The sequence below is a fragment of the Pelmatolapia mariae genome, linkage group LG3_W (assembly GCF_036321145.2).
Source record: "Pelmatolapia mariae isolate MD_Pm_ZW linkage group LG3_W, Pm_UMD_F_2, whole genome shotgun sequence".
Lineage (NCBI taxonomy): Eukaryota > Metazoa > Chordata > Actinopteri > Cichliformes > Cichlidae > Pelmatolapia > Pelmatolapia mariae.
Window position 1 is genome coordinate 14,364,483 of NC_086229.1, and position 127,084 is coordinate 14,491,566.

The window sequence follows — 127,084 nt, forward strand, 5'->3', positions numbered from 1 at the left end:
ACTGTCGCCAAAGTGCTTGCTCATAGGGGCTCATATGATTGTTGGGTTTTTCTCTGTATCTACTGTACAATATAGAGCGCCTTGAGGCTACTTTTCTTGTGATTTGTCGCTATATAGATACAATTGAATTGAATTGAATTGAATTGGTTCTTTAGTATTTCTAAAGGGTTAAACTGCTTCCTCACATCTGCTTCATGAATATGAAGGGTTGTGTTGGGAGAAGGCGGTGTGAAATCCTCATAGGTGTGAAGTGAGGAGGTTGCTCCTGTGGGTGAAGTCTTTCATAGCATTAATTGCTTTGTTTTGGGGGGAGTGGGGAAGGTGGGGTAATGGGGTGGCTGTAGCTGGGGGTGGCTGTAGCTCAGGAGGTAGAGCAGGTCACCTACTGATCGCATGGTTGGAGGTTCGATCCCAGGCTCTTCCAGTCTGCATGCCAAGTATCCTTGGGCAAGATACTAACCCCAAGTTGCTCTCCGATGCATCCATCAGAGTATGAATGTGTGTGTGAGTGTAGTTAGAAAGCACTCAGTATAGAGGTATTGCTATAGAGGTATTGCTTGTGAGAGTGGGTGTGAGTGGGTGAATGTGGTGTGTTGTATACAAGTGCTTTGAGCACTCCGGGAGAGTAGAAAAGCGCTATATAAGAATCAGTCCATTTACCATTACTCTATTGTTGGAGAAGTCTCTATTGAGTTGTGAAAGCTGCTTGATGTCTCATCAAACCGTTGAGGGTGCTGGCCAACAGTGGAGTGGGGCTGTGTGCTTCCTGAAGTGAAAATCTGGCATTTAAAGATGAATGGGAAAGACTCGCTCACAGCTGACTAATGAACATTCGAATGTAATCTTATATTTAAAACACTGACAGGATGTTCAAGTCAGTGCAGTACTTCTTGTGTTTAATAACCACCAACCATCTACAACTACAGACATAAGTAATTAGACTTTAATTATCAAAAGACGAACAAATTAAATAAAAAAATTGAAGTTGGACCTGGGGCTTAGCTGCACTTCTATGTAATAGCAATTTCAGCCACAAGGTGGAGCAGTGAGTCAGAGTAACCTTTATCTAATCGAGGAAAGAGCGCATTCTTATTTAAAGTGGCAGAAAAACAAAAACACTATATAAATACACATTAGTTACTTACAGTGAGAAATTATTCACAAGAAATGACGGCTGCCACTTTCCCCAAATTCAGACCATGCAATCCTCAAAGAAGGTGCAACAAACCATAGAGCTGCATGTCAGACTTACCAGGCCTCGTTTAGCACATTAAATATAAAAGTTCTCTAGCATATCGACACTATCTCTACACAGCATAATGTAATCCATATGTACGGGGTACGACCCCCCTCTTGGTTGTGGCGTGTGGATATTTCTTTAAGACACTAGTAAGTATGTGTGATATCCTGACATTATGAATTGTAAATGTACAAACCGGATTCCTAAAAAGTTGGGACACTAAACAAATTGTGAATAAAAACTGAATAAAATGATGTGGAGATGGCAAATGTCAACATTTTATTCAGAATAGAACATAAATCACAAAACAAAAGTTGAAACTGAGAAAATATATCATCTGAAGGGAAAAATATGGTGATTCAAAATGTCATGGTGTCAACAAATCCCAAAAAAGTTGGGACAAGGCCATTTTCACCACTGTGTGGCATCTCCCCTTCTTCTTACAACACTCAACAGACATCTGGGGACCGAGGAGACCAGTTTCTCAAGTTTAGCAATAGGAATGCTCTCCCATTCGTGTCTAATACAGGCCTCTAACTGTTCAATCGTCTTGGGCCTTCTTTGTCGCACCTTCCTCTTCATGATGCGCCAAATGTTCTCTATAGGGGAAAGATCTGGACTGCAGACTGGCCATTTCAGTACCCGGATCCTTCTTCTACGCAGTCATGATGTTGTGATTGATGCAGAATGTGGTCTGGCATTATCTTGTTGAAAAATGCAGGGTCTTCCCTGGAAGAGATGACGTCTGGATGGGAGCGTATGTTGTTCTAGAACCTGAATATATTTTTCTGCATTGATGGTGCCTTTCCAGACATGCAAGCTGCCCATGCCACACGCACTCATGCAACCCCATACCATCAGAGACGCAGGCTTCTGAACTGAGCATTGATAACAACTTGTGTTGTCCTTTCCCTCTTTGGTCCGGATGACATGGCGTCCCACATTTCCAAAAAGAACTTTGAATCGTGACTCCTCTGACCACAGAACAGTCTTCCATTTTGCCACATTCCATTTGACATGATCCCTGGCCCAGTGAAAACACCTGAGCTTGTGGATCTTGCTTAGAAATGGCTTCTTCTTTGCACTGTAGAGTTTCAGCTGGCAACGGCGGATGGCACGGTGGATTGTGTTCACTGACAATGGTTTCTGGAAGTAGTCCTGAGCCCATTCTGTGATTTCCTTTACAGTAGCATTCCTGTTTGTGGTGCAGTGTCGTTTAAGGGCCCGGAGATCACGGGCGTCCAGTATGGGTTTACGCCCTTGACCCTTATGCACAGAGATTATTCCAGATTCTCTGAATTTTCGGATGATGTTATGCACAGTTGATGATGATAACTGCAAAGTCTTTGCAATTTTTCGCTGGGTAACACCTGTCTGATATTGCTCCACTATCTTTCTGTGCAACATTGTGGGAATTGGTGATCATCTACCCGTCTTGGCTTCTGAGAGACACTGCCACTCTGAGAAGCTCTTTTTATACCCAATCATGTTGCCAATTAACCTAATTAGTGTTAATTGGTCTTCCAGCTCTTCGTTATGCTCAAATTTACTTTTTCCAGCCTCTTATTGCTACTTGTCCCAACTTTTTTGGGATTTGTTGACACCGTGAAATTTTGAATCAACGTATTTTTCCTTTAAAATGATACATTTTCTCAGATTAAACTTTTGATCTGTCACCTACATTCTATTCTGAATGGAATATTGACATTTGCCATCTCCACATCATTGCATTCAGTTTTTATTCACAATTTGTTTAGTGTCCCAACTTTTTTGGAATCCGGTTTGTAGTTAATTTTGTAATATTTTTCAATTTTTCTTCCTTCATTTAATATTTCTGTCATGTTGTTTTTGTTGTTGTATTTAGTTTTTTATCTGTGTGTACTTTTTTAGTCTGGATGAAAAAGTTGGATGTAGCTAGCTGTGATGTGTGGTGCATTAAATAGTTGGTGTTTATTCTGCTTTTCACTTTTGGAACCTTTGGAAGTGACGTCACCTTTGGTTGCCATGGAAACAATCCGTGCATCAGAGCTCTGTGAACTTTATGATGATGACCATTAATCAAACTTCATTCACATATAGACTATAAGAAAAAATAAGCTTTCATCATCTGTTTCATTTGTAAGTGACGGTCAGTCGTAGTTCTAATGAATCAAAGGATGTTCACAGTGTTTTGTACTTATTTTAGTTTTATTTAACATTTAGTTCATGTTTCAGCTCCAGCTGTTTAAACACTGAACAACCTTAAGGTGAAAAATATGTAACTGGGTTTTCTTCCTATATTATCTATATGTTGAATTTCATTCATGTACCTGATTGATGAGCCCTTCATGTCAGTGTTGTTTTATGACAGTATTTGGATCATTTTCTCTAACCTGTGAAACTTTATGTGTGTGAGAGCTGATTCACTGATGGAGGAATTTGTGAAAGAAGAGCTGAAAGAAATGCTGACACAGGCAGAGTTGAGTCCCTTTAAACTGACACGTTAGATAATGAGGAGACATGGCATTCCAAGAAAGCTGAATATAAACCTGCAGGGGAATACTGTGTGTTGGTAGTCATGTTTCCTCATTATCACAATAAAATTTTAGATACATCCATAAGATTTAAGCTTTTTTTTGGTTTGTTTTTTTTAATCAGTTTTAAATATTGATTCAATAAAAACAGTTTTTATGTTGTTGTCACCACTGAACATTAATGTATGACTTTTCCCTCATTTATTTAAGAGAAAGCTTCCAAATGTTTTTTTTTTTCTCTTGGTGAAGGCAGTCACACTTTTCTCCTCCCCCTTCCCTTATCTTCCCTGCTTAGCGTCTTGTGTCCTTGTCTAGTCTCGTGTATCTTCTCACTTTTTCCCTGGAACACTCTCTCACAGTCTGTTCTCTAAAACCTAAAAGATGAATTATGGATTTGATCAACTGGCCCCTGAATGCAATTGACACCCTCTTCTCAATGAGAAGCCTGGGCTCGGGTGAGCCTGACTGTAAGACATTGAAGACACCTTTTCGGAACCATGATTACAGGGTTCTTGCTGATCGGCACTGGCTTAGCCCTGGCTTATCGAAGAATAATGAAAGCGGAAACGGCTGTTCAAATCCCCACAAGGCTGCCCACTATGTTGATTGGAACAATGGAGCGAGCTGTGGCTTCTCAGAATGGGTTCATTCTATGCAGCATGGATGACATCTTGGAGAAGCTTGTGGCTGCTGTGAGTACTGAGACCGACAACATCTGACAACATCTCAGAGAGGCTCACGGCTGTCGTGAACACTCATGCTCTATGAGCACAGTGGATAACATCTCGGTATGGATGGATGACATCGTGGAGAGGCTAACAGCTGTCCAACGGGAATGCTAGAACAGCTTTGAAAGTCACTTGAGTTGTTTGCACTAAAGTGAAAATCACCATCACTTCATTTAACACAAATTTAATCCCACATGTGTGAAAGAAAAACAAAACACTTTTTTGAAAAGTCTGTAACAAAACCATCAAATCTGATAAAGGTCATTTAAATGCTCCAAAAGAAGAATGGATTGGAATAAAAAAATACATATGCTAACCTTAATTACTGGGGGAGGATAATGAATGATGCTCATAGTGAGTAAGAAGTAAACTGAGTGCAATTTATGGACAGAGATTGACTTTTAATGTGAATGTATAATATAATACAGATACATAAAAAATGATCCCAAAACAGAATAAATATTACAAAATATGAATAAAAACTATAAAAATGGAGGCAACTTTGCTTGTGGTAGAATGTATACAATGTATGAAAAAATCTTTATTGCAGACACTAATTTTACTAATTCAATAAGACTAATTTTGTGTTGTCAGATTTATGAGTTTCATGCTTTCATCGTGGTACTTGAGAGCTTGACATTTTCTCACACTGTAAAAGGTTTGAGAAACACTGATAAGTGTGTGTGTGCTTTTAGAAAACATTTAAAGCTGCAGTACAGAATCTTTGAAACAAGCTTAAAACATTTTTAGAATATAAACAGAGCATCTGCTTCTCTTCACAGCTCCTCACTCCTGACTTCAATACTTGAAATGTGCAATTCACTTGTATTTTCACTTGTATTTTATTTTTATTTTTTGTTCCTATTTATTCTATTTATCCCCTTCGTATAATTTATTTATATATGTCTCTGTATTTTTATGTGTGTATATATAATATTCTGCTCACGCTCTGTAATTTCTGTCGGTGCTGTGCTTTTGGAAACCGAATTTCCCAGAGGAACCCACCCGAGGGATTAATAAAGTTTTATCTTATTTTATCTTATCGTATCACTCCACCAGGGCTCCGTTTGGCTCTTTCTGATAGTGAGCAAATGCGATGTAGGTACTGCGGCAGTCATACAGACAACTGGACGGTCCAAAAGTTGGCCTACCTATTACTGGCTGAGGTTTTAGTAGAGTTGTGGCTGAACCACATACATAAATATTATTAATTTTAATCTCCCCATTACCATTGATTGTTAATTGATCAATGATAATGTTGTATTGGAATGTTGAGCGTCAAAAATGTTTCAACCCAGTTTGTTTTGCAGATCCTGTAAAGCAGCTTTAACACAGGGAGAGAAAAACTTCCAGATTGTACGAGTAAAATAATTTTTTTTCTCTTTGTCAGTTTAACAGTTTCTGTTGCCTGTCACTATTCCCCTTCTGTTTTCTTACCTGGTTCTTCCTGACCTTTAACTTTCACCCACGTTCCCCTCTTTCCTCTCTCCCTCTTTGGACTGACAATCATACACAAATAAATTGTATTCAATTAGATAAAAAAAATGACATTAATATGAAAAAATATTATTAAGATCACTAACAAAGTCCTCTCTCAGTGTACTTTCAACCAAAAGGCAAATAACCAAACCACATGAACATCTAATAAAAGATATAAATATTGAAACACTGATCCAACATTATTCTTGATTTACGAATCATTTGATTTTACACTTTTACCTGAATGTGGCTCTTTTTTTAAAAAAAAAAAAATCAACTTCCTAACATCCATTATGAACCTGACTGTCTCTCTGTACACACACACAGCTGCACACACACACACACACACACACACACACACACACACACACACACACACACACACGGACACCAGGAGTTATAAGGTTAATGGGCATTCAGTCAGTTAGCTCGTTAGTATCCATTTCAAACAGGATAGTGGTAACAACAGTAGCTACGGACAATTATAAGTTTTAGATTTTAAATAGGCTGTATACATTTCAATGGGAGCAACAGGACGGTCAAATATCACTGATTTTACTACAGAGCAGGACGGATTGTAGGGTAGCAAACATCGTCAGAAAACAAGTTTTCCACACTGCAGGTTAGCTGGTGTGATGTTTTTCAGCTAAAAAGAAACATGGTCTGACTCCTACCAACTATATAAAGAGTAACTGAAGGTTAAATGTAGCTAACATGTCCTATTTTAATCCAGGCACTTACACCTCAGCTCCACTGTGTCTCAACCACCATCGCTCCAGCAGGGAGAGGCGAGCTGCAACAAACGATTTTGGGAGGGGGGGGGGGGGGGGGGGGGGGGGTTCTATACTTTTGTTGTTAAAATGTTACGTCTCAACCAAGTACTGTATGCTTTTTTTACTAGTGTGTCACACAAACAGCAAGTATTGTCAAAAAAGTAAGAAATCTTTGGGGGTGCTTTGATTCATTTTGGGGCTGAAGCACCCCCAAAATGGGCTAAAATCGCCCCCTAACTCATTTCCTGCATCTGTACTTGCATCCTGCCAACAAGTCCACTTTTTTCACCACACAACACTGACGTTCGATTTCTTGTAAGCCCAACAAGTTTGTCCCAGGGCAGTTTCATGGCGGTTACACTTTGACATAAGTTTCTCTTCAGGCTCACATTTGCCAAAATCTGCGTTTTGTCTGGACACAAGACGTCGCACACCTTCATCATGCAGCTTTTCAGAAACTCTCCCTCGGTAACCGATATATATTTTTAAATATATATCGTGATAAATATTTTGGGCCATATTGCCCTGCTCTACTAGATATGAGCATACTTTACATAACTGTGTATGAATGATGATCAAGAGACAAACTTTGAAGATGCAGAGCATGATGTCGCATCATCAGACTGTAAACAAACATCCACCAGGCTTCTTTGCTGGCAGAGGTGATGATTCTCCCATCAGGGATCAGTAGAGTGTATTAACCTGTGGTATAAGCAGCAGTCAGTGAAATATTACTGTTTCACATAAGAAATCTAGCACATGAAAGCCAGGGTGGGAGGGATCTCTGCAAACTGACTCACCTCTGCAAGTGTGAAGCTCAACAAAGATCTGACTCTGCAGTCACAGACAAACAAAAAACTCCAGCTGGGAGATAGAAAACGCTGTCTGGGTCTTGCTGGATGTTGCTGGTGAGAGTCCCAAACTATTTTTATCACTTTGGTGTATCTCAACATTCAGTTATACAGACATATGTGTTCTTAAAAGCAATTCTTTGTTTTGCGGGCGGAGTGGAAGCCGTTTTGCTTCACAGTGCACCTTAACAAAGAGGGGATGCTTTTTATTTACATCTAGTCAAAAGTGTTGGTAATAGTTTTTTAATCACACTAATTTTATAATTCTGACAATAGCTCAGCTTGCAGCGATGCATGCATTTTATTTTAAAAACGGCACAAGTGGGAATTTCTTCTGAATGGGTAATGTCAGCTTGTTCACAAGCGTTTCATTTAATCAAACCACTAGTTTTAATTTAACTAGTTTTTACGCATCTACTGGGGTTTCTTTCACGGGTTGATGAGATTATTTTATTCGGGATTTCGGAATGTTGAACTAAGAGTGAGACAGGGGCTACTACTATCTTGTTATTGTTCTCATTTTTCAGAGGGAGACATGCAAGCATGGGACCTCTCAGACTCGCCAGACTCCGATTTGCCCGAGTATCACTTTGACACCCACTGTGATGATGTGATGCTGAGGCTCAAGACATTCCGATTCATCCCCGCCACACGCCTGTTTGTACGCTCATACACAGTCGATGGGACTGGAACATAATCCAGCAGGATTGCAGAACACACCATGACTGAACTGAGATCCTCACAACATATAGTGTGATGGAAATTCAGTTTCCAGTAGCACAGCACCGACAGAAGTTGCATGTTACAGATACGCTAAGGGAAATGAGAGTAAGGATATAAGCACACAGCCCCACTCCACTGACGACCTGCTGTTGGCCAACACCCTCAACGACTCTTACTGCTGGTTTGAAGAGACATCAAGCAGCCTTGACACCTCCACCTTCCCCAACAATAGAGACACTTTGGTCCATCATCCCCCCACCTCCCCACTCCCACCAGCACAGAGCCATCACCACCATCAAAGACTTCACCCACAGGAGCCCCCTCCTCACTCCACAGCTATGAGGATTTCACACCACCTTCTCCCACTACAACCCTTCATATTCATGATGTGAGGACGCAGTTTGACCCTTTAGACCTACTAAAGAACCCAGTCCGCCTGAGCTTATCTTTATATTTTTACATGTTGTAGTGCCATTTCTGGGAGTATCTTAAGTTGCTATACATCAATACAACCATTATATCCCAAATTTTAATCATATGTATGCATTAAGTCATCAGTAACTACATAAATTGCAATAGTGGTATTTTTACACAAATGTCTAGTTAAAGTAATTTCAGAGGTTCATCCCTCAAAATTGTAAATGTAAAAAAGTTGCATGAAACAGTTTCCAAATTAATTTTGAGTGTCTTCATAGTTTTATTTTTGAGATACACCAATTTGTGTATACTGCAGCCACCAACTTTGAAATTCTCATTTACATGACTTATTTAAACATTCTCCTCTTGAATGCAAAATTCTTAAAAACATCTTTTATCCTTTAAGAGTAAATAAATCTGAAAGCTGTTCCATCCTAAAAGAGTACAACAATGTGTAGTTTATGATGTTCTAAAGGTTTCAGCATCTTTTTGAATTTGTCACATGTGTGGAAAGGTATGAGTGAGCCTTTGTATCATACTGTGAGTGATGCTCGTCAGCACACAAACCCAGAGTTTCTCTACAGGAACACAGAGAGAGTTATTCCCTGTACTGTAAGGACACATTCAGCATTGTGCAGTAAATCCAGATCATCCCAGTTAAATGATTACATGGATGTGAGTGTGGTCGTCAGAGCAGCACTGATCAGTGTCAGGTTATAATGACCAAGGTGTACACAAACACTAAGTTTGAGTGTGTGCAGTGAGACTTCAGTCAAAGCATTTAACTGAGGTGTGAAAAATAAGCTGAACTCTACAGCTTGTTGTGGTCCCCTGTGGCTTGACAGCCTTCCAGCTGTTCTCCAGCATTTTCATTTACAGTCATAAAATATCTCCACATGTTGCTCCTCTTTCTCTCTCTCTGCAGTCCAAATGCGTCTTCTGAGCGCATCTGAGTCACGTGACGGCACAGTAACAAATCCCAGCAGGGCAGGAAGAAGGGGGCGGAGCAAAGTGCGTCTGCCGCATAAGAAGAGGTGTTCACACAGACAGAGCTGCTTTTTCATCCACAGCGAGTAAATAGTGAACCTCCAGGAGAGAAACAAACTAAAGTATCGATCATATACCACTACCAACGTTTGGATCGATATCTGCATCGATCTGCACACCCTTGTCTCCTGGATCGTAGCTGAGATCAGCGTGAACCACGTGGGTCTCTGCTCCCTGACCTGTTTCCTATTTGGAAAGAGTTCCAGCTTCATCACGGAGTTTCTCTCGGTTTGTGGGCTCATCTAAAGGTAAGCACCGAGCTAACTTCAACACTAGATTTACTGACCCTGCGCACATTTGCAGAAATCCCTTGAACCCAACACCTACTAGTATTACTGACTTTTTTTATTTTCTGGTGCAAGTCCCGAGGTGTTAATCACCCCTGCTGAGATTTGTACAGGTCATATGCTCGATTCACATCCTGCTTTTGTTGTGCAAACCACCCATTGTCTTTGAGGCCTGGCACATTTGCTTTTGCACACACATACAAACGCTGCAAATCTGTGTTTGTTTGACAGTGTAAGACAAAAGCAGCAAAAATAAAAACTGTACCAAGAGTACAGTCTTAATGGCTCACTATACAAACAATCTGGAGACATAAATATTGACACGTGTAGGGCTGGGCTATATCATACCGTTCACGGTAATACCGGTGTAATTTTAGGCATATATACATATAGATAGATAGATGTATAGATACATATAGATATATGTGTGTGTGTGTGTGTATATATATATATATATATATATATATATATATATATATATATATATATATATCTGCGTCACTCACAGAGATCTCAACTTTTGTATATTAAAGTCCAGCCTCACAATACGTAAGCAGATATCATAATATGCGTCAGTTACTTGACTTCTATAACACTTAAAAACCGTCCTCACCGTCTCACACTCTGTGTTTCCTGCTGTTTTTTCTCCTCGTACACGTCTCTGAAACATCCAGAGTACATTCTGTGCTAATATCACTGAGCAGGCGTACAGGCACAGCCAAATATCTCTAATCTTTGCCCTAGAAACAAGTCTAATATTTATCTGTGTCTGTAAGCATGTTTGCATTGATCCTCAAAAGACTGAATGCCAACTCTCATGAGCACATTTGCAATGTGTGTATGAAAATAAGTATAAATACTTATTTAATAAAAGCTCACAAAATACCACTAATAAAAGGCCGGTTAGAATAATGTATTTCCCACAAATCACTGCCTCTGTTTGTATCTCTGTCACTGCAGGACCAACGTGGTTCGAGAAGTCAGCGCTCTCAGGAGGCCGCCAATTTTGTTGAAGAACGAAGTGGAAGAAAAAAATACGACCGTGACGAGTTTGGGAAAGATTTTACTGTGAAAGCTTCCCTAAAAATGCATCAGGTCATCCACACCGGAGAGAGACCGTTCAGCTGTGGAGACTGTGGAAAGTCTTTTACCAGGTCTGGAAGCTTAAAAAGACACCAACTAATCCACACTGGAGAGAGACCATTCAGCTGTGACGAGTGTGGAAACTCTTTTACCCACTCTGGAAGCTTAAAAACACACAAACTCATCCACAGTGGAGAAAGACCGTTCAGCTGTGACGAGTGTGGAAAGTCTTTTACCACGTCTGGACACTTAAAAACACACAAACTCATCCACAGTGGAGAGAGACCGTTCAGCTGTAGAGACTGTGGAAAGTCTTTTACCAGGTCTGGAAAGTTAAAAACACACAAACTCATCCACACCGGAGAGAGACCGTTCAGCTGTGACGAGTGTGGAAAGTCTTTTACCGAGTCTGGAAGCTTAAAAACACACCAACTCATCCACACTGGAGAAAGACTGTTCAGCTGTGGAGACTGTGGAAAGTCTTTTACCGAGTCTGGAAACTTAAAAAGACACCAACTCATCCACACTGGAGAGAGACCGTTGAGTTGTGGAGACTGTGGAAAGTCTTTTACCGAGTCTGGAAACTTAAAAAAACACCAACTAATCCACACTGGAGAGAGACCGTTCAGCTGTAGAGACTGTGGAAAGTCTTTTACCCACTCTGGAAGCTTAAAAACACACCAACTCATCCACACTGGAGAGAGACCGTTCAGCTGTGACGAGTGTGGGAAGTCTTTTACCACGTCTGGAAGCTTAAAAACACACCAACTCATCCACACTGGAGAGAGGCCGTTCAGCTGTGGAGACTGTGGAAAGTCTTTTACCGAGTCTGGAAGCTTAAAAAGACACCAACTAATCCACACTGGAGAGAGACCATTCAGCTGTGACGAGTGTGGAAAGTCTTTTACGCGCATTTCACACTTAAAATCACATCAACTCATCCACAGTGGAGTTAAAGCGTACACCTGTGATCAGTGTGGCAGAGCTTTTACTCACAGTAACAGCTTACAGAGTCATCTAGTTACCCACTCTGGAATTAAGGCGTACAGCTGTGACATTTGTGGAAAAACTTTCAGCCGGATAGACAGCCGTAACATTCACCTACGCATTCACACCGGACATGATGTGTACAGCTGTGATGAGTGTGGTAAACAGTTTACCACAAACATAGAGTTACGACGTCACATGTTTACCCACACTGAGGAACGACCTTATAAATGTGACCTGTGTGAGAAGACTTTTAAATCTCCACGTTACCTGAAAGCACACCAACAGATCCACACCAGAAAGACTCTACAAGTGCAGTTACTCTGAGGTATGTATTTATATTTTTATCTTGTCAGCCCGGCTGTTTGAAACAACTCTGCTCATCGAATTGTGTTAGCATGTTAGCAATTCTACTGCATGGAAAGGCAGCTCTGAATGATTATTCAGACTCTAATCACAGGTTTTTAGGGATAGTGTTTGAGAATTGTGTTATTGTTATTGTAGCATTAAACTAGTATTCCTTTAATGTTTTTACTCTTATCATTTTTATAGCACATTAAATTGAGCTGAGTGTGATAATGTAAACAGTAAAATGTAATTGGACTTTGGCAGAGATGCTCTTTATTTCAGGTGACGTTCAGGATAAAAATGTTAAAGGACTGACTTACACTGTCTTTGTGTTTTTGTTTAGAAGCAGAGCGACACAGATGGATCAAGTTCTCAACCCTGTCATCGCTGTGGGAAAGACTTTTGTTGTGACCTTTGTGGAAAAACTTTAAGTCATTGAAGGACTCTGAAAATACATCAACGTAGACACACTGGAGACAAAATGAACTACTGTAAAGAATGCGGGAGAGGCTGCACCACTTCAAAGGACTTCAAACTATATGAACTCCTTCACGGTGGCGTTAAAAAGCATGTCTGCGATCAGTGTGGGTCATCCTTCATCAGTGCACGTCAGCTTGAAAAGCATAAACGAGTCCACACATGAGAGAAACCATACAAGTGCAGACACTGTGACAAAACCTTTTCACAATCATGTGATCATACTAAGCATGAACGCAGACACATGAAAGAGAACTTCATCTGTGAAAGAGTTTGAGTAATCTCAGTTCATACTCCACTCAGAAACGATTCCATGTTACAAATAAACTGTTACGTCTTGATTCCTGCTTTTACGTTAATCTTGTAAACAGCACATTTGGATAACGACTGAAACCGGCCCAATGAATGAACAATGGGCTGTGAGGTCAATTTCTTCATCGTTAATATGCAAATTCTTTTGAGCATTAATCAACAACCACTGGTCAATGGCCATGAGTACCATTCACAGAGTAAAAATTTGCATAATGATTATGAAGTTTACTGTTACCAATGTTCAAAAACATTTACTAAATTATCTTCTCTGTGCAAACATCAGCGTAATGCAGGACTGAAATCATTGCCATCTCTGGATTACAGTGAATCTGCAGAGACAGAAAGATCCTCTTCTGGTTTCAGGGTCAGACTTAAACCCTTGAGATCAGGCTCCACAGAGTTCAGGTGGAGTCTTCTGTAAAGATCTGATGAGGCAGCTATGAATGAAAATGTGCCTCTTGTTACATTTTAAGCTTTCTAAACTGTTCTACTGTAGTGTTTGTGTTGAGTGGTTCGCTTTGTTCCAGCAGTTTGATTAAGAAATCTGTTTCCTGTTATATTTTTAAAGAATGCATTGATCCATGTGTTCTGTAGGTTTTTTTCAGCTCGTTTGTGTAATGAAATCCTGCAACAATTAAACCAAAATTTTATATGTTAAATAAAGAAATGGTTTACTGAGAAAGAGTTTGAGCCGTGATATCATTTCCTGTATATCAGAGCAACACCTGAAGTGACCAGTGTTTAAAGTCAGAGTCAAATTTTGTGTCAGCATGACCTTGTGAAATCTGCTTGGTGATGCTTCACTACGTTATCTGCTAACTGTTAGGGTGTAGAAGGACGAAACTCCAAGGGTGACCAGTGGCAGGAGCTTCCTGATGCAGAGAGTTGAGTGTGGGGGATATAAAAGAGAAGCTGAGGCATCCCAAGGTTAAAGCTGGCATAACTGAACTTTAATGTTTGATGTGTGTTTTGGCTCTCCTGCGCGCACTAATTCATAGCTTGAACACAGCAGAGCTTGATATAAAGACCTGGGTGACAACTAACTTTATGCTGCTGATTATACTTGGCCCTAAAATACCTAGAAATATGGTATCTAACCAGATACTTGCTCTGGATGGCATTACCTTGGCCTCCAGTAACACCTTGGAGTAATGTTTGACCAGGATATTAAACAAATATTTAGGGCTGTGTGATGAACCAAGTTGAAAAAGCAGGAGTCACAAGAATTATTAGAAAAACAAAGTTTTCATTCATTTAACCCAAATATTATATTTACAAAAGTAATTAATGTTAAGCTCATAAAAAATGTCAAAGAAACAAAACTGAACTCAGGCAAAGAACTGCAAACTTAACAAACCAAATGACTGCACAAAGAAATATAACTGACCTAAACAAACATAACTGACCTAAACATGAAATGGCACAGAAGGGTAAATATATTGTCTGATCAGACCACTATGACACACGAGGAGTTTTTCCTTTCCAGTCACCTTTCTCACTCACTATGTGTTTGAATCATATCTGTTATTAATCTCTGTCTCTCTTCCAAATCATGTCTTTATTCTGTTTTCCTTCTCTCACCCCAACTGGTCGGAGCAGATGGCCCCGCCCCTCCCTGAGCCTGGTTCTGCCGGAGGTTTCTTTTTTGTATTTTTTGTTTTTCCTCCAAACTGTTGGCAAAGTGCTTGCTCATAGGGGGTCATATGATTGTTGGGGTTTTCTCTGTAGCTACTGTACAAAATAAAGCGCCTTGAGGCGCCATATACATACAATTGAAGTGAATTGAATTGAATTGGTTCTTCAGTATTTCTAAAGGGTTAAACTGCTTCCTCACATCTGCTTCATGAATATTAAAGGTTGTAGTGTGAGAAGGTTTTGTGAAATCCTCATAGGTGTGAAGTAAGGAGGTTGCTCCTGTGGGTGAAGTCTTTCATAGCATTAATTGCTTTGTTGTGGGGGGAGTGGGTTGCTGTAGCCGGGGGTGGCTGTAGCTCAGGAGGTAGAGCAGGTCACCTACTGATCGCATGGTTGGAGGTCGATCCCAGGCTCTTCCAGTCTGCATGCCAAGTATCCTTGGGCAAGATACTAACCCCAAGTTGCTCTCCGATGCATCCATCAGAGTATGAATGTGTGTGTGAGTGTAGTTAGAAAGCACTCAGTATAGAGGTATTGCTGGTGAGAATGGGTGTGAGTGGGTGAATGTGTTGTATACAGTGCTTTGAGTACTCCGGGAGAGTAGAAAAGCGCTATATAAGAATCAGTCCATTTACCATTACTCTATTGTTGGAGAAGTCTCTATTGAGTTGTGAAAGCTGCTTGATGTCTCATCAAACCGTTGAGGGCGTTGGCCAACAGTGGAGTGGGGCTGTGTGCTTCCTGAAGTGAAAATCTGGCATTTAAAGATGAATGGGAAAGACTCGCTCACAGCTGACTAATGAACATTCGAATGTAATCTTATATTTAAAACACTGACAGGATGTTCAAGTCAGTGCAGTACTTCTTGTGTTTAATAACCACCAACCATCTACAACAACAGTCATAAGTAATTAGAGTTTAATTATCAAAAGACAAACAAATTAAATTAAAAAAATTGAAGTTGGACCTGGGGCTTAGCTGCACTTCTATGTAATAGCAATTTCAGCCACAAGGTGGAGCAGTGAGTCAGAGTAACCTTTATCTAATCAAGGAAAGAGCGCATTCTTATTTACAGTGGCAGAAAAACAAAAGCACTATATAAATACACATTAGTTACTTACAGTGAGAAATTATTCACAAGAAATGACGGCTGCCACTTTCCCCAAATTCAGACCATGCAATCCTCAAAGAAGGTGCAACAAACCATAGAGCTGCATGTCAGACTTACCAGGCCTCGTTTAGCACATTAAATATTGAAGTTCTCTAGCATATCGACACTATCTCTACACAGCATAATGTAATCCATATGTACGGGGTACGACATATGGATTACATACCATACCATTGTGGCGTGTGGATATTTCTTTAAGACACTAGTAAGTATGTGTGATATCCTGACATCATGAATTGTAAATGTACAAACCGGATTCCTAAAAAGTTGGGACACTAAACAAATTGTGAATAAAAACTGAATAAAATGATGTGGAGATGGCAAATGTCAACATTTTATTCAGAATAGAACATAAATCACAAAAAAAAAGTTGAAACTGAGAAAATTTATCATCTGAAGGGAAAAATATGGTGATTCAAAATGTCATGGTGTCAACAAATCCCAAAAAAGTTGGGACAAGGCCATTTTCACCGCTGTGTGGCATCTCCCCTTCTTCTTACAACACTCAACAGACATCTGGGGACCGAGGAGACCAGTTTCTCAAGTTTAGCAATAGGAATGTTCTCCCATTCGTGTCTAATACAGGCCTCTAACTGTTCAATCGTCTTGGGCCTTCTTTGTCGCACCTTCCTCTTCATGATGCGCCAAATGTTCTCTATAGGGGAAAGATCTGGACTGCAGACTGGCCATTTCAGTACCCGGATCCTTCTCCTACGCAGCCATGATGTTGTGATTGATGCAGAATGTGGTCTGGCATTATCTTGTTGGAAAATGCAGGGTCTTCCCTGGAAGAGATGACGTCTGGATGGGAGCATATGTTGTTGTTGTAGAACGTGAATATATTTTTCTGCATTGATGGTGCCTTTCCAGACATGCAAGCTGCCCATGCCACACACACTCATGCAACCCCATACCATCAGAGACGCAGGCTTCTGAACTGAGCATTGATAACAACTTGTGTTGTCCTTTTCCTCTTTGGTCCAGATGACATGGCGTCCCACATTTCCAAAAAGAACTTGGAATCGTGACTCGTCTGACCACAGAACAGACTTCCATTTTGCCACACTCCATTTGACATGATCCCTGGCCCAGTGGAAACACCTGAGCTTGTGGATCTTGCTTAGAAATGGCTTCTTCTTTGCACTGTAGAGTTTCAGCTGGCAATGGCGGATGGCACGGTGGATTGTGTTCACTGACAATGGTTTCTGGAAGTATTCCTGAGCCCATTCTGTGATTTTCTTTACAGTAGCATTCCTGTTTGTGGTGCAGTGTCGTTTAAGGGCCCGGAGATCACGGGCGTCCAGTATGGGTTTACGCCCTTGACCCTTATGCACAGAGATTGTTCCAGATTCTCTGAAACTTCGGATGATGTTATGCACAGTTGATGATGATAACTGCAAAGTCTTTGCAATTTTTCGCTGGGTAACACCTTTCTGATATTGCTCCACTATCTTTCTGCGCAACATTGTGGGAATTGGTGATCCTCTACCCATCTTGGCTTCTGAGAGACACTGCCACTCTGAGAAGCTCTTTTTATACCCAATCATGTTGCCAATTAACCTAATTAGTGTTAATTGGTCTTCCAGCTCTTCGTTATGCCCAAATTTACTTTTTCCAGGCTCTTATTGCTGCTTGTCCCAACTTTTTTGGGATTTGTTGACACCGTGAAATTTTGAATCAACATATTTTTCCTTTAAAATGATACATTTTCTCGGATTAAACTTTTGATCTGTCACCTACGTTCTATTCTGAATGGAATATTGACATTTGCCATCTCCACATCATTGCATTCAGTTTTTATTCACAATTTGTTTAGTGTCCCAACTTTTTTGGAATCCGGTTTGTAGTTAATTTTGTAATATTTTTCAATTTTTCTTCCTTCATTTAATATTTCTGTCATGTTGTTTTTGTTGTTGTATTTAGTTTTTTATCTGTGTGTACTTTTTTAGTCTGGATGAAAAAGTTGGATGTAGCTAGCTGTGATGTGTGGTGCATTAAATAGTTGGTGTTTATTCTACTTTTCACTTTTGGGACTTTTGGAAGTGACGTCACCTTTGGTTGCCGTGGAAACAATCCGTGCATCAGAGCTCTGTGAACTTTATGATGATGACCATTAATCGAACTTCATTCACATATAGAGTATAAGAAAAAATAAGCTTTCATCATCTGTTTCATTTGTAAGTGACGGTCAGTTGTAGTTCTAATGAATCAAAGGATGTTCACAATGTTTTGTTACTTATTTTAGTTTTATTTAACACTTAGTTCATGTGTCAGCTCCAGCTGTTTAAACACTGAACAACCTTAAGGTGAAAAGTATCTAACTGGGTTTTCTTCCTATATTATCTATATGTTGAATTTCATTCATGTACCTGATTGATGAGCCCTTCATGTCAGTGTTGTTTTATGACAGTATTTGGATCATTTTCTCTAGCCTGTGAAACTTTATGTGTGTGAGAGCTGATTCACTGATGGAGGAATTTGTGAAAGAAGAGCTGAAAGAAATGCTGACACAGGCAGAGTTGAGTCCCTTTAAACTGACACATTAGATAATGAGGAGACATGGCATTCCAAGAAAGCTGAATATAAACCTGCAGGGGAATACTGTGTGTTGGTAGTCATGTTTCCTCATTATCACAATAAAATTTTAGATACATCCATAAGATTTAAGCTTTTTTTTGGTTTGTTTTTTTTAATCAGTTTTAAATATTGATTTAATAAAAACAGTTTTTATGTTGTCGTCAACACTGAACATTAAGGTATGACTTTCCCCTCATTTATTTAAGTGAAAGCTTCCAAATGTTGTTTTTTTTTCTCTTGGTGAAGGCAGTCACACTTTTCTCCTCCCCCTTCCCTTATCTTCCCTGCTTAGCGTCTTGTGTTCTTGTCTAGTCTCTTGTATTTTCTCACTTTTTCCCTGGAACACTCTCTCACAGTCTGTTCTCTAAAACCTAAAAGACGAATTATGGATTTGATCAACTGGCCCCTGAATGCAATTGACACCCTCTTCTCAATGAGAAGCCTGGGCCCGGGTCAGCCTGACTGTAAGACATTGAAGACACCTTTTCGGAACCATGATTACAGGGTTCTTGCTGATCGGCACTGGCTTAGCCCTGGCTTATCGAAGAATAAAGAAAGCAGAAACGGCTGTTCAAATCCCCACAAGGCTGCCCACTATGTTGATTGGAACAATGGAGCGAGCTGTGGCTTCTCAGAATGGGTTCATTCTACGCAGCACGGATGACATCTTGGAGAAGCTTGTGGCTGCTGTGAGTACTGAGACCGACAACATCTGACAACATCTCAGAGAGGCTCACGGTTGTCGTGAGCACTCATGCTCTATGAGCACAGTGGATAACATCTCGGTATGGATGGATGACATCGTGGAGAGGCTAACAGCTGTCCAACGGGAATGCTAGAACAGCTTTGAAATTCACATGGGTTTTTTGCACTAAATTGAAAATCACCATCACTTCATTTAACACAAATTTAATCCCACATGTGTGAAAGAAAAACAAAACACTTTTTTGAGTCTGTAACAAAACCATCAAATCTAATAAAGGTTATTTAAATGCTGCAAAAGAAGAATGGATTGGAATAAAAAAATACATATGCTAACCTTAATTACTGGGGGAGGATAATGAATGATGCTCATAGTGAGTAAAAAGTAAACTGAGTGCAATTTATGGACAGAGATTGACTTTTAATGTGAATGTATAATATAATACAGATACATAAAAAATGATCCCAAAACAGAATAAATATTACAAAATATGAATAAAAACTATAAAAATGGAGGCAACTTTGCCTGTGGTAGAATGTATACAATGTATGAACAAATCTTTATTGCAGACACTTATTTTACTAATTCAATAAGACTAATTTTGTGTTGTCAGATTTATGAGTTTCATGCTTTCATCGTGGTACTTGAGAGCTTGACATTTTCTCACACTGTAAAAAGTTTGAGAAACACTGATAAGTGTGTGTGTGCTTTTAGAAAACATTTAAAGCTGCAGTACAGAATCTTTGAAACAAGCTTAAAACATTTTTAGAATATAAACAGAGCATCTGCTTCTCTTCACAGCTCCTCACTCCTGACTTCAATACTTGAAATGTGCAATTCACTTGTATTTTCACTTGTATTTTATTTTTATTTTTTATTCCTATGTATTCTATTTATCCCCTTTGTATAATTTATTTATATATGTCTCTGTATTTATATGTGTGTATATATAATATTCTGCTCACGCTCTGTAACTTCTGTCGGTGCTGTGCTTTTGGAAACCGAATTTCCCAGAGGAACCCACCCGAGGGATTAACAAAGCTTTATCTTATTTTATCTTATCTTATCTTATCTTATCTTATTTTTTAATGTATCACTCCACCAGGGCTCCGTTTGGCTCTTTCTGATAGTGAGCAAATGCGATGTAGGTACTGTGGCAGTCATACAGACAACTGGACGGTCCAAAAGTTGGCCTACCTATTACTGGCTGAGGTTTTAGTAGAGTTGTGGCTGAACCACATACATAAATATTATTAATTTTAATCTCCCCATTACCATTGGTTATTAATTGATCAATGATAATGTTATGTTGGAATGTTGAGCGTCAAAAATGTTTCAACCCAGTTTGTTTTGCAGATCCTGTAAAGCAGCTTTAACACAGGGAGAGAAAAACTTCCAGATTGTGTGATTAAAATCATTTTTTTTCTCTTTGTCAGTTTAACAGTTTCTGTTGCCTGTCACTATTCCCCTTCTGTTTTCTTACCTGGTTCTTCCTGGCCTTTAACTTTCTCCCCACGTTCCCCTCTTTCCTCTCTCCCTCTTTGGACTGACAATCATACACAAATAAATTGTATTCAATTAGATGAAAAATGACATTAATATGAAAAAAATATTAAGATCACTAACAAAGTCCTGTCTCCGTGTACTTTCAACCAAAAGGCAAATAACCAAACCACATGAACATCTAATAAAAGATATAAATATTGAAACACTGATCCAACATTATTCTTGATTGACGGATCATTTGATTTTACACTTTTACACTTTTACCTGAATATGGCTCCTTTAGAAAAAAAAAACATCAACTTCCTAACATCCATTATGAACCTGACTCTCTCTGTACACACACACACACACACACAAACACACACAAACACACACACACACGCACACCAGGAGTTATAAGGTTAATGGGCATTCAGTCAGTTAGCTCGTTAGTATCCATTTCAAACAGGACAGTGGTAACAAAAGTAGCTACGGACAATTATAAGTTTTAGATTTTAAGTAGGCTGTATACATTTCAATGGGAGCAACAGGACGGTCAAATATCACTGATTTTACTACAGAGCAGGACGGATTGTAGGGTAGCAAACATCGTCAGAAAACAAGTTTTCCACACTGCAGGATACCTGGTGTGATGTTCTTCGGGGCTTTTTGATATACATAATAATATACAGTACATACATAATACATAATATATATATACATAATATACAGTCTGACGTTATCTCGGTCTAAATGGAGAACAGAAACGATAAAGAGGCAGAATGATGTGTAGCTGGGAAGAGGAAAAGAAGATAAACCAGTAGAGCAAGTTAACTTGAAACCATGACATGTTTCCATTTTGGGCGGGGGGGTTAAATTGCCCCCTCACTCATTTCCTGCATCTGTACTTGCATCCTGCCAACAAGTCCACTTTTTTCACCACACAACACTGACGTTCGATTTCTTGTAAGCCCAACAATTTTGTCCCAGGGCAGTTTCATGGTGGTTACACTTTGACATACGTTTCTCTTCTGGCTCACATTTGCCAAAATCTGCGTTTTGTCTGGACACAAGACGTCGCACACCTTCATCGTGCAGCTTTTCAGAAACTCTCCCTCGGTAACCGATATATATTTTCAAATATATATTTTCAAATATATATCGTGATAAATATTTTGGGCCATATTGCCCTGCTCTACTAGATATGAGCATACTTTACACAACTGTGTATGAACAATGATCAAGAGACAAACTTTGAAGATGCAGAGCATGATGTCGCATCATCAGACTGTAAACAAACATCCACCAGGCTTCTTTGCTGGCAGAGGTGATGATTCTCCCATCAGGGATCAGTAGAGTGTATTAACCTGTGGTATAAGCAGCAGTCAGTGAAATATTACTGTTTCACATAAGAAATCTAGCACATGAAAGCCAGGGTGGGAGGGATCTCTGCAAACTGACTCACCTCTGCAAGTGTGAAGCTCAACAAAGATCTGACTCTGCAGTCACAGACAAACAAAAGCCTCCAGCTGGGAGATAGAAAACGCTGTCTGGGTCTTGCTGGATGTTGCTGGTGAGAGTCCCAAACTATTTTTATCACTTTGGTGTATCTCAACATTCAGTTATGCAGACATACGTGTTCTTAAAAGCAATTCTTTGTTTTGCGGGCGGAGTGGAAGTCGTTTTGCTTCACAGTGCACCTTAACAAAGAGGGGATGCTTTTTATTTACATCTAGTCAAAAGTGTTGGTAATAGTGTTTTAATCACACTAATTTTATAATTCTGACAATAGCTCAGCTTGCAGCGATGCATGCATTTTATTTTAAAAACGGCACAAGTGGGAATTTCTTCTGAATGGGTAATGTCAGCTTGTTCACAAGTGTTTCATTTAATCAAACCACTAGTTTTAATTGAACTAGTTTTTACGCATCTACTGGGGTTTCTTTCACGGGTTGATGAGATCATTTTATTCGGGATTTCGGAATTTTGAACTAAGAGTGAGACAGGGGCTACTACTATCTTGTTATTGTTCTCATTTTTCAGAGGGAGACATGCAAGCATGGGACCTCTCAGACTCGCCAGACTCCGAATTGCCCGAGTATTACTTTGACACCCACTGTGATGATGTGATGCTGAGGCTCAAGACATTCCGATTCATCCCCGCCACACGCCTGTTTGTACGCTCATACACAGTCGATGGGACTGGAACACAATTCAGCAGGATTGCAGAACACACCATGACTGAACTGAGATCATCACAACATATAGTGTGATGGAAATTCAGTTTCCAGTAGCACAGCACCGACAGAACTTGCATGTTACAGATACGCTAAGGGAAATGAGAGTAAGGATATAAGCACACTGCCCCACTCCACTGACGACCTGCTGTTGGCCAACACCCTCAACGACTCTTACTGCTGGTTTGATGAGCCATCAAGCAGCCTTGACACCTCCACCTTCCCCAACAATAGAGACACTTTGGTCCATCATCCCCCCACCTCCCCACTCCCACCAGCACAGAGCCATCACCACCATCAAAGACTTCACCCACAGGAGCCCCCTCCTCACTCCACAGCTATGAGGATTTCACACCACCTTCTCCCACTACAACCCTTCATATTCATGATGTGAGGACGCAGTTTGACCCTTTAGACCTACTAAAGAACCCAGTCCGCCTGAGCTTATCTTTATATTTTTACATGTTGTAGTGCCATTTCTGGGAGTATTTTAAGTTGCTATACATCAATACAACCATTATATCCCAAATTTTAATCATATGTATGCATTAAGTCATCAGTAACTACATAAATTGCAATAGTGGTATTTTTACACAAATTTCTAGTTAAAGTAATTTCAGAGGTTCATCCCTGAAAATTTTAAATGTAAAAAAGTTTCATAAAACAGTTTCCAAATTAATTTTGAGTGTCTTCATAGTTTTATTTTTGAGATACACCAATTTGTATATACTGCAGCCACCAACTTTGAAATTCTCATTTACATGACTTATTTAAACATTCTCCTCTTGAATGCAAAATTCTTAAAAACATCTTTTATCCTTTAAGAGTAAATAAATCTGAAAGCTGTTCCATCCTAAAAGAGTACAACAATGTGTAGTTTATGATGTTCTAAAGGTTTCAGCATCTTTTTGAATTTGTCACATGTGTGGAAAGGTATGAGTGAGCCTTTGTATCATACTGTGAGTGATGCTCGTCAGCACACAAACCCAGAGTTTCTCTACAGGAACACAGAGAGAGTTATTCCCTGTACTGTAAGGACACATTCAGCATTGTGCAGTAAATCCAGATCATCCCAGTTAAATGATTACATGTATGTGAGTGTGGTCGTCAGAGCAGCACTGATCAGTGCCAGGTTATAATGACCAAGGTGTACACAAACACTAAGTTTGAGTGTGTGCAGTGAGACTTCAGTCAAAGCATTTAACTGAGGTGTGAAAAATAAGCTGAACTCTACAGCTTGTTGTGGTCCCCTGTGGCTTGACAGCCTTCCAGCTGTTCTCCAGCATTTTCATTTACAGTCATAAAATATCTCCACATGTTGCTCCTCTTTCTCTCTCTCTGCAGTCCAAATGCGTCTTCTGAGCGCATCTGAGTCACGTGACGGCACAGTAACAAATCCCAGCAGGGCAGGAAGAAGGGGGCGGAGCAAAGTGCGTCTGCAGCATAAGAAGAGGTGTTCACACAGACAGAGCTGCTTTTTCATCCACAGCGAGTAAATAGTGAACCTCCAGGAGAGAAACAAACTAAAGTATCGATCATATACCACTACCAACGTTTGGATCGATATCTGCACCGATCTGCACACCCTTGTCTCCTGGATCGTAGCTGAGATCAGCGTGAACCACGTGGGTCTCTGCTCCCTGACCTGTTTCCTCTGTTTGGAAAGAGTTCCAGCTTCATCACGGAGTTTCTCTCGGTTTGTGGGCTCATCTAAAGGTAAGCACCGAGCTAACTCCAACACTAGATTTACTGACCCTGCGCACATTTGCAGAAATCACTTGAAACCAACACCTACTAGAATTACTGACTTTTTTATTTTCTGGTGCAAGTCCCGAGGTGTTAATCACCCCTGCTGAGATTTGTACAGGTCATATGCTCGATTCACATCCTGCTTTTGTTGTGCAAACCACCCATTGTCTTTGAGGCCTGGCACAATTTCTTTTGCACACACATACAAACACTGCAAATCTGTGTTTGTTTGACAGTGTAAGACAAAAGCAGCAAAAATAAAAACTGTACCAAGAGTACAGTCTTAATGGCTCACTAACAATCTGGAGACAGTGGCGTGTCTAGAAAATTTTTGTTGGGGGGGCCAGGTAGGGGCACAGATTTGGAGAAGGGTGGCAGATGTAACTGGCATATAATGTTAAAAAAATTCTACCAACAGTTAACCATCATTCAATAACCCTATAAACCTAATAACTGAATTTGCTTTTGACTCTTATTAAAATGAGGTTTTAACCAGTACGGTGCAAAGTTTTTAGATACTGCGTTCATGAAGTACAAGAGATACAATCAGTGCTTCGTCAGTGTTTATCCAGCATTCAAGGACAGCAATATTTGCATAGTATTTTTACTGACATATGGGGCACATATGTTTTGGCCAAAACATTTTTGAATATTAAAATACAATCATTTTTAACATACAATTGGCAAATTAGCCAATGCAAATTTTTATCTGCCAATTAAAAAAACAAGATAATCTTCTCACAAACTGGTGTTTGATTTTGAAACAGGGAAAAAGTGGGGAAACAAATGAACAGACTAACGTTTGAATGAAACTTGAAAGCAAGTAAATACTTTCTATGCTGCCTTTTGGTAAACTTTGGTAATATTGATGTATAAAGAACAACAATGGCTGATGATGAAATACAGTCAGCTGGCATGGTGACACTGCCAGTATTAACCTGCAGGGCTGGACTGGGACAAAAAAATTGGGCATTTTGACTACAGACCAGCCCACCAGGTATTAAAGCCATAAAGCCTTTGAATGAAAAGAAACGCTGTAGTGACAGTGATGTACACTGTCTTGTTGGTATATGTATGATTTCTATCAATTTTACGTCAGATAAAAGCTGTTTGCAAGATTCAGATAATTATTTAATAAAAGCTAGATATTTTAAATGAGAATAAGTAAGAAAAGTATTTCTTTGTGTCCACCTTTCCTTGTTAATGCCCTACCTGGCCCCCTGGCATAACCTTGCTAGATCCGCCCCTGCACAGTTACCTGCTGTCAGCTACATAGAAAAGGATCCTGGTGTTATTTGTTTCTCAGAAACAGTTCATAACTTCCCTTCAACTCATTCATGTCACCTAAAAGGTAAACTTGTTTCTCCATCAGCAGTTCAGCTCTGATGATTCAGTAAGGACATCTCCTGGTTTCATCTTCATGTTTCCCTCTCACCACATATCCAAACTGATATCATGACCAGCAGCTTTTAGAGCTGTGGCCCCAGCAAACATCAACTGATACTAGAAATTAATATTAAATAAATTCTAACAACAGCTGATCAAGCTTAAACGTGCTGCTGTTGTTTAGCGCGACATCTGCTGGTTTCCTCTTTCTGGCGCAAAGTGGGCAATAAACAAACACGAGAGAAAAGCTGATCAACTGATCATTGATCAGTTTCATGATTGAAGTAGCAACAGGAAAGGGAGGGGAGAGAATGAGAGAAGAAGAGGCAGCTGTGCAGGAAAGACACAGAATAACTCCAGCTTTGTGTCTTTTTCATTCTAACTTAAGTACGGGACAAACTGCGTCTCTTCTCAGCTCAATACAAAACCTGTAATATTTTCTCTGAATGAGGGACCATTCCATTTTTTAAGGAGCCGTTGGCAACTCTACAAACTAACCTTATGAATAAAATAAAGTTCAACATCAGTTACATCATAGCACCCACCCAGCTGTATAGAAACTCCGTCATGCTAGCTAGTACGCAGTACGAGTTATTGTAACTGACTGTAAAAAGTCAGCACAACGAAAATAAACTCCACCTAAACTTGGTTTATATCTGACCCAGATAGACTGCAGGTCATAACTTCTTACCTGAAGTTCAGTTCACCTGACACTCGGACCGGCGGCCGCCTCGGTTCTCTCCTCCTCCTGCCTACCCTTCCCTCATCCACCTACTAGCCGCCGTGGAAGCTCCGCCATGCTCGATGGCCAGTCCAGCTATGTTAAACTGTTACTCTTTTGCCGAAAAACTGTTTTCTGTGATGCTGTCTTTCGTGCTTGGCTCTCCTACCTTTCTTTTCTCTATGCTCATAGCGCAGAAGCCGATGCTGCATTCACTTACACTCGGATATCTGAGCTTCACTGTGAAAACATAATCGTAAATTTGATATTTCATTGGATTTTATTGTTTTGGCTTCGGGGTGGCACGCTGGACACGCCACAGTCTGGAGACATGAATATTGACATGTGTAGGGCTGGGCCATATCATACCGTTCACGGTAATACCGGTGTAATTTTTTAGGCAACGATAGGAAAATGAAATATTGCGATAGAATATGGGTAAAACGCGTATGCGCAGTGCATATGTTTACATAAGCACATGGCGGCGAGAAGAGAAAGTGGGTCGTTAGTAGGTCATGCTAGCGGGCCGTCGTTATTACCGTGTTTTTGGAAAAGCAGGCGTACAGGCACAGCCAAATGTCTCTAATCTTTGCCCTAGAAACAAGTCTAATATTTATCTGTGTCTGTAAGCGAGTTTGCATTGACACTCAAAAGACTGAATGCCAACTCTCATGACCACATTTGCAATGTGTGTATAAAAATAAGTATAACTACTTATTTAATAAAAGCTCACAAAATACCACTATTAAAAGGCGGGTTAGAATAATGTATTTCCCACAAATCACTGCCTCTGTTTGTATCTCTGTTACTACAGGACCAACGTGGATCGAGAAGTCAGCGCTCTCAGGAGGCCGACAATTTTGTTGAAGAAGAAGAAGAACAAGTGGAAAAATACAACCGTGACGAGTTTGGGGAAGATTTCACTGTGAAAGCTTCCCTAAAAATGCATCAGGTCATCCACACTGGAGAGAGACCATTCAGCTGTGGAGACTGTGGAAAGTCTTTTACCAGGTCTGGAAGCTTAAAAACACACCAACTAATCCACACTGGAGAGAGACCGTTCAGCTGTGACGAGTGTGGAAAGTCTTTTACCAGGTCTGGAAGCTTAAAAACACACCAACTTATTCACACTGGAGAGAGACCGTTCAGCTGTGGCGAGTGTGGAGAGTCTTTTACCCACTCTGGAAACTTAAAAACACACCAACTCATCCACACTGGAGAGAGACCGTTCAGCTGTGGAGTGTGTGGAAAGTCTTTTACGCAGTCTGGACACTTAAAAACACACCAACTGATCCACAGTGGAGAGAGACCGTTCAGCTGTGGAGACTGTGGAAAGTCTTTCACCAGGTCTGAAAGCTTAAAAAGACACCAACTCATCCACAGTGGAGAGAGACCTTTGAGCTGTGACGAGTGTGGAAAGTCTTTTACCAGGTCTGGAAGCTTAAAAACACACCAACTTATTCACACTGGAGAGAGACCGTTCAGCTGTGGCGAGTGTGGAGAGTCTTTTACCCACTCTGGAAGCTTAAAAACACACCAACTTATCCACACTGGAGAGAGACCGCTCTGCTGTGACAAGTGTGGAAAGTCTTTTACCCACTCTGGAAGCTTAAAAACACACCAACTCATCCACACTGGAGAGAGACTGTTCAGCTGTGGAGAGTGTGGAAAGTCTTTTACCCAGTCTGGACACTTAAAAACACACCAACTGATCCACAGTGGAGAGAGACCGCTCAGCTGTGGAGACTGTGGAAAGTCTTTCACCAGGTCTGAAAGCTTAAAAAGACACCAACTCACCCACAGTGGAGAGAGACCATTCAGCTGTGACGAGTGTGGAAAGTCTTTTACGCAGTCTGGACACTTAAAAAGACACCAACTCATCCACAGTGGAGAGAGACCATTCAGCTGTGATGAATGTGGAAAGTCTTTTACCCACTCTGGAAACTTAAAAACACACCAACTCATCCACACTGGAGAGAGACCGTTCAGCTGTGGAGACTGTGGAGAGTCTTTTACCCACTCTGGACACTTAAAAACACACCAACTCATCCACAGTGGAGAGAGACCATTCAGCTGTGACGAGTGTGGAAAGTCATTTATGCGCATTTCAAACTTAAAAAGACACCAACTCATCCACAGTGGAGTTAAAGCGTACACCTGTGATCAGTGTGGCAGAGCTTTTACTCACAGTTACAGCTTACAGAGTCATCTAGTTACCCACTCTGGAATTAAGGCGTACAGCTGTGACATTTGTGGAAAAACTTTCAGCCGGATAGGGAGCCGAAATACACACCTATGCATTCACACCAGACATGATGTGTACAGCTGTGATCAGTGTGGTAAACAGTTTACTACAAACACAGAGTTATGACATCACATGTTTACCCACACTGAGGAACGACCTTATAAATGTGACCTGTGTGAGAAGACTTTTAAATCTCCACGTTACCTGAAAGGACACCAACAGATCCACACCAGAAAGACTCTACAAGTGCAGTTACTGTGAGGTATGTATTTATATTTTTATCTTGTCAGCCCGACTGTTTGAAACAACTCTGCTCATCAAATTGTGTTAGCATGTTAGCAGTTCTACTGGCAGCTCTGAATGATTATTCAGACTCTAATCACAGGTTTTTAAGGATAGTGTTTGAGAATTGTGTTATTGTTATTGTAGCATTAAACTAGAATTACTTTAATGTTTTTACTCTTATCGTTTTTATAGCACATTAAATTGAGCTGAGTGTGATAATGTAAACAGTAAAATGTAATTGGACTTTGGCAGAGATGCTCTTTATTTCAGGTGATGTTCAGGATAAAAATGTTGAAGGACTGACTTACACTGTCTTTGTGTTTTTGTTTAGAAGCAGAGCGACACAGATGGATCAAGTTCTCAACCCTGTCATCGCTGTGGGAAAGACTTTTGTTGTGACCTTTGTGGAAAAACTTTAAGTCATTGAAGGACTCTGAAAATACATCAACGTAGACACACTGGAGACAAAATGAACTACTGTAAAGAATGCGGGAGAGGCTTCACCACTTCAAAGGACTTCAAACAATATGAACTCCGTCACAGTGGCGTTAAAAAGCATGTCTGCGATCAGTGTGGGTCATCCTTCATTAGTGCACATCACATTGAAAAGCATAAACGAGTCCACACATGAGAGAAACCATACAAGTGCAGACACTGTGACAAAACCTTTTCACAATCATGTGATCGTACTAAGCATGAACGCAGACACATGAAAGAGAACTTCATCACGGTGCCCCCCGTGTGCGGCAGCCTGTCTCAGCAGCTCTGCTCGTTCTGAGTTTCTTTCTTTCTTATCTTTTTCTTCTCGTAATTTTTTTATAACTAACGTATTAGTAATTAGATAACAAATTTCCCATGTGTGGCACTAATAAAGGTTATCTTATGTTATCTGTGAAAGAGTTTGAGTAATCTCAGTTCATACTCCACTCAGAAACGATTCCATGTTACAAATAAACGGTTACGTCTTGATTCCTGCTTTTACGTTAATCTTGTAAACAGTACATTTGCATAACGACTGAAACCGGCTCAATGAATGAACAATGGGCTGTGAGGTCAATTTCTTCATCATTAACACTAGAAGTCCCAGAGATTAGTCATTTGGCTTTTCTACCTAGAAAACCCACCGTCGAGCCAAATGGCTGGTAGGCTTTTAGCTAATATCCTTAATCACCTGTGAACAGCTGCTTTTGTTATGTAAATAAGGTGGGGCCAGGGTGAACCACTTGGAGTGGTTAGTTTCCTGAGCCACAAGGAATTTCAGTTTGCCTTAGGGAGAAATCAACACACATGAGTGTATTTCCTTTGTTGCTGAGATTTATTGATAAAATAGTACAAAAAAACAAAAAACAAAAAAACAACCATTTGTACACATATTTACAACTAACAATAAAAAGTGAGTGAGTACATTTCAATCACTCACAATCCTGGCACTGCCATGGTATCTGTAGTCTGCATTTACCACATGTGTATCTGTAGCAGTGAACACATCGCACAGTGGCATGATTGTTCTTGCATTTGTGTTTGACCTGACACGTGGCTCTTTTTCCAGGGCTAGGTGTGGAGGGTTGTGTCCGAAGCAACTGTTCTTTTCTTGCCTTCTTCCCAGCCATATGAGAGTTAGCCAACTCTTTTGCAAGCTCCACCAGGAAGTCCACCCGTCTTTCCTGCGTCCCGGTGCATGCTTGATACAGCACATGTGCATTCAGTGCTGCCATGTCAATCATGTTATAGAACACGGCAACTGGCCAGCGCCGTGTTCCTCTGCGGACCGTGTACTCCCGCACCATCTGGTCCATCACATCCACGCCACACTTTGTGGTGTTGTAAAGGGTGACAGTGTTTGGCTTCCTTTTGGTGGATGCTGCTAAGAATATAGACTGTCTTCTTCCGTTTGGCCGCATACGCCGTCAGCGTGGCAGCAGAGGTTGAAAACACCTAAGAAATAAGATAAATTGTTATTTCCATAGCACTTTTACACACAATGAAACACATAAACATAGAACCACAAAAGACCTGTAGCCTACCTGAGTGGTGAATTCATTGCGATCTTTGTATCTAGCGGATTGAGGAATTTCCCGGCGAATCTTGTTGACTGTGCCGAGGATGGTGGTTTTCCGTCTAAGAAGTTTTTGTGCAAGTGAAAGCGATGTGAAGAAATTGTCCATGGTAACATTTCTGCCCTTGTCTAGGAATGGTTCCATCAGCCTCATCACTACATTTTCAGACAGTCTCTCCCCACTGGGACGATTGGGGTCCTTGCCAAGATATGGGAGGACATTGCAAATGTACTTGGATTTTAGGTCGCAGGCCACCCAAAACTTGATCCCAAACTTGTCAGGTTTACTTGCAATATACTGCAGGAAACAGCACCGAGTCTTTGATGGGAAGAGCTGTTCATCAACGGTGATATGTAGACCAGGGTTGTAGCACGTGATGCAGTTGGTGACAAATGATCCCCACACACTGGAAATTGCAGCGAACTTATCAGTCTTTGCTCGATCACTGCGGGTGGACCTGTCATCAAAGCGTAGGTGTTGCATGATGTCTTGGAAGCGGTTACGCGGCATAGTTCCAATGATCTGCGGGTTTCCCAGGTTTGCTGACCAGCAGTCACGTAGTGATGGAACCCTAGTAACCCCCCGCAAGATGACAATTGAAATAAATGCCATTAGTTCAGGGAGGTCCATGAACCAATGAACATCCTCCGTTTGCTCTGCATGTTGAATAGTCCATTCTTGAATGCTATGAAGCATGTCAAGAGTGATGAAACACAGGAAGCTCTGAAGGCGACTCAAGATACTTTTCCTGGCCTTAGCCAGCGTACGCTTCTATTGGGGTGAAAGGGAGACAGGTCCCCACCTGTTCTTCACGCCACACTGTGCCATCTTTCGCTGTCTCAGTCCTCAAACAAGCTCTCTTTTTAGGTTGAGAAGCAGTCTCCTCATCTGCAGTGTGAACAAATTCAAATTGTGAGCAATGATGACGCTTTGATGACAGGTCCACCCGCAGTGATCGAGCAAAGACTGATAAGTTCGCTGCAGTTTCCAGTGTGTGGGGATCATTTGTCACCAACTGCATCACGTGCTACAACCCTGGTCTACATATCACCGTTGATGAACAGCTCTTCCCATCAAAGACTCGGTGCTGTTTCCTGCAGTATATTGCAAGTAAACCTGACAAGTTTGGGATCAAGTTTTGGGTGGCCTGCGACCTAAAATCCAAGTACATTTGCAATGTCCTCCCATATCTTGGCAAGGACCCCAGTCGTCCCAGTGGGGAGAGACTGTCTGAAAATGTAGTGATGAGGCTGATGGAACCATTCCTAGACAAGGGCAGAAATGTTACCACGGAAAATTTCTTCACATCGCTTTCACTTGCACAAAAACTTCTTAGACGGAAAACCACCATCCTCGCAGATCGCAATGAATTCACCACTCAGGTAGGCTGCAGGTCTTTTGTGGTTCTATGTTTATGTGTTTCATTGTGTGTAAAAGTGCTATGGAAATAACAATTTATCTTATTTCTTAGGTGTTTTCAACCTCTGCTGCCACGCTGACGGCGTATGCGGCCAAACGGAAGAAGACAGTCTATATTCTTAGCAGCATGCACAGCGTGGTTCAGACTGATAACACCACCAAAAGGAAGCCAAACACTGTCACCCTTTACAACACCACAAAGTGTGGCGTGGATGTGATGGACCAGATGGTGCGGGAGTACACTGTCCACAGAGGAACAGGAACTGGCGCTGGCCAGTTGCCGTGTTCTATAACATGATTGACATGGCAGCACTGAATGCACATGTGCTGTATCAAGCATGCACCGGGACGCAGGAAAGACGGGTGGACTTCCTGGTGGAGCTTGCAAAAGAGTTGGCTAACTCTCTTATGGCTGGGAAGAAGGCAAGAAAAGAACAGTTGCTTCGGACACAACCCTCCACACCTAGCCCTGGAAAAAGAGCCACGTGTCAGGTCAAACACAAATGCAAGAACAATCATGCCACTGTGCGATGTGTTCACTGCTACAGATACACATGTGGTACATGCAGACTACAGATACCATGGCAGTGCCAGGATTGTGAGTGATTGAAATGTACTCACTCACTTTTTATTGCTAGTTGTAAATATGTGTACAAATGGTTGTTTTTGTAGAAATGTTGTTTTGTTTTGTTTTTTTGTACTGTTTTTATCAATAAATCTTTTGGAGATTTATTTTCCTGGATGATTGAGAATGCATCAAGACGAACACAAAATGAAGTTCACAGCTTTTAGCAGTTCCCCCTCCCCACACACAAACAAAGAGGCAGTTGGCTCAGGAATCATTCACACTCCCCCACTCCCCTCCACAATTCTCAGGTAACGACCCAATTTACATATGAATTGATGCTAACAAACTAGCCAAGTTAGCTTCCACTTGGCTGACAGAGGGTTAGAAAAGCCTGGGACTTCTAGTGTTAATATGCAAATTCTTATGAGCATTGATCAACAACCACTGGTCAATGGCCATGAGTACCATTCACAGAGTAAAAATTTGCATAATGATTATGAAGTTTACTGTTACCAATGTTCAAAAACATTTACTAAATTATCTTCTCTGTGCAAACATCAGTGTGATGCAGGACTGAAATCATTGCCATCTCTGGATCACAGTGAATCTGCAGAGACAGAAAGATCCTCTTCTGGTTTCAGCGTCAGACTTAAACCCTTGAGATCAGGCTCCACAGAGTTCAGGTGGAGTCTTCTGTAAAGATCTGATGAGGCAGCTCTGAATGAAAATGTGCCTCTTGTTACATTTTAAGCTTTCTAAACTGTTCTACTGTAGTGTTTGTGTTGAGTGGTTCGCTTTCTTCCAGCAGTTTGATTAAGAAATCTGTTTCCTGTTATATTTTTATTGAATGCATTGATCCATGTGTTCTGTAGTTTTTTTTCAGCTTGTTTGTGTAATGAAATCCTGCAACAATTAAACCAAAATTTTATATGTTAAATAAAGAAATGGTTTACTGACAAAGAGTTTGAGCCGTGATGTCATTTCCTGTATATCAGAGCAACACCTGAAGTGACCAGTGTTTAAAGTCAGAGTCAAATTTTGTGTCAGCGATGCTTCACTACGTTATCTGCTAACTGTTAGGGTGTAGAAGGGCGAAACTCCCAGGGTGACCAGTGGCAGGAGCTTCCTGATGCAGAGAGTTGAGTGTGGGGGATATAAAAGAGAAGCTGAGGCATCCCAAGGTTAACTGGGCATAACTGAACTTCAATGTTTGATGTGTGTTTTGGCTCTCCTGCACGCAGGAATTAATAGCTTGAACACAGCAGAGCTTGATATAAAGACCTGGGTGACAACTAATGTTAGGTTTTGTATTGTTGATTGTCATTTATGCTTAGAAATATTTACTCATATATGCTTAGAGTTTTATAATTAGTTGTAGATTAATAGAAGTTTGATCCTTAGTACTCTGCAGACACATGTTGTGTGCATTCCAGAGCACTCTGGCTTTCACACCCACATCCTGGGAGCATGGGAGAGGTCGTACCTTGTCTTATTGTTTTATGGTAGGATAAACGTATCTATGTCTGTTTTACTCTCAGTGCATTTTGTTTAGATGGACTGCTGGACTTCCAGGCCAGCAGGGTTAGGAAGTCATTTTATGGCCACACACACACACACACACACACACACACACACACACACAGGGTATTCTTTGTTCACATGTATACCTGGGGTACGCTGTTATATGTTAATGACCCTATGCATATTCATGGAACCACAATAAAAGAGCGTGTTACGTGTTACGGGGGAGCGGACGAGAGCAACCGGGGTCAAGCGAAGGAACGGCGCCTGTCCAGTTCTCTCCCGTGCACGTGAAACATAAAGAACTTGCCTACTCGTGTCTTGCTTGCTGTGTAATTACATTGCCTTCAACGTTCCAGCGAACAGGTTCAAGCTACAAACCTATCAACTAACTTTATGCTGCTGATTATACTTGGCCCTAAAATACCTAGAAATATGGTATCTAACCAGATACTTGCTCTGGATGGCATTACCTTGGCCTCCAGTAACACCTTGGAGTAATATTTGACCAGGACATTAAACAAATATTTAGGGCTGTGTGATGAACCAAGTAGAAAAAGCAGAAGGAGTCACAAAAATTATTAGAAAAACAAAGTTTTCATTCATTTAACCCAAATATTATATTTACAAAAGTAATTAATGTTAAGCTCATAAAAAATGTCAAAGAAACAAAACTGAACTCAGGCAAAGAACTGCAAACTTAACAAACCAAACGACTGCACAAAGAAATATAACTGACCTAAACAAACATAACTGACCTAAACAAACATAACTGACCTAAACAAACATAACTGACCTAAACATGAAATGGCACAGAAGGGTAAATATATTGTCTGATCAGACCACTATGACACACGAGGAGTTTTTCCTTTCCAGTCACCTTTCTCACTCACTATGTGTTAATAGACCTCTCTGTATCGAATCATATCTGTTATTAATCTCTGTCTCTCTTCCACAGCATGTCTTTATCCTGTCTTCCTTCTCTCACCCCAACCGGTCGCAGCAGATGGCCCCGCCCCTCCCTGAGCCTGGTTCTGCCGGAGGTTTCTTCCTGTTAAAAGGGAATTTTTCCTTCGAACTGTTGCCAAAGTGTTCATAGGGGCTCATATGATTGTTGGGTTTTTCTCTGTATCTACTGTACAATATAAAACGCCTTGAGGTGACTGCTGTTGTGATTATATATATAAATAAAATTGAATTGAATTGAAATGAAATGAAATTTAAAATGGGTGGACAGGCTGCACTCTCCCATAGACCTGTCACAGCACTGACAGCCTAGAACAGCATCATTGAAGTCTTTGTTTCTCTCCCGGAGTTATGAATCAGTCCTCAAAAACTAGTCCCTTATTTCCCGAGTGGGGCAAAACTAGCATAAGCCAGAGAATAAGCAGCAGTGAAAATATCTGCACTGACAACGTGCCAATAAACTACAGTCATACCACATGTAGGAGGACCTGCAGTCACTGTGTTTAAAGTGGACATGAAACAGTACCTGTATTAGGTTTTATTTGAGATGTACACATGATGTGATCATCACTCTTTTATGCAATATTAAAGTGTGATTTAACTACAAGTCTCTCCTTTTCCCAGCCCAACAGTTTACAACATAACAGGCCCGTGTGCAATCAACCCACCTTTGTCTACAACATGTCTCAAAGCCTCTGTTTGCTGCCCTGTAATCTTTGTGCTCTACAGCTTTTAACTGAACTCTGCTTGGATTTTGCCTTTTTGCTTTTTTCCACCTCCTGACTTCTGTATTCCTTTGCTGATCTGAAAGACAAAATCAGATTCATCTAAAACTCAACACTTCAACACCGACCTGCTGGATGATTCACTAACAGGCACTCTCTTCTCTGGCCCTTCGTTACACCTTTCCAAGGTCCCCAGATCTTATGGGGAATATAAAACATCACCACTGCTGATTAAGTGTATTTCTGATTAGTTAGTTTCTAATTAGTTGAGTTAGTTTCTTAGCATGTCACTACAGCCCCCTCAGACTGTGTTTTCTGCCGTCTAAAGATAATATTGATAGTGTGTGGATTTACAGAGCTGGAGACTTTCTTTTTGCCGAGGTCATTAATCATGTCAAACCGCAGACACGCTGACAGACTGAGAAGACCGCTCGTGAAAACGACCAATCTGTGGATCCACACACGATGAACACACAGAGTGGAGTCTGTAAACAAACCTAACAGTTAACCTGCAACACAGGGTCACGTGCCTCCCTCAGTTGGGAACTCTCCTAAAATAAAGTACTGGAACGCACCTCGCGCTTTATGGCAACTTGGCTCCGCCCCTACACGTTAGTAAAGTCACGTAGTGTCGGGTCGTGGGTTTTGTCACACCAGCCCTCATACTTTCACAAACACAGTCGCTCTGTGTGAATCAAACCGCGGGTTCACAGCGTGCATTTTCACCCAGTCCTGTTACCCTAACATATTATCCTGTTACTCATATAAAGAGTAGACTGAGTACCAGTTACAGGAGTGAGTAGAGTCAATGGATTAAATGATTTATTAATGTGAATATTTGTTGATTTTACTCTATTTACCGGATTTTTAAGTTGTACAGTTGAAATTACTCGAGTTGTTGAGATTTATGTTCAGTTTCGTGATATAAATAAATACTGATATGAAGTCAATGCAAAGGTGGAGAAAGACACAGCATAATATCAAGGAAAGAAAAGAAACTGAACTGCACCTTGTTACCCCTCGAGACTTATTGGGACACATATATGTGCAAAATGCATGAGAATCTGGGTTGTTGTGCAGAAGCTTCACCACTTGAAAGTGATCACTGTCGATCTGGATGATCTTGTGAAAGCCATCACACAGAAAACAAACTGCATGTACGGAGAATGTTCTGAGTGCAAGGATCTCTCTTCCCAGTCTCCATCCAGTACAATGCAGAGAGTCAAGTGACTTATCTCCAGCAGGCAGTAGTGGATTAGGAGCACAAGAATGACCCCAGTGGCAAAACATCCAGAGTAACAATCAAAAAAGAGACGAGGCTTGAAAGCACATGAAGACTTGATTCATGTTGACCTCTGAAAATGAGCTCTGAAAATATAGCACAGAGATACAAGCAGTCCACTTCAGAACATCACACCAGCACACAGATGTGCTTTATATACATACATCCTCCCATCCAACGTCCTTCTGCACAGTGTCCCCATCAAGACCTAAGGGCCCACCAGCAATCTGGCAGCACTTGTCACCAGTGCTCAATTACATGCAGAGGGCACATTCACAATCCACTTTTGCAGTGATGCTTTCAATAGAGACAGAGGGGGAATTGTTTTATGTTTTCTACTGAACTGTTCAAACTAGTATTCACTGCTGGGACATGAAACGGCGAGCCACAGAAGGGGTCCACTGGATGGTGTGGGATGAACCCTCAAGAGGACAGCACAGAAATAGCACCAACTGTCTTGTCAGCAACGGGAAATTTCAGATGCTGCAGAACTGTTTACTGTGTGGCACAATTTTATATGAGTGCTTGATGATTGTTGTATATTAGCTGCTATGACAACTCAGATTCCCTCTGGGATTAATAAAGTCTCTTTGATTCTGAAAAGGCAGAAATGGCAATCAAGTTGTTTGAAGCAGTTGAGAAAGCAGTTCAGGAGATGGCTAAAGATGGGCCATCAGTTCCATCCACTGAGGATACATCAGGCAGTTCTCATTTCCCAAGAACTGACATACAGGGACGTCAGCTGCCAGTGCACAGCAAAACAAATTGTGACCTGTGAGTGCTTTAATACAAAGCATTTCACATTCAATCAACAGACAGCACCCACAGCCACAGAAACTGTGGCACAAAGGTCACACTAGTTTGTTTTCACAGAAAACTCCCACACATGTGCACACTAACATCCAAACACACTCAGGACATGTTCAGTACTGTTACCCAATATTCATTCCTTGTTACTTTCTGCAAATATGTTTGGTTGATCTTTCATCCAGTTGGTTAATAAATTACATGATAATAAATTTGATAAGCTTGAGGTTTGTGTCTACTTGAATTGATAAGTGTGCCTCTGGATCGATATGATTTCTGCTTATATGGGGCGATCGTAGCTCAAGAGTTGGGAGTTTGCCTTGTAATCGGAAGGTTGCCGGTTCAAGCCCCAGCTTGGAAAGTCTCGGTCGTTATCTTATATCTGTAGTTGAATTATGTTAACTGCTGTAGATCATATAATATCCTTTAGTCTAGATTGTGTCCTCTGTATGTAGTTTTAGTTTGCATTATACTTCTGACTTAAAAGAGTGTGAAAATCATTAGATCTATTGGATTGACCTGTATTACTCGACACTGTTGAATGTGTTACACTGTTTCTTGACATTTCATACTGTTGAAACATGAAGAGAATGTTGTGTGCAGGAGACCTTGTGTCTAGGAAAGGAGAGACGGACCACGTTCCATACCCCCACCTTTACAGAGAGCGGAAAAACAAGGAGCCGAGGTCATAACTTAGGCGCCGGGAGAGAGAAAGAATGTGAATGTTTAGGCTTTTATGACTAGGTGGGGGCTACTAGAGGCTATAAAAGGCTAAGTGACCCGTCACCATTTTGAGTTGTATTATTGTATTATGTTGTATTATAAATACCAAATGTGCATATTGGGCTTTCCAAATTAATCTGTTCGCTGAGTTGAACGAATTTTCACATTAAATCTGTCGGTGTCTGGTTTTCGGCGCAAGATACTAACAACATAAGTTGAGGCTGAATTCCAGTGTGTCAGATGAACTGCTTCTAGCAAGATACTAATAATATACTACGTTGAGTCTAGTTGCAGCCCACGTTACCTTCCACATTTAACTTTGTCTAAGACTGGCTTCTGTAGCAATAAGATATTAGAATCTCTTTCGGAGATGCGGCCGTAAGTTCAGTACATTGAATAGAGGTTTGAAGCTGGTTTATGGTGCGGTTGAGCCCCCGTTGATGCGGCCATAAAATTAGTATAAATTAAGGTAAAGCAGACGCTGATTTATGGTGCGGTTGTGCGCCAGGATTGCGGTCATAATCTCTGGTTTATGATGCTCCGGTGATGCGGCCATAAGTGCAGTGAAAGGGGTATCTGGCTTACGGTGCGGTTGTGCTTCAGAAATAGTTCTAAATTGAGCTCAGAGGTTTCTGTGCATGTTTCTGCCGGTGAAAGGCGCTCTCTGTGTGTCTTACTGCTGGTGAAACGCGCTGTGTGTGTGTTTCTGTTGGTGAGACGCGCTCTGGGTGTGTTTCTGTGTGTGAAGTATGAACACAGTCACAGTGACGGTTGATGTGTGAATAGGAGGACATTAGTGCGAAGAAAATGCTTTGAGATCAAAGGTTGACGCCTAGTGTACCTGTGGAAATTAATTTTGCCCTGGGGTTGGCTCCCCCACCGTACGTTGGACGCGGCGTACGGACCAGCGGCGTCTGGAGGTCCAGGTTTATCACCTGAGAGCTGAGGGCCCTCAAACGATAACAGAATAACACTGAAACCGCTGCGTAATCACAGGTTTGCATTTATTCTGGAATAGAACAAGAAAATGCTTTGACATCTAAGGTTGAGTTGTATCATAGGTGAAAGATAAGAAAGGTTGAAGTCCTCGCTTCAGTGGTTGAAATTGTTGTGTGCCTGTCCCCTGACGAGTCTGAAATTAAATAAAGAGGGCAATTTGGAGCCACATAGAGATAGACGGGCATGATTGGGTGTATTACTCTGTGGTGTAATAAAAAATTAAAGAAAAAAGAGAGAGAGTAAGAGGTGTGTAATGGAGAATTATTGAGAAGCAGAGAGAGGAGTGTGTTGGGAGACTGGCGTGCAGTTTGCACTGTCAAGGTGGGCGTGTTGCCTGCTTATCTGTTTAACAGTGATGAAAATGATATTAAATAAATCTCTTAGTGTGTTAATACAGGAAGCTACGGACCTGGACCAACTGCCCCCACAAGCACAGCGGCCGAAGCAAAATTATAGTAATGGGAACCACACCCAGCACGAATCAGCAGCTGTGAAACAGACAGCAGCGAGCAGTGTTGGGTAAGTTACTTTAAAAAAGTAATTAATTACTATTACTAATTACTTAGTCAATATTGTATTTAAAATACTTATCTAATTACTGTGTCAGAAAAGTAACTTAAGTACTACATAAGTATTTAACTAAATACTTCTTAAAATCCATGTAAACCTTGAGTGGACAAACAATAGAAATTAAACTCTTTAAATAATAAATAAAAATTTTTAAAGACGGACACTCTACAGTACGCAGCGGTAGCATCTGTTCCACAATGTAGCCTGCCAGGGCTGGGCTGGGACAAAAAAAATCGGCCCGGGCATTTTGGCTAGAGACCGGCCCGCCAGGTATTATAGGAAAAGCCATAAAGCCTTTGAATGAAAACAAACGCTGTTGTCACAGTGATGTACACTGTCTTGTTGGTATAAATGCATCAATCTAATAAACTTAAACCTACACCATCCTCCCTATTCTGGTATTGGTCGAGTTAACCTCCTGAACTATCTACAACACATAGTGAAAACCTGAAAGTAAGACAGAGAAGACTAGAGGTGAGACATGATCATTACTGATTACTGATGACAGATTTAGATATATTTTCATAAATCATTCATTTGCCACATCAATAAACAGCATGGCAGGGCAAAATATTTTTTCTAACATGGCAACCTTTAAAAAGTGAAAGGAGACAGAGAGACAGGTGAGAATAAAAAACTTAACTGACTTTTTGATGGCATTTTACACACAGTACCGGAACAGTATCTAGAAAATGTGGGAAAATACTGGCATCATAAACAGTACTTAGCTACTTCTGAAGAAATTATGATGGGACCCTAAAAAATTACTATGTACAATAATGGATTTCTATACATTTTACATCAGATGAAAACGTTTGTTGTAAGATTCAGAGCGATAAACAAGAGAGAAAAGCTGATCAGCTGATCACTGATCAGTTTCATGATTAAAGTAGAAACAGAGGGAGATCACCATCGGCCCACCGGGCAAATGACCGGTATGCCCGATGGCCAGTCCAGCTATGTAGCCTGAAGTCATTTTTTAAGCTCACCTTCAGACGCTTTCTGTGCTGCTGAAGTAAAATCAGGTTTTGCTGCTTAGCAGGAGTTTCCGCGGTGTTATCCATGGATGATGAACAAGGATCACTCAGAAGTGTTGTCTATGCTCTGTGTCAGGCGCTTCAGTAGATTACTCGCGCTATTAACAGCAGCCGATAGTTTTTTCTCCCCAGCACATAGCTTACATGTTGCTGTAATGTTCTTGTCTGCTTGTTTCAGAAACGTGAAGAGACGGGAATATGTCCATTTCGTAAAACAGCCACAGGCTTCAGCCGAGTCCGACATCTTCCGCTGTAGAATACGACTATGCTGCAAACTGGCGCGAAATGACGTACAGCTGCACTACAGCGATGTTAGAGCGGCAGAGTTTACTTTTACCTTTAGAAGATAAATTAATGAAATTAAATAATGATATTCAGCGAGTTTAGTTACTTACAATGTAACGCAAGTACATTGTAAGTAACTGTATTTAAAATACCTAAAAATGAACAGTAATTAGTTACTCTACTTTTTCAGTGGAAAAGTATTTTAAATACAGTAACGCGTTACTTAGTAACGCGTTACACCCAACACTGGCAGCGAGGAGAGAATTAGAGGTGAAGTTTTAACACAAAATTAGGGCCAACAGACTTGTGGAGGTTGGGATGGCGTCCGGAGCATCACAACAAAAGGTGAAACAAAAACACACACAAGCAGAGAAATGTGAGAGAAAGGCTCCTTTTAAGGTAACGCCTAGTTTGAGAAAAAGTAAAAAAATGACCTGCCTACAAATGCACACTCACGCAATGAAGAAACAGCTTACACTCATGAACACGTGAAGATTTTCCAGCAAGGTTAAAGCAGCAAAAATTAACATACACCTGTTGTTAAATGATGAAGTTTATCCATTACTAACAAATAAACCCTCTGGGCTGCAGGACAACAAATTAACTTCAAGGAAAGAGAAAATAAAGACACTGGTATGACCAACTAGTGAAGAAATAACAAATTTAGTGGTTAAGAGTCAAACTGTGAGATGTTTTCTGAACAACACAAGTGATTACTGACGGAAAGAAAATTCTCTTTTGTGAATTCAAACATGATCTTAAGACTTTGAACATGTGCATGTTGTCCTGTCAACTTGGTGGGTTATGAGTTGATTATATCATGAGGAAGAGGAAAAAAAGGGGGAGAGAAGGCTGACACAGGGCCTGGCCGGGTGTTTCTCCCCTCTCTTTGTAACACAGCCAACACAACATCATTTTCCTGTTTGTACACTTCTGTTTGTTTTTGTTTTGTTTTTTTGTTTTTTCTCTTTATGTTTAATTACAGGCTGCTTTGCCGGCCCTGGAAGCCGAGGCTGACCTGGACTCCTGCTCTCCCCTCTACGTGACCCTGACCAAATCCTGCAACAGCTGGACCCACAACAACAACCTGAAAAATGTCAACAGTGCTGCAGGAACGCCCGCCAAGCCCGAATGAAAAGTAAGGCCGAACAAAAGAATGCTGACCTTGATAACTCTGCATTCACACTGTGCAGGACAGTGATGGACCAACACGGCAGCGAAAAAGGTGTGACCGAGATAGAAGGAGCAACTGAGGTCAGAAGGCATCTCAGAATGGACAAAAACACAGAAGAAGATGCAGGTTTCACCTGCAGTGAGCATGGACTGGAGAAAGGACTGCCCCGATTGGGGTCAGAACCAGGACGGACTGAACTTAGAACAGCAGCAGCAGCAATGGTGGCAAGCGGACTGAAAAGGAGGAGGGCAGGACCCCAGGGCACGCTTCAGGCCATGGTTTACCCAAGACACCAGAACAGGAAAGTGATGAACACACACACAAACACACACGTCTACATACACTGACTCAGAATGAAGAGAAACACACACATGAACACATATACACTTATTGATTCAGTGAGAAATGACACACACACACACACACACACACACATCAAAATGCTGATTCATTGAGAAGTGATCCACACACATACACATGCACACGCTTGTGCAATGAAGAGTGACACACACACATGCTGATGCAATGAAGAATGCTTTGCTTATGCTGATATGCAAAATGCCGCACACAAACATCCAAATATATAATTTTTATGAGGAGCCATTGATTACCATTGATTACTTAGAATGTGTTTTATGTCACCCAAAGAGCATTTATGTAGAGTTAAGGAATAAGGTCTAAAACGGTTTGGTTATGAAAACAATGTCTGTGCGTGATGTCTGTTTATGGCTCAAGGCCTTGACTGAATTCTTTGCTGTGCTTCACACAGCCTGGTGAGGAACAGTGGCACAGAGTGAAAGTGATGAATTAATAGTGTAAGTTTTAGGTCGGAGTACTGCATTTTCTGTGATTGAGATTTAATTTAAGGAGGAACAAAGGTATATATATATATATATATATATGTCATGATTCTGGGTCCGTTTGACCCAGCGTTTTGTGTTTTTCTATTCAGTGTGATTTTGGTTCTGTGCTTCTGTTTAGTGTTTACTCTGTTTGGCCCGTGTGTGTCCTTGTATGTGTAGTTCCTGTTTTATTGTGACGGTCTGTGTCTTATGTCAGTATGTCCTGTTTACGTTCCCCCACCTCGTCAGCTGTTATGTCTCCCAGGTGTGTTCCCTCCTGTTTCCCATCCCCCTGATTACTGGTGTGTATTTATTGTGTGTGTTCACTCGTCCTCGTTGCTGGTTCGTCTGTGTTGTTTCCCCTCGATCTCCCTGCGTCTCTCCATGTGTGATTTCCCCGGACCTCCCTGCATCTTCATTTCTGGTTTGTTTTGTTAGTTTACCCAGTTTAGCTTCTTCTGTTCATGTCACCTGCCATTTCTGTTATTCGCACTCCTGCCAATAAATATTCACCTGCACCTGAGTTGCTGCTTCTGGTCCTAATAATTTCCACACGGCTTGCACCCGCAAACCGTGACATATATATATATATATATATATATATATATATATATATATATACACATATACATACATACATACATACATACATACATATATATCCTACATATACACACACACATATATAATTATATATATATATTTATATATATATATATACATATATATATATATATGTGTGTGTGTGTGTTACAGGCCTTCGATGGGACTGTTTTGAAACCGTTTTTTTAACAGAAAAGCAGAGACAGGAGACAGGAGACATGAGTTGCGTTCGGTCTGCAGGCTCTTCCTCGTCTGGTTTATTAACAGAATTTAACAACGTCCTTTTCTTTTCATTTAGACACACATATTTGTCTTTTAACAACAAAAACACATTCAATTAAGTACATAGGTCAAACCCTTTTGGTTACCTTGCACTCTCGCGAGAATAAACTTACAAAATAATCATTGTATATGAGTGTCCTTATTTACAATAAATCTGTAACCAAATCTACTGCTGTCCAGCATCAAAAGCATTTCTGTGCAGCACCATTAACACTGCAATTAACCTGCTTATGTCGCCACTATACTTCCTTTAAACTTTAACAGATTCAAACAATATTTTACATTTGCAAACAATAAACAAAAATATTCTAGCATTGCTCACAAACAGTTTACAATCATCCACAAACAGTATACATCAGACTATTTACACTTGACACATAAGAACTGGGTAAGTTCTAATCAACTATAACTTCAAATAATGTCAGGATAAAAGAAGTGTCCAAGAGCTGCATTTGTCACAAAATAAAACAGATAATAAGACCAGCTGCCTATTTAGACTACGAGTGAAATGGCAGCTTCCATTACAAATGGCGGTATAGTTAGCTTACTCTCAGTCGGTGAAAACACACTCTCACAACATTCGTGGTCTTTAACCAAAGACAGAAAAAGGTTTCTTGCCTTTATATATACATTGCAGTGAGCAAACTTAAAGTACTAACCTGTTTTTTTTAACAGAAAAGCAGAGACAGGAGACATGAGTTGCGTTCGGTCTGCAGGCTCTTCCTCGTCTGAGGCACAGAAGCGTTGCAACAGCCTATCGCACTCAGCGCTATCTCCCCCTTGTGGCAATGCCACGCAATTACATTGTCCATAACTCTAAATGAAAAGTGCAATATCACTATAAAATCAGGTCATTTACATCAAAAACAATTGACAAAAAAATTATAATTGTGACCATACACTTGTGGGCGTCACATATATATGTGTATATATGTATGTGTATATAGATAGATAGAAGCGGGTGGGGTAGGGAAGGTTATTTAGCTTCTTGTGACAAAAGAAGCTAAATAACCTCATTCACTACAAAGAATCGACTCTTAGAGCAAACCTGTGAACTTCACATCCCTACCAGCCTCGGGTTTAAAACTAGTGTTACTGGAGGGAGTTTGAAGGTTCAGTTTGTTTCAGGATTGCATTTCACCCTGTCCCGATCCTTTTATTTGAGTTCGAGAAAAAACAACCAACACTCCAGAGAAGTCCAGTCAAACAATGATTTATTGATTACATGTATGCGGGAGAGGTCTGCAACGTCACTCACTTACAGAGATCTCAAATAGGAAGCACACATCACACTACTTTTGTATATTAAAGTCCAGCCTCACAATACGTAAGCAGATATCATAATATGCGTCAGTTACTTGACTTCTATAACAATTAAAAACCGTCCTCACCATCTCACACTCTGTGTTTCCTGCTGTTGTTTCTCCTCGTACACGTCTCTGAAACATCCAGAGTACATTCTGTGCTAATCTCACTGAACAGGCGTACAGGTACAGCCAAATGTCTGTAGTCTTTGCCCTAGAAACAAGTCTAATATTTATCTGTGTCTGTAAGCGTGTTTGCATTGACCCTCAAAAGACTGAATGCCAACTCTCATAAGCACATTTGCAATGTGTGTATGAAAATAAGTATAAATACTTATTTAATAAAAGCTCACAAAATACCACTAATAAAAGGCCGGTTAGAATAATGTATTTCCCACAAATCTCTGCCTCTGTTTGTATCTCTGTGACTGCAGGACCAACGTGGATCGAGAAGTCAGCGCTCTCAGGAGGCTGACAATTTTGTTGAAGAAAAAAGTGGAAGAAAAAAATACAACCGTGACGAGTTTGAGAAAGATTTTACTGTGAAAGCTTCCCTAAAAATGCATCAGGTCATTCACACACGGGCAGAGAACATTCAGCTGTGACGAGTGTGGAAAGTCTTTTACGCAGGCTGGACACTTAAAAAGACACCAACTAATCCACAGTGGAGAGAGAGCGTTCAGCTGTGGAGACTGTGGAAAGTCTTTTACCACGTCTGGAAACTTAAAAAATCACAAACTCATCCACACTGGAGAGAGACCGTTCAGCTGTGACGAGTGTGGAAGGTCTTTTACCCACTCTGGAAACTTAAAAAAATCACAAACTCATCCACACTGGAGAGAGACCGTTCAGCTGTAGAGACTGTGGAAAGTCTTTTACCGAGTCTGGAACATTAAAAACACACAAACTCATCCACAGTGGAGAGAGACCGTTCAGCTGTGACGAGTGTGGAAAGTCTTTTATCCACTCTGGAAGCTTAAAATCACACAAACTCATCCACACTGGAGAGAGACCATTCAGCTGTGGAGACTGTGGAAAGTGTTTTACCACGTCTGGAAACTTAAAAGCACACCAACTCCTCCACAGTGGAGAGAGACCATTCAGCTGTGACGAGTGTGGAAAGTCTTTTACGCACATTTCAAACTTAAAAACACACCAACTCATCCACAGTGGAGTTAAAGCGTACACCTGTGATCAGTGTGGCAGAGCTTTTACTCACAGTCACAGCTTACAGAGTCATCTAGTTACCCACTCTGGAATTAAGGCGTACAGCTGTGACATTTGTGGAAAAACTTTCAGCCTGATAGGGAGCCAAAACATTCACCTACGCATTCACACCGGACATGATGTGTACAGCTGTGATCAGTGTGGTAAACAGTTTACCACAAACACAGAGTTACGATGTCACATGTTTACCCACACTGAGGAACGACCTTAACGACCACGTTACCTGAAAGCACACCAACAGATCCACACCAGAAAGACTCTACAAGTGCAGTTACTGTGAGGTATGTATTTATATTTTTATCTTGTCAGCCCGACTGTTTGAAACAACTCTGCTCATCAAAGTGTGTTAGCATGTTAGCAATTCTACTGGCAGCTCTGAATGATTATTCAGACTCTTATCATAGGTTTTTAGGGATAGTGTTTGAGAATTGTGTTATTGTTATTGTAGCATTAAACTAGTATTCCTTTAATGTTTTTACTCTTATCGTTTTTATAGCACATTAAATTGAGCTGAGTGTGATAATGTAAACAGTAAAATGTAATTGGACTTTGGCAGAGATGCTCTTTATTTCAGGTGACGTTCAGGATAAAAATGTTGAAGGACTGACTTACACTGTCTTTGTGTTTTTGTTTAGAAGCAGAGCGACACAGATGGATCAAGTTCTCAACCCTGTCATCGCTGTGGGAAAGACTTTTGTTGTGACCTTTGTGGAAAAACTTGAAGGACTCTGAAAATACATCAACGTAGACACACTGGAGACAAAATGAACTACTGTAAAGAATGCGGGAGAGGCTTCACCATTTCAAAGGACTTCAAACAATATGAACTCCTTCACAGTGGCGTCAAAAAGCATGTCTGCGATCAGTGTGGGTCATCCTTCATCAGTGCACGTCAGCTTGAAAAGCATAAACGAGTCCACACGTGAGAGAAACCTTACAAGTGCAGACACTGTGACAAAACCTTTTCACAATCATGTGATCATGCTAAGCATGAACAAAGACACATGAAAGAGAACTTCATCTGTGAAAGAGTTTGAGTAATCTCAGTTCATACTCCACTCAGAAACGATTCCATGTTACAAATAAACTGTTACGTCTTGATTCCTGCTTTTACGTTAATCTTGTAAACAGTACATTTGCATAACGTCTGAAACCGGCCCAATGAATGAACAATGGGCTGTGAGGTCAATTTCTTCATCATTAATATGCAAATTCTTATGAGCATTGATCAACAACCACTGGTCAATGGCCATGAGTACCATTCGCAGAGTAAATATTTGCATAATGATTATGAAGTTTACTGTTACCAATGTTCAAAAACATTTACTAAGTTATCTTCTCTGTGCAAACATCAGCGTGATGCAGGACTGAAATCATTGCCATCTCTGGATCACAGTGAATCTGCAGAGACGGAAAGATCCTCCTCTGGTTTCAGGGTCAGACTTAAACCCTTGAGATCAGGCTCCACAGAGTTCAGGTGGAGTCTTCTGTAAAGATCTGATGAGGCAGCTATGAATGGAAATGTGCCTCTTACATTTTAAGCTTTCTAAACTGTTCTACTGTAGTGTTTGTGTTGAGTGGTTCGCTTTGTTCCAGCAGTTTGATTAAGAAATCTGTTTCCTGTTATATTTTTATTGAATGCATTGATCCGTATGTTCTGCAGGTTTTTTTCAGCTTGTTTGTGTAATGAAATCCTGCAACAATTAAACCAAAATTTTATTTGTTAAATAAAGAAATGGTTTACTGACAAAGAGTTTGAGCCGTGATGTCATTTTCTGTATATCAGAGCAACACCTGAAGTGACCAGTGTTTAAAGTCAGTCAAATTTTGTGTCAGCGATGCTTCACTACGTTATCTGCTAACTGTTAGGGTGTAGAAGGACGAAACTCCCAGGGTGACCAGTGGCAGGAGCTTCCTGATGCAGAGAGTTGAGTGTGGGGGATATAAAAGAGAAGCTGAGGCATCCCAAGGTTAAAGCTGGCATAACTGAACTCTAATGTTTGATGTGTGTTTTGGCTCTCCTGCGCGCAGTGATTAATAGCTTGAACACAGCAGAGCTTGATATAAAGACCTGGGTGGAAACAAACTTTATGCTGCTGATTATACTTGGCCCTAAAATACCTAGAAATATGGTATCTAACCAGATACTTGCTGTGGATGGCATTACCTTGGCCTCCAGTAACACCTTGGAGTAATGTTTGACCAGGACATTAAACAAATATTTAGGGCTGTGTGATGAACCAAGTTGAAAAAGCAGAAGGAGTCACAAGAATTATTAGAAAAACAAAGTTTTCATTCATTTAACCCAAATATTATATTTACAAAAGTAATTAATGTTAAGCTCATAAAAAATGTCAAAGAAACAAAACTGAACTCAGGCAAAGAACTGCAAACTTAACAAACCAAATGACTGCACAAAGAAATATAACTGACCTAAACAAACATAACTGACCTAAACATGAAATGGCACAGAAGGGTAAATATATTGTCTGATCAGACCACTATGACACACGAGGAGTTTTTCTTTCCAGTCACCTTTCTCACTCACTATGTGTTAACAGACCTCTCTGCATCGAATCATATCTGTTATTAATCTCTGTCTCTCTTCCACAGCATGTCTTTATTCTGTTTTCCTTCGCTCACCCCAACCGGTCGCAGCAGATGGCCCCGCCCCTCCCTGGTTCTGCCGGAGGTTTCTTCCTGTTAAAAGGGAGTTTTTTCTTCGAACTTTCGCCAAAGTGCTTGCTCATAGGGGGTCATATGATTGTTGGGCTTTTCTCTGTATCTATTGTACAATATAAAGCATCTTGAGGCTACTTTTCTTGTGATTTAGCGCCATATAGATGCAATTGAATTGAATTGAATTGGTTCTTTAGTATTTCTAAAGGGTTAAACTGCTTCCTCACATCTGCTTCTTGAATATGAAGGGTTGTAGTGGGAGAAGGTGGTGTGAAATCCTCATAGGTGTGAAGTGAGGAGGTTGCTCCTGTGGGTGAAGTCTTTCATAGCATTAATTGCTTTGTTGTGGGGGGATGGGGTGGCTGTAGCTCAGGAAGTAGAGCAGGTCACCTACTGATTGGAAGGTTGGAGGTTTGATCTCAGGCTCCTCCAGTCTGCATGCCAAGTATCCTTGGGCAAGATACTAAGCCCAAGTTGCTCTCCGATGCATCCATCGGAGTATGAATGTGTGTGAGTGGAGTTAGAAAACACTCAGTATAGAGGTATTGCTTGTGAGAATGGGTGTGACTGGGTGAATGTGGTGTGTTGTATAGAGCGCTTTGAGTACTCCGGGAGAGTAGAAAAGCGCTATATAAGAATCAGTCCATTCACCATGAGTGACCAAAGTGTCTCTATTGTTGGGGAATTCTCTATTGAGTTGTGAAAGCTGCTTGATGTCTCATCAAACCGGCAGTAAAAGTCGTTGAGGGCTGTCAAGAGATTTATTCTAAAACACTTCTTCAGTTGAGAATCAGAGAGGAGAAACACACTGCAGTTAGTTACTTGCAAGCAAGGGCAGCCACAGAGCTCGCACAGAGGTGCGGGCTCTGAGACTCGCCCCGTGCCATTGCCCTGTTCTTTATTTATACATCAGTGGGTGTTTGTTCTTTACATTGGAATGTGGATGTTTAGGTGTGTGTGTGTCCATAACCGACTTCCTAACCTGCTGGCCTTGAAGTCCAGCAGTTCATCTAAACAAAATGCACTTAGAGTAAAACAGACATAGATACGTTTATCCTGCCATAAAACAATAAAAGAAGGTACGACCTCTCCCATGCTCCCAGGATGTGGGTGTGAAAACCAGAACACTCTGGAATCACACAAGCTTCCTAGGATGAGACATTCTTTCAGGATACTATCAACTACATACTTCTAAACACAAATGATTACATGCAGCATTCTACCATGAGTAAACCTATATAATTAAAAGGCAATACTGACATTGTATTTGACATTCTATTAACATTCCCTCCTGTTGTCAGTTTAACTTTTAAATGAGCTATCAGTATGTAACATCTTGTTATACATTTTCTGTCACATCCTCATTAATCACACAAAATCTTCACGTTGCAACAGGTCGGAGTCTTCATCATCATTCGTCATGACTATGTATTCAGTAACAGTGGAAAATATTATACGGTTAATCATGAGTTTTAGGCATGGCAGGATACATGTTACAAAGACACAAAATAAAAGTAAAAATATTCCAAATTCAATAAGTAGTCTTTTTAGCAACTGGCTTCAACCTTAAGTATTGTTGAAGGTCATAGATGTTCTCACATATTCTTTTGCTGAAGTTTCAAAATTTACAGTATAAAATTGTTGATGTATTGTAGAGATCATCTTCCCTCCTGTTGAGACATGACTTAAACCATGGCTCACTAGAGCGGCTGTTTTGTGTAATGATTTGGGAAGAATGGGAATTCCTGCTATTTCATATGTCATCAGTGTCTAATAATGCTCCGTGTTTTATCCATTGCGTTTGTTCTTGTGATCGTGCTGCTTTTGTTCATCCTGCAGTGTAGACAGTGGGATAGTGTGATTTTCACAAGTCGTTAGTAAGACTGTGGTTGCTATGGCTGCTGCTTTTGCAGCTTTATCAGCAAAATTGTTTCCCTTTGTAACTTCAGAGTCATCCTTCTGATGTGTGGTCCGCCACATATTTCTGCAGAACAGTTAAGTTCTGCAGTGCCTCATAGATGTCTCTTCCAGTTGTTCCCATCACTGTCCATAGGATCAGAGTCCAAATGTATGTAGAATAGACATTCAAACATACCAGTTGAGTTTGTTGTTTGTCAACGTGGGTCTCAGCTATCGTAAAAGCTGCAGACCTCTTCAGCACTCTAGTTTTATGGCCTCTGCCAACCCCCATCACCTCACTTCAGGCCTCCTTGTCCTGTGGGGGATATTTATGACTCCTCCATTGTCCATTCTCTCTGCAGGAAAAAATCCTCTATGGAAAGGATGCTGGATCCAGTTATCTTACTGCTGTTATGATCCCAGCAGTCTTCAGTGTGCCATCGTATGCACAGTATAGTGACACAGCATTAGGTGATGTTCATAGGAAACTGCTGTCATCACCACCATCGCTTCTGGTTCCTGTGCTTTTCACAGAATCATGATGCCATCCTTGGACTCCGCCTGCGCTGTCAATTGGAGCTTGGCACGCTCCCCTCATCCTTCAGGTGCCCGTCTGTCGTCCACAATCTCCTCTGTTGGTCTCTGGAAAGCCCCCTTGGCACAGCTCTCATTCCAACGCAGCTTCGTGGTCCTTGCTGTGGCTCCAAAGTCTGATCTCATGATGGGCCCCAAACCGCTCGACCTTTGACCTCTACCACTGCTTTGGCTGTCAGCTATGCCTGGAATGGGTTGCTTCTCACTGGGCCTCAGAAAATTCCTTTCAGCAATACTTTAACTGCTGCACCTGTATTTCCTTGCTAGAAGGAAAAACCTATTTGGAAAGCATGTCAATCATCATCAAACCACATTCTTTAGTTCAGTGAGCTTCATTTATGGACCATCAAAGCCTCATCTAAACATAGATGCACCACTTGCATAGGTTTAATACCTGTAAATGAACCGTTAATCACACAAATCACTGCAAAAATCATAAAAACATAGTTTAGAAAACATAAAAAAAAAGATAGTTTCATGTAACTCTGTAATTCTGAACCCCTCCTCTTGACGCATGGACACTCCCATGAGTCCACTCATCAAACCTAGATTCCTGTCTGAAAGAAAAAAAAGTGTAGCTAGATCATGTCCCAGGCAAAATCAGGGTGTCTCCCCCTCTGGAGCAGCACCACCCCGGACCTATAATCCTGCAATAAAAGATGTTAGTGTGTTTTGCATATTAGGTTTGCTTAAAACCCTGCTCCGCCAGGAGCCTGCATACACACCATCATGGCCTGGAAAACAGGATCTAGAAGTAAAATCAACCTTCACACTTATAAACAATTGTATACTACGAGTAAGAAAGCATTCAGCATCAACAGGACAAGTATCATGTGCAGGTTTTCTCAAATCAGTAAACTGCAATTATTGGCATAATTTGCCTCAGACATGGATCATCCCACGTACTCAGTTAACATTAATGTAATCGGTGACTTCCCTTAAGCAAAGTCACTCCACTTAGCTATCACTAGGAGCTCAGTAGTGGCCAGCTAATGAGCCCCATATTAAACTACTCCATAAACACTGCATCTCCCATTTGCTTTCTCACGTTACTTGTCCGTCTCTGCTGAATCCTCTACATGCACACTTAGAAAAACAAACATTAGCAACACACATGGATAATCCTGGAGGTCAGGCACAAATTGACAGGGTCCAGAGGTGCTGTAAAAAGATCATAAAGTTCTCACATGTTATTCACATCGTCAAAGTAACCTTTAACATTTTCCCAACAACACAGTGTAACAGCATAATCAACATATAGCCTGTAGGTTCCCTTCACTCATAAACCCAGTAATCCTGTAATAGAAAAAACATCAACCATTAGTGTGCCCTACTGTAACTCACATAATCAAACACATGATTAACTCTCTGCTGTAGAAAAGAAATGTTAACGCTGCGCACAAGCCAATAAATAACACACCCCTGATAGATTCTCAAACACAGAAAATGGCATTTAAAAGGTTAGATTGTCACACAACCTCGAATGTTGCTGTCATCTTCCTGCGCCTTGTAAGAAGAAACACACATAGATTTATCTGCACCTTTGTCAGGTGGGGGTTAACTTTGCACAGTCGTGTTACATCAGTAAAATCGTGTCAGCTTTTGTCAGCTGTTGTCAATCAGTCAGTTTTATTTCTCTTACTCATTTGTCATTCACTCATTCATGCATTCATTCATTCTTTGCTAAAAGTGGAACCCATCGACGCATTCAGTTTCCACACTCAGCAAAATGACGTCATTTTAAAAAGAAAAAGAAGAAAATTTCAAAAGAAGAATTTAGAATTTATCTTGCTGTATCCTTTTTGACAGGGACTTTCATTTTAATTATCCCAGATAAGTGACTTTCTCCTGAGCCCATTTTAATTTTTTGGAGAAAGTCAACGGTTTGCAACGGTTTCCTCGACATGTCGTATAGCGCTTTTGTTCCAATCGTGCAGATCTGCTCAAACAGAGATTATCAAACAAAACTTTCAGTGCACTGTGAAAGTATCAAAATAAAAAGGCCTCGTTAAGTCATGACACACACTCCTTATCTCAGGAGGGTAAATCCACAAAAATTAAACTGCTGTCGTGCAACCATAGAGAGTTAACTGTCAGCATTGGATAAATTCAGCATTTGATAACAAGTCTCTGTTAAATTGACACTATTTTAACACTGATGCGAGATAACAAGCTGATTTTCATTGCATGTGTGTTTGTGTTATTAGGCAGGTTTAATCAATGTGTCTGGAGCTGCATCTCCAGCAGGGCATGTTCTTAAAGCTGCCTTTCCTACACACTTCTCTGCTATTAATTGATCATTTTTAACTAACGTGCTATGAGTCCACTGATCTTTTCATCACACGAAGTGACTTGGACAAGATGATAAAAAGACTCACATGCTCAAGATGCTGCCTAATCTTCATGAGCTGTCTTTTGTTTGTGTTAGTAGGGTTAATGCATGTTCCGCTTGTGTGTGTGATTTTGTATATGTTTCTTTTTGCAGTGGTTCAGATTCCTTCACAATTTTCAACTTTAGCAGTCAGTATTTTTTTCCCCAGGTTTGCTAACCCAAAGTTTGATTTCCCACATTAAACAACAGCATTCCTCTGTGTTCTCACCTACTGCTCTCACTCTGTTGTCCTCTCCCACTTCAACAGTCCAATAGCCGGCAGTTCTTCTTCCAGCTTTGTCCTGTATTCTTCACTGTCTCTTTTTGCCATTTTCTCCAAAGGTGGCAAATGTCAACTTCCAACAGTCTCCTCAGTTCACCTCAAACGTTCTTTTCACAAGCACAGTGAATTTGCAGCTAGTTGGAAACACAGTGCCATTCATCCAGTCAGGATGATGGGTTTGTTTTTCCTCTCCAATGCTGTTTGTCCACACTGCTGCTGCTTGCTGGGACTCTTTGCTCAGGACTCTGCTGTCTCTTTATCTGCCATGTTATTGCTCTTTGGAGCTGCATTCCTCGTCTTCAGGGAGGAGTGAGAGCTCGCTTGTGAGGTTGAGGGACACATGGAGCTGTAAATAAGTTAGCCAGAAACTTGGCCTGATTGTTTTCAATGATGTTAAACTATAACTTTCTTCCGACTGCTGCATGTGGAAAACTGATCCAGGTCTGCTATTCACCTGAAAGTGACAAACTAAGGAATTTTATTATTATCGTCACTGCTTAACACCGACACACAGAATACCTCTCAAACCTAAGCCTAATTCGGTTCCTTTCGGCGAACCTTAACCTATTTTACGCATTTCATTAAATCTCTGCGGCTGTCTTATATATGAAAATAGTGTTTCTCACCCTCAGATGACTCACTGGTGGTTCAGATTGTCAGACTGAATCCCACCGCTGTGGAACAGACCGGCCCGGACTCAAACGTTCCGGGTCCTCCTTGTCTAAGAGGGCTGTGCACAGTCTTCGGTGCTGGCTCCACGGCGTCAGGAAACAGTGTGCCAGATCCTGGGACAGAGTCACAGATAACAGTTCTGATGTTTCTGCTCCGGCTACGAAGGACCAAAACAAATGTCAAGAGATTTATTCTAAAACACTTCTTCAGTTAAGAATCAGAGAGGAGAAACACAGTTTTACTTGCATACAAGGGCAGCACTGAGCATCCACAGTGAGAGTGATGGCTCTGTGACATGCGCTCTGAAACTGCCCTGGCCTTTATTTATACATCAGTGGGTGTTTGTTCCTTACATGTTTAGGTGTGTGTATGTGTGTGCGTATGTTTCCATAAAATGACTTCCTAACCCTGCTGGCCTGGAAGTCCAGCAGTTCATCTAAACAAAATGCACTTAGAGTAAAACAGACATAGATAGTTTATCCTATCATAAGTAAACCATAAGTAAACCTATTTACTAATTAAAAGATAATACTGACATTATATTTGACATTCTATTAACAACAACTTTTCAGAAAAAGGGTATTGCTCTTAGTGTTATTGCACATGTGTGTGTTTTGATCAGTTGAAGTCTTTGTTGTGGAGGAAAGACCTGCGAAATCTCTCCGTCCCACACCATGGGTACTGCAGCCACTGAAGGAGCTGCTCAGTGCTGTCAGAGTCTCCTGCATGGGGTGGGAGATGTTGTCCTGCAGGGATGACAGCTTAGCCACCATTCTCCTGTCACTCACCACCTCCACTGGGTCCAGAGGGCATCCTAGAACAGAGCTGGCCCTTCGGATCAGCCTGTTCAGTCTCTTGCTGTCCCCTTCCTGGCCCTGAGCTCAGAGAGCTTCGCATGAAAAAGCTCCTCAAGCAGATCATGTCAGAGGTTTGTCATCAACAGGAGGAACTGTTAATATCATAGAATGAAGGATGCTTGTCAGCTAGATGAAGAAGGTTATTTAATGGCAAACGTTCACACTGAAGTCAAATTGTTGTTGTGTTGAACAGATTCATGTACTGATTGTCTCCAGAATGTTAGAAGAGCTTCAATGAATCATTAGAAACAACTTACAGCTGCACAGTTGTGTCAAACCAATCTTTGTGTCATTGTGGGATTTTTGTGTTTCTACATGTGACACACATCTAAAACATGCACACAATTTGAACACAAAAGAGGGACTCAATTGTGACTCAATTTCCTTGTAGTCCTGTGTCTATATATATGTACCATTAGATGTTATTGGAATGATTGTCAGCTTTGATAGTTTCATGTATGTTTAGCTGGACGGCTGTTTGATCCTCCACATGTTTAAAGGTGTCCAGTCCTGAGACACTGGGGGTGGAAACAGCTGTGATGTCATTGGACTGTCACAAAGACAGAAGTGCATGAAGTGAGCAGCCAAGGAGCCGCTGATGTTTTGGATTCAACAGCATTTGAAAGGTTGACACAGACACATTTCCACATTTCCACATAGAAAGCTGAATTTGTCATATGCCAGAGTGAACTCACTGTTCAGTGTTTTTCAGGAAGCTTCTTAACTGCCTCTGCTGCCAAACAAGCAGCTGATGTCCTTGAGAAGAAGCTGAAGAAGTCTTCAACAACAAATACAGGAAGTGGACTTTCAAATACTAGATTCACTTTAGACTCACACAAGAAAGGACTCAACTAGCTGTGTTTGATTGACTCCTTTGACTATATGAAAGCTCAGTGTGTGTCTGTACACAGACTGTTGCGTTGTACTATTATTCAGTTGTCTGCTGAATGTTTTCAAATGTCTGCATCTCAGTGTAGATGAGGCTGGGGGTCATGGGAGGCCACCATAGCAGTCTCTTCAACATCATGACATATCATAAATGCTACTGGACTGTCTGATGGGCTGACAGTGAAAAAGTCATCGGCCTCTGGAAGGAAACAGAAGACATTTCAGAGGCTGCAGGCAGATTTCTTTGATTTGGGGCCTTTTTCAGCTTTATTGGACAGAGCAGTGAATATAAGTGTCAGCAAAGCAGAGGGAGAGAGAAAGGGGACGTGGTCAGAATCAAAGCCAGGCCAGCTGCTCTCCACCTCGTGACACATGGTCACCTGCTCATCCTAGTGAGCTCCACCAGCAGCCCTTTCACACAGTTTACACTGTCAAACACTGTGTGTGGACCTCAGCTAACAACAGGCTACATTTAAGTCTGGACTACATGCTTTTATATTGAGGCAGATTTTTCACTGTTTTTATTCCATCAGCAGCTCAACATCATGAGCAGCTTTGACATAAAGAAATCAAACTCAAGCTGACTTTAAACTGGATCTACTTTTAATACAGGGGCTCAAACACAACTAACATCTTTATTATATATCAGGACAGAAAGTCATTTCATCTCAAATGGAAAACAGCTTTATTTGGAATAATCAGCACTATCAACTGGTTTGGGATCTCCACCAGTTTCATGTCTTTACAGCTTCTCCAACAAAGTTCCTGTAAAATCAGCATCTTTATTGGTTTGATAGTGATTGATTATTCAGTCCCAATCTGCTGTCATCTAAAGAACAAAATGATGTTTCTATGAGTCAAAAAGCTCCAGATGTTGTTCACAAAGAAAACAAAGATTAGGAACTTAAACACAAAGCAAGCTGCTCTTTTTGAAATGGCAGAGGTACAGTGGTGTCTAACAGCACACTGTGGAAGGCAAACATGTTATTGTTGGATGAAACTTCATGAATCCTCTGTAGATTTGAGCTTTTGGAGCCTTTCTTTTCTCTTCAGGTGTACAGAGGCTGAGGAGGCAGGTGAAGCAGGTGGAGCTGTTGTAATGCTGGCAGAGGGTGTGTCTTAGTAACTCTGTGAGGTAGAACTGGATCCAACATTGTGGATGTGTTGATGTTGGAGCCATTAAGATTCTCTGCACACTGTAGGATTTCCCGTTGATTCACTGCGGGGGCATTTTGGAGTCTGTCAATGACTCTTCATATTTGTGTTTGACACCAGTTTATAGAAACAGAGAAATGTCTCATGCTTTTGTTCGGCCTCCGCAAATATACACATTTGTTCATTGGTTGGACTTTTTGTAAGGAGACACATTGAAAACCATGTAAATAAGATCTTGCTGTTTCCTGTAGATCCGACACAGAGAGTGGACTTCAGACAGAAAGATTTTAGAGGCCGTGTGTGGCAACAGGAAGTTTCTGTAAGTTTGCTGATCTTACATGTGGAAAACAACACTTGATGTTTGTGAAGTTCTACAATGACCATTGTTCTGACAGCATTTTGAGTGGGAACAGTTCAAACTGAGAGTAGTGGGAGTTATTTACTGATTGACACAAGCTGAATGTTTCTGTGCACGATGAAAATCAGCAGCAGCAGCTCAGCTGATCAATGAATTGACATCTATCAGTCATTTCATGAGATGAAGTCATCAGCAGACATTTGTTCTAACTGTGTGATAAATGTCAGAACGTCAGGGCTCTGCTTTAGTCACTACTTGACAAGATGATCATTGGCTCATTGTTGAATCCAGTGGCCCAGTCTGACCTCTGACCCTTTGCTGCAGGTCTTCTGTTATCTCCACTTTCATGTCTGATCTTCTGCTTTATCGTCCAAAATAATAATATAATAATAATAAACTTTATTTATAAAGCACACTTAAAAACCAAGGGTATGCCAAGGTGCTTAACAAGTAACATTGGGAATAGAAGGAAGATAATAGAAATAGGACCAAGGCAAGTACTAAGTATGCAAGCAGGTAGCTGTCACTGATACATAAGAAAGCAACAGGTACAGAGCAAACAAGAAATTAAATGAGCATAAAAGTGCATAATATAAAGTCATACAAGAAATATTAACTAGAGGGAAAGGCAAGATTGAATAGGTGGGTTTTTAGTCGTGATTTGAACAGTGCAATGGAATCAGATGCGCGGAGGTCGAGAGGAAGGGTATTCCACAGTACTGGGGCAGCCAGAGCAAACGCACGGTCACCCCGGGACTCAACCGAGATCTGGGTTGGGTCCGAAGTTGTTGAGTGGCAGATCTAAGTGTTCTAGCAGGAGTATGTGGTTTGAGAAGTTCACTAAGATAACTTGGCGCCAATTTATTAATAGTTTTGAATGTAAGGAGTAGTATTTTAAATTGAATATGGTACCTTATGGGCAGCCAATGCAAGCTAGCTAGAACAGGAGTAATAGGGCAGAATTTCCTGGTACCAGTCAAGAGGCGGGCTGCTGCATTTTGGACTGTTTGCAGTCTAAGAAGAAGAGAAGAGGGAAGACCGTAGTACAAGGAGTTACAATAATCCAGCCTGGAGGTCACAAAAGCATGGATAAGCTTCTCCAGGTCCTCATGTGGAACATAATGCCTAGCCTTAGAAATAAGGCGCAGTTGGTGGAAGCTAGATCTCACTACAGCAGATACTTGCTTATCGAGTTTGAGCGAGCTATCCCAAGTTACTGACATAGTCACAAGAAAAGTTAGCAAAGGAACCCAGGGCAGTACAGAGTCGGGCACGAGGGATTTTACTATTGAACACCACAATCTCAGTCTTCTTATCATTTAACACAAGAGAATTACTCAGGAACCATTCTTTGACCTTCCGCATGCATTCTTGAAAGTAGTGTAGTGTTTTTCAAGGATTGCGCCTAGGGGAAGCAAATACAAGAAAAAAGAATAGGGCCTAAAACTGATCCTTGAGGAACACCACAACAGACCGGAGCGGAGGAAGAGGAGAAGGTGCCTAAGTTAACTGAAAAGGATCTATCAGCGAGGTATGATTTAAACCAGTCGCGGGCAGTGCCTCTAATACCCACAGTGTGCTCAAGTCTTAGTAATAAAATGTTATGGTCCACCATATCAAAGGCCGAAGAGAGGTTGAGTAAAACTAGGACCATAGAGCGTCCAGTATCAGTGGTTACAAGAATATCATTAAGAACTCTAAGCAACGCCGTTTCAGTGCTATGCAATGGTTTAAAGGCAGATTGAAATTTCTCAGCGATATGGTTCGTGTCCAAGTACACCTGGAGTTGGGAGAGAACTAGTCTCTCCAGGATCTTGGACAAAAACGAAAGCTTAGAGATCGGTCTGTAGTTTGAAAGGTCATAACAGTCAAAATTTATTTTTTTAAGAATCGGGTAGACTACAGCATGCTTAAAAGCCAAAGGAACACAGCCTGAGAGCAAGGAAAAGTTCATAAGAAATAGGATACTAGGTCCGATTACATCAAAACAGTCCTTAGCTATGCGAGATGGAAGAATGTCAAGCACAGTATTGGTGTTATTAATTTGAGCAACTAGCCGCTTAAGAGACAAAAGTGACACAGGCTCAAACTGGTGGAATGTTGAAATGCACTCGGGGATGATGAGGGGATATAAAATAGGACGAAGAGAGGACTTAAGAAATGTGATCTTATCTAAAAAATGAATTTGAAATCGCTCACAGAGAGCCTGAGAATAATTTAAAGACATATCCGGGGAAAGGTTAACCACAGAGTTAAAAATTTTAAATAAGGTACGGGGGTTATGGTCATTGGCCAGGATGATTTTAGACAAGAAGGACGTTTTGGCCGTTTTAGCAGCACTTTGGAATTTTAAGCGGCTAGTCCGTAGCATGTCGAGAGAAACCTGAAGTTTATCTTTTTTCCACCTTCTCTCAGCGCGCCGACACACACGACGTAAAGCCCGCGTAGTGTCATTAAGCCAACACTGAGAGTAGGTTCTAGGGCGCTTCATTTTAATGGGGGCAACAGTATCAAGAATTGAAGAAAATAGCAATAACAAGGTATTAGCACAGTCATCAACCGAGTGAAGAGAACAACAGTCGAGAGTGACAGATGCAGAATCCAAAAAAGACGTAGAGAAGTTTGACACCGCTTCCGCATTAATTACACGTAGCGGGCGAAGGGGAGCCGCAGGATGTGAGAAACATCTGAATCATCTGAATCATTTCCAACACTTCAGCAGATCTTTAGTTTGCGCAGTGCAGGACAAAATAACACATATTGTACTATACTGCCCACTTCCTGATCTTATTGGATCTGTGTGTGAGGTTGGTGGAAACACATGTTAACTGAGTGAATCGCTGCCATTAGGAACTAGTTTTTGATATCATAACCTAGAAATCGTACAGGACCATTTCTGCAAGTGAAAAGTCGTAATTGGAGGAAAATGATTGTGCAGTTTGTGCGACTGTAGTTTGTAAATGAAGAATTGTCCCAACTACATGTGCTGCTGACCTTTGACCTTTTCTCTAGGTGCACAGAGCCCAGAGGAGTCTGTGGAAACATCCAGAACTGAGGCAGTGCTACAGATGGGAAGTCTTCAAATAAAGTGGTGTATTATCCATGTTTTATATGCATCACATCCAATATCCTGATCTAACAAGCCCCCTTTTTGTGGATTTTAGAGCCTCTTACTTTTGCTGCATCTGCGTCTCATTTCAACTACAACAGCAAGAAGTGGATGAAGAAATGGGGCGAGTGGGGTCAGTGTAGTGTATGTCAGCTGTGCTCACACATGTGTATTCATTGGCAGCATTAAGGTGCACTTTAGTCTTCATAATAATAAAGTATTGTGACTTTATTATCGTGAATCCTCACAGTCATGTTGCAGCTCTGCTTTGCTTTAAGAAAATGTTCTACCAGGATGTTACTTTCCTAAACGTGTTCTCCAAATGTTCCCAAAGACTTTGTTCTAAGTAGTTCTACATGATGAAACATTCACACTAAGTTTAAGAAGGACACACAAACACCATCTGTCCTTTCATCATGTGTACAAACGTGTTCAGATGTCAAATGTACCGTGAATGGATGCAAATGTGGATCGTTCCAATAAAATGAGACAGTTTTGTAAGTGGATCACAGTTTGAAGTTCATTGAAACCTATAAGAACATGTTATTCAAACCAACTTTATCCAACAGGAAGAAGCATCAGGGGAACAGGAAACATTCAAACATGTTTACTGTAAGAACTGCACAAAGGAAGGAAAACACAATCCTACACACGAACACTTTAAAATGGACATTTAGCTTGTCAAACATCAGGGAGTGCTGCAATAACAACACTGTGACCATTCTGATCAGACTGAAAGATTTATAGAGATTTATCCATGTGCTGGAAAAGGATTTGATATCAACATATATGCAGATTAGTAGGAGCATTTTCTTCATATTGATTTAGAGTTCAGTACTAGGAATATGTATAATTAACATCTGTGTACATGACGAGTTATGAAAATTCAAAGTCAGCTTTCAAACGTCAGAATTGGTGTCTCTATCTGTGACTGTCCCAGAGGAACCTACCTGAGGGATTATTAAAGATCTGTCTATCTAGAAAGACTTGCATTGATTCACAGTCTACAATTCTTTCTAATCTGTTAACATCTTCCTCCAAATCCTGTTTCTGCTGCATCAGAAGGGCTCAAACCACCTGCTGTTAACTACTGGACCATAAATTCTACTTTATGATCATCTTCAAAGATAAAAACGTGACTTTATTTGTGAACTCTGTGAAATGCGTCTGATGTTTAGTTTGAAACAATCCTGTGTCAGCTGCGGCCACATCATTGCCACGCATACAAATGGGTGCGTTCCTGTTTGGACCTGCTCGCTGTCAATGTGCTTCATTCCATTTCAGACTGCCGGTGGTCGGCTGGAGTCTAAACTCAACATGGCTGCCTGTGTTAGAAGAGCCTCTGATTTGAAACTATGCAGCTACCAGCCCAGTATATGTAGCCCACAGTAGATGGAGTTATCAAGCTGCACTGACAAACATCAGGACTCATGTGATCCCTACATGTGGACCTTTCACAGATGGATCCAAGTGCAGATTCAACTCTGCATTACATTTGACTTCAGCTGTTACACACTTTCATTTTCTAGCTGTGTCACGTCCTGCTTTTTGGATCAGATAGTTTATCCATGTCCACAAATGTTTGGGTGCATATTTTTATCATCTATATTAAAAGGCTGATATGCAAGTTTGCATGAATCACCAACATAGTTGTATTTGTTTCTAGTATAGTTATAAATAAGGTGATCAAATATCTGCTCACTGATTAGATCCAGTATCTATTACAGATGAACTGGATACCACAGCATGTTGTTAATCCATCATATCAAACTAAACAGTGTTGCTGGTGTAAATATCCTCCAATAAAGTCAGATGGGCTGAGGGCTTCTGTTGCCAGGTAACGATGATGTCACACTGGATCTTCTCATCTTTAGCATCATAGCGGTTGGAGTCTGATGTTGGCTCATGTGTTGTCATACACCAACATGACGTTCTACTAGTCAATGCCTCACCTTAACCCACTGATGCTGATCACACAGACCCACTAATAGAACTGTTTTATCAGGGTTTTATGCAGCGTCACCAGTAATGTCACATTTAATCAGACCACATTTACATTACAAGCCCACTACAACCACTATCAACATTTTAAATTACATTATTATTGATTTAAAGTACCACTATTTTAACCTGACTCATTTTTTCCACTTTAACATTCCTCAAATCAAACAAGATATTTGACCCTCAAAAAATGTGCCAACAAATAATTTTGCAAAAAAATGTTTATTTTTCAACTTTTAAAAGTGAAATCAAACAAGTGTATTTAACAGTGAAAACCAGAGTGGAAGCTGCTCATATCTAGTCCAACCCAGGCTAAAAGTAAGTTGAGTAGACCAGCATCATCAAAGTGTCGGCTCTATGAACTCGGTGCAAGATCGCCATCTGCAGGACAAAACTAGTTTTTCTCACCATCTGCAGGTTAATGATTGATCTAAAGACAGCTGACCTTTGAGCAGTTTGCCTTTAATTCTCTAAATGAACACCACTGGACTTTATCATAAATGAATGAAATATCACTCAGATCCAGCATAAAGTGACACGTGGAAGACTGGGTTTGTTTGTTAATACTTAAAACATGGTTATGAAATGGAGACAGCAGAAGTCCAAATGTTGCTCTTGGATACAGAGAGAACAGAAATGATGGTGGAATCATTTAGTTCCCACTCAGAAATATGAACGTCAGGTTAATCAGACGATGGACTGAAGATGAATCAGAAACTATTTATATATAGAAACACTCTGTTTATCCTTCTTAATCATTCACTCAAAAAAGAGAAACTGGATGCTTATTACATTTACAAGAGTCTAACGTGTTTGGAAAAAAAGTGTTTCTAACATGAACATAATGAAATCATATACGATCTGCATGAAATTTAACAACTTAACACTTCTCAGTTCTTGTTGAGTTGATGTGATACAATCTAGTAAGAGTGGTTCGCTGCAGATGACTCGCAATATCTCAGGAAGAGGCATAAAATCTAAGATGTGGTGGACCTCACAGTCATTTTGAAAAGGTAAGAATGAATCTGTGTTCTTTCATCTACATGGAAATATAGAACCAAAAACCAAACCAATACAACCAAATCACTCCCAGTTTAGCACTACAGTTATTTCCAACATTTGAAACATGGTGTAGCTGAGTCAAAACACCCCAAGCCAACTGAATGTGCTGAGAGGGAAAAGACAATGATTAATGATTTATCTAAATTCATATGATGGTGCAGCAGCTGAGCTTTGCGGGCTGCAGTTTAAGACTCTTTTATGGTTTAGTGTTTAATGTATAAACTATTTATGGCTGCAGAGACGCCACAGTCGGGCTATCTACTGTTGAACAGTAAATTGTTATACACAGTGCAGCAGCTGAGCTTTGACCTGTAAACTGGAACTTCGGACTCTTTGCTGGTGTGAATTCTTTAATGTGACGCAGCCTGCAGACACAGAGGACTGATGATGGAGAAGAAGCAGAGGATTTTCTCTGTTTCTACACAGACCTGGCCCAGACAGCAGAGAGCTGCAGAGTGAAGACGTTCATGGGAAGAAGCTGAGTAAGTGCAACGTCCTCTTTGAATCCTGGATCAGGAAGTGACGCCGGTGAATGTTTGGTGTTTAAATAAGATTTCTGTCTTTGACTCAGTCTGCTGTCACTGTGCTTTAGAGAGAAAAAGAGATTTCAGATTAACTGGTGTTCCTGCTGCTGCAGCACTAAAGGACAGTAGCCTATAGGTGACCGCGCTGATGCCTGTTCATAATTTCACCAAAGTTAATAAACTGTTGGCTAAATGTTCTTGTTGTCAGAGGTAAACAGAGGTGACAGGAGCAGAAAATAAGGATTAAATATATGCTGAATAACTGCTAGTCTGTGATGTCACTCCCAGCAGCATCACCTCATTTCTTCACTTGAGTTAGCTTAGCTAGCAGAGCAGCTATCAGAGTATGAGCTCTGGTGGTTACCTGGTTTCATGTTTGCTGGGTTAGATTAGTTTACATGTTCCAGATGTGTCCACATAATTATCAATGTGTTTAAGTTTAGATGAAAGACTTTACAGATAAACAACAGCAGCCCTCTGGCTGGACTCTAAATTGCGAGTTTCCTGTGATTTAAATCACAAGCTGACAATTTTCCTTCTGAAGCACCAAGCAGCTGAATGGATGTTTGAGTTTACCTGCATACCTGCTGCCAATAAAGCCCCTTTGGATAGTTTGGAGGCGGAGCCCAAATGTGATTGGTCACTTTGATGAGGTGGCTGTAGCTCAGGTGGCCGAGCAGGTCACTTACTAACCAGGAGGCTGGTGTTTCAATGCCAGTCTGCATGATGGCCTTGGGCAAGATACTAACCCCATGTTGTTTCCTGATGCATCCATCAGAGTGTGAATGTTAGACAGGAAGCAGCAGGAAAGAAGTGCTTGTGTGAATGTGCAAGTTGTGTAAAGCTTGTGTTTGAAAAATAAAGTTCATTTCTTAATATTTATTTTATAATAAAGTTATTTCCTGTGCAGCAGTGGAAATATTGACAAAGACATAATCCAGCTATGGATTATGCAGCCTCTGCACTGCTGTGCCATCAGTCTGTTGGACAGTATTTGGAAAGGAAAGGAAATCAGAATCTAGCAATTATAACTTTGGCCAAAACACAGACACTTAAACCTGCCAATAGTCAGACTCAGTTACTTCTGTAAATGTGAACTCACTGAGTGTTTGTGGTTTACCTCTCAGACTGACTGAAGATGATGATGGAGGAAGAGGAGGACAGAGCAGAGACTGCAGGATCCAGCTGTCTGTCTGTGAGGAGTGACCAGTCCAAAGATCGAAATCCTCCAGCCTTCAGTGGTGAACCTGGACCAACGAGGTCAGAGAGCTGAACTCTCTGAGTTAACAGTAATAATTCTGCACTGACACTATAATCAATGTTGATTCTGGTTGATTTTCTGACTGTTTGTGATCTGAGAGGAAATGAAAATGAATTTGTAACAAAAATCCGTTTTCTCCAGTTTTCCTGTAAACAGCTGAACTCTAACCTAAGAGGACTGTTACTGACAGGGAACAGGTGCATTATCTGCAGTCTGTGTGATCACAGCTGCTTCAATGACTTTATTATGTTTCTGTCTGCAGAGGTCAAAGGTCACAGTCTACAGGGTACAGCTGTCCCTCTGTGAGGAGTGACTGGTCGAAAGGTGCCGTTCCAGACTTCAGTGCTGAACCTGGACCAACGAGGTCAGAGAGCTGTGATGACTCCTTTAAATGTTTGTGTTTTCCTGGATAAATATGGCCTGAAATATCCTCAGATTTTTACCAAGACTCATTAAAAAGAAAACAATGAAAGAGAAAAGATCAAATTGTTAGACTTGGTCATTTGCTGTTTGAGGACAGTGATATCTGTGGGGAAAGTGTGACCTGAGTGGGTTCATGTTTGTCTTTAAAGAACAGAGCTGCTCTGATTCTCTTTGTGTCTGATCTGTTAAACAGTCTGAGAGGTCACAAAGAGACCCAGCAGCTAAAGCCCGAGACTCCATTAGGTCAACACTGAACCACAGTGGTGTGGATATAGTGGATAAATCCCACGATACTGATGCTCAGATTTAATCACAGGAAACCAGATGTTACCTTCAGATTGTGACCTTTGGAGTGGAGGATGCAGATTTCCATAGAGAATAAATGTTGTTGTTTTTTCAGCTGTGAAAAAGAATCTAATTATGTGAACTTAAGAATTTATGATGCTGGAAAAAACATGGTGACTATAACACAACATTTCACTGTATTCATAGAATGAATGTAAAACTGTCAGACATTCATTAAATATGCACAATGTCTACAGAAACATCAGAGGGTCGGATGTGAAGCACTCAGTGATTTTGATAAAATGACTCATCAGTTACTAATCTGTACTACACTGATCTACCACGTTAGTAAAGCTGGTGTTCTGGTGGTGGAGGGAGACCTCGGATCATGTTCTGGGTTTGGATTAGTGACCTGCTGATGGTTCAGTTTAATGAGCCTCTTCAAAATCATCCCTGACATTACAACTGAAAGAAAGTCCATAAAGTTACTAAAAATGACCCATATTTTCACAATCTGAGAGTTTCAAACTTGACGAACTTGATTCAGATGAAGTTATTTGACCAGAAACTACTGGATCTTTATCCTGTGTTGATCTAATTCTTCATGGTTCCTCCACAGAGTGGTTCCCAGTGGTCAGTCTGCCCAGCAGCATCAAACGCAGCTGGACTCTATATTTATGGTCTGTACATGTACAACACTTTTTTACATCTATTCTGTTCACAGTCATCTCCATGCTGCTCTTTGTAGACCAGTGGATTGTCAGTGTGTCCAACATGGATCTGATGTTTGGCTCCATGATTTCAGTCTGATTGGGTCATTCATAAATATTCTGTTCCAGCTGCTGGAGGACAACATCATCACTTTTGTGAAGAACGAGCTGAAGAAGATCCAGAAGGTTCTGAGTCCAGATTACCCAGAATGCTTAGAGAGTCAGAGGAGCAGCAGCAGAGAGGCATTTGTGAAGATCACAGTGGACTTCCTGAGGAGACTGAAGCAGGAGGAGCTGGCTGACCATCTGCAGAGTAGTAAGAGGATTTCTAACAGGATTTAAACTTTTGGATAAATGAACATTTACTAATGTCTTAAGAGATGGAACAATATGTTTTAAAGATTCATTCTTTTTGGATTTAAGTGTTTGTTTCCACTTTCAAATGATATTCTACATATTTCTTCTCATTCAGAACATCTTGCTGCAGTTTGCCAACGTAACCTTAAATCTGCACTAAAGGAGAGGTTCCAGTGTGTGTTTGAGGGGATCGCTAAAGCGGGAAACCCAACCCTTCTGAATGAGATCTACACAGAGCTCTACATCACAGAGGGAAGGACTGCAGAGGTCAATGATGAACATGAGGTCAGACAGATTGAAACAGCATCCAGGAAACGAGACAGACCAGAAACATTAATCAAACAAGGAGACATCTTTAAAGCCTCACCTCGAAGACATGACCTAATCAGAACAATGCTGACAAAGGGAGTGGCTGGCATTGGGAAAACAATGCTGACCCAGAAGTTTACTTTGGACTGGGCTGAAGACAAAGCCAACCAGGACATCCAGTTCATATTTCCATTCATGTTCAGAGAGCTGAATGTGCTGAAAGAGGAAATGTTCAGCCTGGTGGAACTTGTTCATCACTTCTTTACTGAAACCAAAGAAGCAGGAATCTGCAGCTTTGAAGACTTCCAGGTTGTGTTCATCTTTGATGGTCTGGATGAGTGTCGACTTCCTCTGGACTTCCACAAAACTACAATCATAACTGACCCTAGAGAGCCCACTTCAGTGGATGTGCTGCTGATAAACCTCATCAGGGGAAAACTGCTTCCCTCTGCTCGCCTCTGGATAACCACAAGACCTGCAGCAGCCAATCAGATCCCTCCTGACTGTGTTGGCATGGTGACAGAGGTCAGAGGGTTCACTGACCCACAGAAGGAGGAGTATTTCAGGAAGAGATTCAGAGATGAGGAGCAGGCCAGCAGGATCATCTCCCATATCAAGACATCACGAAGCCTCCACATCATGTGTCACATCCCAGTCTTCTGCTGGATCACTGCTACAGTTTTGGAGAATGTGCTGGAAACCAGAGAGGGAAGACAGCTGCCCAAGACCCTGACTGAGATGTACATCCACTTCCTGGTGGTTCAGGCCAAAGTGAAGAAGGTCAAGTATGATGGAGGAGCTGAGACAGATCCACACTGGAGTCCAGAGAGCAGGAAGATGATTGAGTCTCTGGGGAAACTGGCTTTTGATCAGCTGCAGAAAGGAAACCTGATCTTCTATGAATCAGACCTGACAGAGTGTGGCATCGATATCAGAGCAGCCACAGTGTTTGCAGGAGTGTTCACACAGATCTTTAAAGAGGAGAGAGGACTGTACCAGGACAAGGTGTTCTGCTTCATCCATCTGAGTGTTCAGGAATTTCTGGCTGCTCTTCATGTCCATCTGACCTTCATCAACTCTGGACTCAATCTGCTGGAAGAACAACAAACGACCTCCTGGTGGTCAAAATTAATTAGCAAACCAAACCTACCATTTCTCCACCAAAGTGCTGTGAACAAGGCCTTACAGAGTCCAAATGGACACCTGGACTTGTTCCTCCGCTTCCTCCTGGGTCTTTCACTGCAGACCAATCAGAATTTCCTACAAGGCCTGCTGAAACAGACAGGAAGTAGCTCTCAGACCAATCAGGAAACAGTCCAGTGCATAAAGGAGCTCAGTGAGAATCTGTCTGCAGAGAAAAGCATCAATCTGCTCCACTGTCTGAATGAACTGAAAGATCATTCTCTAGTGGAGGAGATCCAACAGTCCCTGAGTTCAGGAAGTCTCTCCACAGATAAACTGTCTCCTGCTCAGTGGTCAGCTCTGGTTTTCATCTTACTGTCATCAGAAAAAGATCTGGATGTGTTTGACCTGAAGAAATACTCTGCTTCAGAGGAGGCTCTTCTGAGGCTGCTGCCAGTGGTCAAAGCCTCCAACAAAGCTCTGTAAGTAAGTATGTGATCATACCTTTAGTTTTAAAATGTTGATTAAAAATGGTCATAGATTTCTTCCATGACAGATCCATGAGCCTACAGTTGTACAATGTAAAAGAAAAAAGGAGAACCCTTGACCACAATATTGTAACTTGAATGAACTTTTGATACAGCCTTTAAACACTTAAGGAGCTTAAAATGTTTTGATCTATCAAACCACATCAAACACTCTAATTACACTCTAAAAACAGAACATTAAAATCTGTATGTCTGCAAATGTACGAGCATTTATGTGTACATGCATGGAGATCTGAGTTTGCTTGGAACATCGCTATTGCTTTGCATTATAAATGCTACCATTACAAAAGTCACAAATATCAGTGTATGTGTGTGTTATTGGGTAATAAACCAAAGGAACTGAATCTACCAGCACCTCACTGAGTTCTGCTTTAAAAAAAAAAACCCAAAAAGCAATAAAGCTGTTATTTGTTTTGTTGATCTTGTCTCCCTTCCCCCTTGATTTCAGACTGAGCGGCTGTAACCTGTCAGAAAGAAGCTGTGAAACGCTGTCCTCAGTGCTGTGCTCCCAGTCCTCTGGTCTGAGAGAGCTGGACCTGGGTAACAACAACCTGCAGGATTCAGGAGTGAAGCTTTTGTCTGCTGGGATGAAAAGTCATTACTGCAAATTGGAAACACTGAGGTCAGATCAAGCGATACCGATTTTTTTTCATCAATTAACGTCATTTAATCAATTTCATTTGGAAAAAAATTACATTGAGCCAGTTTGTATGTATTTTTTTTTTTTTAAATGAATCCATCCAAGTCACAGTAAACTGCCACATTTGTCTTTTGTAACATAAGGCAATAAGGATTCCAGCATGTCCTGAAACAATGTTGAAATATTGTAAATGCAGTAGCTCCTCATGGCACCATGAATATACTTTAACACAAGTGTTTCATGTCTTCTTGTCATAATTTTTTCAGACTGAGTGGCCGCAACCTGTCAGACAGAAGCTGTGAAACGCTGTCCTCCGTGCTGAGCTCCCAGTCCTCTAGTCTGAGAGAGTTGGACCTGGGTAACAACAACCTGCAGGATTCAGGACTGAAACTTTTATTTTCTGCAGTGGAGAGTCCAAAGTGTAGACTGGGAATTCTCAGGTAAGTATACAGTCTTTTCTGATGATGATTTAAAACCTAAGTCATGTTGATAAATGGCTTACTCATTTACAACAGACATGATTTGTCAAATTACCTTATATCTGACCCAAAGGTTCTGTATTTTACTACGTTGACACCTCCTAATAGTTACAGTGGCTTGCAAAAGTATTCGGTCCCCTTCAACTTTCCCACATTTTGTCACATTACAGCCACAAACATGTATCAATTTTATTGGAATTCCACGTGAAAGACCAACACAAAGTGGTGTACACTTGAGAAGTGGAACGAAAATCATACATGATTCCAAACATTTTTTACAAATAAATGACTGAAAAGTGGGGTGTGCGTAATTAGGTCACAGGTGTACCTGAGATAGTGGCCACTCTGTACCTAATAAAGTGTCAGCCATGGTAAATGTGTTTCCAAGCAAAGGCAGGGAGGTGTCCTTTCTAGCTAAACAGAAGAGGAATAAAAAGATAATAAAGGTGACGGTTTGATCAGTTATATTTCATTCAACAGTGGTGTACTGACAGATCCAGGATCAGTCCAAATCCTCAGCAGTTTGATCCACGTATGGACTGAAGTGTATTTGTGAAAATGTTGAACTGTTCCTTTATCAGTGTGTAACAGTCTGTGTATGAGAGCCATGTAATTTCCATGTGTGCATGCTGACTGTGCTGGTTTGACCCCCCTCCTTCTTTCAGGGTGGAGCCTGCTGGAGTCCGATGGTTGAGACCAGGTCTGAGGAAGTGTAAGTGTGTTTTTAATGGGATTCATGAAAACAAAGCAGCACACATTCAACCATCTTCATCATTCTGATGTCAGGAGTCATCATCAAAGTGTCAATCAATGAACAGATGATGGATCAATAACTGCAGCTGGATTGTGTTTGTTCTCTCCATCAGATTCCTGTCAACTCACAATCGACACAAACACAGTGAACACAAACCTCCAACTGTCTGACAACAACAGGAAGGTGACACATGTGTGGGAGGTTCAGTCATATCCTGATCATCCAGACAGATTTGATGTTTGTCCTCAGCTGCTGTGTAGAAATGGTCTGACTGGTCGCTGTTACTGGGAGGTCGAGTGGAGAGGAAACGTTGATATATCAGTGAGTTACAGAAGAATAAGAAGGAAAGGAGACAGTGATGACTGTTGGTTTGGACACAATGATCAGTCCTGGAGTCTGATCTGCAATGATGATGGTCCTTGTTCTGTCTGGGACAATAACGTAAACACATCCATCTCCTCCTCCTCCTCCTCCTCCTCCTCTTTCTCTAACAGAGCAGCAGTGTATGTGGACTGTCCTGCCGGCTCTCTGTCCTTCTACAGAGTCTCCTCTGACGCTCTGATCCACCTCCACACCTTCAACACCACATTCACTCAAACTCTTTATCCTGGGTTTATGTTAGACTGGTTTCCTGGTTCCTCAGTGTCCCTGTGCTGAGTGGAGTGTAAAGAGTGTCTCCTGTTAGAGAAACACTCTGACTGTTGAACAGATAGTTCAGTCTGTACATGTCTGTCTGTTTCACTCACAAACACGTTTTCAGATTCATGGATTCAATCAGTTGTTTGAAACTGTTCTAAATGATTCCTTGTAAACTTCTTCATCCTCAGTCACAAACAAACAGGAAGTGATGTCACATGTGTTCCTGTCCACACAGCAGAATGAGTCTATTGCTGACGATAAGTGATGTACAAACAGAGTGAGCATTTCTGAGGCCCAAAATAAACTGAGTAGTTTACTGAATGAACAATGGACTGTGAGCTCAGTTCCTTCATCATCAGTATGGATTATATATGTATATGTATTAAATTAGTATCATATATATCAGGTGCCACTGCTGCTACTGGTTTCAGTCATTGTGCAAATGTGCTGTTTGTAAGGTTGTAAAGCTGCAGTCAGCTGAGACTGAAGAAGTCACCTGATCAGTGAGCAAACGTTTCTGAAAACGTCCAGATGAACAGAATCAACCTTTTGGGATCAGCCAGCAATGCAGCATCATTGTTGTTCAGGTTCAGAGGTTTGCAGGAATAAACTGATGACCATAAACAGCTGCAAAGTCCAATAAAAATAGCCTGTGTTTGTTTTGCCCTCACACACTCCAAAGTGAAGAAGGAAAGTTTGAGCGCCTCAATATAACACCTGTACACTCTACAATAATACACAGAGAGAAAAACTCAACAATCATATGACCCCTCTTGGGTTGGCTTGCCATGCAGTGAAATGGAGCAAAGGAATCTCTACTTGTCATGGAGGCTTGCTTCATTATATGGTTTGTAGGAACGCTCCTCTTCCTCAGAGGATCCACCTGTGCTTCCTCTCCTCTCTTCTCCACCTGTTACAGTGAGGGAACGTCCTCCATGATGGAGGAGCTGCTGGAAAGTGCTGAGAGTTTCCTCCAGAGTGAGACCTCTGTCACAGTTCAGAGGATCTACGGCAGCAGAGACCTTCATGGGCACTAAAAGTCTCAAACACACAACAACAACATCACACTGACTCCACTCTGACATCACTGATCAATAATCAAAGAACACACAGATCAAACTGATTGATCAGCCATCAGAGGAGTCGGATCAATGGAGCTGCTTCTGTTCCTGATGTCCCCTGTTTGATCCTGGACCTGAACTCTCCCTGCAGAGGAGACACAACACAGTCAGACAATGAAGTTTCATTTCTAGTCAAAGCACCTCAGAAAACTTAATAACTGAAGTGATATTTTATTCACATCAGAATTACATGTGAGAAGAAAATGTACAACCTCATTGTTCCAGACTGTCAGAATCAAAGAGCATCACTGACTCACACTGGAATGTGGCTGAATGTAAGTGAAGCTCTCAAATAACCGGTCAGTTTATGTCCCTACACTCACCTGTGGTCGTGAGCTTTGGTAGTGACTGAAAGAACAAGACTGCAGATACGAGTGGTGGAAATGAGCTTTAACCTGGGTGAGGTGTTTTGGGCATATATCCACCGGAGGGAGGCCCCGGGGAACGTCTTGGTGCTCCCCAGTCAAGCTGGAAGAGGTGGCTGGGGAGGGAGAGGGAGGACTGGGCTTCTTTGCTTAGGCTGCTGCCCCGGTTAAGAGGAAGAAATGGATAGAAGGTACTTAAAGATTAAGCTGTTGCTAATGTAAACTGTGGTACCTGGAGCTCCAGTTATTAGTGTCTGTGCATGATGATGAGTTTAGAAGTGAGAGTAGTCACAAATTAAATTTATGGAAACGTTGCGTTAAAGTATCGCCAATAAAACAGTATCAAGGCTACTAAGTCAGTTTCATAAATCTCATTTTCCCACTTGTTGATGCCCAGACTGGTTGAAACTAGATTTAGTTTGCTTGCTGTTGAAACATAATCCAACAAAATCATTCTAACAAGTCAAACTCAAATCACAAGACAGTCAGATAGAAACAAACAAATAAACAAACCTTTGACTTTAAGCAGCACCGTTTTGTATCTGTAGATATTCCTGCTGTCAACTACACAGTTGTATCTCCCACTGTCACTCACTGTGGGCTGTTTCAGGGTCAGACTGAGGTCTCCAGTTCTCAGCAGGTCTTCATCCATCTTCGTTCGGTCTCTGTAAACCTGGTGCTGTTCTTCAGGCCTCCAGCCGTTCTGATACACGTGAAGCTTCCTGTTGTATCTGTCCCTCCACTTCACTCTAACATCTTCAGGCAGGTTTTCTGTGGTTTTGAAGGGCAGCTGGACAGACTCCGCCCCCTCCTCCACCTCCACCTGACAGACTGAGAGGACACAAACACACCGTGAGCTAAACAGATGGCAGCAGCAGTTTGCAGCAGAGTTATAGAGAAAGCTGAAGGAGAGAAGCAGACCACAGCAGGAGGTAACAGGACAGAGATCTAAAAAGTCAAAGCAGTTTTTAAAGATGTTGGAGACGATCAGAGTCTGATGGTGCTGCTTCACAGTCATGTCTCCTGTCAGTGTGGATCTACTTACTGCTGAAAGTGTTTGTGGACCTAAAATGAAACATTAGAGAGAAGAGTTCAAGGAGTTCTGATCACAGATCCTGTCTTCTGTCAGGATCGGTTTCTTTCTAGGACAATATGACTCAACAAAGCACCGGATTTAAAACACATCTTCAACCTGGAGCCACAGAAACTGTCACACATCAAGGTTTCATTATTTCTACACATCACTAAGTCCTCAGGATCAACACAGCTCATCTCTACAGTTCTGTTTGAGCTGCTCTGTTGGACCAAAGAGTTAAATCAGCTCCACTGAAACCTGCTGATAATCACATGACCTCAGATGAGCTGCTTCCTCCAAACAAACTGAATGACTGTGTGGATCTGTTCATCAGTCATGTTGAACATGAACAGCTTTGCAGGATGAAGAAAACAGCACAAGTATAGTAATACTTCAAATAATTGTAAGCATTTTTTTCTTCAACAATATTCTAAAAGTGCATCTGAAGCCTTGTGATATAGTTGAATCTCTGATTTCTGTCTTTATTGATAATGTTGATTTCTACTTTGTGATCTGTGTTTTAGTTCTTGATTTGTTTGCTATCTCAGCATGTAGAGTTCCAGTCTTACTGGATTACTCCAAGTTCTGTTTGCTGTGAGTTTTCAATGTTTCATTATTTTGAATTGTTGGTCTTTCTTTAGCTCCAGTTTCACCAGTGTGTTGTCTGTGTGTTTAGTTCTGATCTTCATGTTTGCTTCTTTCAGAAAGAACCTGACCGACAACATGACAGCAGCATCTTACAGGCCTGAGGACAGCCTGGAGGAGAGGGCAGAAGGGCAGAGGACAGGGGGAAAGACTAGAATACATAAATACATACATATATACATAAATAAACACATAAATCAGGAGGAAGGTACTGATTTTGATTCAGACCAGGTCTTGTATTAGATTTTTAGCTGTAACCTGAAAGGACCTGACCAGAGATGATGTAATAGAAGTGAACCGATTTTGGTGATTTGCAGGTTCATAATTTACATTTTAAGATTTCAAAATACTGACTCTGAATCGTTAAATTAAAACTTCGGTTTTCTTCAGTTTTTAATGTTAGTAAGAAAAAACTATCAAACCTTCAGAGGTCCAGGTTACCGAGGAGACAGTACTCCGTCTTTAACATCATCCAAAGAAACACCTCAGACTTCAGATCAGATCCATGAAAATTCAGAATAAGACTAATTGTTATTAAAATGTCTCACACATTCAAAGACATGATTTTCTTTTTTCCTGTCTGTGAGCTAGAATTATCATGGATAAAAGCAGCAGTGTAAGTGTGTATGAGGCATGTTGTATGTTTTGAAGAAAGTCTTTCAGACTTGGTGAAGTCTGCTGACTGTAAAATAAATAGCATGTCAGGGGTAATACAGAAACCCCTCATCACTGATCACACGCAAACTTCAACATGTTGACCTCTAACCCCTGTTTAGTCTAACTCTTAATAAATTAATGAATTTTTTTTTGTTATTGTTAAATACTGAGTGACAAAAAAGTCTTAAATCTAACTTTGCTGAAGTTGTAGGAACCCTGCTTCCATCCTCAAACACCGGGAGAATCCCAAGACGAGAACTGCTGGTGACCAAAAGGATCACGAAGGCTCATCTCACATTTGCCAAAATGATCTCCATGATCCCCAAGTCTTCTGGGAAAATAATCTGTGCACTGGCGAGACAAAAGGCTCATCTTTCTGGAAAGTCTTAGTCCCCTTACATCTGCACTGAAAATAACAGCATTTCATAAAAAGAACATCACACCAACAGTCAAACATGGCGGTTGTAGTGTGATGGTCTGGGCTGCTTTGCTGCTTCTGGACAATTTGTCTCACTTGATGAACATGAATTCTGCTCCCTATCTGATAATCCTGAAGGAGAATATGAAGCTATCAGTTCATGCCCTTTAGCTCACTCAGATTATGCAACAGGGTAATGATGCAGAAAGCCCACCTCTGAAAAACAAAACGAACATTTTGCAATGGTGTCGTCTTAACACAGACTTTAGTCTGAGCCCGACCTTAAACTGCTGGATTAAAACATTCAAACATATTGTTGAAATATAAATAAATATAAAAAACATGTTTAAAATGTTCATGCTTGTACTTTCATCATGTTATTCAGAAATGTTAACCTGTTGTAACTGTGAAGCTCATCAACTTCACACTTGGCAGAATATCACCCTAACAGTACTCTGAAAGACCAGGTAACAGAGAACAGAGGAAGATGAGACAGAAGGAGGAATCGACACTCTGGGAGCCAAACACATGAGAATACATGAAAATCTGTACAGAAACAATGAGACTTTAATGTGATAAAGGTTTCTGTGGCTTCTTGTTGAACATGTGTTTCAAAGGCAGTGTGCAGCTAAGACTCATTGAACAAAATAGAGAAAAGGCTAAATAAAAACCAAAGATTCAGAAAAAACAACATAATGCCTTTGTCCTTTGTCCTGTCCCAGCAGAGTGCAGCCTGCTAGCTGCACGCTAGCTTCGGGTACTCCTGGGTGAAGGTTAAACAAGAGGACATTAAAGTTCATTCTATCATAAAGAGGAAATTAATATAATAAAACCAAAGTTCAATATCTAGACAATGGCACCCGAGAAACTGTTACTTTTAACATCACTGTTTTCGATCTGATTATGTCTCCCTTTCTCCAGACGTAACATGTGTCTCTCCCAATGTTTCCCTGTGTGGGGTTTTTCAGAGTCAGACTGATATCAACACGATCCTATTGGAAAACTATCAGTCACACCAAAAGTGCCCGTGTCGCAAAGTCGACTTAAGGAGCGGCTCACGGAAGCAGATTCAGCCAAATGGAGAAGGAGAGCCCTGGGCGGATGGTGGCATGTCAACAACGTAGCTGAAGATTTGGAGAACATGTCCTCAAAGCCTCAGCAGCTTCATCCCAAGAGGCCTGAACCTAAAAAAGAAAGGAAGAAACAGTCTAAACAGAGCAAATCTCCCAGACTCGCTCTTCCCAAAAATGGCAACACGGCAGTTTCATTAAAACCTCTAGGAGGAGCTCCAGTGCCTCCTTTGACAGCAAAGTCACTGATCACTCCTCAGACTGTCAAACGCTCTCTGGCGGCGTTTAAAGACATTTTTGCTTCAGTCATAGAGTCTTCGACTGTGGACAGACGTCAGACTAACAGATGTAATGTCAGATCACGTCCGTCTGAGGAAATCTGTGTAGCAGGCAATAACACTCATGCAGCTGACAACAGCCCAGACAACCAGGAGACCACACAAGACAGCAGGTATCAGCTACATAACATGCAAGGAAAAGCCTGAATTACTCTTAACCTCTGCCTTTGTTAGAGTTTCAGTATATTTCTGACTGTCGTTCATCTTTTATCAGCAGGTCACAAGCCCCCTGAGTTTGATGGGTGAGTCTGACAGATAAAATTAATTCATGATGAGAGCCAGGACTGCCAAAATGAAATAAATATATCATTAAATAATTAAATGTGTCAATAATTAAATAATTACATGTGTCATAACTATTTATTTAAATTATTGACACATTTAATTAATTATTTAAAGATGTATTTAATTAATTCATTATGGCAGTCCTGGCGTTCCATACAAGAGACTCACCTGACATGAAATAGTGTTGAAAACTATATATGAGACACCCAAAAAACCACAAGAACAAGAAGAACTACGACAGCTGTGGCCCAAAGTGGAAGTTTTTCTGTGGAGAAACAAAAAATAAATGCATAAATAAATTATGACCTTTGAATTGTGAAGTTAATCTGAGCCACTGTCCACCAGCTCTGACCTCTGACATAGTGCAGCACTACTTTCTGTCTCAGGATGTCTTTGTCCCTGTAGATGGTGCAGATGTATCCTCCTGTGTCTCTCTGTGGGCTGTTTCAGGGTCAGACTGAAGTTTTCAGCAGGTCTTCATTCATTTCTGTTCGGTCTCTGTGAAACTTGTCCTGTTTCATAAGTTTGCCACCTTTGTTTGAATACTCCTGAACTATCAAGAGTTCATGGTCAGAGCGAGTCCACTCCACTCTGGTGTTCTCAGGCAGGTCAGGTGTTGTTGTGCAGGGCAGGGTGACAGACTCTGAGCCTTCTTCCACCTTCACCTCCACGTGATGATCTGAAAGGACAAGAAACCACAATATCAAATATAGGACCAATAGCAGTCACACTCATGGCAAATGACAAGTTTCTGGATTTCTGACCTCTGACTTCACTAATGTCGCTCACTACTCTTTGCTTTGAGTGGTAACTAAACTGGAATTTATGAACTGCTGCTACAGCTACAGACAATTGAGGGATCATAATGAATGTTTCAGTGTTTTCTCCAAAAGTTGAATCTGTTCATCTGGACGTAGCGTTTTGTGGGAGAAACGTTTCGTCACTCATCCAAGTGACTTCTTCAGTCTCAGCTGACTGCAGGTTTCCCCAAACCTTATAAACAGTACATTTGCATAATGACTGAAACCATCGTTTTTTCACCCATCGTGGCCAATTTGTACATGGAAGAAGTGGAAAAGAGGGCTTTGCTATCCTACCCTGGAACACCACCAAGCCGTTGGTTCAGATATGTGGATGACACCTGGGTGAAAATCAAATCTCAGGACGTACTACATTTCACGGATCACATTAACTCGGTGGACCGACACATCAAATTCACCAGGGAGGATATGAAAAGTGGCAGGTTAGCCTTCTTAGACTGTGAGATTTCCATCAGTAATGGGGGACATCTAAAGGCTGATGTGTACCGTAAACCTACACATACGGATCAGTATCTAAGGTTTGACTCTCATCATCCACTGGAGCACAAACTGGGTGTCATCAGGACGCTACAACACAGAGCGAACACCATCCCCACTGACACAGCGGCCAGGCAAGCAGAAGAACAGCACATCAAGAAGGCCCTGAGTAAATGTGGTTATCCCAGCTGGACTTTTGTCAAAGCAGGAAAGGCACCTAAAGAAAGCTCCAGTCGATCCAGGAGAGAAGGACAACCGCTGCCCAGGCGAAAACCTGTAGTGATCCCATATGTGTCAGGAGTATCGGAACAGTTGAGACGCATTTTTTCTAAACACCGGGTCTCTGTGGCTTTTAAACCCCAAAACACGCTGCGCCAAAAACTGGTCCACCCCAAGGATCGGGTCCCCCGACACAAACAGAGTAACATAGTGTACGCTGTTAAGTGCCAGGAGGATTGCCAGGATTTATACATCGGGGAAACCAAACAACCTCTAGCGAAGCGGATGGCACAACACAGAAGAGCAACCTCATCAGGCCAGGACTCTGCAGTTTATTTACACCTACAGGCCAGTGGACACTCTTTCAACGATGAGGATGTACACATCCTGGACAGGGAGGAACGCTGGTTTGAGCGCGGAGTCAAGGAGGCCATTTACGTGAAGAGGGAAAGACCATCTCTGAATCGAGGAGGGGGCCTAAGGGTACATCTTTCGCCATCTTACAACGCTGTGATTGCAGCCATTCCCCAACTCTCTGTGAATGGTACTCATGGCCATTGATCAGTGGTCTTTGATCAGTGGGTTTTGGTCAGTGATTGTTGATCAATGGTCATGGGAATTTGCATAATTATGATTAAGGAACTGACCTCACAGCCCATTGTTCCTTCAGTGGGCTGGTTTCAGTCTTTATGCAAATGTACTGTTTATAAGGTTTGGGGAAACCTGCAGTCAGCTGAGACTGAAGAAGTCACTTGGATGAGTGACGAAACGTTTCTCCCACAAAACGCTACGTCCAGATGAACAGATTCAACTTTTGGAGATTTACTTTCCTGGATGATTGAGAATGCATCAAGACGTTTCAGTGTTTTAAAAGAAATCTTGAGTTTTCATCATGGACAATATGTAAAAAGTCTACTGACATTTGTCTCCCCTTTCAGAGGGAGACATGCAAGCATGGGACCTCTCAGACTCGCCAGACTCCGAATTGCCCGAGTATTACTGTGACACCCACTATGATGATGTGATGCTGAGGCTCAAGACATTCCGATTCATCCCTGCCACACGCTTCTTTGTACGCTCATACACAGTCGATGGGACTGGAACACAATTCAGCAGGATTGCAGAACACACCATGACTGAACTGAGATCATCACAACATATAGTGTGATGGAAATTCAGTTTCCAGTAGCACAGCACCGACAGAAGTTGCATGTTACAGATACGCTAAGGGAAATGAGAGTAAGGATATAAGCACACAGCCCCACTCCACTGACGACCTGCTGTTGGCCAACACCCTCAACGACTCTTACTGCTGGTTTGATGAGACATCAAGCAGCCTTGACACCTCCACCTTCCCCAACAATAGAGACACTTTGGTCCATCATCCCCCCACCTTCCCACTCCCACCAGCACAGAGCCATCACCACCATCAAAGACTTCACCCACAGGAGCCCCCTCCTCACTCCACAGCTATGAGGATTTCACACCACCTTCTCCCACTACAACCCTTCATATTCATGATGTGAGGACGCAGGTTAACCCTTTAGACCTACTAAAGAACCCAGTCCGCCTGAGCTTATCTTTATATTTTTACATGTTGTAGTGCCATTTCTGGGAGTATTTTAAGTTGCTATACATCAATACAACCATTACGTATATCCCAAATTTTAATCATATGTATGCATTAAGTCATCAGTAACTACATAAATTGCAATAGTGGTATTTTTACACAAATTTCTAGTTAAAGTAATTTCAGAGGTTCATCCCTGAAAATTGTAAATGTAAAAAAGTTGCATAAAACAGTTTCCAAATTAATTTTCAGTGTCTTCATACAGTGGGGCAAAAATGTATTTAGTCAGCCACCGATTGTGCAAGTGCCCCCACCTAAAATGATGACAGAGGCCAGTAATTTGCACCAGAGGTACACGTCGACTGTGAGAGACAGAATGTGAAAAAAAAATCCATGAATACACATGGTAGGATTTGTAAAGAATTTATCTTTAAGCACCGGTTTGAGCACCGTTTAAGCACCAGCACCGTTTCAAAAGTACCGGTTTGGTACTGGTATGGGATAAAACCTAAACGATACCCATCCCAAGAGAAGAAAATCTAAACGTTACACAAAGAACATAAAAGAACTAAACTTCATAAAAACTTCACAAATGATGCTTTAAATGAAAAATAAATCCCTGTAAATAATTCAACAGGTCACATATTAGAACCACCTTAACTAAAACTCTGTAGCCGGTCACTGTGGTTTGTCCCAGCAGCTCTGAGGAAACAAACTGCTAACTTCAGTGTTAGCACACACTGTTAGTAAACTATGCAACACAGAATTCAGGTTTCAGTTGTGTTAAGTTGTGAAGTTGTGATGAAAGTTTTCTTACTGACACAGGTAGGATGGTCAGGCGTCCTCTGTTCCTGCACCGTTCATGAACTGTCACTTATAAAATGCTGCCAAACATCAACTACACTCAATAACTAAACGTGTGCAGGTTAAAGTGATGGACGCCCAGATCTGCACTCCAAATAAAAACAGACTAAAGGTGTTTCCTTCAGAAACAAAGACAATATTTACAAAGATCTCACAGGTAAACTGTGAGCGATCACAGCAGCATCTCATCCTGACTAACAGCTTTTAGATGCAGGGAGAGCGTCGTGGTTCAGAGGTGCTTCAGCAGATGATGAAGGCCTTTCTGTTGCATTGTGTAGTGCTGTGGATGCCATGATGGTTGACTGGGTCTGGTTCTACTGAACTCAGAAACACTTCTGAGGTATTTACACCTGAAGCCTCATTTAATGTGAGTCAGAAACAAACGGCTCACCTGTGATTAATGGATGTTTCCCTGCATTTATATTTGCACACAGTTTATTTCTTACAGCAGGAAAACTGAACAGAATGTATGTAAGAGGTTAGAGTGAGGATGACGTCACTTAATACAGAAAATACATGTTTGTCTGTTTTGATGATGAAGGACTTCTTTAGCTCTGTAAACAGCTACACTTGAGAGGACAGAGGTGATTTCATGGATCAATAACAATGTGTTTATCAGCTTTCATCATCGCAGTGCAGACATGACGTCAGATCTATCAAAGTGAAGGCCGTCTCTCTGATGACGTCACAGAGTCGTTCTGTCCAATAAAGGATCTCAGATCAGCTGCTGCCATCTTGTGGCCACAGTTGGTTACTGTCTCTGAAAGTTGTCTCATGTTTCCTGTTGTCCTGTTAACAAAGGCTGGAGCTCATCATGCTGAGAGGGGAGCAGCATTTTTTGGCTCTTCACACATGTTCATTATATTCTGATGATCCTGGATGGAGACAAACTACAGATAAGTGTGTTCAGCCCAACTAGTTTATCTCATTACAGCAGTTTGATGTTTCCCTTTGAATCCCCCTGAAGATACTGACAGTGAAGCACGTACATAATACTCCAGCCTTTCAACTCTGAGCTTATTTAGTTCTATTAATACACTGAAATCTCATTTGTGTCATGAAGAAAGTCTTTAATCAAACAGAATTCAAAGATCAGAAACATTTCATATATGGAGTTAAACATGAATCATTGTTTCAACAACATATTTATTGTTGTCATAAACAGACAAGAAGACAACAACAAACTGCTCCTCCCATTCAACACATGTCAGTCCATATCCCAGCAAACTAAATCATCTCCATTTACACACATCAAATAGAAACATGAATCACTTGTAATGATTAGAAACTTGATAGAATTTCAAATCTAGTTTGGGGAGTCATTCAGTGAGAAACAGTGAAATGATTTTCCATGTGAAAAGGTGGACAGCAGAAACAGAAAGAAACAGTGAGAACTAAAAGAGAAACAAAGAGCTTTGGAACAACGAGGCAGCAGGAGGACAGCTGCAGTTTAACAGCTTCAATTCACTGACAGGAAACAACATTAGAAACATCATCATCCTCAACTCATCTGCTCCACTGACACTGACACCTTCAACGGACACACCTTCACTTTACCAACAGTTTGAATATATGGAAACATCCTGTGAGTGAAAGTCTGTGTGAAGGTGTGTATGTGTGTGTTAGTATCAGGATCAGAGAACGACAGCTTTCCTCTGTTCCAGTCCAGATTCACTCTGATCCTCTGGAGCTTCTTCTGGACTGAGAGAGCAGTTTCAGCTGATGGTGAACATGCTAAATATGTACCATAAAAGAACCATATTCTCCATAATCCAGACTTTATGTCTCCCTTTCTCTGCACAGACTCTGCTAACACACCCACTAACCACCCTGTACTGTCTCCAACATCAACATCCCAGCTGTGAGTCCCTGAGTTGAAGCCCTCAGAGCCCAGGACAGAGGTGTAATAATCAAACCTCTCTGGATTATCAGGAAGCTGCTGCCTCTCTCCTCCTCTCACACTGGTCAGATCTTCAGACAGGATGAGGTTTGGATGAGCAGTGTTTGGGTCCAGGATGAGAGGAGTGTAGGAGACCATGTCCTTCATGTTCTTCAAGATGTTGAAGGTCAGGTTGCCCAGGTGTTTGGCCTGGTCTATCAGAGCTCCTGAGGGCAGCTGTGGATCATCCAGCAAGGGGCAGCGCTGGACTCTTTCCACTGCAGCCTTGTTGTTGTGCAGGAATGAGACGTCTTCAGCTCTCAGCTCCTCCTCTGTGGCTCTGACTGTGTCTGAAAGAGCTGCTATCTCTCTGCTCAGAGCCTCCATCTTCTCCTTCATCATCCCACTCTTCTGCTCCTCTTCCTCCCTCAGTGCAGCCAGCCTGGCCTCCTCTTCCTCTGCTAGAAACTGCTGAAGCTTCTTAAACTGCTCCTTAATCTGCCTCTCTGTGTGTCGGGCCTGGACCTTAATGTGTTCTGCTGTTTGATCAAACTTCACTTGAACTTCTTCACAAACCTTTAACTTCTTCTTTAAGGGCTCCAGAGTTTCCTGAAGTTTCTTCTTGTGTCGTTGTGCAGCTTCATCGATGGGTCTGAATCTGTGATTGGTGTGTTTTTCTGAGTCTCTACAGACGACACACACTGGCTGCTGATGGTCCAGACAGAAGAGTTTGAGTTTCTCAGAGTGCAGACTGCAGAGAGCCTCTGAAGCTCTCTGATCTCTCTCCTGTAAGAACGACTCACACAGGTTCTTTAAAGCCAGGTTTGAAGGTGGATCATAAACTGATATTTCCTTACAAACTGGACACTCATGTGTTGTTCTCTCTCTCCACCATCTCTTCAGACAGTCTTTACAGAAGCTGTGGCTACATGACAGAATAACAGGATCTCTGAAGACCTCCTGACAGACCGGACAGCAGAGATCCTCCTCTGATCTGGAAGCCATTGAGTCTGTGAGTGAAGCTGAAAACAGCAGACAGGAAGTACAGTCAGTCCTGGCTCCCCTCCCTCCTCTACGACCTTCACTGAAACTTCCTTTGAGTCGTGTTTTTGCTCAAACTCACATTCAGTGTGTGGAGCGTCAGCAGCTTGAAGCAGCAGTGTTGGAGTTTTCCACTTTTCTCTCCTGTAGCTGGACTCACTCAGAGGAAGCTGCTAGTTTGGTCTGAACTCAGTCTGATCGTCTGTGCGTCTCTCTTTACTGAGGACGAAGAACTTCCTGTTTCCTGGTTTGTTGCATTTGAGTGACGTGAGGGGAGGAGACAAATGTTGCTGTTTGACTTTTAACTAAGGTGTGTTTCAATCCTGCCTGTAGCTCAAAAACTGTAAAACAGGTTTTGTGTCTTTTCACCTCCACAGGTCACAACATGAAACCTGTTGTGAAGTTTATAAAATAAAGTGTCACTCGGTGGTGCAGCTGTTTGTCAGCTTCTATTTTAGACTTTGTTCTGGTTCTTGTTCAGGTTCCCAGCAGTGGGAGTGTAATGCAGTCACACACACACAGGTGGTGTTAAGGTGAATTCACTTTGTTACAGACAGTGGTGTTATTTCTTGTAACTAAGGGTGTGTTTCACTCCAAAGGTCAGACATTAACCTGCCAGAAGTTGAGATGGCTGTGTCTCAGGTGTCAGAGCTGGTCAGCCACCAATCAGAAGGTCAGTGGTTCGATCACAGGCTGCCTCCTGGCTGCATGCCAAATATCCTTGGGCAAGAACCCCATGTTTGCCTACTGGTGGTGGTCAGAGGGCCCGGTGGCGCCAGTGTCCTCGCCTCTGTCAGTGCGCCCCAGGGTGGCTGTGGCTACAATGTAGCTTGCCATCACCCAATTAAGAGACCGCACGCTTGAAGTACGCATGCCACGCGACGACGATTCAAAGTGCGCTTCAAATGCATACTCCAAATGCACCGTCGATTTCCCCAAATATCAAGCGAGGTCCGGTGCACGCTTCGTGGTCCCATAAATCCCACAATTCATAGCACAGCGGTGGGTGTGGATAATTTTGCCGAAAAAAAACGGCAGAAGGGAGCTGCTGAAGAGTGAACTGTCAAAAGTAAGTACTGAATATTATGTCACTTATTTATGTGCGAATGTTTAATAACGAAGAACATTAAAACATTACTGTTGGCCAAATGTCGGCAAAGTTATGTGACATTAGTGATGTTTGTACTTTCAGCATTAACTTGGTTTTAAAGCCTTTACTTCTAAATATATATATATATATATATATATATATATATATATATATATACATATATATATATATATATATATATATATATAGTTCACCTTACTCTTACAGAGAATGAGATGATTTTTTGGATAATTAAAGTCAGTCGTATATCCACAAATACAACAAGCTGAAAGTCAGTGATGCTGCTCGGTTTGCAGTCCTGAATATCACGGCACAAGCAGGATTCACTGCACTGTTAATGTTAGGTGTCTTTTATACAGATGATGAGTTCGAACAGGTGCCATTCATACAGGTAACGAGTGGGGGACAGAAAAGCGTCTTACAGAAGACGTTACAGGTCTGTGGGAGCCAGAGATTGTCCATGTTTGAGGTGACCAAATACTTATTTGCCACCCTGATTTACGGATAAATTCTTTACAAATCCTACCATGTGTATTCATGGATTTTTTTTTCACATTCTGTCTCTCACAGTTGACGTGTACCTCTGGTGCAAATTACTGGCCTCTGTCATCATTTTAGGTGGGGGCACTTGCACAATCGGTGGCTGACTAAATACTTTTTGCCCCACTGTAGCTCAGAGTAGTGGCCCAGCGCAAAAAATAATGTTTAATGTTAAACACTCTGATATTTAGACAGACATCACAAAATGACGGTATCTCACACTGGCTTTTTACAGCACTTCTACCATGGTAAAACTTATTAGCTTCTTACCCATTTTGTAATCAGTTTCAATGTTATCTTTGCATGAAAACTTTATGTTAACATTGACCAACAAACTGGGCCAAGCACGCGTTGTCATAGAGACGCTTTCATGGGTCGATGTAGGATATGTGACCCAATTAGATGACAGTGATGTAAGTAACTTGCATATTGTCTAATATTGTTTTTTACTTTTTCAATAGTCATCGTTTATCCGGTGCAACACTGTTACTTTAAAGTAATGTTTAAAGCTGACTTGACAGTTTGTCAGCTGGTGTAAGATTGCCTAATGTACTGTAAGTTAATTGTCACACACAAATTAAAGTTGTACTTCATGCTCTGTATCATAAGATTGCTACATTTTCAGAGCTTTTTACATAATGGGGAAGGAGACAATATTTAAGGAATGATTGTGTGTTGTTGATGTATATTATGTTACAGATGGTATTATTTTTATATAGTTATTGCATTTTTTTTTATCATAGTAACAAAGAATTGTTTGAATTCCAGCTTGCATTTATGTTACATGTAATGTATGTTATCAATCATATACTTGATATAGTAGACAAGTGGTCATATGTAAGTAATATGATTCCTTACATATTTTTTTCATGATGTCTCTGGGTTTGGCGTGTTGATGTATTCAGCTCCTGCATCCATGGATTCCTTCTGTGTGTTAGATATGGATGTTTTATCCCATTGCAAAAGTGCTTTTGACAAAATATGTCTCTTGTGTTTCAGGGGTGGATTTCATGCAGTGCCGATTTTGCAAATTCACAAGCTCCAGTCAAGAGACCCTTCTGAAACATTTCAGCCTTCGTCACGGACAAGCTGCACATTGGCCATGCATTCACACAGACTGTGTATGTGTATTTAAAACACCTGGAGCATTACGATCACACCTCTCAAGATCACACTCAATAGTAAGAATCCACAAAAATTCAACATTTCAGTGTGAATTGTGTGATTTTAAGGAGATTTGCAGTGAGAAAACCTTTTGGAACCATCTTGGACATCATTTAAAGAACCGAGAAACTGTACAATGTCCCTTTTTAAGGTGTAATTTTAAAACAAACATTCGCTCAACCTTCAGTTCTCACAGAAGTCGAAACCATAAAAATTGCACACTTAAGGATTTTCGAACAATTGCAAGAACTGTTTCTGAAGATGAGATAATTGAAAGTGAGCAATCTGATTGTGAAGCAGGAACATCAGCTTATAATTTTGTGAGACCAGATGAGCTTGACAAGATTGTAAAGGATGTGGATTGTGAGACACTTGAACACAAACTGGCATCTCTCTTTCTGTGTATGCAAACAGTGTTGCATGTTTCTCGAGCTGCAACACAAAAGATTGTAGAGGATTTCCATAACCTGCTCTCTTTCTCTAACATTCGTACTCTCACCAGTGTCAAAGAGATCCTTTCAAAGCATGAAATAGAAGTAAATGATTGTGTTTTGCAAGACATTTCTAATGCCCTAGTTCAAACTAATCCACTGCTTTTAACAACATCGGCGAAAGGTCCCCTATCTACAGATCACAGAAGGAATATATATTTCAAAGAGCAGTTTTCTGTTGTAGAACCCACAGAGTATCTGTACAACACAGCTCATAAAAACTCTTTTGTTTATATATCTGTCACTAAGATACTTGAGACTTTACTGAGACGGGCAGATTTTTTGGACCAAATTGTATTTAATCAAGAAGCTTTATCTGGACACTTTAAGTCATTTCAAGACGGCAAGTACTACAAGGGCAATAAGTTACTGGGACAACAAAACTTATGTATCAGTTTGGGGTTGTATATTGATGATTTTGAAGTTTGTAACCCACTGGGCACCTCTAGAAAACGTCTTAAGATTACTGCAGTATATTGTGTAGTTCTTAATTTACCACCCAGATTTCGATCTAATCTTTGTTCAATTCAGCTTGCTCTCTTAGGTAAAAGTGTGGATGTCAAACAATACGGTTATGAAAAGTTTTGCTGTGACTGTTAATGGGGAAGCCAGACATGAGTTTAACTTGTTCTTAAACCTGTTCAAATGCATTGTAGAGTCATGTTAAAAAAACAGTAGTTCAGCCCCTTTCCCTCTATATAATCATTCAGCTGTTACATAGAGTTGCATATTTAGTGTTTGAACTGTTAAAATTAATTAGGAATAAGAAGGAACAGTCAAAACAGAATGATTCATTTTGACCTGGTCGGTCAATATGAAGGTGAAGTGGATAAGTGATTATTTGAAATGTAAATTTTAGTCAGATGAATCTGTATTGTTGAGAATATATGGTGAAATTTTGTCTTGTAGGATTTTAAAAGATTTGTTATAGTGTTTTTCACTCCACCTGAAGGATAGAACTGATATTTTACCTGATAGTTTACTGTTCATTGATGGTTACATTTCTAATAACTTTTAACTTCTGTAGTTCATCATGTTAAGCCCATGTAAAATATCAATGTCTGGGTACATAGGCAATTGTTTGTTGCACTACCCTATTTAGTGTGCAATTGTTAAGTTAAGCTTTTACAAGACAGTCAGGGTGTGAGCGTGAATGACAAAGCTGCTGGACACTTTTCTTTTTTGGTTCTGGACTGAATTTTAATGTCTCTGCTGGGGTGCTCAAAGCACCCAAAAGAAACTGGCAACACGTTTTTTTTCTGTTTGTTTGCTTTTTTTTTTTTTTTTTTTCTTTTTCACAGAAATTCACCCCACTACCCATGACCTTCTGAAATATACTGAAAGCACTGTTAAACAGAATAAATACGTTTTTGCGTAACATTCAGTGGTGCTTTGTTTTATTCTATATCTGTTTGAGTGTTTTTTCAAGTACGATAACAGCATACATTTTCCTTTATGTATTTAGGCAAATTTTCAACTCACTGGAGTAAGAATTGTATGATTATTCAACAAGAATATCTGTGTTTGGTGAATTTAGGAATACATGACATTGGAGGAATAATTGTATGTTAATTCAACAGGAATATCTTTGCTTGGTGAAGGCAAAAATACATGGCATTGAAACCAGAATTTCTTTGTTAGACTTACAGGATTATCCTAATTAGGTGAACAAGTAGATCCAAGTTGACAGAACTTGAAAATCTTAGTTAAGTCAACAAGAGTTGGCAAAAGTTGAGAAAACTCAAAAATCTCTTGCATCATGTTGCCTAGAAATTTTACGTTTTCTCAACATTTTCTTTTTTACAGTGTAGCTCAGGAAGAAGAGCAGGTCACCTACTGATCGGAAGGTTGCAGGTTCGATCCCAGGCTCCTCCAGTCTGCATGCCAAGTATCCTTGGGCAAGATAATAACGCCAAGTTGCTCTCCGATGCATCCATCGGAGTATGAATGTGTGTGAGTGTATTTAGAAAGCACTCAGTATAGAGGTATTGCTTGTGAGAATATGAATATGGCTTGTTGTATAGAGCACTTTGAGTACTCCGGGAGAGTAGAAAAGTGCTATATAAGAATCAGTCCATTTACCATGAGTGACCAAAGTGCCTCTATTGTTGGGCAATTCTCTATTGAGTTGTGAAAGCTGCTTGATGTCTCATCAAACCAGCAGTAAAAGTCGTTGAGGGCGTTGGCCAACAGTGGAGTGGGGCTGTGTGCTTCCTGAAGTGAAAATCTGGCATTTAGTCAGCTGTGAGTGAGTCTTTCCCAGCTGACTAATGCTTAAGAACTGCATTGACCCCATTTCATGATTTTACACTTTTACCTGAATGAGGCTCCTTTTTTAAAAATAGAAAACATCAACTTCCTAACATCCATTATGAACCTGGCTGTCTCTCTGTACACACACACATGCACGCACACACACACACACGCACACACACACATGCACGCGCACACACACACACACACACACACACACACACACACAACAGGAGTTATAAGGTTAATGGGCATTCAATCAGTTAGCTAGTTAGTATCCATTTCAAACAGGACAGTGGTAACAGCAGTAGCTACAGACAATTATAAGTTTTAGATTTTAAATAGGCTGTATACATTTCAATGGGAGCAACAGGACAGTCAAATATCACTGATCTAAACGTTACACGAAGAACACACCTGAATAAAAGATATTGATATATACAAATAACATAATAATAAAATAACTGACCAGCATCCTGCAGCATCTGGAGCAGCTGTGTGGTGCTGTCATGTCAATAAGGATCAAAATCTGTGGGGATGTTTCCAGCAGGGGTTATAACCTGCAGTCAGCAAGGTGTACCTAATAAAGTGGCAGTGTTTATGTCACAGTGCAGCACCATCAGAAAACGGTGGTTTACATCTCTGTTACAGGAAACCTGAAGAGTTAAAACACAAGAGAAGAAAATCTAAACGTTACACAAAGAACATAAAAGAGCTAAACTTCATAAAAACTTCACAAATGATGCTTTAAATGAAAAATAAATCCCTGTAAATAATTCAACAGGTCACATATTAGAACCACCTTAACTAAAACTCTGTAGCCGCTCACTGTGGTTTGTCCCAGCAGCTCTTAGGAAACAAACTGCTAACTTCAGTGTTAGCACACACTGTTAGTAAACTATGCAACACAGAATTCAGGTTTCAGTTGTGTGAAGTTGTGATGAAAGTTTTCTTACTGACACAGGTAGGATGGTCAGGCGTCCTCTGTTCCTGCACTGTTCATGAACTGTCACTTATAAAATGCTGCCAAACATCAACTACACTCAATAACTAAACGTGTGCAGGTTAAAGTGATGGACGCCCAGATCTGCACTCCAAATACAAACAGACTAAAGGTGTTTCCTTCACAAACAAAGACAATATTTACAAAGATCTCACAGGTAAACTGTGAGCGATCACAGCAGCATCTCATCCTGACTAACAGCTTTTAGATGCAGGGAGAGCGTCGTGGTTCAGAGGTGCTTCAGCAGATGATGAAGGCCTTTCTGTTGCATTGTGTAGTGCTGTGGATGCCATGATGGTTGACTGGGTCTGGTTCTACTGAACTCAGAAACACTTCTGAGGTATTTACACCTGAAGCCTCATTTAATGTGAGTCAGAAACAAACGGCTCACCTGTGATTAATGGATGTTTCCCTGCATTTATATTTGCACACAGTTTATTTCTTACAGCAGGAAAACTGAACAGAATGTATGTAAGAGGTTAGAGTGAGGATGACGTCACTTAATACAGAAAATCCATGTTTGTCTGTTTTGCTGATGAAGGACTTCTTTAGCTCTGTAAACAGCTACACTTGAGAGGACAGAGGTGATTTCATGGATCAATAACAATGTGTTTATCAGCTTTCATCATCGCAGTGCAGACATGACGTCAGATCTATCAAAGTGAAGGCCGTCTCTCTGATGACGTCACAGAGTCGTTCTGTCCAATAAAGGATCTCAGATCAGCTGCTGCCATCTTGTGGCCACAGTTGGTTACTGTCTCTGAAAGTTGTCTCATGTTTCCTGTTGTCCTGTTAACAAAGGCTGGAGCTCATCATGCTGAGAGGGGAGCAGCATTTTTTGGCTCTTCACACATGTTCATTATATTCTGATGATCCTGGATGGAGACAAACTACAGATAAGTGTGTTCAGCCCAACTAGTTTATCTCATTACAGCAGTTTGATGTTTCCCTTTGAATCCCCCTGAAGATACTGACAGTGAAGCACGTACATAATACTCCAGCCTTTCAACTCTGAGCTTATTTAGTTCTATTAATACACTGAAATCTCATTTGTGTCATGAAGAAAGTCTTTAATCAAACAGAATTCAAAGATCAGAAACATTTCATATATGGAGTTAAACATGAATCATTGTTTCAACAACATATTTATTGTTGTCATAAACAGACAAGAAGACAACAACAAACTGCTCCTCCCATTCAACACATGTCAGTCCATATCCCAGCAAACTAAATCATCTCCATTTACACACATCAAATAGAAACATGAAGCACTTGTAATGATTAGAAACTTGATAGAATTTCAAATCTAGTTTGGGGAGTCATTCAGTGAGAAACAGTGAAATGATTTTCCATGTGAAAAGGTGGACAGCAGAAACAGAAAGAAACAGTGAGAACTAAAAGAGAAACAAAGAGCTTTGGAACAACGAGGCAGCAGGAGGACAGCTGCAGTTTAACAGCTTCAATTCACTGACAGGAAACAACATTAGAAACATCATCATCCTCAACTCATCTGCTCCACTGACACTGACACCTTCAACGGACACACCTTCACTTTAGAAACAGTGTTAATATATGGAAACATCCTGTGAGTGAAAGTGTGTGTGAAGGTGTGTATGTGTGTGTTAGTATCAGGATCAGAGAACGACAGCTTTCCTCTGTTCCAGTCCAGATTCACTCTGATCCTCTGGAGGTTCTGCTGGAATGAGAGAGCAGTGACAGGAGCTGATGGTGAGAGTGCAAAATAGTCACCTTCATCAAACCATATTCTCCATAATCCAGACTGTATGTCTCCCTTCCTCTGCACAGACTCTGCTAGCACACCCAGTATCCACCATGTACTGTCTCCAACTTCAACATCCCAGCTGTGAGTCCCTGAGTTAAAGCCCTCAGAGCCCAGGACAAGGCAAGCAGAATCAAACCTCTCTGGATTATCAGGAAGCTGCTGCCTCTCTCCTCTTCTTCTCACACTGCTCAGATCTTCAGACAGGATGAGTTCTGGATCAGCAGTGTTTGGGTCCAGAATGAGAGGAGTGTAGGAGACCATGTCCTTCATGTTCTTCCAGATGTTGAAGGTCAGGTTGCCCAGGTGTTTGGCCTGGTCTATCAGAGCTCCTGAGGGCAGCTGTGGATCATCCAGCAGGGGGCAGCGCTGGACTCTTTCCACTGCAGCCTTGTAGTTGTGCAGGAATGAGACGTCTTCAGCTCTCAGCTCCTCCTCTGTGGCTCTGACTGTGTCTGAAAGAGCTGCTATCTCTCTGCTCAGAGCCTCCATCTTCTTCTTCATCATCCCACTCTTCTGCTCCTCTTCCTCCCTCAGTGCAGCCAGCCTGGCCTCCTCTTCCTCTGCTAGAAACTGGTGAAGCTTCTTAAACTGCTCCTTAATCTGCCTCTCTGTGTGTCAGGCCTGGACCTTAATGTGTTCTGCTGTTTGATCAAACTTCACTTGAACTTCTTCACAAACCTTTAACTTCTTCTTTAAGGGCTCCAGAGTTTCCTGAAGTTCCTTCTTGTGTTGTTGTGCAGCTTCATCGATGGGTCTGAATCTGTGCTTGGTGTGTTTTTCTGAGTCTCTGCAGACGACACACACTGGCTGCTGATGGTCCAGACAGAAGAGTTTGAGTTTCTCAGTGTGCAGACTGCAGAGAGTCTCTGAAGCTCTCTGATCTCTCTCCTGTAAGAACGACTCACAAAGGTTCTTTAAAGCTCGGTTTAAAGGTGGTTCATCCTTTGAAGATCTTCTCTTACAAACTGGACACTCGTGTGTTGGTCTCTCTCTCCACCATCTCTTCAGACAGTCTTTACAGAAGCTGTGGCTACATGACAGAAGAACAGGATCTCTGAAGACCTCCTGACAGACCGGACAGCAGAGATCCTCCTCTGATCTGGAAGCCATTGAGTCTGTGAGTGAAGCTGAAAACAGCAGACAGGAAGTACAGTCAGTCCTGGCTCCCCTCCCTCCTCTACGACCTTCACTGAAACTTCCTTTGAGTCGTGTTTTTGCTCAAACTCACATTCAGTGTGTGGAGCGTCAGCAGCTTGAAGCAGCAGTGTTGGAGTTTTCCACTTTTCTCTCCTGTAGCTGGACTCACTCAGAGGAAGCTGCTAGTTTGGTCTGAACTCAGTCTGATCGTCTGTACGTCTCTCTTTACTGAGGACGAAGAACTTCCTGTTTCCTGGTTTGTCGCGTTTGAGTGACGTGAGAGATTGAGCTTCTTTCCACTTCCTGTTATAAATGTGTGAGTATGACAGCATATCTCATTTCACATGCAGGTCAGAGCATGAAAGCTGTGATGCAGCAGTTTGAGAAAAATTGCTTCTGATATAAAATATTTTTTGTGGTTTTACAAAATATATAAAAGAGCAGAAAGAAAAGAAATAAGTGTAAAGAGTGCAGCAAAATGCATGTTTTAGTGTGAGTTGGTTCATCTGATCTGGTTGTGTAAAAGTCACTGCATGACACTGAGTGTTACTTTTGTGTTACTGACACTCATCTCTGACTCAGAGAAACGATTTCTCACCTGTGATGTTCACACAGTGGTGAGTTACATGTGTGTGGAATTTTTACTCTTTATAGAATTAAAGTTTTGCTTTTCTCTTACTTTCTTTTTTCTGTTATTTACTAAGAAACCTTTCAAAGAAATAATGAATTCTCCACACGTGTTTGAAGGTTGCATGCAAATATCATGTGATCTAAAAGTCAAATATCTGCTGATGGAGCAAAACAAGGCCAGATGTTCAGCAGCTGTATTGCTGCATGACATCAGTCCACAACAGCAGAGACCGTGGAGCCAACATGTGAGAAACAAAGCAACACGCTGAACATCTGAACCACAGCAGGAAGTGCGACTCTTTGTAGACCTGTGGACAGGAAACACACAGCAGGTCCTGATCAGTAACAGGGTCCAAATACAAACATGTGTTTATCAGCATCTGTATATATGAGCACACAGAGTGGACTAAACGTAGTTGTGGAGGCAGACTGTTCCACAGCCTTGGTGCCACAGACTGAAAGGCTCTGTCACACTTAGTCTTTAGTCGTGTACAGGGAACAACTAACACATCATGAGTCCGTGAACGGAGACAACGAGCAGCATATATTTTGTAAGAAGTTGAGATAAATAATCGAGGACGTGATCATTTAGTGTTCTGTGTGTTAAAACAAGAATTTTGAAACAAATCCTGAAATTTATTGGGAGCCAATATAAAGAAGATTAAATAGCAGTAATGTGAGCTCGCTTGTTAGAACATGTTAGTCGTCTGGCTGCAGCATTTTGTATAACTTGGAGGCGAGAACGACATGATGTGTCCAGGCTGGTAAACAGGACATTACAATAATCTAAACACGATGACACAAATGTATGAACAGTTTTTTCCAGTTCAGCCGAGGAGACCATATGTCACAGTTAGAAATGTTCCTTAAATGAAAGAAACAGGAACGAGACAGATTTTATCTGTGAGTTGAAGCCCAGAGAAGAATCAAATATTCCACCAAGATTTTGAGTGTTGGACTTAAAGTTGAACAAAAAGAAGCAAGAACCAATTTTATATTTGTAGTTCATGAGGAGCTATGATCACGGTCTCAGTCTTGTTGGTGTTTAAGACAAAGTATTTGCTACAGAGTGAATCAGTCCCCTGATTTAAGCAGTGCACTAGGGTGGACAGACTATTGAGCTGATGAGGCTGAATGTCAATGGCATAGAAATGATAAGAAATGTTATTAAAAGACTGAATAATGCCATCCGAGGGGGCTGTGTGGCAGCAATTTTTCACACCAGCCTATTAATCAATGAAAGACCAAGACAGACTTTTAATTCATTTGAAAGCCTGATGCTTAGCCTCGTCCACCCCAGCTGTAAAACTCAGAAACCAGTCTTACTTGTTATCATCTATCGTCCAACTGGGCCTTACACAGAGTTTCTCTCTGATTTCTCAGACTTTTTATCTGATTTAGTGCTCAGCTCAGATAAAATAATTATTGTGGGTGATTTTAACATCCATATAGATGCTAAAAATGACAGCCTCAACATGGCATTTAATCTGTTATTAGACTCAATTGGCTTCTCTCAAAATGTAAAAGAACCCACCCACCACTTTAATCACACTCTTGATCTTGTTTTAAAATATGGCATAGAAACTGAACATTTAACAGTGTTTCCTGAAAACCCTCTGCTGTCTGATCATTTCCTGATAACATTTACATTTACAATAATTGATTACACAGCAGTGGAGAGTAGACTTTATCACAGTAGATGTCTTTCTGAAAGTGCTGTAACTAAGTTTAAGAATATAATCCACCCACTGTTATCATCTTCAATGCCCTGTACCAACATAGAGCAGGGCAGCTATCTGAACGCTACTCCAACAGAGGTCGATTATCTTGTTAATAATTTTACCTCCTCAGTACGTACGACTCTGGATACTGTAGCTCCAGTGAAAACTAAGGTCTCAAATCAGAAGTCCCTGACTCCGTGGTATAATTCTCAAACACGTAGCCTAAAGCAGATAACTCGTAAGCTGGAGAGGAAATGGTGTGTCACAAATTTAGAGGATCATTATTTAGCCTGGAGAAATAGTTTGCTGCATTATAAGAAAGCCCTCCGCAAAGCCAGAACATCTTACTATTCGTCACTGATTGAAGAAAATAGGAACAACCCCAGGTTTCTCTTCAGCACTGTAGCCAGGCTGACAAAAAGTCAGAGCTCTACTGAGCCAACAATCCCTTTAACGTTTTTCCTTCCCACTGTCACCAAAGTGCTTGCTCATAGGGGGTCATATGACTGTTGGGTTTTTCTCTGTATCTATTATTGTACGATCTACTGTACAATATAAAGTGCCTTGAGCTGACTGCTGTTGTGATTTGATATATAAATAAAATTGAATTGAATTGAAATGAAATTTAAAATGGGTAGACAGGCTGCACTCTCCCATAGACCTGTCACAGCACTGACAGCCTAGAACAGCATCATTGAAGTCTTTGTTTCTCTCCCGGAGTTATGAATCAATCCTCAAAAACTAGTCCCTTATTTCCTGAGTGGGGCAAAACTAGCATAAGCCAGAGAATAAGCAGCAGTGAAAATATCTGCACTGACAACGTGCCAACTACAGTCATACCACATGTAGGAGGACCTGCAGTCACTGTGTTTAAAGTGGACATGAAACAGTACCTGTATTAGGTTTTATTTGAGATGTACACATGATGTGATCATCACTCTTTTATGCAATATTAAGGTGTGATTTAACCACAAGTCTCTCCTTTTCCCAGCCCAACAGTTTACAACATAACAGGCCTGTGTGCAATCAACCCACCTTTGTCTACAACATGTCTCAAAGCCTCTGTTTGCTGCCCTGTAATCTTTGTGCCCCACAGCTTTTAACTGAACTCTGCTTGGATTTTGCCTTTTTGCTTTTTTTCCACCTCCTGACTTCTGTATTCCTTCCCTGATCTGAAAGACAAAATCAGATTCATCTAAAACTCAACACTTCAACACCGACCTGCTGGATGATTCACTAACAGCCACTCTCTTCTCTGGCCCTTCGTAACACCTTTCCAAGGTCCCCAGATCTTATGGGGAATATAAAACATCACCACTGCTGATTAAGTGTATTTCTAATTACTTAGTTTCTAATTAGTTGAGTTAGTTTCTTAGCACGTCACTACAGCCCCCTCAGACTGTGTTTTTCTCTGTCTAAAGATAATTTTGATAGTGTGTGGATTTACAGAGCTGGAGACTTTCTTTTTGCCGAGGTCATTAATCATGTCAAACCGCAGACACACTGACAGACTGAGAAGACCGCTCGTGAAAACGACCAATCTGTGGATCCACACACGATGAACACACAGAGTGGAGTCTGTAAACAAATCTAACAGTTAACCTGCAACACAGGGTCACGTGCCTCCCTCAGTTGGGAACTCTCCTTAAATAAAGTACTGGAACGCACCTCGCGCTTTATGGCAACTTGGCTCCGCCCCCACACGTTAGTAATGTCACGTAGTGTCGGGTCGTTGGTTTTGTCACACCAGCCCTCATACTTTCACAAACACAGTCGCTCTGTGTGAATCAAACCGCAGGTTCACAGTGTGCATTTTCACCCAGTCCTGTTACCCTAACATATTATCCCGTGTAAAAAATGTGGAACATTGCAGAAATCACATGCACGACAGGAAGTTGCATAAGGTGAATCTTTTAAAAGCCATGCAAAGACCAAAAGTACGTTTTCTCATTTATTTGATATTTTAACTATGGCTGAATATCAACATACAGCCCCATTACCTTAATTATATCTTAGTTGTTATTTGATTATTTTAAAAATACAATGTTGGGGAAAATCATTAGATTGTGCTCACTGTCCTCATACTAGCAAGGATGCCATGTGGCTATATTGCAAACTGTATGCTAAAAACTCACTGCTATTACTTTCAGTCCTGTTACTCATATAAAGAGTAGACTGAGTACCAGTTACAGGAGTGAGTAGAGTCAATGGATTAAATGATTTATTAATGTGAATATTTGTTGATTTTACTCTATTTACCTGATTTTTAAGTTGTACAGTTAAAATTACTCGAGTTGTTGAGATTTATGTTCAGTTTCGTGATATAAATAAATACTGATATGAAGTCAATGCAAAGGTGGAGAAAGACACACCATAATATCAAGGAAAGAAAAGAAACTGAACTGCACCTTGTTACCCCTCGAGACTTATTGGGACACATGTATGTGCAAAATGCATGAGAATCTGGGTTGTTGCGCAGAAGCTTCACCACTTGAAAGTGATCACTGTCGATCTGGATGATCTTGTGAAAGCCATCACACAGAAAACAAACTGCATGTACGGAGAATGTTCTGAGTGCAAGGATCTCTCTTCCCAGTCTCCATCCAGTACAATGCAGAGAGTCAAGTGACTTATCTCCAGCAGGCAGTAGTGGATTAGGAGCACAAGAATGACCCCAGTGGCAAAACATCCAGAGTAACAATCAAAAAAGAGACGAGGCTTGAAAGCACATGAAGACTTGATTCATGTTGACCTCTGAAAATGAGCTCTGAAAATATAGCACAGAGATACAAGCAGTCCACTTCAGAACATCACACCAGCACACAGATGTGCTTTATATACATACATCCTCCCATCCAACGTCCTTCTGCACAGTGTCCCCATCAAGACTTAATGGCCCACCAGCAATCTGGCAGCACTTGCCACCAGTGCTCAATTACATGCAGAGGGCACATTCACAATCCACTTTTGCAGTGATGCTTTCAATAGAGACAGAGAGGGAATTGTTTTATGTTTTCTACTGAACTGTTCAAACTAGTATTCACTGCTGGGACATGAAACGGCGAGCCACAGAAGGGTCCACTGGATGGTGTGGGATGAACCCTCAAGAGGACAGCACAGAAATAGCACCAACTGTCTTGTCAGCAACGGGAAATTTCAGATGCTGCAGAACTGTTTACTGTGTGGCACAATTTTATATGAGTGCTTGATGTTTGTTGTATATTAGCTGCTATGACAACTCAGATTCCCTCTGGGATTAATAAAGTCTCTTTGATTCTGAAAAGGCAGAAATGGCAATCAAGTTGTTTGAAGCAGTTGAGAAAGCAGTTCAGGAGATGCTAAAGATGGGCCATCAGTTCCATCCACTGAGGACACATCAGGCAGTTCTCATTTCCCAAGGAGAACTGACATACAGGGACGTCAGCTGCCAGTGCACAGCAAAACAAATTGTGACCTGTGAGTGCTTTAATGCAAAGCATTTCACATTCAATCAACAGACAGCACCCACAGCCACAGAAACTGTGGCAAAAAGGTCACACAAGTTTGTTTTCACAGAAAACTCCCACACACGTGCACACTAACATCCAAACACACTCAGGACATGTTCAGTACTGTTACCCAATATTCATTCCTTGTTACTTTCTGCAAATATGTTTGGTTGATCTTTCATCCAGTTGGTTAATAAATTACATGATAATAAATTTGATAAGCTTGAGGTTTGTGTCTACTTGAATTGATAACTGTGCCTCTGGATCGATATGATTTCTGCTTATATGGGGCGATCGTAGCTCAAGAGTTGGGAGTTCGCCTTGTAATCAGAAGGTTGCCGGTTCAAGCCCCAGCTTGGACAGTCTTGGTCGTTGTGTTCTTGGGCAAGACACTTCACCCGTTGACTACTGGTGGTGGTCAGAGGGTGGCGCCAGTGTCCGGCAGCCTCGCCTCTGTCAGTGCGCCCCAGGGTGGCTGTGGCTACAATGTAGCTTGCCATCACCAGTGTGTGAATGTGTGGCTGTGTGGCAGGGTATGCACGCTTGAAGTATGCATTTCAAGTGCGAATACGTCACCGCCACGCGACGACAGCAAAAAACGGCAGACGGGAGCTGCTGAAGAGTGAACTGTCAAAAGTAAGTACTGCTATAGATCATATAATATCCTTTAGTCTAGATTGTGTGCTCTGTATGTAGTTTTAGTTTGCATCATACTTCTGACTTAAAAGAGTGTGAAAATCATTAGATCTACTGGATTGACCTGTATTACTCGACACTGTTGAATGTGTTACACTGTTTCTTGACATTTCATACTGTTGAAACATGAAGAGAATGTGTCTAGACCTTGTGTCTAGGATAGGAGAGACGGACCACGTTCCATACGCCCACCTTTACAGAGAGCGGAAAAACAAGGAGCCGAGGTCATAACTTAGGCGCCGGGAGAGAGAAAGAATGTGAATGTTTAGGCTTTTACGACTAGGTGGGGGCTACTAGAGGCTATAAAAGGCTAAGTGACCCATCACCATTTTGAGTTGTATTATTGTATTATGTTTTTTTTTAAAATACCAAATGTGCATATTGGGCTTTCCAAATTAATCTGTTCGCTGAGTTGCACGAATTTTCACATTAAATTTGTCGGTGTCTGGTTTTCGGCGCATGATACTAACAACATAAGTTGAGGCTGAATTCCAGTGTGTCAGATGAACTGCTTCTAGCAAGATACTAATAATATACTACGTTGAGTCTAGTTGCAGCCCACGTTACCTTCCACATTTAACTTTGTCTAAGACTGGCTTCTGTAGCAATAAGATATTAGAATCTCTTTCGGAGATGCGGCCGTAAGTTCAGTACATTGAATAGAGGTTTGAAGCTGTTAATTTAACTTCAAGGAAAGAGAAAATAAAGACACTGGTATGACCAACTAGTGATGAAATAACAAATTTAGTGGTTAAGAGTCAAATTGTGAGACGTTTTCTGAACAACACAAGTGACTTACTGACGGAAAGAAAATTCTCTTTTGTGAGTTCAAACATGATCTTAAGACTTTGAACATGTGCATGTTGTCCTGTCAACTTGGTGGGTTATGAGTTGATTATATCATGAGGAAGAGGGGAAAAAAAAGGGGGGGAGAGAAGGCTGACACAGGGCCTGGCCCGGTGTTTCTCCCCTCTCTTTGTAACACAGCCAACACAACATCATTTTCCTGTTCGTACACTTCTGTTTGTTTTTGTTTTGTTAAGTTTTTTGTTTTTTCTCTTTATGTTTAATTACAGGCTGCTTTGCCGGCCCTGGAAGCCGAGGCTGACCTGGACTCCTGCTCTCCCCTCTACGTGACCCTGACCAAATGCTGCAACAGCTGGACCCACAACAACAACCTGAAAATGTCAGCAGTGCTGCAGGAATGCGATCTCATGCAGCAGAGACGGAGAGCACTAAACCTAAGGCCCGTTTCACTACACGGGGGAAAATTCTCCAACAGCTTCAGCTGACAGAGCTGTGACGAGACGCCCGCCAAGCCCGAATGAAAAGTAAGGCCGAACAAAAGAATGCTGACCTTGATAACTCTGCATTCACACTGTGCAGGACAGTGATGGACCAACACGGCAGAGAAAAGGGCGTGACCGAGACCGAAGGAGCAACTGAGGTCAGAAGGCACCTCAGAATGGACAAAAAACAAGGAATTGTTTTCCTTTTAAAATGATGACGTCATCTTGCTGGTGATGGATGCTCGAATAGGTCGCGCGTGAGACTCCATTATCAGCAACATCCGGTGTGAATGTGTGTGAATGAATGCATGTGACTGGACTGTGATGGACTGACTTGATACTGAGACAAAGACTGCACGGACGTTAGGATTAGTAAATGCTGACAAACAATTCACCCAGCCGACAAGAGAAGGGTGGATGCTTCGCTTTGTTTTGTTTTGTTTTTGCAGGAGCAGGAGGATAAGAGAGAATGGAGGAGGAGGAGACGGTAGCTTCACATGAGAGTGTGAAACTGCAGATTTAACCCTTTGGTTGCTAATTTTGAGTTACTGATGTTTGCATTAAGAAAACTGTGCTTTATTAGCTGTGTTTTGATTAAGGTATCATGTTATATTATTGGGAATGCCAAATGCTACAGTGGAGAAAACTTTTGAGATCACTTATGACTGGAATATGTTACTATTAACCATAGCAGGCCACTGTAAAAAGTTAATTACATTTTATAGAGGAAAATCACCAAAACTTTAACAATATTTATGAATAACAGGGGAATGGTAGACTTGTCACATTCAAAATAGAGATATGATGTCACTAACCTTTTCTCTTTTTTTGAGTCTGAACATCAAACAATGGTTTTATGAACATTTTATGACTTTATTTGTGTGCTTAATAATTTAGGTATGGTAAAACTTAAGCTTATGGTCAGAGAGTCCTGAGCATGATATTTTAAACGAAATTTGCATCACTAGAAGAACAATGGATAACAACATTAGATTATCAAGGCTAGGGAGAGAGGTGTTTTGGTTTTCTGTCTCTTACAGAGAAAGGAACAGACACCAGACGAAGTCACGGAGATATGAGGAGTTTTCACAGCAGAGACAGACGTAGGGACTGCCGAGACAGCAACTGGGGTCAAGTGTCATGGCGTTTGGGCTCCTCGAGAAGATGGATCCCATAAATACAGCAATAACCAGGAAGGGGTTGGCGAAAATCTAGGAACACCAGACCAACGGGGTTCGAGAGGCTTTTGGCAAAAAGGGGGACACAGCGGTGACCCCGAAATACGCAGATCTTTGTTTGAAATCGGGGCAGAATGATCCCCTGATCTGTGCAACGACTAAAGGGTGGTCTAACCCCGGAGGTCGAAGAAAGAAGCTGAGAATCACCCGACTGAAAGATACTGGTAGCTGCAGCAATAAAATAAAGGTTAAAAGCTCCTTAGACAGAGGTTCTAGTCTGAGTACATTTGAAAGGTATAAGGTGGCACCAAAATGGGGGTGGGAAACTGGAGCACCAAAATAAAGCTGTGGGAGAATTGGGGAGTAATGGGAGTGTCATCTGTATTTTGTTCTTGTAATCATAGTTTTTCTTGCATCTGAACTGCTAATCACAGAGGTCATCCTACATATGGTCGACCCGTTAAAGGGGGACAGAGGGCCTCAGGACCAAGAAGAACGTGGACCTTGCGACCCTGGAGTGTATGTTGTAAGTGATCTCTTTGAGAAAAGAGATCAAAGGGGCAATTGTGAGATTATTAGTAAAACACATGTTATTTTATGCCTGTAGTCAAGGTAGTTGAATTATGTTAACAGCTGTAGGACATATATTATCCTTTAGTTTAGATTGTGTGCTGTGTACGTAGTCTAGTTCCCATCATACTTTTGGGTTAAAAGAACATAATCATTTTGTAGTTCATTAGATAAGTGTGCATCACTCTGTACCCTTGATCTGCTGTGAATGTGTTACACTGTTTCTTGACATGTTTTACTGCTGAATCATAAAAAGAAATGTTGTGTGCAGGAGACCTTGTGTCTAGGACAGGAGAGACGGACCACATTCCATACCCCCACCTTTACAGAGAGCAGAAAGACAGGGAGCCGAGGTCATAAGTTAGGCGCCGTAAGAGAGAAAGAATGTGAATGTTTAGGCTTTTTATGACTGGGTGGGGCCACTAGAGGCTATAAGAAGCTGAGTAACCCGTCACCATTTTGAGACTTGCTGTGACCCTCTGCAGGCAGGTCTCCCAATCATGATGGTTCTTATGCTCTTAAGTGTTGAATTGTATGGAAATAAAGTATTGTTGATTGAGCATTTATACACAGAGTATTGTCCTTCCTTCAGCCCAAAGATTAAAAGAATTGGGAGATTTTAACAAGTGCCATTTCTGGGAGTATTTTAAGTTGCTATACATCAATACAACCATTATATCCCAAATTTTAATCATATATATGCATTAAGTCATCAGTAACTACATAAATTGCAATAGTGGTATTTTTACACAACTTTCTAGTTAAAGTAATTTCAGAGGTTCATCCCTGAAAATTGTAAATGTAAAAAAGTTGCATAAAACAGTTTCCAAATTAATTTTGAGTGTCTTCATAGTTTTATTTTTGAGATACACCAATTTGTATATACTGCAGCCACCAACTTTGAAATTTTCATTTACATGACTTATTTAAACATTCTCCTCTTGAATGCAAAATTCTTAAAAACATCTTTTATCCTTTAAGAGTAAATAAATCTGAAAGCTGTTCCATCCTAAAAGAGTACAACAATGTGTAGTTTATGATGTTCTAAAGGTTTCAGCATCTTTTTGAATTTGTCACATGTGTGGAAAGGTATGAGTGAGCCTTTGTATCATACTGTGAGTGATGCTCGTCAGCACACAAACCCAGAGTTTCTCTACAGGAACACAGAGAGAGTTATTCCCTGTACTGTAAGGACACATTCAGCATTGTGCAGTAAATCCAGATCATCCCAGTTAAATGATTACATGGATGTGAGTGTGGTCGTCAGAGCAGCACTGATCAGTGTCAGGTTATAATGACCAAGGTGTACACAAACACTAAGTTTGAGTGTGTGCAGTGAGACTTCAGTCAAAGCATTTAACTGAGGTGTGAAAAATAAGCTGAACTCTACAGCTTGTTGTGGTCCCCTGTGGCTTGACAGCCTTCCAGCTGTTCTCCAGCATTTTCATTTACAGTCATAAAATATCTCCACATGTTGCTCCTCTTTCTCTCTCTCTGCAGTCCAAATGCGTCTTCTGAGCGCATCTGAGTCACGTGACGGCACAGTAACAAATCCCAGCAGGGCAGGAAGAAGGGGGCGGAGCAAAGTGCGTCTGCCGCATAAGAAGAGGTGTTCACACAGACAGAGCTGCTTTTTCATCCACAGCGAGTAAATAGTGAACCTCCAGGAGAGAAACAAACTAAAGTATCGATCATATACCACTACCAACGTTTGGATCGATATCGGCATCGATCTGCACACCCTTGTCTCCTGGATCGTAGCTGAGATCAGCGTGAACCACGTGGGTCTCTGCTCCCTGACCTGTTTCCTGTTTGGAAAGAGTTCCAGCTTCATCACGGAGTTTCTCTCGGTTTGTGGGCTCATCTAAAGGTAAGCACCGAGCTAACTTCAACACTAGATTTACTAACCCTGCACACATTTGCAGAAATCCCTTGAACCCAACACAGGGCTCGCAAAATCGCTAGCCCGACGTCCTGGGGCTAGCGATTTTTCCAGTCCGGCTACCAGAATCTATCCCTGCCCTGCCCGTCGGGCTATCATAGGAAGGAAAAATATATGTCAATGCTTTTGCATTCTTTCGGAAATGTAGCTGGGTAAATATGTCATTGGCATCCAGGGCTCGCAAAATTTCAAAATCCCTGGTAGCCCTTCGGGCAGGGACTCTTCAGTTTTTGGTAGCCCAAAATAAATTTAAGTAGCCCGAATAAAAAAGGGAGCATTTTTTTATGTTTTGTTTCCGTTACAATATTATACTTTAATGTATAATATTGTAACAGAAACAAAACATTAATCAAAAAATTGTTGAAACACAAATTACAATATTGTGTAGAAATTACAATCATCAACTCAAATACTTGGTTGTAATTGAACAGAAATTTCTATGAACTGTAAGAACTGTACAACAGGAATCAGTCTGTGTCAGATCCTGAATTTGAAATTTCCACTGAAATCACAGGTAAGAGGCAAGTGGAACCAAGATCTAGGCCATTTGCTTTTTGAAGTTTGCAAAGACTGCTAAATTTTGCCAGTGGTAGTTCACTCTTTGCAACATAGTAGGCTGTTCTAAACAGATTTTTCAGGTTGATTTTTAGTATATTATTTGCAGACTGAGCAATAATCCATTTCTTGTATTTCTCATGGGTTCTAATGGGGGCCTTTCTTAAAATTACTGGTCCCAGTAACAAAGGCACTTGTCAACTGAGAAATCGAGGGAAACCAACAACACACCCGGCAGAACATTATGTTATTTACACGGGTGCACATAAGTGGTCCGTATGTGCGCATTCACTGTCAAAATAAAAGACGCGCACCAGATAAGAAGTTGCAACGCGCGTTTGCGTCCATATAAAAGGCACTGTTTTTGTCCGCTAGAGTGGGATTTTCATGGCACATTCTGCACCACATCTCTGTGCGTTCATCATTTGTTTAAAGCCAGCTCACCTCCTGCAACCACGTTTCCTAGAATACGCGCTTCTTTTGTGGTTCGGACTCCATCTGACATTTCTTTGGAGGTGGAGGAACACCAAAGTAATTGCTTAAAGGAGCTTCTTCGACATCTTTAAGAGTTCTAAACAAATGTCTGTCCTCCTCCAGAAAATCTTATGGACGCAAACACGCGTTGCAACTTCTTATCTTGTGCGTGTATTTTTTTTTGACACCGATTGCGCACCTGCGGACCGCTTATGTGCAGCCCTGGTTATTTAGCTTGTCATATTCCAGCCACATAAATTCTTTTGTCCATTAAACCATAAAGCTGCACTTTCTTTTTGCCTTATAGTCTGATTTGTCATAACTTTTCCGTTTTGTGGTAAGCTTTTCTTTGGCTGTCACTTCTTCACCCTGACCGGTCTTATTTGGCTCAGCAGAACTAAAATATATATCCTGCTGCCTTTACACACGCACTCACATAACGCTCAGCGATTCTCTGCGCGATCAACCTCTCACATGTTTAAGCTTCCTGCGGGAGATTTCACTTGTCATGTTTGCATAGTAAACTAACGATTGATAAGACGATGTCAGAGGAAATTATCGTCACTCACCAATCAGTTCTGTCACTCTCTATACACAGTTCGCGCGATTGCAAAGTGAAAGCAAAAAAACAAGCGCAAATTCAAATGCGATTTCAATATGTCACACATAGGGCTGCTCGATTATGGCAAAAATGATAATCACGATTATTTTCACTGAAATTGAGATCTCAATTATTTGATGATATCTATTTAACAATAAAAATGTACTGAATAATGGCTTTAAAGATTGTCAAAAACAGTATAAAATAATGTGCAAATACCGATAACGGTGCAAATGTTTGCAATATAAAAAATAAAATGTAAACATCTATGTTTAGTGAACTTTGCCATGTCGCTCTGTGGTGCAGCTACGACACCAAAGTTTACACACTATGTCTACTTGATCCACGTCTGACTCCGCGAACCCATAATGTTTCCACACCACTGAAGGGTTTTTTACCTCTCTTTTCAACCAACGGCAGTCACTCTCCTCTCCAAATAACTTCTGTTAAAACTGCACATCAACTTCGTAACAGTTGAAACTGAACATAAAAAAGTAGGGCTGTGCGATATGACCAAAATCTCATATCCCGATATTAAGACATCTATCGTCGATATAACGATATAAATTACAAAAATGTAACATTTCCTGTAAATTCTGTGAATCTCGGGCATCTTGACTTGCGTGAAGTGTTTCCAGCTGGGCGTCGTGTACCTATACATTTTTAGACATAAGTTGTAACAGCCGCCGTTTTCTTTGTGAGTATTTATTACACAACGTGCTGCGGGGAAAAGCCTGTTCTAACCTTTGTTTTAAGTCTAAGGTTTATTTTTTAGCACCTGACGGTTCTTATTTGATTCTCATCCGTTAATACTCTGCATCTTTCATGTGACTCATTTTATTTTGAAAAGCCTCAACAGGATCTTGACCTTTATTGTGAAAGGTTTATGTGGAAAATAAACAAGCGGACACGCCGTGGTTTTACCGTCGTTGTTGCTAACGAAAATGCATAAAAAACAAGCGCTTGTTCGTCCGTAGTGTGGTTATATTAAATATAAGAGAAAGAGAGAACTTTAAGAAATTAATATAGCCACTACAGTGACCATCAAAATGATGAAAACAATATTGCCATAAACAGTTTATTTTGCGACACCACGAAACAAACGATAGCGTAAAATGAAACGATAGACGTTTTTATATCGTCATCCGATATATATCGTTATATCGAATAGCCCTAATAAAAACAATAAATAAACATAAAAACAATAAATGCCTCACATTTTGTGGTTGCCGCAAAATGTTGTATTGCTTGAAATTCTCCACCGATGCTCGACACTCCGTGTATAGAGCAGGTAGTGCAACAATAGAAAAATAGTTGCGGGACGGCACTGCGTTTGTCTAGGGTGTTGATCATTTTCCTAAATCCCTCGTTTTGCACAGTGTTGATATATCTTTAGTCAGGTGATGAGTAATAGCCTCCGTAATTTCTTTGTGCCTGCGGGAGTTCGACGTGTATCCGGTTGTTCAGTGATGACGTGACGAATCCTACTTCCGGGCCTAAAGTAGTCTGCGTTTAATATGGCTTTTGTGTTGTTAACATGTTTAATGTTTTGTATTTTCTACTATTTAATCTCAAAAAGCTCATAAAACAGTCAGTGATCACTGTTGACCTCCCTCGGCTTTTATTACCGCTAATCATTTATTTAAGCTCAGTTTTTAAAACCTTACAATGTAACTACAGCACAGCCCATGCAGCAGTATATGAATGACTAACCTCGTATTGTGGATGGATTATCTCACTTGTTCTCCTGGCTTAAGTTTAGTCCTTTTACAGCATCCTGCCATGCGATTACATTTGTTCCTGACCACCGAGAACACTCATGTTAACTTTTATCAAGCGGAAAAAAAGTTAGCTTGTTTATATTACGCTAACATAGCTGTGTCGCTAGCGGTCACGTAGCACATCATTATATACCAGCTAGCCAAACTTCAGTAACCCTACAAACGTCACTGCTGTTTAGTTTTCTGTCTTCATTTATGTTGGAAGTGATAGCAGAGCTGTACGTTTGAATTTGTTTCGAAAACCCCGCAGTCAGGACATGCTATATTGTATTTAGATAGAAGCTAGCGAACCAACTTCCTGCTAACTTCTAACGCCGTTAAATGTCATAAATTCCATTTTCATGGATGCCTAGATGTTAAACTCAATTGTTACACTTGGTAGAGCAGAACACTGATCATTTTATTAAAGATGAAAGACTTTAGACAGTTTTTCAACTCTCAGTAATGCCACAGTGATCGTTTGATATATGGACCTGCAGCGGAGTTTAGGCCCAGACACGGCCAGTGACGTCAGACTGAACAACCGGACAGGGAAGCGCTGTATAAGGTTCCCGTTATTGATGTTTGGGTGGTTATAAATCGTGTCTTAAAACCCACTTTTATTCCTTGGCTTTTAACCTCAGTGAGACTTAGTTTCTCTTTTAATTGAAGTAGTTATTTAATAAATGATTTTACTCTTCTTTTATTTGGTTTTTACTTATATCTAATGTAATTTTATTTTACAGTTCTAATGTACAGCACTTTGTGTCAGCTGTGGTTGTGGTTAAATAAAGTTGATGATGATGATGATGATGGTTGACCAGGACGGATTTTCTCCTGTCACTTTCTCGTCATCCCTGACGTGTTCTCCGTTGTTTTTTCCCTGCCAATTTGAGCATCACAGCACAGCTTCTGTATCATGTGGTATAAGGCTCCGCCCGTGCATTTTTTGAGCAGGAAGAGTGAGCGCTTGTTTTAATGCAGATTACGTCTCCGATCAAAATGCGGTACAATCGTCATCGTCTTTTTTTTTTTTTTTTTTTTAAATCGTTGTCATTTGGAAATGAGGTCGCACATAAGTATGAATCGAGATCGCGATTTTCTAACGATTAATCGTGAAGCCCTAGCAGTTAATAAGTGCAATAAATATATATATTGGAAAAGAAAATCGTAAGAGAATCGTGATTTCAATTCTAAGCAAATCGTGATTCTCCTTTTATGCAAAATTGTGCAGCCCTAGTGTGTGTGTGTGTATATGTATGTGTGTGTATGTATATATATGTATGTATATATGTATATATGTATATATAGGGAGAGAGAGAGAGAGAGGCGGGTGGGGTAGGGGAGGTTATTTAACAGAAGCCAGTTTTTCTTGTTCACTACAGAGAATCGACTCTTGCGCACACACCGAACGTGAAAGAGGCGGCCAGAGCGTCAGGTTCACATGTAAAGTCAATGGAAAGAGAGTGATGACACGCGATTGCGCATCCGGCGAAAATGCGGAGGCAGATTTGCGTCGGGAAAACGCCAAAACCCGTGAAACGCGCGTCAGTGTACCGCGTGGGGCGCGTTTGACTCGCAAAACAAAACCACGCGTGTCAGATTGTGTGTTGCATTTTGTGCACACGCTCGAGTCGGAAAATATGAACTCCGGTGTCAAATCGCGCCCCGACAACCAATCAGGAGCCTGGTGACGTGGCTGTAACTAGGTCAAAGGGGCAGATCCAGTCACTCACTAAGGAGGAAAAGCTCATCAGTGCCGTGGCTAATCATCCAGAGCTAAATTATGCTAGTTGCTACTTCTACCGAGACAGGAATAAAACGGACCTAGCTTGGAGGCACATTAGTGAGGAGATTGGGCAACCTGGTAAGTTCATTCATTCTGCTTTTTAATTTCCAGACTGACCCAATGAAACCGTGCAAAAGCTAGCAAGCCCGCCTACTGTCCCGATATTTTCCAACTGATGTACAAATACCTTTCCGCTAACAAGATAATGTGTTTATTCAGAGGACATCTGCAGCACAACACATCTGGCACAACTTCCTCCCACATTTCCGGTCCACGCGCGTGGTAAGATGCAATTTTGAGGCGCGGTGGATTTTCCCTGGACACACGTTGAGGTGCAAATGTGCACGCGTGACATTAGGGGCGTTTGGGCGTTTTCGCTTGCCTCTATCGCGTCCGGTGTGAACGCACCGTTAGAGCAAACTTGTGAACTTCACATCACTACCAGCCTCGTCTTTAAAACTAGTGTTAATGGAGGGAGTTTTTTTTTTTCACAACTGCATTTCACACTGTACCGATCCTTTTATTTGCTGTTTTTTCTCCTCGTACACGTCTCTGAAACATCCAGAGTACGTTCTGTGCTAATCTCACTGAGCAGGTGTACAGGCACAGCCAAATGTCTCTAATCTTTGCCCTAGAAACAAGTCTAATATTTATCTGTGTCTGTAAGCGAGTTTGCATTGACCCTCAAAAGACTGAATGCCAACTCTCATGAGCACGTTTGCAATGTGTGTATGAAAATAAGTATAAATACTTATTTAATAAAAGCTCACAAAATACCACTAATAAAAGGCCGGTTAGAATAATGTATTTCCCACAAATCACTGCCTCTATTTGTGTCTCTGTCACTGCAGGACCAACGTGGATCGAGAAGTCAGCGCTCTCAGGAGGCCGACAATTTTATTGAAGAAAGAAGTGGAAGAAAAAAATACAACCGTGACGAGTTTGGGAAAGATTTTACTGTGAAAGCTTCCCTAAAAATGCATCAGGTCATCCACACCGGAGAGAGACCGTTCAGCTGTGGAGACTGTGGAAAGTCTTTTACCAGGTCTGGACACTTAAAAACACACCAACTAATCCACACTGGAGAGAGACCGTTCAGCTGTGGAAACTGTGGAAAGTCTTTTACCGAGTCTGGAAGCTTAAAAAGACACCAACTAATCCACACTGGAGAGAGACTATTCAGCTGTGGAGACTGCGGAAAGTCTTTTACGCACATTTCACACTTAAAATCACATCAACTCATCCACAGTGGAGTTAAAGCGTACACCTGTGATCAGTGTGGCAGAGCTTTTACTCACAGTAACAGCTTACAGAGTCATCTAGTTACCCACTCTGGAATTAAGGCGTACAGCTGTGATCAGTGTGGTAAACAGTTTACCACAAACACAGAGTTACGACGTCACATGTTTACCCACACTGAGGAACGACCTTATAAATGTGACCTGTGTGAGAAGACTTTTAAATCTCCACGTTACCTGAAAGCACACCAACAGATCCACACCAGAAAGACTCTACAAGTGCAGTTACTGTGAGGTATGTATTTATATTTTTATCTTGTCAGCCCGACTGTTTGAAACAACTCTGCTCATCGAATTGTGTTAGCATGTTAGCAATTCTACTGGCAGCTGTGAATGATTATTCAGACTCTAATCACAGGTTTTTAGGGATAGTGTTTGAGAATTGTGTTATTGTTATTGTAGCATTAAACTAGTATTACTTTAATGTTTTTACTCTTATCGTTTTTATAGCACATTAAATTGAGCTGAGTGCGATAATGTAAACAGTAAAATGTAATTGGACTTTGGCAGAGATGCTCTTTATTTCAGGTGACGTTCAGGATAAAAATGTTAAAGGACTGACTTACACTGTCTTTGTGTTTTTGTTTAGAAGCAGAGCGACACAGATGGATCAAGTTCTCAACCCTGTCATCGCTGTGTGAAAGACTTTTGTTGTGACCTTTGTGGAAAGACTTTAAGTCATTGAAGGACTCTGAAAATACATCAACGTAGACACACTGGAGACAAAATGAACTACTGTAAAGAATGCGGGAGAGACTTCACCACTTCAAAGGACTTCAAACAATATGAACTCCTTCACAGTGGCGTTAAAAAGCATGTCTGCGATCAGTGTGGGTCATCCTTCATCAGTGCAAGTCAGCTTGAAAAGCATAAACGAGTCCACACATGAGAGAAACCATACAAGTGCAGACACTGTGACAAAACCTTTTCACAATCATGTGATCATACTAAGCATGAACGCAGACACATGAAAGAGAACTTCATCTGTGAAAGAGTTTGAGTATTCTCAGTTCATACTCCACTCAGAAACGATTCCATGTTACAAATAAACTGTTACGTCTTGATTCCTGCTTTTACGTTAATCTTGTAAACAGTACATTTGCATAACGACTGAAACCGGCCCAATGAATGAACAATGGGCTGTGAGGTCAATTTCTTCATCATTAATATGCAAATTCTTATGAGCATTGATCAACAACCACTGGTCAATGGCCATGAGTACCATTCACAGAGTAAAAATTTGCATAATGATAAAATGATAAAAGCCCCAAAATGAAAAGTGTGCACTGAGCCTTTTACTGCACTCATTCCTTTGAATAAACACTCATACAAAAAAATAGCAGATATCCTGATGAAATATAACCAGTGCTACAATGCTAAAATGTTTTAGGACATGGCATAGAGCCTTTTCACCATAAAATACTAAAGTTTAAGGTGTGTGTCAGGTTTAGTTCTTGAGACACTTTTTATTGTATGCAGATTGCCATACTGCCAGGGCACAGTGTTCAATGAAAAGCAGGTCAGCCTGTGAAGATGGATTTGCCAATATTAAATACATAATACTGTATTTTTTACTGTTAAAAGACATAATGTATCACAGAAGATGTTCAAAATGTTCATGATGAAGGCATAGACAAAAGACTGCAGACAAGAGCCAGATGACTTTGTTTTTTTTATTACTGATTACAGTCTTCATTATTTTATCATTTTTATCTTTTTATTTATTAAGGGGTTTTTTTCCTCACAAGGTTCCATAGTTAATAGTGTATAAATTCCTTTTTGGGAAAATGTAAAATTTGCAGTGTCTGTAAATCCAAATTTGAAAATGGAGTTGCTTGGCTTTAAACCAGATAACCAAATTTACCCAGTATAGGTGAAATTCTGTATTAATAATTAATACTTCATTGTATTTTTTTAATAAATGTGTTAATAAATATCATAAGAAACAGTTTTTATCTAATCAAGTTCCATTGCTTTCTGACCTTTGACCTTTAGCTGTGTTTTTCTCTGTCCCAGTTCTTTTCTCCCATCACTGATAGAGCAGGTGTAGGTGCCACTGCCGCTCAGTTCTGGTTTTCTTAGAGTGAGGCTGAAGTCTCCTGTTTCCAGAGCATCAGACATCATTGATGTGCGCCTGCTGTAACGCTGGTTTTGCTCTTTAAGATCATCTCCTTCTTTTAGTCGCAGGTGGACAGATTTGGGATCAAGATCGTTATGAGTCCACATCACTGTGGGATTCTTCTCAGGAATAACACCCGAGTACTGGCAGGGCAGCAAAACAGATGTTGCCTCCTTATAGACTTCCACCACCTCAGCCAAGGCATGCTGGGAAACTGTGAGGACACACAAACAGGTCACAAGTATTTAATTCAATTGTGGACCAATAAATCATGGTTGTCAGTGAGATTTTCATAGATTGTTAACATCACCAAACTCTACACCACTACAAGGTTTTATCATAATTCATTCAAATATTGTTGAAGCTATTACATGTAAAGAGATTGACACACACACCCTGCCAAAAACATCCTCCATGCAGGAGGTATAAGAAACTGTAGATATGTTGTTGAACCACAGATCTATTTCAATTATTATGCTGTATCTAGCCAATAGAAGCACTTGATCCTCCGTTAGTTTCCATCCTGACAAACAACTCACTACAAACCTTTGATTTTGCCACCTCTCTCTTTGCTAAATGCCTAGACTTCAAGTTATCCTGTCTACTTTCTTCAGTCTCTGATGTATTCATGAGAACATTTTTATTAAATCCAAAGAGGATGGCAAGAACAAACTTACACAACAGCACACACACACACACCAAGTTTCCTTTGGTCACATATGAAATGTGAGTTAGAGCACAAGCTCATCTGAAAGCCACCAAGAAGAATCCAGTGATTTGAAAGTTGCTGCTTTGGATTGTTAGTTTGATCTGAATCAGAATCCAGTGTTTGATGGAAATCTCCTCCTGCTGCACTTCAACACATTAAAGAGAGAGAGATGATGATGAGAGCAGAGAGAGGAAGGTGTACTTACCGTGCAGGAGGATCACAAACACCACAAACATCTTCATGTTCCTGTCAAACTCAGAGACTCTTTAAAAGCCCTTCAGGACATCAGCTCACAGCAGCTTCACTTTCCTCTGCTGATCATCTACTGACACTCTCACACTGCTCACACTGTCACTGTGAACCACACAAAGTTTCACACTTCAGTGAGGGAGGAGGTCTGTTGCTCCAAGTCCACATCATTCCAACAGAAACTTCAACCTCGATCAGATCAGGGCAGACTGTGAGGACAGTGAGGAAAAGCAGGAGAAACAGGCTCATGAAATAAGACACATCAGACAAAGGTCATTTACACTGAAGTCAGATCCAACTTTATGAAGAAACCAGCAATAAAATCTGAATTGTGTGGAGGAAAAACTTAACTTGACACTTTATGAATTTTGGTGTTTGAGCTAAAATATTTTCCCTTCACTGAGTTTACAGTTAGAGTCCATACAATACATACATGCAATAAATACTATTACTCATAATAACACAAAAGAAATACATTCAATTATTATTTTTTACTGTATAAGAGTGTTTTATAGCACTAACACTGTGATTTCAGCTGCTGCCACTAACTTTTATGACATGTCACATTCTCTTGTAAAACACACTCTTATCTCTTTATCAATAAAATGAACCAAACTTTAACCTTTAGGATGTTTATCCTTTGCAGTACTAAACCTAAGGTCTGCAGCCAGACCGGATGAATAATAACAGAAGCAGAGGATGAATACAGGACTCAGCTCAACTGTCCATGTAACCTGAAACTTTGTGTGCAGTCCACATCAGACACTGAGAGCGGCTCTGAGGCCCATTCATAAAGATCCATCTATTTTACACAAACTGAAGCTGGTTCAGACTACATCTGGAAATAAGTTATGAAGATTATTAATCACAATAACAGACTGAAATAATACATTTTCAACACTTTCAAATCTGTTTTGTTCAAACTCTGTGGATGCAAAAATGTAGAAATGATGTACAAAGAGTCTGTGATTAGATTCTTTGTTTGTACAATTCTGTTTTTATTATACAGTGGAAAATAAAAATACAGTCAAGATGAAACACATCAGTAAAGTTCAAATAAAGACATAAAAAATGGAGTAAAGGAGTTGTGAATGCTGTTATCTCTGAGTTCAGAGCAAAGAATCCAGCAGAGGAAAAACAGGAAGTGATGAACTCCAAATTAAAGCCAAATGGTCTGAAGCATTTATGTACGTTTTAGTCTTGCTTTAAATAACAGTAATAAAGAGCTGAATGTGTGATGGCAATGTTGAGATTAGCTCTATTTAAAAAAAAACCTGTAACTGTAAAATGAAAGAGACGGTTTCTTTGTAAAGAAAAAAACAAGCTGCGATTTGAGGTGTGTGTGTTTATGTTTCGAGGTGACCAGCAGCTGACTCCACCCAAAGGAAGTGACCTCACACCTGTTTTATTCAGTGAAACAGGATGATGAGAAGCATCTTTTTTGGTACTGTTCTTCTACACAGAGATTCTGAAAGGAATTTTGCTGGTTTGTTATTGTCCATATTTTAAGGGAGTTTTCTGTAAGATGGGAAAATGTTTTATTTTGTTTCTTTAAGTTCCCCAAGAAGAATGATGTTTTTCATAATAAATTTGTTAATACTTTTAGCTAAATTTTTATCCAGAAGTTTACTAATAAAAAACTTCTGAAACATTTCTGTCATTTTCTTAAGGATTTGGATTTGTACATAAAATCAATATCAGACTCCACCAACAAAAAAGCTCTCAAAACAATACATGTGTGTGAATTATTGTGTGTATTTATATAATCATTTTTTACCCCTAATTTTGTGTGTTCATGTTCTGTTCTCTTATATACTTTATATGTTTGTATGTTGTATACTCACTGTTTCTTCAATAAAGTTCCTAAAAAAAAGGGATGATGAAAAGCTGTGAGTGTTTAGAGATGTAAACACTAAAGAAGAACAAAACTGGATCAGATTAAAAGCTGTTTTTATTTTCAATTATTTAACAGGACGGCTCATATCAATAAAAATCAATATAAAACGATATAAGAAGGAAACCTGCCAGATTTGAGCTAAACTGCTCATTTCCATGTGTAGTCACTGGGCAGGTCACATGACTCTATCCAACAAAGACACACAGACACACAAGAAAAGCCAGAGAAACAAAGACAAATCCAAACAATCCATCATACTGAGTTAAAGTGATCACAGGTCTGCTTTGTTGGAGATGAGCCTTCAAAGTGGAACATGTGGACTGTTCCTTTATTACTACCACTGAAGGCCACGCCTCTCTGGTCATGTGATCATGTGGTTTGTAGGAACGCTCCTCTTCCTCAGAGGATCCACCTGTGCTTCCTCTCCTCTCTCCTCCACCTGTTACAGTGAGGGAACGTCCTCCATGATGGAGGAGCTGCTGGAAAGTGCTGAGAGTTTCCTCCAGAGTGAGACCTCTGTCACAGTTCAGAGGATCTACGGCAGCAGAGACCTTCATGGACACTAAAAGTCTCAAACACACAACAACAACATCACACTGACTCCACTCTGACATCACTGATCAATAATCAAAGAACACACAGATCAAACTGATTGATCAGCCATCAGAGGAGTCGGATCAATGGAGCTGCTTCTGTTCCTGATGTCCCCTGTTTGATCCTGGACCTGAACTCTCCCTGCAGAGGAGACACAACACAGTCAGACAATGAAGTTTCATTTCTAGTCAAAGCACCTCTAAAAACTAAAACACTGAAATTATATTTTATTCACATCAGAATTACATGTGAGAAGAAAATGTACAACCTCATTGTTCCAGACTGTCAGAATCAAAGAGCATCACTGACTCACACTGGAATGTGGCTGAATGTAAGTGAAGCTCTCAAATAACCGGTCAGTTTATGTCCCTACACTCACCTGTGGTCGTGAGCTTTGGTAGTGACTGAAAGAATGAGACTGCAGATACGAGTGGTGGAAATGAGTTTTAACCTGGGTGAGGTGTTTTGAGCATATATCCACCGGAAGGAGGCCCCGGGGAACGTCTTGGTGCTCCCCAGTCAAGCTGGAAGAGGTGGCTGGGGAGGGAGAGGGAGGACTGGGCTTCTTTGCTTAGGCTGCTGCCCCGGTTAAGAGGAAGAAATGGATAGAAGGTACTTAAAGATTAAGCTGTTGCTAATGTAAACTGTGGTACCTGGAGCTCCAGTTATTAGTGTCTGTGTATGATGATGAGTTTAGAAGTGAGAGTAGTCGCAAATTAAATTTATGGAAACGTTGCGTTAAAGTATCACCAATAAAACAGTATCAAGGCTACTAAGTCAGTTTCATAAATCTCATTTTCCCACTTGTTGATGCCCAGACTGGTTGAAACTAGATTTAGTTTGCTTGCTGTTGAAACATAATCCAACATAATCATTCTAACAAGTCAAACTCAAATCACAAGACAGTCAGATAGAAACAAACAAATAAACAAACCTTTGACTTTAAGCAGCACCGTTTTGTATCTGTAGATATTCCTGCTGTCAGCTACACAGTTGTATCTCCCACTGTCACTCACTGTGGGCTGTTTCAGGGTCAGACTGAGGTCTCCAGTTCTCAGCAGGTCTTCATCCATCTTCGTTCGGTCTCTGTAAACCTGGTGCTGTTCTTCAGGCCTCCAGCCGTTCTGATACACGTGAAGCTTCCTGTTGTATCTGTCCCTCCACTTCACTCTAACATCTTCAGGCAGGTTTTCTGTGGTTTTGAAGGGCAGCTGGACAGACTCCGCCCCCTCCTCCACCTCCACCTGACAGACTGAGAGGACACAAACACACCGTGAGCTAAACAGATGGCAGCAGCAGTTTGCAGCAGAGTTCTAGAGAAAGCTGAAGGAGAGAAGCAGACCACAGCAGGAGGTAACAGGACAGAGATCTAAAAAGTCAAAGCAGTTTTTAAAGATGTTGGAGACGATCAGAGTCTGATGGTGCTGCTTCACAGTCATGTCTCCTGTCAGTGTGGATCTACTTACTGCTGAAAGTGTTTGTGGACCTAAAATGAAACATTAGAGAGAAGAGTTCAAGGAGTTCTGATCACAGATCCTGTCTTCTGTCAGGATCGGTTTCTTTGTAGGACAATATGACTCAACACAGCAGCGGATTTAAAACACATCTTCAACCTGGAGCCTCAGAAACTGTCACACATCAAGGTTTCATTATTTCTACACATCACTAAGTCCTCAGGATCAACACAGCTCATCTCTACAGTTCTGTTTGAGCTGCTCTGTTGCACCAAAGAGTTAAATCAGCTCCACTGAAACCTGCTGATAATCACATGACCTCAGATGAGCTGCTTCCTCCAAAAAACTGAATGACTGTGTGGATCTGTTCATCAGTCATGTTGAACATGAACAGCTTTGCAGGATGAAGAAAACGGGACAAAACTTCAGTGTCTGAGAACAGAATCAGAGCCTGAAGTGAGAAATCTCTCCATGAGAAATCCAGACTGGATCAGACTGTCTGCTCCAACTGAGCTGTGTGACACTAAATGGTTGGTCAGATTGTGTTTACTGGGAGTGTTTTGTTGCTGTTTTGACTCTGAATCTGAAGCTCAGTTTGTCTCTTCTACCTTCACATTGTTCCTTAAAGGTTCCTTCATGTTGCCCAGCAACAACTCCAACTACAGCCTACCAGGCTTTTTTCTATATGGATTCACACCACCAACAGAAGTACTAATGCTTTAAATAATATAACAGATTAAGACACACACACACACACACACACACAGTAGCAGCACTGACCTCCGACTTTCAGATCCACTTGTTTCCTCATCAGGATATTTCCCTCCCTGCTGTAGACGGTGCAGGTGTAGGGGCCTCTGTCCCAGTCTGTGGGGTGTTTCAGGGTCAGAGTGAGATCTCCATTTTCATCATTCATCTCTGTTCGTCCTCTGTAACGGCGGTCCTGTTCTTCAGGTTGGTCAGAGCTGCTTGGATACACGTGAAGCATCCTGTATGAACTGTCCGTCCACTCAACTTTAGCATCTTTAGGCAGGTTAAGTGTAGTTTTATGTGCCAGCTGGACAGACTCCAGCCCTGAATCCTCCACCTCGACAAGAGGGACTAAGAGGAAAACAAAGCACAATGTGACAGACAGCAGCAGCACTGAGCACATTTTCTTTGGTTTTCTTTGAATGAATTATCTTTGACTGGCTCCACTCTGACATGCTCCACTTTCTTTGCGTTAGCTGGCTCAACATAACATCAATCGCATCAAAGCGCTTTATATTATAGGGTAGATATGTCAGTAATCATCAGTCATTATCAGTAATATCAGGACTGAGATAATCAACTTTCTCCATTATCCAGGATCTGAGTGTGTGAATCACTGAGGAGAATAATCGTTTGGCTTCATCCAGTAAGAATTCACTCAGTCCTCAAGTCCTCACCTCTGCTGTTTAGAACAGAGCTATTAATCTCACTCAATCTGATCAAATGCAGCAATAAAAAGGCAAAATTCTCCATTTGACCTATGAATACTTAATATCTGGCTACTTCCCAGTGTAACACTCAAGCGAGTGTAACCTTCGCTACACCTGCCAGGACCTAATAGACATCGGTAACCAGCACCAGTCTTGTATTTACGTGCATGAAAGCTGGTGCAACAACGGTACAATAATAAACAGTCAATACTCCCCGAACCTCAAGTACATGACAGTAAAATGGCGGCCTTTTTTTTCTACCGAGAGAGCTGACACTAGTGATCGTCACACCTGTGTACATTCAACCCAGCGACAATGTAAACACGGCACTCTCCATCCTGCTGAACAGCATTTATGAACAGCAGCGTGTCACGCTGACGGTGTTCACATAATTGCAGGTGGCTTTAATAAGACCAACATAAAGACTGTACTCCCAAAGTTCTATCAGCATGTCAAATGTCCCACCAGTGGAGAAAACACTCTAGATCATGTTTACTCCAACATCAAGCATGCATATAGAGCCGTACCCCTCCCCCACCTCGGTCAGTCCGACCACCTCTCTCTCCTGCTCTCCCCACCCTACACCCCCTCAGACGCACTACCACGCTCACCACAAAGACTGTTACAACCAGGCCTGAAAATGCTCTCTCCAAACTGCAGGACTGCTTCACAGAGACAGACTGGGACACATTTGAACACCAGGACCTAGAAATTTTGACAGGATCAGTACTGGATCAAGTTCTGTATTGGGAATGTGACTGTGGACAAAAGCATTCGGCTTTTTCCAAACCAAAAACCCTGGATGACCAGCGAGGTCTGCACACTCCTCAAAGCCCTTCAGGTCAGGTGACAGAGCTCTGTACAGGGCTGCTCCGCTGATCTGAAAATGGGGAATTAAAAAAGCCAAGACAGACCATAAAGGAAGCATAGAGTCCCACCTGTCCAGCAACAACACACGGAGTGTGTGGCAGGGCATACAAGACATCACAGTGGCAGTGGAAATAAATGGCTTCTTTGCCCACTCTGAAACACTACAACATCTGCTTCAGCCCTGCTCCCATTCTCATCCTCACCTGGTTCCCACACCGTTCAGACGGGTGTTTCTAGTAGTGTACTATGAAGTACCTGGCAAGGTGCTAAGAGCATGTACCCACCAGTTCACCCTCATCTTCAACAAAATCTTCAGCCTCTCACTGGATCATAAAGCCTTCCCATCCTGTCTAAAAACAGCAACAATCATCCCAGTGCAGAAGAAGTCTCCCATCACCAGCCTGAACGATTACCGCCCTGTGGCCCTCACGCCGGTAATCATGAAATGCTTCGAGAGACTAGTCCTTCAGCACATCGACCCCTACCAGTTTGCGTATCGCACGAACAGATCCACAGAAGTCACCTAGAGCAGCAGCAAAGCTACGTCCAAATGCTCTTCGTGGACTACAGCTCAGCTTTCAACACAATCATCCCGGACATCCTCATCACCAAACTGGTCACTCTTGGCCTCCCTCCTCTCACATGTGCCTGGATAAAGGACTTTCTTTCAAACCGGCCCCAGACTGTGAGACTCGGCCCTCATCTCCCCTCCACTTGCACACTGAGCACCGCTCCACACAGGGCTTCGTGCTGAGCCCCCTCCTGTATTCTCTCTACACCCACGACTGCAGTTTGACCCACAACAACAATCCCCAATTTGTATATTTGTACATTAGGGTTTTTCTTATACACTTCATACTGTGCACCTCGCCCCCTTTCTTTTCTCACATGTCTGCACTGAGTAGGAGACGCTCTGTATCTCACTGTACATGTGTAAAGTGACAATAAATGGAATTCTATTCTTTTCTAAGCAGAAACCAAGAGTGCAGGTCACAGCTGGTTATTATATTAAATACTTGTGAAAACCAAGTATGCTCTTACCTTTGACTTTCAGCTCCACTTGTTTCTTCATTAGGACTGTTTTTTTATCTGTGCTGTAGATGGTGCAGGTGTAGGTGGAGTTATCTCTGTCTGTGGGGTGTTTGAGGGTCAGGCTGAGGTCTCCAGGTTTCAGTGGGTCTATATTAATTACTGTTCGGTCTTTGTAACAGTGGTTCTGTTCATTAGGTTGGTCAGAGCCGCTCTCATACAGGTGGACTATCCTGCCTGAACTGTTCTTCCACTCCACTTTAGCTTTTTCAGGCAAGTGAATTGTGGTTTTGATGGGCAACTGGACAGATGCCACCCCTGAATCCACCTCCACCTGGGGGACTGAGGGGACAAAAAAGCAAAACATAAGCTGTACAGACAACAGCAGCACTGAGACCATTTTCTTTGACTTGATGAAGTTAAATATTTACTCTGAAAACATGTTTGGCTGGTTTACTCTGAAATATGCCCCAATGCTCCACTGCAGAGAGACACAGTGTTGGTTTCTGTTCACTCAGCAGCAGAGCGGACCATTTCTTAAAGCAGTATTAAATGTTATTTTCACATTTCCAGAGTCAAAACTTTACTTGATGTCTTTGAAAAGCATAAAAACGTTCAATGCAGGAAAATTTGAAGTTGTTCCTTGACTGGTTTCCTATGAAGCAAGTGTGGTGGTTATATGAATGTAGAATAGCACCACAAATGGGCCTTATGCTCTACCACACATACACACTCTCACAGTGGGGCCATTATAAGTTCATGTGAGACGTAAAACAGACAGCGAGACTCCTCATCTCAGGGAAGAAGGAGGGAGGACTTGGGATGTAAATGGTTAGGCATTGGCTAAGTAGAAAACACGGTCGTAATTCTCTCTCTCTTTCTCTCTGAAGGGAATGTTTTCAAGGATAAGCTGAACTAAAGGTACAGACTCACGTGGTGTGTTGAGGAATTTTCCTTGTCTGTGAGGCATATAAGACATGAGCAACCACGCCCATCTTCAGAGACTGCTTAGGTGTTTGACCAGAGCGTTTCTCTGTGCTGCAGCACGTCACCAACTTCAAATAATGCTCACCTTTAATTGAATTAAACAAGTTCTAAACTCCAGTCAGAGGTCCTTCTTCTCTGTTAACACGATTTTCTGCTTCAGGCCCTGAGCTCACTTACATTAAAGAGGGCATTTGATGCATCACGTGACTCTTCTGCACAAAGAGAACTGACTGAGCGGCACCTTCTTTGGTTAGAAGCCCTCGTGAAGATAATTATCACAGCAAAAAATACAATAACAAGAGTGGAGCTGCAAATAAGGGCGAGAGGAACATAGTAATGGACTCTCTACCAGTGCATTCAGCTCTGACACTGTCACATCGTGAAGGAGACGCGGAAATCACTTTGTTGCACAAATCAAAGTCAAATCAATTCTATTGATGGAGTATTGTGTGATCAATAGACTGATCAGTTTCTAATCTGTCATCTATCAGCTGGAAATCCAGCAGTGTCAAACAGACTTGGCAGCAGATTAGGACCAAACACAAACACATTGAGACTTTTTCTTCATCAGCAGTTGCAGGTAAATTGCAGCAACAATGCGACTCAGACAGTTTCTCTATAACTGCAGGGCTTCCTGCGCTGCTGTCAGTCAGATACGGATCAACAGGTTGTGGATAGAAAGCAGATTCCTTCAGCAGAGGATCCATATCACACTTGAAGCATGTCGTCGGGAAAACAAGCTTCACTGCTTGTTTTCCCGACGACATGCTTCAAGGGACACTTTGAGCCAATTTGAGCCTCAAACTCTGAACATAACCTGCTGCAGACCAGCTGATGTGTTCAGTTACCATGGTGATCTATCAGATTAGAAATGGTCAAAACTCTGGCTTTAGACTGAACAGACCTCAATAAAAACCCCAAAGTGTTTTAGTCCTTTAGAGGCAAGCTGTACTAACCTGAATTAACACATTAATAAATAATTTTTCTTCCACACCAAAACTTCAGGAATGAAAGAGAAATAAATTGTTGATGTTGCTATTTATAAATCAGATTTCCTCAGAAATATTGTTTCATGTCAAAATCATTTAATATTCCAGCAGCTTTATGTGGGTTACATATGTGGTCACTGCTCAGTATATTGATGCCCTGTTTGAATTTACAGATTGGTAAGCTGCTGCTTTCCCAGAGTGGATGTCAAGCTGCTGGGTTGAGGTTCTTTTAATATTGTAATTCGATTTAAAACTGGTTCAAATTTACAGCACAGAGCTGAGCACTAACCCCCAACCCTCTTAGGGTTGAAAATGATTTATTAAAGCTGTTAATATTTTTATATACACAGTGTGCTCAAATGAGATGGCGCTCTGTGTTTTGAGGGTCAAAAGTTCTGTTGATGCAGTAGCACAGAGGGTTTTGCTACATGTTTACACATCATACTGTTAATGGTTAGAAGGATACTCTCTGGGCTAAAAGGAGTCTGAACAGAATGTTCCAAACTAGATATGTAGGATCAATAGTACGATGATATTAAAATGGTCAAGGCTAGGCAGGGAGGTGTTTTTCCTGTCTTTA

The 127,084-nt window shown here is 41.1% G+C and overlaps 4 protein-coding genes and 2 pseudogenes across 4 annotated transcripts; 3 read left to right on the top strand and 3 right to left on the bottom strand.

Moving 5' to 3' along the window:
• Positions 1–11,117: 11,117 nt before the first annotated feature.
• Positions 11,118–12,455, top strand: LOC134620715 (zinc finger protein 418-like). Its single transcript, XM_063466987.2, has one exon. The coding sequence runs from the start codon at positions 11,145–11,147 to the stop codon at positions 12,453–12,455; it is 1,311 nt and encodes a 436-aa protein (XP_063323057.2). The 5' UTR covers positions 11,118–11,144.
• Positions 12,456–19,142: 6,687 nt separating this feature from the next.
• Positions 19,143–114,427, top strand: LOC134620724 (oocyte zinc finger protein XlCOF6-like). Its single transcript, XM_065469966.1, has 6 exons — positions 19,143–19,341; positions 22,880–23,009; positions 23,161–23,463; positions 24,720–24,789; positions 27,744–29,246; positions 114,193–114,427. The coding sequence occupies exons 1-6, from the start codon at positions 19,143–19,145 to the stop codon at positions 114,379–114,381; spliced, it is 2,394 nt and encodes a 797-aa protein (XP_065326038.1). The 3' UTR covers positions 114,382–114,427.
• Positions 60,219–60,829, bottom strand: LOC135932485 (uncharacterized; annotated as a pseudogene).
• LOC134646733 (NLR family CARD domain-containing protein 3-like) lies at positions 67,441–73,906 on the top strand. The gene is made up of 9 exons (XM_063500591.2): positions 67,441–67,562; positions 67,826–67,927; positions 68,891–68,951; positions 69,111–69,297; positions 69,454–71,251; positions 71,766–71,939; positions 72,224–72,397; positions 73,102–73,148; positions 73,303–73,906. The coding sequence occupies exons 1-9, from the start codon at positions 67,441–67,443 to the stop codon at positions 73,845–73,847; spliced, it is 3,210 nt and encodes a 1,069-aa protein (XP_063356661.2). The 3' UTR covers positions 73,848–73,906.
• LOC134615967 (nuclear factor 7, ovary-like) lies at positions 84,282–86,913 on the bottom strand. The gene has a single exon (XM_063460665.1). It carries the CDS (start codon positions 86,636–86,638, stop codon positions 85,256–85,258), a length of 1,383 nt encoding a protein of 460 aa, XP_063316735.1. The 5' UTR covers positions 86,639–86,913; the 3' UTR covers positions 84,282–85,255.
• Positions 94,512–96,365, bottom strand: LOC134615972 (nuclear factor 7, ovary-like; annotated as a pseudogene).
• Positions 114,428–127,084: the final 12,657 nt, after the last annotated feature.

Coding starts and splice junctions, on each gene's coding strand:
- LOC134620715 (XM_063466987.2), top strand. CDS start 11,145: ATGCATCAGGTCATCCACACCGGAGAGAGACCGTTCAGCTGTGGAGAC.
- LOC134620724 (XM_065469966.1), top strand. CDS start 19,143: ATGATTACAGGGTTCTTGCTGATCGGCACTGGCTTAGCCCTGGCTTAT. Junction 23,010..23,160: donor TTCATCCCCGCCACACGCCT/GTTTGTACGCTC, acceptor TGCATGTTACAG/ATACGCTAAGGGAAATGAGA. Junction 23,464..24,719: donor CAACCCTTCATATTCATGAT/GTGAGGACGCAG, acceptor TGCTCCCTGACC/TGTTTCCTCTGTTTGGAAAG.
- LOC134646733 (XM_063500591.2), top strand. CDS start 67,441: ATGATGATGGAGGAAGAGGAGGACAGAGCAGAGACTGCAGGATCCAGC. Junction 69,298..69,453: donor GGCTGACCATCTGCAGAGTA/GTAAGAGGATTT, acceptor CTTCTCATTCAG/AACATCTTGCTGCAGTTTGC. Junction 73,149..73,302: donor GAGACCAGGTCTGAGGAAGT/GTAAGTGTGTTT, acceptor TCTCTCCATCAG/ATTCCTGTCAACTCACAATC.
- LOC134615967 (XM_063460665.1), bottom strand. CDS start 86,638: ATGGCTTCCAGATCAGAGGAGGATCTCTGCTGTCCGGTCTGTCAGGAG.